Source organism: Anolis sagrei, chromosome 1, assembly GCF_037176765.1.
Source record: "Anolis sagrei isolate rAnoSag1 chromosome 1, rAnoSag1.mat, whole genome shotgun sequence".
In the NCBI taxonomy this organism is placed as follows: domain Eukaryota; kingdom Metazoa; phylum Chordata; class Lepidosauria; order Squamata; family Dactyloidae; genus Anolis; species Anolis sagrei.
Genome location: NC_090021.1, coordinates 280565580 through 280704383, shown reverse-complemented (window position 1 = coordinate 280704383; position 138804 = coordinate 280565580). Strand labels below are relative to the sequence as shown.

General features: G+C 39.9%; 1 protein-coding gene across 2 annotated transcripts; it reads right to left on the bottom strand.

The window, feature by feature from the left end:
* Nucleotides 1-17651: 17651 nt before the first annotated feature.
* FUT8 (fucosyltransferase 8) lies at nt 17652-127375 on the bottom strand. 2 transcript variants are annotated; one of them, XM_067462786.1, is made up of 11 exons: nt 126885-127375; nt 103157-103347; nt 83272-83672; nt 75615-75730; nt 75337-75502; nt 61803-61917; nt 43582-43819; nt 27093-27339; nt 25445-25621; nt 20784-20934; nt 17652-18689 (listed from the first exon to the last, which is right to left on the bottom strand). In XM_067462786.1, the coding sequence occupies exons 3-11, from the start codon at nt 83472-83474 to the stop codon at nt 18372-18374; spliced, it is 1731 nt and encodes a 576-aa protein (XP_067318887.1). In that variant the 5' UTR covers nt 83475-83672; nt 103157-103347; nt 126885-127375; the 3' UTR covers nt 17652-18371. The 2 variants fall into 2 exon arrangements, with proteins under 2 accessions (XP_067318887.1, XP_060618837.1); XM_060762854.2 differs by lacking the exon at nt 103157-103347.
* Nucleotides 127376-138804: the final 11429 nt, after the last annotated feature.

Genomic DNA, 138804 nt, shown 5'->3' with positions numbered 1-138804 from the left:
AGGATGAGATACGAGCAATAAAGTAACCTTTTGCTTACAAAAACAAAAATAAATTAGCACAGGATTCAACTGAAATGTCGTAAGTGCAGCTATTAAAATCAGAAACCTTGAACATCCCTAGCCTTCTGCTGTAGTCTAGCTAAACACATATAAACTTCATAGTTTTCTGTGGGAAAATGATATACTGTATATAAATGATATACTGCCTCATGTATGCCAAGGGCAGATTTTGGGACAAAAATGATTGGTTTTGATATTTATTTATTTATTTATTTATTTATTAATGGTGTCAAAAGCAAATTGAGAATATAGTTATAATTTATAGAAAACCACAAAGTTAAACACTAGGCATTATACTAAATTTTCTTTGACCAAAAGCTGCCACTTTGAGTGCCTCTGGTATCAGTGTGAGAAGGTCCTTCATTGTGCATGGGGTCGGGCTCAGACTTCTTTGTAGTAAGTGGTCTGTGGTTTGCTCTTCTCCACACACACATGTCGTGGACTCCACTTTGAAACCCCATTTCTTAAGGTTAGTTCTGCAAATCGTGGTGCCAGAGCCCAGTCTGTTCAGCGCCTTTCATGTCACCCAGTCTTCTGTGTGCCCAGGGGGGAGTCTCTCATCTGGTATCAGCCACTGACTGAGGTTCCAGCTTTTAACCTGACACTTTTGGACTCTCGTTTGCTGAGGGGTTCCTGCAAGTATCTCTGTAATGTAGATCTTAGGAAGCTATTTCTTGATTTAAGGTGTTGGCTTGCTGGCTAATATCCAGAGGAGGGGTCAGAGATATCAATGCCTTGGTCCTTCCATTACAGGTTGCTAATTCCCGACAGATTTTGATATGATCTGTGGGTAAATGAAGGATCATTCTGACGACAGAGAAAAGTACCAATGCCACCTCAGGCGACCAGCTGCCCCAGCAACACTGCCACTGCCGCCACCCCATTTAAAAATGCCAGAAGCAGAAGCAGTGCTACAATAGAGAGTGTAGAGGTCATTTTTTCTTTAGCATTCTCTTGGGACAGACTAGGCTCTTGCCTTTCGCTACTCTACTCAGGAAAGGAGATAGTTTCCTTCTGAATAAAGGTTAATATATGACTCAAGTTTTTTGAGTTGATTTTGTGACTAATTTTTCTAGACTTATACAGGAGTAGATGGAGGTAAGTACTTCATCTTCTCCCATTTAAATGACCAAGACTTTTTTTTAAAGCTTACATCTGGGTGTTTTTAATTTTTAAAGTACTATGGGATTCTCAGTTTATCTCTATTTTCCCCTTCCCACCATGTCTTCAGCTTACTTCAACTGCTGCAACCAGAGTTCAAAATGCAAAGTCATTTGTTCTTCCCTTCAAACACAGGCAAAAACACCTGCAACTTTTTCTACCTTATTAGTATCAATTGCAAACTTAAATGCACACTGATGTTGCTTGGCCACATGTGTCCCTACCTTTACTTGTCATGATCGTGTTTATGCCCAAATATCTATATATATAAATCTGTTAGGTTGGTTATACCGGACAGGTAAACTCTAAACCCCCCCAACGAAACTGCACCAAAATTGCCATGGCCCTAGGACAACCCACTCGGTACAAACTAATCCACTCACAATTACAAACAACACAACAACACACTCACAAAGTGGCAAAACAACTGAGCATGCGCACTGCCGCAAAGACCCCAGCGCGCGCGCACACATGGCCGAACGGCCGAACGGCACTTCCCTCCCTCCCTCGCCCAGCACGAACACGTCGCCGCCACAAACACACACACACGCATCGCAACTTCCTCCCACCCCTTCCGGCCCTGAAACACTCCTTCCCTCCTCCAACGCAGCTCTGGTAAAACACGCCCCCTCCCTTCCCCGCAACACAACCAAACGCCGGTAACAACCCCTCCCCCCGCTAACTCACCACACCTCCCTTCCCCGCAACACAAAAACACACACGCCGCTAACGCACACCTCCTCCCTTCCCCGCAACACAACCAAACGCCGGTAACAAACCCCCCTGCCTTCTACACAAACACACACGCCGCTAACTCACCACCCCTCCCTTCCCTGCAACACACAAACACACACGCCCCTAACACACACCCCCTCCCTTCCCCGCAACACAACCAAACGGCGGTAACAAGCCCCCCTGCCTTCCCTGCAACACACAAACACACACGCCGCTAACACACACACCATCCCTTCCCCGCAACACAACCAAACGCCGGTAACAAACCCCCCTGCCTTCCACACAATCACACATGCAGCTAACTCACCACCCCTGCCTTCCCTGCAACACACAAACACACACGCCGCTAACGCACACCCCCTCCCTTCTCCGCAACACAACCAAACGCCGGTAACAAACCCCCCTGCCTTCCACACAATCACACATGCTGCTAACTCACCACCCCTGCCTTCCCTGCAACACACAAACACACACGCCGCTAACGCACACCCCCTCCCTTCTCCGCAACACAACCAAACGCCGGTAACAAACCCCCCTGCCTTCCACACAAACACACACGCCGCTAACTCACCACCCCTCCCTTCTCCTTCTTACCTCCTCCTTCTTCTTCCCCAATCTCACCTCCTCCCCCTCCTTCTTCCTCCCCTCCCCTCTAGGCGAGGGAGGTTCTGTGCAGGGCCTAGCCTTGCATGAAGCCTCTCTTGCCTAGATCGCGATCCGGCCAGAGGGAGGGACGACGGAAGAACAGCAAAAGAGGCGAGTGCTGGGAAGGGAAGGGAAGGGAAGGGAAGGGAAAGGCGGGGGGGGGGGGAGAGGAAGGGGAGGCTCCACAACACAACACAACATCTCACAACAGAAGGAGTGACCATCACTCAAACAATTATGATTTTGTCATTTGCGAGATGTAGTTCCTGGGATTAACAGTTCACCTACAATCAAAGAGCATTCTGGACTCCACCAATGATGGAAATGAACCAAACTTGGCACACAGAACTCCCATGACCAACAGAAAGCACTGGAAAAGATTGGAGGGCATTGACCTTGAGTTTGGGAGTTGTAGTTCACCTACATCCAGACAGCACTGTGGACTCAAACAATGATGGATCCGGACCAAACTTAGCATAAGCATTCAATACGCCCAAATATGAACACAGATGAAGTTTGGGGAAAATAGACCTTGACATTTGGGAGTTGTAGTCACTGGAATTCACAGTTCACCAACACTCAAAGAGCATCGTGAACCCCACCAATGACAGAATTAGGGCAAACATGCCACACTGAACCCCTATGGCCAAGCATAAAGAAGGGGGAGGAAGGAGGGATGCCAGAGACAGAAAGAGAGAGGGAAAGAGGGGAAAGGAAGGAGTGTGAGAGAGAGAGAAAGAGGGAAAGAGAGAGAGAAAGAGGGGAAAGGAAGGAGTGTGAGAGAGAGAGAAAGAGGGAAAGAGAGAGAGAAAGAGGGGAAAGGAAGGAGTGTGAGAGAGAGAAAGAGGGAAAGAGAGAGAGAAAGAGGGGAAAGGAAGGAGTGTGAGAGAGAGAAAGAGGGAAAGAGAGAGAAAGAGGGGAAAGGAAGGAGTGTGAGAGAGAAAGAGGGAAAGAGAGAGAGAAAGAGGGGAAAGGAAGGAGTGAGAGAGAGAGAAAGAGGGAAAGAGAGAGAAAGAGGGGAAAGGAAGGAGTGAGAGAGAGAGAAAGAGGGAGAGAGAGAGAGAAAGAGGAGAAAGGAAGGAGTGTGAGAGAGAGAAAGGGGGAAAGAGAGAAAGAGGGGAAAGGAAGGAGTGTGTGAGAGAGAGAGAGGGAAAGAGAGCGAGGGAAGGAAGGAAGAGAGGCCAGGCAGAGAATTCAAAACTCTTACTAAAGGCCACAGCAACGCGTGGCAGGGCACAGCTAGTATGTTTATACAATATCTTTGCAATTACAAAACAAGAAGTTATTGGAGTGAAAAACATAAAAGATAAAATATTAGCTCAAAATTTAAATGATTTTGAAACCAGTTTTGCTTCTGGTGACCTTTTCAGTTAGTAACGGTTCTATCCATTTAACTATTTATTATGAGCTCATTATCATTAACATACACATGCCCTATTTTGTGTTTACTATCAATGAAAATATATTTTATTGTATTTTTGTTTGGAACTCACAATGTTTGGCACATTCTCTTGCAGATCCTAATAAACAATCTAGAAGCTGGGATCCAGGTCAGGTAATGATTAGGCATTATTACTAAAACTGGTACCAGTGGTAAGAACATCTGGAAAGCTGAGTGGATTTACCATCTACTCAACTCATTTTCTTTTTGCTATAGCTTTTTATCACCTGGGAAGAGAGGGATAAGGGAGGAAGCTGAGAAACATTCAGCTTTTTGAGAAGACCTTTTCTCCCAACACCATGCTTGTTATTTTTTTACAACAGTTTAAGAACTTTATTACTCAAACCCGTTATTCCACTACAGTAGTTGATAGCAGATAAATACCAGATTGAGCACCTTTGATCTCTTCGATTGAATCAGTTCACCAATTAATGGTCCCTTGATAATGCTTCTTCATACCCTTGTAACACTGCCTTTCTGCGCTATCACTATTCCTTAATTTTTTTAATATTTTAGTGCAATTTTGCAATCGAACTTGGAAAAACAAAAAAGGCAAATATAAAATAAACTGGTCTGTTTGGGACTAGAAGAGTGGAAAGGATGAAGGGGTGAGAATTCCAACCCCTGAAATTATTTTATTGCTGGCATCCAAGCAGAGAGGTGGAAGGGACCCTTTGCACTAAGGTAGCTAATACAATGTGATAGGATTGGGAGCTACTAAAGGTTTTACCAGTCAATAGCTAGAGATGGGAGAATCATGGGGTTTAAGCAGACTATCAACAGGAGGCACACTGATCCAGCTGCAATGCTTGTTTGCCTGTCTTGTGTGATAATGTCCTAACAGCTTGTCCTTTGAAAATCTCCTCTGAACTGTGGCTTCTGATAATATGTATTTAAACTAGGTTCCATGTTTTTGGAGTGTATATTTATAATCTTACAGTCAGAGCTTATTTTCTTTCTTTCTGTTTGCAAATATTGATTTTGCTTTGTACTCCAATGTAATGTATAATTTATTTTGTTTGTTGAATTTTTCGTGTTGTATTTGGACACACTGAAATAAAAAGAAGTCATGCTCCATCTTTTAAATGTCATACATTTGACAAGTTTATGTTTATGGCAAGTTGTTTAGTATAAAGCCAGCTGTAGAAAAGTTGGCATATCAACTTTAACTGCCATGGTTTCATCCTATGGAATATTAGGAACTGCAGTTTAGAAAGGGACATTTAGAATTCTCAAGCAAAGAACTTGAGGATTTCACCAAGCTACAAATTCCAGGATTCCATAGGATAGAATTGAAGGTTGCTTACCTGTAACCGTGGTTTCCTGAGTAGTTACCTGTGAATTCGCACAACATGGTATTCCTGCGCCAGCGCAGGCCAACTTCGGAACCTTCTAGAAGCTTAAAACTACTGTATCCCCCCTGGCCCCTCCCCTCTCTCTCTCGAGTATATAAGACCCCTAGGAGGGGCCAGCCGCCATTCCTCTTCCGCCGCACAGCAGCCAGAAGGGGTGGCATGACACTCGAGGGGAGGAGGGAGGGTTTGTGCGAATTCACAGGTAACTACTCAGGAAACCACGGTTACAGGTAAGCAACCTTCAATTTCCTGTCGTAGTTAACTGTGAATCGCACAACATGGTAGACTAGCGAGCTGTAAATCTGGTTGGTGGGGTCATGCCACCGCAGAAAACAACACCGCTCTACCAAAATCAGCTTCTCTCCGAGATACTTTGTCCACTTTATAGTGAGAAACAAAAGTAGTGGGAGAAGCCCAAATAGCCGCCTTACAAATGGCTTCCAAAGGAACACCCTTCATAAAGGCGGTCGAAGTAGCCACAGCCCTCGTAGAGTGACCTCTAACCTGCTGTGGCAATTCTTTTCCTGCCGATCTATAGCAGGTACGAATTGTCGCCACAATCCATGCCGAAAACCGCTGAGAGGAAACTGGGAGCCCCCTAGTGTCCTTCCGATATTTCACAAAGAGTCTCGGAGACTTCCTAAACTCAGCTGTTCTATGTACATAGAAGGATAATGCCCTTCTGACATCCAGAGAGTGCAATCCTCTCTCCAACGGAGTCTCAGGGTTTTGAAAAAATGCTGGCAAAACAATATCCTGTGAAACATGGAACTTTGTAGCCACCTTCGGTAAAAACGCCAAATCCATCCGCAAAACTACCTTATCGCTATGAAACTTTAGATACGGAGGATCCACTCGCAAGGCACATAGCTCACTAGCCCGCCTAGCCGAAGTTATGGCTACTAGGAACGCCACTTTCCAAGTTAGAAACCCTAATTCCGATGAGGCCATAGGCTCAAAGGGCAGCTTCATCAAAGTAGAAAGTACCAACTCCAGGCTCCACGATGGAGCTATGGGAGCCACCGGAGGCCTTACATTTTGAAGTCCTCTTAAGAACAGCTTGACCAACGGGTCAGCAAAACAAGAAGGGAGTCCTTTCTTCCTTCTAAACCAGGAAATGGCCGCCAGATAACACTTTAGTGATGAATTGGAAAGTCCAGAATCATAAAGTGCCGCTAAGAAGTCCAATACTATTGAAATCGGGGCTACGTCTGGTTCCTGCCCCTTTTCCCTAGCAAATTTAGCAAATTTGTTCCATTTAAAAATGTATGATCTCTTCGTAGAGGGTCTGTGTGCTGCCTCCAGGATAGTTATAACTGTTTGGGGAAGAGGTAACTCTAACCCCAATGAGGCGGTACTACCAACCACACCGTCAGCTTGAGAAGGTGTACATCCGGGTACAATACTTGTCCCCTCTGCGATGTCAAAAGATCTATTCTGCTGTTGAGTCTGTGAAACTGTCCCCTCGACAGCTGCAGAAGCGGTGCGAACCACTGCTGACGGGGCCACCAAGGCGTCACTACAATGCAATGAGAGTGATCCCTCTGTAATTTCGCTACCACCTTCAATAGTAACGGAAACGGAGGGAAGGCGTACAGTAGAACGCCCCCCCAATGATGGAGAAACGCATCTCCTAGACCCTCTTGCGTCCTCTGAGGATCCCTGCGGGAGCAGAACCTGGCACACTTCGTGTTCTCCTTGGTTGCAAAGAGATCTATCTCCGGGAATCCCCATAAATGGAAGATTTCTAGCGCCTCTTCCTGATTGAGGGACCAATCGTGGTTCCCCAGTGGATTCCTGCTCAGTGTGTCTGCCAGGGAATTCTCCTCTCCCGGGAGGTGGGAGACTAGAAGATACACCTCCCTCTGGATGCACCACTCCCAGATTTGAAGTGTGAGGCTCAGTAGCTGAGGGGAATGAGTCCCTCCCTGCTTGTTCAGATAGTACATGACGGTCGTGTTGTCCGTCAAAATCTGAACCACTTGGCCGTGAATTAACCCTTCGAACGACTTTAGCGCTCTTTCTACTGCCTTTAATTCTAGAACGTTTATGTGAATGCCGGTCTCGCTTGGAGACCATTTGCCATGGGCCACTAGGCCCTGGGAATGGGCACCCCATCCCGTAAGCGATGAATCTGTTGTGATCATCCTGGTGGGATACGGGAGCTGGAAGGGGAGACCGACACATACAAATTGAGGGACAGTCCACCATTCTAAAGAACGACGGACCTCCTGCGGCAGGGTAAATGTGGCTTGGGGCGAATCCCTGAGGGGGTCGAACACTGTACCAAACCAAGCCTGGAGGGGGCGCATACGGAGGCGTGCAAAAGGTGTCACCGCCGTAGTGGACGCCATATAACCCAATAGGGTTTGGATTTGATGGGCTGATACCACCTGGGCCCGTACAGTATTCAGGACCTGTGCCTGCAAATTGGAGAATCTGTCCGACGGGAGGTAAGCTCTCTGGGATACCGCATCCAGGAAAGCTCCAATGAAGAGAATCCCACGTGCCGGCTGTAACGAGGACTTCTCCGTGTTGACCACCAGGCCCAGCGACTGCAAAAGAGACAACACGAAATGCACATGAGCCTGGAGCTGGTCCGCTGACCTTGAAACTATCAGCCAATCGTCTATGTATGGGTATACCACGATGCCGCGGGTACGGAGGTGCGCTACCACCACCGCCATGCACTTGGTGAAGACCCTAGGGGCCGTACTGAGGCCAAAAGGGAGGACATTGTACCAGAATGCCCTGTCACCTACTTTGAAGGTAAGGAATCTACGGTGATGCTGCACTATCGACAAATGGAAGTATGCATCTCGTAGATCTATAGTGGCAAACCACGCGTTCTCCGGTAACAAGTGCATTATAGATGAAAGAGTCACCATGCGAAATTTCTTTGGTGAAATGAATTTATTTAGCTCTCTCAAGTCCATAATAGCTCTAAAACCTCCACCCTTCTTAGACACAACAAAGTACTTTGAGAAAAAACAGCGTGTAAACAACGAGGGATGAACAGGTGAGATGGCTCCCTTTTCAAGAAGCACCTCAATTTCATTAGTTAACACATTGGAAGGGGAGTAACCTTGACCAACCCCACAGGTGGGGTGTCCACAAATTCGATGGCATATCCCTGATGTACTATCGATAGCACCCATTTGTCGGTGGTAATTCGTGCCCAATTAGAATGGAATGCTTGTAGCCTATTTCCGAATACCACAGGGGTGGGTGGATGTGAGGGCAGGGAAGTAACATTGTAACCGGGGTTAACAGAGAGCTCTTGAACTTCCTCTAACGGAGGGCTGGGTTGAGCTATAACCGAATGGGGTTGCGACATGTCGGCATCAAAGCCGCTTCCTTGAGGCCCCTTGATTTCTGGGTTTACCCTGATAGGGTTGATACCTCGACTTAGGCTGGTAATTACTTTTCTTGCCTCCCTGGTACCTAGGGGATGAGGGCCCCCTCCCCCTGAACGACCCAGAGTAAGAATTAGTATAGCTCTTACGATAGGAATTGGGAGCTGACTGCCATCTGGGTTTATTTTGGTAGGGTTGCCAAGTGAAACCAAACTTGTTGGCCGCTTGGCGGACCTCTTGTTTTTCCTTGATTGTCACGTCTGTCTCCGGGTTGAAGAGGCCCTCCTCATGGAGAGGAAGCTCTTCTGCGAGGGACTTCCCCTCCTCGGAGAGATTTGCGGCTCTCAACCATGCGTGCCTCCTGATGGAGGTCGCTGTCGCAAATAAGTGTCCCGCTGATTCTGCCAGGTGCTTTGCGAAATCCTTCTGGATTTTCGAAAGCAAGAGTGCTTCAGTCTGCAGCGCCTTGGGGAAGCGCTGCTCCTCCGGGGGGAGCTTCTCCAAATGCGGGAGCATCCTATTCCAAAGGAACGTCTGATAGCCACTCATGTATGTCGCATAATGTGCCATACGTGTGACTAAACCTGCCGCCAGGTGTGCCTTTTTTCCCAACATGTCGATCTTTTTCCCCTCCTTATCCGGCGGGGCAGAGAGGGTACTTTTCGGCTTCTTTGATTTCACCACCTCCGCGACCACGGTGTTCGGTTTAGGAGGGTTGGAAACCCACTTGGCCGTAGCCAGGTCGATCCTATATAAGGAGTCTACCCTCCTGGGTGTGGCGGGCACCGCGGTTGGAGGTGTGTCTAATATTTTAGCAAGCTTTATAAGGTAAGGCAGGACTGGAAGTGACGTGGATGTGGGGACATTTTGCTCGTCCGATGGAAACATAAAATCTTCCACATGTTCAGGCGCTCTTGGGGCCGGAATATCCAGTGCCTTAACCATTCTATCGACCATGGATGAAAACTTATTGAAATCGGCCGGCAGAGGAGCAGCGTCCGTTGAGGCCTGAGTAAGTTGTGGGTCCCGAGATTCTGCTGAGGAATCTGAGTCCTCCACTTCGGGGGGATTAATGTCACCCGTAGTTACAGTTGTCTCCTGGGGCATTTGAGGAGTGCGGGGCTCCTCCACATGGGCAGGTAACAGTGCCTCTGTATTAGCATCGCTTACATTTTGAACCAAAGACACAGACCGTTCAGCACAATTACGTTCTACACATATAACATTTCGATCAACAGAACTAGCATCAACACAATTGTTCAGTTCAGCACAGCTTGTCTGTCCAAGTCCAGTCACGGAGGGACGGGTTGCTGTGGACACCACAGAGGTGGAAGAGGGAAAAACCGTGGTTGAGGTCCCAAAGCCCCTCTGTGGAATTCCTTGTATGGCCTCCAGCCTTGGCAGAGGGGCAAAGGAAGATGCAGGATGTTGAGGGTAGAGAAAATGTCCCTGTGGGCCCATCTGCCAAAATCCCGGGTGGGGAAATGGGTTGGGTCCATAAGGTCCCCATTGGTTGGGGGTGGAGTGGGGCCGTCGAGAGCGATGGGACCTCCTTGATGCCCTCGAAGCCCTCGATGCCGCCGAAGAGGAGGAAGAGGAGGAGGAGGAGGATGATCCCGATGAGGAGGAAGGGGATCCTGGCCTGGATCTTCCCCTAGATGCTCGCCGACGCCTCTCCCTCCTTGCGCGGCGGCTGCGGCGCGAAGGGGAGCGTGATCGCCTCCTGCTCCCCTGGCTCCCTCTCGATGGCGTCGGCCTCGGGGCAGCTGATCTGGGAGCGCCCTCAGCTGAATGGGGAGAGAGGCTCCTTCTTTCGGCCGATGCCGGGGCGCGCTCCCCCTCCCCTCCTGTGGGCGGAGCCGCAGGCAGCAGGGGAGTGGCCCCGCCCACTGCCGAGGCTGGCCTTTCGGTTTCGGGAGGCTCCTCGATGCGCGGCGCGGAGGCTGCTTGTCCCGGCGTCGGCTGCCTAGGCCGCGCTGCGCCCTCCGTCTCCCTCGGTTGCTCTGCCGCCGGCGGGGAGGCGGTCGGCGTCGCGGCAGGCCCCGATCCTGGCCCAGCTGAGGTCCCCGGAGTCGATGAGGTAAGCATCGGGGGAGGTTGGGCCTGCATCAGCTCCCCCGTGCTAGCCAGCAGGGGGAGCGACCTTTCCCTTTGCAGGGAAGGAGGCGCAATGGCGGTAGGCCTTCCCGCCTTTTTGCTGGAGGACCTAGGTTGTGTGCTCTCGGCGCCGCCATCTTGCGGGGCCCTCTTCTTAAGTTTCTTCTTCAGGACCGCCTGTTCAGGCCTGGCTTTAGCGGTCACTGGAGTCTCCGCAACGGGTTGAGGCCTGCTGACAGGCGGCGGGAGCAGGGCCCTCTCGTATAAAGCCGCCTTCAGCCGCGATTCTCTGTTTTTCCGCGTTTGCGGAGTAAAAGCGGCACAGATGCCACAGGGTTGTGACAGGTGCCCTTCCCCCAGACATGTAAGGCACAGAACGTGTCCGTCTGTGTCTGGGAGGATGTTGGGGCAAGCCGAGCACTTCTTGAAAGAAGTTGTCGCCATGGCAGAATGAGAAGCAGTCAAGTCCAGTCCGATTTGGGGGGAAAACAGAGTACCTTGTCCAGTCAAAGTTCAGTCCGAGTCAAAATCCGATAGCTAGAGTAATGAAGGTTCACCAGTTGACAGCCTACTAATGGCGGAAAAAAGAGGAATGGCGGCTGGCCCCTCCTAGGGGTCTTATATACTCGAGAGAGAGAGGGGAGGGGCCAGGGGGGATACAGTAGTTTTAAGCTTCTAGAAGGTTCCGAAGTTGGCCTGCGCTGGCGCAGGAATACCATGTTGTGCGATTCACAGTTAACTACGACAGGAAACCATGTAGTTCATGTGACATCATAGCGCTATCATTGTGTGCAAGTGTTGGCGCTTTTTCTGATTTTGTGCAGCATCAGCAAGGAAAGGTGAAGAAGTGCTTTAGTTCTTTCCCAGTTGCTGTGCCTGAGACCTTACCCTCCTGACACTATTATCTACACAGTCATAGGGCACTAATGATATTCTGAATGTCCTTATGTCTGATGCTATGAATCCAACGTGCATGATTTTTGCATTAGCTACTCCATTAGAATTAATTTGTAGTATCTGAAATAATCAACTAAAATCTAATAACTAAAAGCTAAACCAAATAATCCTAAATGCCTTACATGCTCCAGATCCTGTCTGATGTTATAAAGCTAAGCAGAGACATCCAATTTTAGTACTTGGATGGGAGACCACCAACAAATACCAGGTGCTGTAGGCTATACTTCAGAGGAAGGAACTGACAAAACCACATCTGGTGTTTCTTGTCTAAGAAAACCCTAAGAAATACTTGGGGTGACCATTAGTTGACAGGCAGCTTGAAGGCATATACACAATCTTCCCTGAAGAAAGAGTGATTTACACAAATACCCTTCATGGTAATTTCGAGTACAATCCATGTATTGCTTAATTAAATCATTTTATTTTGAAAAGTTCACTTTCCTGAGGGGATGCTGAGATAGCAATCTACTCCAATTTTTGAAACAGACACAGATTTAAATTTGTGAAATGCTAGTCACATTATATTATATGACCTTATTAAAATGTATTACAACAGTAGGTTGAAATGCATCCTGGTTATTTCCATTTTTTTTATCAAACTGTGTGGACATGACCATCCTTTGGAATAAATGTCTATATTCCATAATGCCTACGCATTGTATTTTTACATTTTTTTTTACAAAAGTATGCATTAGTAAGAGCGATAATAATGAAGAAAATTGAGCACAGTCTCTCCTGTTTCAACTTCCAGATGTGATATTATTACTAGACTGAAGTTATTCAGCCATAACAATCTGAAAGAAAAATGAGGGTCTTTCTGTTTTGAAGATGAGGAGACAGCATTTCCATCAGCCATGCTAATATTTGGGAAACATTGAAATGTAAGGTCTTTTTGCAAGTGCCCAGTTCATAATAAATTATGAAGCAAATCCATAGGATTTTTTAAGTCACTCGTATCTATTATCCTTACAATGCCTGCATATGAAAACTCACCACTCTGTATTCTAATACTATAACAACACCTTTCACACCTTCAGAGAACTGTTGAAAACACCCTCTTAGACACAGCCAATATGCCTAACCCACAGACTCACAGGTGCCCAAGTCTCAACACTTTTTTCTAAAAATTCTACTGATACAGGGAACCAATTCTAGTTGACACTAAAATATACCTAAGTCTTAGTATCTTATTATGCATATTGGCAACTTTTTTATTATAATCTTAAGGTAGGAGGTTCAACAGTATAACTTCTCCTCTGGATAGAATTTTTCATCTGGTCAGTTTTCTTTAACTGACTCTGTTTTAGCGGATCACATACCTAAGAGCAACTTCCAAGTCATGTCTAATCCATGCAAGGGCTAAGTTACAGTGTACAGTGAAGGATAGTTGGATTAATTTGATATGAATATGCCAGAAAAAGTCAATTTCATAGTAGACTACTTTTGTAAGCTGCTTTGAGTTTGTTTTGGGGAGAAGTAGGATAACATCCACACCTTCGTCATGCACTCATGGATAGTTCTAGCATGCAAGACGACCAAGTGGTGAAAACTTTTCAGTCTATTATGCAGTGTTTTTGAAGTCTCTGACAAAGTCTGAAAAGTTATTTTTAAGATGACTGAATACAGTGGCATGCTTAGGCCATCTCTAACTGTACAGTATGGAATTATGCTTTGAGACCAAGAGAATCATTCTACCACTGCACAGTTATGGATGGCCTCACCGTGTCATTACAATCACTCATCTTAAAAATGACTTGCCAAGCTCTCCCTGGCATTGCAATATAAAAAATTCGTTCAGGTATGTCAAGCACATAATCATCAAAGGAGGGATTTCTCACAGCCCCAACACCTTCCCAGAATTGTCGAGTGAGGGCATGGAGGAAAGCCTTCTCACTTGCTGCTCCTAGACTGCAGAAGTAGGGCAAAACACTTTTTACTTGAACAGGCTTTAAGCCTATAATTGGTAAAAAGGTGAGTGATGGGTGTGATATTTTTTAAAAAAATATTTAACAAGTGCTTTTGCATTTTCAGGAATCTTAAATTAATATTTTAATTAGATTGATTGTTTAGTACAGGGGTCCTCAAACTTTTTAAACAGAGGGCCAGGTCACAGTGCCTCAAACTGTTGGAGGGCCGGATTATAATTTGAAAAAAACATGAATGAATTCCTATGCACACTGCATATATCTTATTTGTAGTGCAAAAAACACTTTATAACAATACAATAATTAAAATGAAGAACAATTTTAACAAACATAAACTTATTAGTATTTCAATGAGAAGTGTGGGCCTACTTTTGGCTGATGAGATAGGATTGTTGTTGCTGTTGTGTGCTTTCAAGTCATTTCAGACTTAGGTTGACCCTGAGCGAGGGCCGGGTAAATGACCTTGGAGGGCTGTATCTGGCCCCCGGGCCTTAGTTTGAGGACCCCTGGTTTAGTACATTAAAAAAAATTGCACCACATATTGTTTTAGCCTTATTGATTTAGAGTATATTGTAAGCTGCTTTGAATCCCGTTTGGCGAGAAATATGGGACAGAAATAAAATAAAATCAATACACAAATCCATGCAAATGTACCTTTTGACTACTTAAGCAATGACTTTTCCCTAATCAATAAAAAACTAGACTGAAAACCAAGAAGACCACAAATAAGTCCACAGAGGAACATAGAGCATAACAAGAGCATTTTATAGGATACTGTCTTTGAGAGAGAGAGCATGGAAAAATTACTGGACACATACTTCATCCCAAGTATTTAGCCCCAATGCTTGCTAGGAGAGCCAGCATCTCATACTGTCAATTTGAGTGTCGGATTATGGGTTAGGAGAACAGGGTTCAAATCCCCACTGGATCATGGAAATCTACTAGGTGACCTTGCGTAAATCGCACCCTCTTATCCTCAGAGGAAGGGAAAGTAAAACCCCCTCTGAATAAAAAAAACCTGTGAAAAGTTCCTCATGGGGGCACCATGAACTGGAAACGAAGGCAAAACTGATCAGCCCTTGCCAGCATAATAAAGTCAGAGATGAAGGGAGTTGGTGTTCAAAACATTTAGGGTACATCAAGTTGTAAAATAGTGATTAGACATACACTCTTTATGCTTGTGGGTTGCCTCCTAGTAAGGATACCTGCTTATTGTTGTTGTTGTTGTTCTTGTTCTTGTTGTTATTATCTTTATTTATAACCTGCCTTTCTTCCCAAAGTGACTACTAACAACCACACACTTCAATCAATTTAAAACAAAGTGAATACCAAAATAATAATACTTAAATAGTAGTTAAATACAGTTAAATATAATAAATACAATTTAAAATGCATTTTAAAACACACAATTCCCCCAGAAATCCCACACACAGCTTCTCCAGCAGTATAAATTCACTTTTCCATATCACTATACCACAAGAGCAGTATAGCATACATTAGAACAATGATATGACATTGGATTTTCACTTGTCTATGTGGAAAAGTTGGTTTTTCTGTCACAACAGTTGCCTTTCCTCACTTCATACTGAACTTTGCAAACAAATTTAAACAGAACAGTTTATTACAGATAGTAGATTTTAATGCGTAACTGAAAGAAAATAAATTGTATCAGGAGATTTGCATACCAGCACTTACCTGGTAACTGCTGCAGTGATAGTAACTGCAAGAGGGAAATAACAGTAAATTTCACTACCCACTCTTCTCCTAATCCTCAGGATTTAATAGTACACCAGTACAGTAATGTATCCAATTCCAAGAAACCAAGGATACTGAAGTTTCCCCAGGGCATCTTATTTTAGCATTCATGTCAAGTATCTTTTGAACTCTCCCTATGTGCTTTAGAAGTATTCCACGTGGTGGAAGAAACAATGGCAACACAGAAGAGAGAGGGGAGTGAAACTGATTTTTTCTGAAACCAGAGGAGAATGGAGGGTGGGGAGGAAAGAATTTCCTCCCTAGCCACCATAAACAAAAAGCATTGTGAGGGCTGGTAGATCACAGTAGCAGCATAAGTATTACAAAATAAGAACGTCTTAATATGCTTCACATTTATTCATAACTGCCAGCCAAACTCAGTTGAGATGAGGGAAATTCACTCATTATTATTCTAATATTTCAGATGCTGGTCTAACGGGAAAAAGTGGCTCACTGAAGGCCTGTCAGTTCCTAATTGTGGTGAGATCTGTAATAGTGATTTTTCCACAGACACTACTACACCACACCTGATGTCTGTGGAAGAACTGTGTACCTGAAATATATTTTGTTTTGTTCTCTTGCGATTGTTATAAGGGAGGTATAGCTTAGTAGCATTCAATATCAATCAAATTATGATTGCAACAGGGCAGCAAGTCCAAACCTTGATCACCTTCTTTTATTTCTTTGAAACTGATAGCACTTTCTACTGCTAAATGTTTTTTAATGCCATTCTTACATGAAACCTGTTATGAAGGTTTGGATGAAAAGAGACCAGTGTTTTCAGTGAGTGGAAATGGTTTCTTACAATAGTTAAAAGCCTATGGAAAAAATATAAAATATTTTAATATATTTTTATCCCAGTCCAGTGAATTGACTATATTGCTTCTTTTCATACATGAAAACAGCTTATCTTTTGGCCTGCCAGACTGAAAATGTGCTAATGTAGGGCACACTATGCTAAGAATTAAAATAGATTCATGAAACAAAGTGCAATGATTTTGATATGGCTGGAGAACATCTGATTTGGATAATTTTTGATTAAGATTAAAGACTGGGCAAAGTGTTCATGTCTTCATGAGAAAATGCAATATGAAAATTGGCTTGGAAAATTTCCTTTCCCGGTAGCAATGGCATTTCCTTTCCTTTAGCTATACATGATAGCTGCTATGGAAACGAACAAGTTCTTTGACTTAATACATGGTCTGCATTTCCCCATTATGATGGTGATTACTATATGAAGAGTAACAATAACCATCTGCACTGATCAGAACCTGGAGCGGACAAATTACAGTTTGACTAGCTCAGTCTTGGAGTCAAAGTATACAAGGGAAATGGAAGAAGTTGTACATGGCAGTGTAGAGGGAAGCAGCACTGTCAAATGTTGGGACTGATCTATGGAAGCGATATCACTTTTCCAACTATGCACACACCAGTTATTTGTTAACAAAATATATTAACCATGGGAATATATATTTGGCAAACATAAATGCTCATTTTAATGATTGAAAGTGTCCCATAATTCTAATCATTCCTTATTAATGGCTTGCATGGTTATGTTACACACTTCATTAATTCCAGTAAACTCCATCAGCTGATTGTAAAGAAGAGTGTAAGTGAGTTTAGGGAGGGGGAGATTTTGTAATACAGTTTTATAAAATAAACTAACAGTACCAGTGCACTTATTAAGAGATGAAATATGTCCGATCAAGGAGATAAATTATGCTATATTGGTCCTATGGTATCATGTTATGCTCAGGGACATTTTAAACAATGTCTTAGTAAAAAAAAGTACAAAATTAAATCCAGAAAAAACACTTGTACCAACCGCAGCTTCTTCTATAGCAAACTTATACTGTTCTGTAAAAAAAAAAAAGAAAAAAGGAGAGGGGATAAATCCCATATGAGAAATATAACAGTCTTTTCTGCAACCACCAGTTTTTTGATATGTTACTTACACCAAACCTGCTATGCCCTAGCCCGTTTGTTGCTCTAACAAGGAATTGTAGACTGATTGACAGTCGGCTTCTTGCTTCGAAACATCAGTATTCCTATACATATAATCACAGATTATTCTCCAAGAGAAGAAATAGACGGCCTGGAAAGACATGCCCCTTTTATATTTCTTCCTAATTTTAAAATCAAATTACTTGTAGAACTCCAGCTCTTCATTTTTTTAAATTTATTTTTGTTATCAAAGACAATGTCCAGAAACAGTACTAAAGAATCATGGCATTGTTTTACAAAAGTTCCTACCAGACAATTATTTTATTGTTGGATGTACTCTTTATTAATGATGAGATGAACTAAATTGAATTTGCTAACAAAACCTCTGTAAAGAAAGGTCTAGCCTGATTTTTTAATCTGTTGGTTGAAGCATGTTCAGTGGTCAGAAAAACATTAGTTCAAGGCAAGTAAGACTCTTGCCTATCAGCAGGATTGGCATGGCTCTTCCAAAAGGTCACTGATCTTTCAAAGAGAGGCACCATGTTTTAGATTCTGCACATACAAAATATGCTTATGTCACTCAAATTACACAATGCAGCAGTGTTAAAGTCTTATTATAGTCTATTAATGGCAGAGGATTGAGCCCAATGCTCATATATGACTCATGGAAAGGACATATCCTTAAGGAGACGACTGTATAAAACAACAGATTCTCTGTTGAATGTATATCAATGTGCATGTGTGCGAGTGCATATAACAAAGGAAGTCCAGACAATGGCCCATCCAACTCTTCCAAGCTTTATATCCAGTCTGAACGATAAAGGCATTCATTTTAACAAGATGTTAAAATGCAAATTCACATCCCACCAAAGCCAACAGTTAGTATGGTTGGTTGAAAGAGCTTTAAAGTGAGTGTTGGTGTGAGTTATCCAGGTTGTCTCTATTTGTCAGCCTCCGGATATGTGGGGTACTTGACTGTCTCAATTTTCTCTTTTACTTTGTAGGAGGGATATAGGCCTGTTTTCCCCAATTTTCTATTGATGCCTTTTGAGTAACCATCCCAGTGGTTTCCAGCAACACCAATTATATCTCCAGGTTCCATAGGAATTTCGTCAGCAGTTCGGGGATGGTGAGCATAAATGGCAATCTGATTATGGGCATTCTGTCCCCCAAAATAATAGATATCATCTAAAGAGTGGAAAAAAGCAGATGCATCTGGATGTAACGTCTGCATGATTTCATAGGCAACTCGACAAACCTAAAAAAAACACAGCATAAGAAACAATAAGTAAAACATAGCCTACTGTTTGTAGATTAGCACTCACTATATAATGGTAAATATAAGAATTCCTGAAATAAGTTAATCCTTTTCAACACAAAAGAGAGAAAAGCCTGATTCTCCTATATAATGTTATTAAATATTAAATGCTCCCTACCTTTATAAAATCACTGTCCATTTCTATAGGAATATCAGATCCTATCGGTAGCTCAAAGATTCTTACTTCATTGGTACTTTGCCAGATCAAATTCAGATTTTAGTAGTCTTCTTTAGGACCTCTTCCTCAGAATTAGCCTAAGGTTTCTAGAAAACCTCTGCTCCCTGTGACTATGATTTCCCTCTGCAGCTATATTCTACAGCAGCACCAAAGCTGTCAGACTTAAGTACAAGTCATCTTGGAGCTGAAGATAAAGAAAGTCTTGGCATCAGGCCCAAGGCTTTGGATAACCGAAGAAGATTAGAATGACTAATCATCTCTTGACCTTCAGAGCAATGTGTAAAACCGTCTTGGTTTTCAGAGTTGCCACTAAATCGATTAAATGGAATATGAATAAGAAGATATCAAGACCCAAACAGAGTTGCCGTACCAAAGAGGGGAATAAAAAATGAATAGCATGCAACTGCCAAGAGACACTAAAAGAAAAATTAGCCCAATCACCACTTTTATTTCATCCCTATCCTTGGAAATGAGGTAAAGAATAGTGATAAATGTTTTAATAAAAAGGTAGGCAAATGGTAAGTAAATAAAATAAATCCTAATCTAGAGTGAACCAACATGCATCTATTTTAATAAACACAAAGCAGAGTCATTTGTCAAAAACTCAGATTTACATATTCCCTATCCATCTTCTCCCAACAAAAACACAAACTATTACTAATGCTTGTGAGAGATATTGTTATTTCAATGCAAATATAGAAAATAAATATTATTTTGGCTGCTTCAGTTTAAAGTTACAGTGCTCTGTCAACAATGATTGCAAAAAGTTTCCTATGAAGAATGAAAGGCTGTAACTTTTTAATAAGATTAATATGCATTATAGTCAATAGGGCTGTATATTTTATTATTTTAAAATTTTCTGCATAAATGTAACAGAGAAATATTTAAGCTGGCTACTTTCAGAATGTGATTCATATGTTACAAACAACACTGCATTGTTTGCTAAAACTGCTAAAAGCATTTGTTCTAGTTATTTGAAAAGTTGATATAGCCTGCAGGGGGTATATGAATCAAATATTTTTTGTATGGATACACATGTACATATATTCTTTTACTGGATTTTATAAGATATTATAAAATTTATAATGGCTTTTAGACAAATACAATAAATGATCAATAAATATTTATGATTGACATAAACATTTGCAAATAAATATTTATCCATCTATTTATTTCTGAATGTATTTACTTACTAACTTCTGTCTAAAATAATAGACAGAAGTTACTTACTTCCCCTATTTCTACTTTCCTTTTGCCAGGTATATAATGTTATTATTTTAGACAGAATAAGCAGCATTATACACTGTTGTAGTCTGTTCTTTTTAAACAATTTCAGACTTTAAAAAAGAAAACATGAATTTTCAGAATAATATAAAATACTGGCAATGGCCCCCCTGGTGGCACAGCAGGTTAAACTGCTGAACTTGCAGACCGAAAGGTTGGCAGCTTGAATCTAGGGAACAAGGTGAGCTCTCATTGTTAGCCCAAGCTTCTGCCAACTTAGAAGAAAACATGCAAATGTAAGTAGATCAGTAGGAACTGCTTCTGCAGGAAGGTAATGGCGCTCCATGCAGTCATGCTAGCCACATGACCTTGGAGGTGTCTACAGACAACACAAGCTCTTCAGCTTAGAAATGGAGATGAGCACCAACCCCCAGAGTCAGACTCAACTAGACTTAATGTCAGGGGAAAACGTATCTTTGCCTTTTTACTGGCAATTAAATGTTATATATTATTACTCCTACTGCTTATAAAAAGATAATGGGAAAAATACATCATCTATCTGTGAAACCTCCAACTTGGTGCCATTGGATAAATAATGTACAGAACTTCATTACAGTGCATTAGTAGCTTACCTGTGAAGAGAATGTGCAGACAAGGAAGTCTGCCTGAGACAAGAAATGAATATCCAGAATCACACCCCTCAGAGAGTTTTCAGTGTATCGATTATGGAGACCCGCTGACCATGATATAGAATTGTCACTTATAAATTCATAATTTGGATACCTAAAAAATGCATCATAATATCAAACATTAATTTTTAAAATTAAAATGATTCCATACCGCCCCACCCTCATTGTTGGGCACATGGCCTTTATGACATTTTTGGCAGTTTTTACTTCACTTATTTAAAATAGAAACTCAAGAATGACAATGACTGTATCATATGCTTCACTTTCAGACATTTTAATAATCAATTTAAAGTTTTTATCTACCAAGTCATTTCCTCTATCTTTCTTAAAACATTACCTATGTTTCACTGAACTTATTAAAGTCCCCAACTGATTTTAAAGGATTGCTACAAGATATGGAATTTCTCTGAACCTGGATCTTTTTCTGTTTCCTCAAATATGGATACAATGTTTCTGGCTGAATGATTAAAGTTCATTTTAACACTTTAAAACTAGTCAAATTCTTTAAATCGATCAGCAAATCTAATGAGAACATATTAAGAATGAGGAAATATACATAACATTTTGCTAAATTTCTAGTTTGAAAACTACTGGGATAAGCTGCTTATCCTTTTAAAAAAATATACTCATTACCACATTAAGCCTTAGTACTCACAGCAACTTCATTTTTTACATCATTGCAAATACAAAACTGTTTATGAACGTAATGGTGACCTATATCAATCATTATGCTTCTTCAAGCTGATCATCACATCAAATGAGGGGGACATGAGAGAAGCCTCCTTGCAGGATTGCAAGACATCCAGGCATCCCCTGGGCAACGTCTTCGTAGACGGCTGATTCTCTCACCACAGAAGCGACCAGCATGCAAGCAAGCAAGCAAAACAACCAACGGTCCTTTTCAGGACCAACCATGACAATAATCTCAATCAACATCGAAGGCATGTCAGCTGCCAAAGAGCAACTGCTCTATGAATTGTGCCGAGATAAGAAATGCGATGTGCTGTGTGTCCAAGAAACACACAGGGATGAACAACAGAAATGACCCAAAGTTCCAGGAATGGTCTTAGTAGCAGAAAGACCACATGCGCAGTATGGAAGTGCTGTCTTTGTCAAACAAGGCCTCCAAGTCAGCAGTGCCCACACCACTGAAGAAAACAACATAGAGGTTATAACAGTAGAGCTTAATAACATCACCATCACCTCTGTGTACAAGCCCCCAAATGAAGAGTTCTGCTTCTCCTCCCCCGAGAATTTTGATAGGCACCAAAGGACGGTAGTAATTGGTGACTTTAACAGCCATAGCCATGTATGGGGCTATGCCCAAGAGGATAAAAATGGAGAGGCTGTCCTCTCCTGGTCTGAACTGCACAAACTATCACTCATCCATGATAGCAAGCTCCCACCATCCTACAACAGCGGGAGATGGCGCCGAGGATATAACCCAGACCTCTTATTTGTGAGCGACAGCATCGTACAGCAATGCACCAAATCAGTGGGACCACCAATCCCAAACACACAGCACCGACCAATAGTATGCTAACTGTTCGCAACTATAAGGCCTCAGGAAGTGCGATTTAAACGAAGATTCAACTTCAGAAAGGCAGATTGGACTAAATTCTCAGACACGTTAGATGACATGATTACATCGGCCGCACCAATCCCTGAGGAATACGAGCATTTTATTGAAATCATGAAAACCTGCTCATGGGCCTCAATACCGAGAGGCTGCAGAACCAACTACCTTCAGGGCATTACTCCTGAAACAGCTGCCTTGTTGGAAAACTATTACAGGCTCCACAACGAAGACCCATTTAGTGAGCAAACCCTTCAGGCAGCGCAGAGCATTGTGTCCTCCATCTCTGAAGCCAAGAAAGAACAGTGGATCAAGCTGATCACAGAGGTTGACATGGGCAGGAGCAGCCAGAAGGCGTGGAGGTTGCTAAGACGGTTGAGCAATGACCCCTCACAAACTAATACCCATGCCAACATAAAGGCAGATCAGATAGCACACCAACTCTTGAAGAATGGAAACCCAACTTTGCCACCAAAGTAGGAAAGAAACCAATAGCCAGACAACCAGAGATTGAGAACAACAACCTTCATGAACCCTTTACATCTACTGAATTGGACATGGCTCTCAATAAATGTAAAAATGGCAAAGCAGTTGGCCTGGATGATCTACGGATGGAACAAATCAAGAACTTTGGTCCAAAAGCAAGGCGCTGGCTGCTGCAGCTGATGAACAACTGCACTGCATCCTGTCAGATTCCCAAAATCTGGAGGAAAGCAAGAGTCATCGCCATCTTGAAGCCAGTCAAGACCACAATGACCAAAAAAACTACAGACCAATCTCCCTGTTGTGCCACCTCTACAAACTTCTGGAGAGACTTATTTTGCATAGAAATACGGAAAAAATAGACCCATGTCTGATCCCACAGCAAGCTGGCTTCAGGAAAGGCAAAAGCTGCACATCGCAAGTGTTCAACCTGACTCAGCACATAGAAGATGGCTTTGAAAGACAGCAGATCACAGGAGCTGTCTTCATAGACCTGTCAGCAACCTATGATACTGTGAATCACCGCCTCCTCCTGAGAAAAATGTATAATATCACAAAGGACTACCATCTCACCCGCCTCATAGGAAACCTGCTACAAAGCAGGAGCTTTTTTGTTGAGTTCCAGGGCCAGAGAAGCAGGTGGCGGAAACAGAAGAACAGCCTGCCTCAGGGGAGCATGCTTGCTCCATCCATGTTCAACATCTACACAAATGACCAGCCACTGCCAGAAGGGACAGAGAGTATCAGCTATGCTGATGACCGTGCCATTACTGCTCAAGCAGGGAGCTTTGGGATGGTAGAACAGAAGCTTTCCGAAGCTCTAGGTGCTCTTACTGCCTATTACAGGGAAAACCAGCTGATCCCCAACCCATCTAAAACACAGACATGTGCCTTTCATCTCAAGAACAGAGAAGCATCCCGAGCTCTGAAGATCACCTGGGAAGGAACCCCACTGGAGCACTGCAGCGCACCCAAATACCTGGGAGTCACTCTGGACCGTGCTCTTACCTACTAGAAGCACTGCCTGAACATCAAGCAAAAAGTGGGTGCTAGAAACAATATCATACGAAAGCTGACTGGCACAACCTGGGGATCACAACCAGATACAGTGAAGACATCTACCCTTGCGCTGTGCTACTCTGCTGCTGAGTATGCATGCCCAGTGTGGAACACATCTCACCACACTAAAACAGTGGCTCTTAATGAGACATGCCACATTATCACGAGGTGTCTGCGCCCTACAGCACTGGAGAAATTACACTGCTTAGCCGGCATTGCACCACCTGACATCCGCCGGGAAGTAGCAGCCAATAGTGAAAGGACCAAGGCAGAGACATCTCCAGCTCACCCCCTGTTTGGGTATCAGCCAGCACGTCAACAACTTAAATCTAGAAATAGTTTTCTAAGATCTACAGAGACACTCGCTGGAACACCTCAGCAAGCAAGAGTCCAAAAGTGGCAGGCTCAAACCCAGAACCTCAACCAATGGCTGATACCAAATGAGAGACTCCCCCTGGGCACACAGTGGACTGGGCGACTTGGAAGGCGCTGAACAGACTGCACTCTGGCACCACAAGATGCAGAGCCAACCTTCAGAAAGGGGGCTACAAAATGGAATCCTCGACATGTGAGTGTGAAGAGGAGTAAACCACTGACCACCTGCTGCAATGCAACCTGAGCCCTGCCACATGCACAATGGAGGACCTTCTTGCAGCAACACCAGAGGCACTCCAAGTGGCCAGATACTGGTCAAAGGACATCTAATCAACTACCAAACTCACAAATTTTGTATTCTGTATTTTGTATTTTTGTATTTTATCTGTTTGTTTGCTTTGTTCTGTTAGAAATGTAATATAATTTACTGGTTGCTGATGACTCGATAAATAAATAAATAAATCAAATTATTATATATATATATGTGTGTGTGTGTGTGTGTGTGTAAAATAAATCAATACATTTATAATACAGCAGACATATAATATCTGAATTATTCTGACCATAAACTGTCACTGGGACACAAGCTGGAATTTTTAAGAGTTGGAACAGATTTTTTTTTTTTCCGGAGAGAGTTAACAGAGAATGATCATACTTAAGTTAAAGCAAGAAACTACTTTCATGATACTAGGAAACTACTTTGGACAACAGGTATTTCTTGAATAAGTATCTCTTTTAATAACCAGTAATAAATAGGACAAAACAGAAGAAATGTAAAAACCATCATTATAAGTGTAAACCCAGCAGATCTTCCATTTTTCTTTTTAAGCCAAATGTGGGAACTTTTCATCTCTATCAATCACGATGTGCCATCTCTCTCTATTTTCCAAAGGGGAAACAAACTGTGCATCTCTTTCTCTTGTAATATAATGTACAGAAATATGAACACAATCATCAGGACACACCTTCATTGAAAGGGAAAAGTCTTATCAAATCTATAAAACAGGAATATTCATAGTAGAATTTTTGTATACAGACAATTAATTAGATTTAAATAAAACAAACAAATGCATAAATTTATTATAGTCATTATAATGCAATATTGTCTTACTTGGATTTTGCCTCTTGCAATAATGAAGGATCATCTGTAGCCAAGTAAACTCGTTTTTTATCAATATGCATTCTACGGGAGAGAAGTTGGAAGCGCTCTTCCACATGTACCATGTATTCTTCAATAGGATGAAATGCGGCTTCTGTTCCCACTTTGTCTGTTCTACGAACATGTATACTGAAATTTTTTTTAAAAAAAGTTTTGCATTTCTCTTGTATTCTTTTGCTTTTGACAGAATAAACTTTTAAACAATTTTGAATTACTAGACATTTATTTGGAAAATTATATCTCTAGAATTATAAGCATGCCAGAAAACCACTACTGTTCTTTCCTTCAAAGCTTAACATAATGCTTAAACATTTTAGGAACTAAGTGCTAATATATTCTAGGCATACCACTGTAGAAACATGACATCATGATATTGCATATTTCTTTAAACTGCTATTGTTGAACACGGTCAACCTGACTTTCCTTTATACACACACTCATCACTTTCAAATGTAGATGCTAAATTGTACAAGGGCAGAGGGAAAGAAACAACACAACCCCTGCATAACCAATTACAAAGAAGACATTTTTTAATTCAGTTAAGGTAGGGCTATTCCTTTCATATGATATTAAAATATTAAAAATATGTTTGCTCACTGAAACATTACAAATGTAACTGGATTTTTAATTCATACGTTTCCTCAATTTAAAATATTGGTTATGACCTTCAAAATTGTAAGTGTTTTGGGTTTAGAGTATTTTAATGACTGAGTTCTCCAAAAGGGGCTGATGTCAGACATGGTGTTTTTTAGGACCACTAGGCAAATAGTGCAATTGCCCACCCAATTCCACAAGAATTATAGCGCTCTGACATTAAAGGTTTTCTAATGGTCTGTAACAAATATTTTATTTCATTGGCCCTTGCAACTGGAGTGATCAGTAGCATCATTTATTTATGTATTTATTTACTACATTTATATGCCACCCTTCTCACCACAAAGGGGACTCAGAGAGGCTTACAGAATATAATTGTTTCATGTGCTTTTAATGTTGTTTGGCACACAGCTCTGATGGTTGTTTGAGTCTTTATATATATCTTATTCTTACACAGACAAGCAGAGATAGATAGATGTGGAAATGTCCTTCCATATACTGAAAAGTCATTTATATACTTTTTACCAATTCATTCTGGTTTTAAAAATAAGTAATTGTATGGCCTAGAAGCATCCTTTTTATAGTATAATACAGTAACACAATGAGTTACTTCACAATCTGTAAACATATCATATAAAGTGTTCATATTCTCATAAACCATGAAAGATTCATTTCTTACTTTTGGAACAGATTAGATAAATTTATGAGGACAGCACCATCAATTATAAAAGTTAAATGTGCTCTCAATGCATCTATGAATTATCAGTACTAAGGGGAAACTAGGGGAAGCCTTCATATACTCCCAGCTACAAACAAAAATAACGGTATTGGAGCATTCTTTACTACTGGCTTTGAGCTATGGTCTCCCACCAGTATCTGGTGGTGTATTCTTTGAAATAATAGATCACCTCTCAGGATGTTATTTTGCTGACTCAAAAGTAAATTATATTCAATGAGTAGAACAGAGCAAGGATAGTATCCTCAGTAGCATAACAAAAGTTCTTACCCAATAACTGGATGTTTAAAACCAAGTTTCCTTGTGGCTTCCTCAATTTCCTTTTCTAACCAAGGTTGTGGACGAATCAAGTATTTGACGAACTGTGAGACCCACCACACTGCAGGATCTCCATGGACACGAATTAGACGATCAGCCAGATCCTCTGGGATAGCCAATGGCAAATATGGGGGTCGTGGGTGCAGGCTGTCAACAATTGGTAGTTCTATTACTTGAACATCTTTATCATTTGTCTCCCCTATAAAAGAATAAATCATATTACAATTAAATATTCTCAAAGAGGAATGCACCTGTCCATCTAAACAGGAGGCCATTTATACGTTTTAAAAACATGTTTGACAAATAGGATCGCAGAAATAGAACTCTTACAAAATTGCCGTAAGGACAGTCCTTTTACTTTCAGCCATACATTAAAGGCAATTCCAAGAAAATCAAATGGCAGGAAAACACATTTTTTGTAATATATATATATATATATATTATCAGAGTTAATCCAGCAAGATAAGAATATTTGTTCAAACATTCTAAAACTTGGGAGGAACTGCCAAAGAAAAGAAATGTTACAAATCCCTCAGCTATCCAAACAAGGCACATAATTTGTGACCATATACAATAACAATCCATATACATTATATAAGAATGTGACAGAACACTCAATTTATAAATAACTTCTCAAAACATTATTGAAGAAACTTACAATCCCAAAATGGTTGGGTATATTTATTATTGCCTTTAATACTGGCTTCTGATTTTCTGGCTGAGAATAACAAGAGATCAGAGGGTACTTTGAAACCCCAGCATTTCAAAGTAAGAGTATTGTCTCATAACCTTGGACCCCCACTGGAGACAAATGGACATATACAATATGAAACAAGGAAATCAACTCAGACTGGAAGCAATGTACATTAACACCAGGGTAGTAGTGTGTGCTGGATAATGGAAAAAGGCAGGGAGTTTCAGAAAAAACATCTATTTCTGTTTTATTGACTATTCTAAAGCCTTTAACTGTGTGGATCTTAATAAATTGTGGCAAGTTCTTGGTGGTATGGGCATAACAAATCACCTTATCTCTCTCCTGAGGAATCTGTGTAAGGACCAAGTAGCAACATTAAGAACTGACCATGGAACAACAGACTGGTTAAAGATTGGGAAAGGCGTACGGAAGGGTTGTATACTCTCACCCAACCTATTCAACTTGTATGCAGAACACATCATACGATATACGGGGCTTGACAAATGCAAGGATGGGGTGAAAATTGCTGAAAGAAACATTAACAACCTTTGATATACAGATGACACTACTTTGATGGCCAAAAGCGAGGAGGAGCTGAGAAGCCTTCTAATCAAGGTGAAAGAAGAAAGCGCAACAGCTGGGTTGCAGTTAAACATAAAAAACCAAGATTATGGCAACAGGAATGATTTACAACTGGGAAATAGAGGGAGAAAACATGGAGGCAGTGACAGACTTTGTATTTCTAGGTGCAAAGATTAGTGCAGCTGCAGACTGCAGCCAGGAAATCAGGAGACGCTTACTTCTTGGGAGGAGAGCAATGTCCAATCTCGATAAAATAGTGAAGAGTAGAGACATGCCACTGGCGACGAAGATCCGCATAGTTAAAGCAATGATATTCCCCATAGTAACCTATGGATGTGGGAGCTGGATCACAAGGAAGGCTGAGCGAAGGAAGATTGATGCTTTTGAACTGTGGTGCTGGAGGAAAGTTCTGAGAGTGCCTTGGGCCACAAGAAGATCCAACCAGTCCTTACTTCAGGAAATAAAGCCCGACTGCTAATTGAAGGGAAGGATAGTAGAGGCAAAGATGAAGTACTTTGGCCACATCATGAGAAGAAAGGAAAGCTTAGAGAAGACAATTATGCTGGGGAAAATGGAAGGAAAAAGGAAGAGGGGCCGACAAAGGGCAAGATGGATGGATGGGATCCTTGAAGTGACTGGATTGACCTTGAAGGAGCTGAGGGTGGTGATGGCCGACAGGGAGCTCTGGCATGGCTGGTCCATGAGGTCACGAAGAGTCGGAAATGAATGAACAAATGAACAACAAGTAGTGTGTGCATATTTGTACTTCTGTATTTATTTCAGTTTTTAAAACCACTTTCATCTCATTCCAAATGTGAGGAATTGCACTTAACAGAAAGGCTTCACAAAACGTGTGAATGAGAAAATGGACGCTCTGTAACAAGAGGACTTCCATGCTTTATTAATTATTCCAAACATAGTCTATTCCTTCCAAGCAGGAATTTAAAATACTACAGTTAAGTACATAAGCTAAGAAAACACACATACGTGTGAATTTGTACTTATTAATTTCAGCAGCACATCTTTGAATAAGTGAAAATAGATGGAAGAAACTTTGCTTATTTTAGTACACAACTAAATGTGAATGTTTGTGAGAGATCAATGCATTTCAATGGAAAATATTAACTGGCTTATTTATCTTCTTTCAGGTGTTGCTTCTATTCCAGACATCAAGAAAGAGATTGAGGTGCACCACCACACAGTCTTGGGTTAGACAACATTGTCTAATCAAGTAACTCTGACACACACTTGAAAAAATAACAATCCTTGGAAGCAGGAGAAGGAAGGTCCTGTTGGGACAGAGGGGTTTGTGCTGTGGGAAAGAGTTGATGCAGGTAGAGTGGGTATATTTATAGATAAAGGTATATGTTTCTTGAAGCACTCCTGTGTGCGTATCTTTTTCTGAAAGCCAAGGTGGAAAAAAGTAAAAGTCAATCTGAAGACCAATTTACATCATTCCTAGGCCCAGAAGCAGATGAAAGAGTCTCATTCCATTCCAAATATCCCTGCTACAGCCTTGGAGGGGGAGAAGAAACTGGATTTAATCCTCTCCCACTGTCACCCCCTCTTTTCCTTCTGAGTCATGTCTCAATTAATTGTAAGCCCGGGGGCAGGGAATGTTCTGTTGTGCTTTTACTTGTAAAGAACTATAAATAGTGCTTTACAAGTAAAAAATAACAACAAGCCCTTTTGTAGAGATGGCTCTATATCAGGTACCTTCAAACTGTGGCCCTCCAGCTGTTTGGGCCTCCGACTCCCAGAAGCCCTAGCCTACTTGTTTAGTAGTCAGGAATTCTGGTAGATGGAGGCCCAAACAGATGGAGGGCCAGAGCTTGAGGATGCCTGCTTATATAAAGATGGTGGTGGTGATGGAAGGGAAGACCAGTGAGAAAATAATAGTTGTATTTATGTGTTGTGGTGGTAGGGGCCTAAGAAAAAATTAAAGGAGTATTGCAATGGGGTGGGATAATGAAGTTTCAACCCATGTAAAACTGAGAATGTTGCCAATTTGTAGTAGTAGTAGTAGTAGTAGTAATGTAAATTGTCTAATATATGAAAAGAACAAACTCAGAGTTCATCATTGGGTTTAATAAAATTTAATGATTATGTAGTTCAATAATGTTGATTGGGGAGCTTGCAGAGGAAGTAATTTCATGACAAATTTGTGTGTGCACAGGTATCTTGTGAGTAAACAGAATGTGGATTAACACAGATATTACTGAGAACATGATTATTACCTTTCCAGCAAAAAATATACAGAGCCTAAACAGTTCAATTTCTCTCAATTCTGGGTAAAGAGTCATTTAGAAATATTAGAAAAAAACATTACAATGGAATGGAGAATTTTTATCCTAGACAAAATTATCACATCTTCCCAAAATGCCAGTATAAAAGTTCTCTGTTGAAAGGGTGATTTACTACCACACAACCATCGTTACATTTCTATGCTTAACAGACACTCTAAATAATTATATGAAAAATAGCATACTTCTGCAATCATTTATTCTTTCTTAGGATGATAATGAAAAATACTGGCCTTTCAGAAATAAAACATATTCATTATATCACATTATCATGAAAAGAAAAAGTAATTCTGAAACACTAGATGCTAGAAATGATTCATCATTTGTTGGAAATGCAGAAATGGATTTTAAATGTATTCTTTTTGTTATTAAACACTATCAATATAATTGATTTAATATAAACAGACTGACTGGTCTAATGAGTTTAGTTCTGATCTGTATTCTCCCACTGAAATAATGTCGGCTGCATCATATTTCTCACCATCACAATATCCACTGGAAATAATTGATTTGGAAGCCAAAATCTCAAAATCTATTCACTCAGTTTGAATTGACTTATAGGACAGAAATAACAAATAGCATCAAGAAAAGAAGTATGTTTAAAATGGTTGCAACCTTCTTTTTTTTACATCTTACACAAGTTTTTGAACTGGCACAGAATCATTATTTAGCTGTCCACACAAGAAGAAAATGGAAGGCAAGCTCCAGTGCCCCAAGGTACAGACCAACACTGTGAGGCATCACAACTTGCTTGGTTGTGTGGCTGAAATACAAATCCTTGAGTTGGGTTAACCTAAGTGAGAGTCTGCTGTGAACTGAGACCCCAAATCCACGCCCATATATTTCTACATATGCATCCAGTAGTTCCAAAACTATAAGGCAGGAGTGGACAAAGTATGTCAGGAATGCAACAAGTCTACTTCACTACAACAATCACCAATTGCCTCCAAACTACAGAAGCACTGGTCCACTGCAAGGCAATGTAAGGCAAAGAACCTCCATTTCAAAATGTCAGCCAAAATCCTATTGCTACACTGTGGTAACTTAAGGTTCGACAATGTGAAAATTTCAAACCCCAAACCCCTTGTATGGGCTTTTTTTTTTTTAATGACTCATTTTTGGTAATGGGGTATGATCAAGCACAAGACCACAACTCCTTCCCACTTGTATCTAAAAACCATCCAAACTGCTACAAAAATGCCCAAAATGTAATTTAGCGCTATCATTACCAGAAAATGGCCCAAAATTTAGCCTTGCTTTTTTTCTTCCTTGGGTCACAGGAAGTCTACATCTGATGAAGCAAAGCAGTACAAATGGCTGGCTCCAGTGGAAGTGTCTAGGATACAGTAGGATTTTACAGACTACTTCTTGTCCGTACGAAGTACGTTCTTTCCACCCAATCATCACCTTCATCTGTTATAGGGACTATTGAGGTCAGAGTTGGAAAATACAGGCCACTGGCTAACAACTTTGGAATCACAGAAATAATTTCTCCCCTCAATGGAGAATTTAAATATTAAAGATAAAAGGACTTTTAACTGAAAGGTTTTGATTTATGATTTTTCCATTTTTTCATTTTTAGCTTCCTTAAACGTTTTTGAGAAGGACAGGATGGAAATTTAATGAATTCATTAGTTAATTAATATATTGATTCAAAACACCCTCATGTCCCCTAGATTTAATTATGCCTGCCTCTCAGCTACTCTTTTTAAGCCATTTAAACAAAAAGGTAAATCAAAACCTCTTGAGGGATGGGGGCAAGGAGAAATGTTCATGGAACATTTGTATTAAAAATAATGTTTTTTTAAGGGCAGGGATTGGGTCTACTAGGGCCTCATGTACAGTTTACACGTTATTCACCCGTTCTCTACATCTGCTAAAGGAGCTATCAATATTTGTGGATTAATTTTCACATTCCTGCAGCAAAGTGAAATGTCCTTTGCTTAGGTAAAGCTTATGAAAAACGTGTAAAATAATTTAACTGGTGACTGCAGAAGGACAGAAAAATAGAGTTAGCACTTTTTTCCTGCAGAAATAAAGTAATAGGATCACAGAGGTTTTAAGAGTAGGACAGCACTCTTTTCCACAGAAAGAAAATAGGATCACAGGGATTAAACTGGAAGCTTAATGTTCGAAGCAGAGGTTAGGATAGCACTTACAGCATAGTTTCAGTGTGCAACTCACCAATTCTCTATTCAACCACTCAGTTATTCTCTAATCAACCAATAGGAGTGCTACAAGACAATCTCCAGTTTAAGAATAGAAACCAAGTCTTAATATACAGATTTAAAACTTGCTTGAGTTGCGGCCAAAATTGCATCCATCACAGAACTGAGTTCCCGTCTGAAGAAATTTATTCACATTAGCTTTCACATGACAGCATTAACACCAGGAAGCATTTTTCTCCTGAAGTAATTTGCCTTCCACACAACAAACTTATTTGGTTTCCTCAAAAGGTTACCTTGAAATAATTTTAGTATTCAGGGTGATGCAGCTATTTAACATCTTTTATTTACACAAAATTACTGCAATCTGCACAAATATGACAGATGCCAAGCCACATCAAGTGCTGATTTACTATGTGAAGCTACATAAACTGTAATTGTTTGTCTGTTTTGTGCAACATCACCTTTTCAGGAAACCATTCCTTTCATATTAGATAATACAGCTTCAGCTACAAGACAAAGCAACCTGAAAACCTGATATTATTTGATATTACAAATAACAAATGTTCAATTTATGAGCATTTTTCATAAATGTATGGTAATTTTAAGCAACCTTTGAAAATTCACTTACAATAATGGTAGATTACATACCTGTGACCATCTTTCTTCGAGTGGTGCTCTGTGAATTCACACATGTTTGCGCCTGCGCAGGCACCAACGGAAACTTCTCTAGTTTAAACTTTTCAAGTTTTGGCGGTAACCCCGCCCAGTCCCCGGCAGGGTATAAAAGGCACCCCGCGCACACACTCCGCAGTTCCTGTTTTTCCGCCGCAAGGCTCAATTCAGAACTTCTAGCGATGTCCACAAACCGATTTAAACACTGTACGCAGTGTTCGAGGAAGATACCGGATTCCGACAAGCACTCTCTGTGCCTCCTCTGCCTCGGAGAGGCCCACATTACTGCTTCTTGCTGGCATTGCCAGCCTTTGACGGCCCAAACTCGGAAGAACCGAGCACACCGACTACAATACTTGCTGTATCAACAGTCTTTGGCACTGTCGTTGACATCGACTTCTCGACCATTGACCTCGACAGCAGCATCGATGTCGGCCTCGACACCAGTGGTACCTTCCACTTCGGTGGCACAGACCTCAACCCACCCGAAAAAGGCAGCCAGGGCACCAGATTGGATTATTCTAATGTGATCTACATAGTAGGGCTGTCCAACCACGGAAAAATTTGTTTCTAAACTCGATTCGTTTTTTGGGGTTTTTTGCGTTTCATTATTTAAAAGAATTCCGAAATTTTCCTTTTAAAAAAGTTCGATATTTACGAAATTTCGTAAATTACAAAACAATTATGAAACAATTGCAAAACAATTACGAATCGATTTGTTAATGGCGGACGCGACCGCGCAATACGCTAAAAAACCTCCAAATGGGACAGGGGGAACTTCTGAAGCTTCCCTCTCCCTCTGTTGTTGACTGTTGGTGTGATATTTATAATTTTTTTTCACTGATTAAACAAACAACAACTATAAAACTTGCCCCAGACATGCGGAAATAACGAAACAATTTCAAAACAATAACGAAACAAATACAAAACAAATCCGAAGCAATTACGAAACGAATTTAAAAATTCGTTTCGTTTTTTAGATGCTCCTGAATGGTTCGTTATCGCTTCGTTATAAAAAAAAATAACGAATTTTTAACGAATTACGAAATTACGAAACAAAACCACCCAGCCCTACTACATAGGTATGCCCTTGAAAAGTTCTCAGAAACTGCAGTTCATACAAAGATCTGTGGTAAGGCTTCTAATGGGGGCTGACCTCAGGGAGCATACTATTCAGTTACTGAGATAGCTCCACTGGCTGCCTATATGTTTCCGAGCCCAATTCAAGGTGCTGGTTCTTACTTATAAAGCCTTATATATGCACTGGGACTGTGGCGCAGCTGGCTGGGAGTCAGCTGCATTAAGATCACTACTGACCAAAAGGTCATGAGTTCGAAGCCAGCCCGGGTCGGAGTGAGCTTCCGACCAATTTGTGTAGCTTGCTGTCAACCTTTGCAACCCCAAAGACAGTTGCATCTGTCAAGTAGAAAATTGAGGTACCACGTATGTGGGAGGCTAATTTAACTAATTTACGACGCCTTAAAATCTCCAACAAGCATGCAAAGAACGAGGAAGTACTTCATCACGGTCACAAATGGATGGTGAAGTGACAGCTCCCTTGGTGGCCAGAATACCCTCATCAAAAAGCTGGAATGTTAAGTTGCCTCTCTGTATCTGTCTATATATGTTGTGTATCTATGGCATTGAATGTTTGCCATGTATATGTACATTGTAATCCACCCTGAGTCTCCTGCGGGGTGAGAAAGGCAGAATACAAACACTGTAAATAAATAAATTTGATCCAGCTGTCTTCCTATACATACTGGGTTAAGCGTTGAGATCCTGCGGGGAGACCATTATCTTGACATGCCCCCCCCCCCCCGAAGTGTCTAAAGAAGACCAGGGAAAGCTCCTTTTCAGGGATGGCACTAACACTTTGGAACACCCCTCTGGAAGAATTAAGATCTGCCCCATCCCTGTTGAGTTTCCGGAAGGGGGTAAAGGCCTTCTTATTTAAGAAGGCTTTCAACTAAAGATAGAACCATATATCTTAGGGCTGGGATAAGAGTTAATGTTTATTGCTTTTATGTCGAAGGATTTTATCGGGGAGGTGATAATTGGTTATATCAAATATTTGATTTTAACTATGTTTTTAACTTCTGTATTGTACATTTTATATGTTGTAAGTCACCTAGGGTCCGCTTGCGAAGAAAGACGGGGTAAAAATATCTTAAATAAATAAATAAATATGCAAAGATTATATGCACATGATGGAGAATATGTTCCACCAGGAATTGTCAAAGTATGATCTGTCCAAACCTTTTCTTCATTCAAAGCTCCTGACTTGCCCCCCACCCCCAACAAAAAATCTGAAAAAAGCTCAACTGCTACTCACCCCATGTTGGACATTGTAACTAGAATAATATTTTGGTTCTCATACTGGATCATAAATCACATGGTGCTGTCTCCTACAGGGCAAAAAAATGGTCTCTATCATCAGTCACAGTTGCCCATCCCTGGGTTACAGGGATTATTTTTTATATTATGGTCAGGTTTGTAGCAAAAATAGCAGCATGCAAAATCTAGGAAATACTTGCGCGACCAGAAGGCTTTTCTCTTCTAACATAGAATTTATATTGGAGTAGAATATAATTGTTTTTAGAATGCACTCAGTTGTTTGCTCCATTACCCATGCCTAGTAGAGTGCTTTATTGTCATCGTCCCCTCTAGCAAAAACGCATTTGTTCCAAGTATTCCTCCATAAGATCCATTTTTACTACTAGAGCTTTCCTTTCACAGGAATGCCTCCAACTTTATGTTGTAGATGAAAAATAGATCGCAAGGATGTCTCCAAACACCACCAGTTCAGGGAACCACTGATACAGAACAGAAATATACAAACTTAATTCTTCTGTCACAGGGCTAGAAATACTATGCTTTTCCATAGTCAAAGACAGTATAATACAGCAAAATTGTTGTGGTACACACATTCAAACCACAACTTTTTCAGGTAAAACAAATTTTACAAATTGTTTATGTGCTTCAAAATTCCACAAAACCTCTTCGAAGAGGCAACATTAGAAAAAAGAAGTGAGTGAGCACACTACAAGTGAAAGGGGGCTCTATTAATAATGTAAGCTTTATCCATCTTAAAAACTACCATTCACTTCCAGTTTTGGAACTCAGGTTATATCACTGTAAAACAAATGGTTTAGAAACATTTATAAATACATTATTTATGCTTTACAAAATTTCTCTACAAGAAGTGCCCCAAAAGGTCTAACAACAATAGTAACAATTTGAATCTAGATGACAGTCACTAAAATGAAACCACTATTTTTTATGAAAATCTAAAGATAGTCAGCATTCTAGAATTTGGGAGACAGAGAGCTAGAAATGGATTCTGCAGACAGTCTAGATCAAAGGTAGACAATATCACGACCAAAGAAGTATTGGCCAACAATTCCTATATCCTCATCTTGGCCAATATTCAGAGATTATAGAATTATGCTTCAAAACACCTTGAGGACACCAAACAGACCTAAATCACATAAACAAAAACAAAAACACCAAATACAGTATGAAACCTGTATTCACAAGGGATATATTTCTGGACTCCAGATTAATATGCAAAACTGCAGAGAATAGCAAATCCTATTGAAATGAAGAACTTCTGGTGCACGAATAACACAAAGTCACACTAGAGGACCTAGAAAATATGTAGAAGCCGCATATTGTGTCAGACATAGACAAACGAAACTGTGGATATCGATTCCACAGATATTGGGTCATACTATATATCTTTATTTGCCGTTACGTGTGCCTTCTTTGTGTGGAACAAGCTTTACATATTTTACTTAAATGAAGAGTTAGCAACCCTGAGTTTCATGTTCACTTTTCAAATAGGAGTGCTGTCGTAATATTAAAGTTTCAGTCTTATCCCTAAAATCAATTCACTTGTTTTTTGCAACTGTCCTTAGAATATATGATACTCAGTTTAATGGAACTAAAGAGAAGAGGCAACAGAGTGTCAAATATATTGTACTTTGTTTCATGAAGAATATGTGTAGTGTGAGCCCACTGGCTGAAATTTAGATTAGAAAACAACAAGCCAGCAGTTCTATGTTGTACATATATCAAAAACTAAATAGGCAATAATATGTTGCTATTTATTAATCTATTTAATTAATTTATAGGCTGCCTTTCTGCAGGGTTATACAAATCAGTACTGGAAGACAAATACTTTAATATTTCTAGTCAATATTCACATACTGGTTCACTTATTCAAACACTGGTAGATGCTCATTAATACAAAACTGTCTTATTTTTTTAGACATGATCATCAGATTCCTCTCACAGTGATCCATGGTACTTGCAGCTTCCTTCCCCATCTCTCAGTCTTCATATTCAGCTTGGGCATATCATGTGAAATTCACATGAACTTTACATGAATTCTTTGCCAGAGGTGTACAATGGGAAAATAGCTAATTTATTAAGGACTGAAGGATTACTGTCAAATACCTTATTAGAATTCATGCAATTTCGCCCTTAATATTAGAAGTGATTTAATTAGCCTCTGAAATACACACAAATGGCTAATGGATAAATAGAAAAGACAGCAACAATGGTGCTTAAAAATAAAAATCCTCTTAGTTCACAGATAAATCTCTTAATTATTTTCACACTAGGTAACTATATAAATTGTTTTAGCCATCACAGGCTTTGAACATATTACAATAATTACTAATCAAAATTAATTAAAGTTTTCCAACAGGGACAGTTCAGTTCATTAATATAAAGATAAATGCACAACATTACACTCTGCTTGATAGGAATGATTTAGTAACTGTTCTTTAATGTCATTGACTGCTAGTTATTACAATGAAAGAGCATGCATGAGGAAAAGAAATGCTCTACATGTATTGAAAGTCCAGAAATTGAAACTTCAGAAATATTTTGCTTTACATAATTCCTAGAATGAGCATTTTGTTAACACAGTAAATGCAAGTGGAAAACTAGTACAATAAACATTCCCTTGTGTTACATTACTACTGTAGGAAAGATTTATTACTTTAAGAAAAAAGGAAGAAGTTAATATATTTGAACGCAAATATAGCATTTTCAGAAAGCAGATATATTCTATCGTTTTTCAAAGAAAAACACAAATTTTTCTTTCCCAAACAGATAATGATGATGACGAGAACGACGTTGATAATAATAATAATTTTAGAGGTAGATGCAACATAATACATAAAATAATTGTTCTTCATTGAAACTGCGAGCCAGAAAGGGGGTGGAATTGGATAAAGGGATGTTGCCAGTCATAATTTTCTTAAAAGCTGAGCCTGCACCTTATAATATATTTACAATGAAATAAAAAAGTGAAAAGTACTGTGTAGAATTAAGAGCACAGTCCTGTAAATGAAAAGACATGCAGCTACAGAAACTGAATGCTACGGAAGAAGCTGCACTATATTGGTGAAATGAGTGGATAGCTGTCATTAAAACAGTCAACTGGTATAAAAATGCTGGTGAGACCAATTTGATACTTTTATAATCCTAACCTCATCTCAGTGATGGGAAAACCTGATGAAACGTGATGGTGAAGCTTACAGAAGGAAAATTCTTCTCTTTTAACTCCAGAGAAAGGAGAAACTTTCAAAAATCATTTTCAGTTTCCCAAGCACTTCACCAAAACAGTTTACAATATTGTAATTTGAATACTTTTTTTTGTTTTGAGTTTTTTACACGACAGCCTTTCACATAGAAGGCTATAGTATTTCCTTTCAATCTTCTCGTTTCCAGGGTAAGCTACACTATATAACAAAATCTGAAAATAAATCTGTTCCTGGTTTGAAAGTGTTATTTCTTGCTTAATTGTGAAGTACTTGTTTTGGAAGTAGTTGTTATATTCCAGAAACTTTGTTTTTGTGGCTGCCACAAACTTTGTTGAATTGGTTGAGAGTCAATGAGATATTCATTGTAAAACTATAGCAAAATGTCTTGTGAGATGTTCCGCAAAAACAAAGATTTTGCAGTTTAATAGATTTTTCCATGTTTTAATAATATAACTAATTAGGAAATGACATTTCTAACCCAGGAACATTGCATTACACTCAACCCATATAGCTATGAACAAAACTCAGCTGCCTCAAGGTTTGGGTTCCAGCATCTCAATTCCACTCCATCAATTTAGAAATATAAGGACAGGAAGCAGTGGAAAGAGGCTTAAATTTTATAAATTTTAGAAATACAACTGCCTGACATGATGGAATGACTTGATTTCTTCCATATTATTTTTTTTTACAAACCCAAATGCAACAAGTTCAGCTATTTCCAAGGTGGACAGGGTCATATTGTATATTCCCACTGTGTAAATATGCATGGGGTTTGTTTGTTTGTTTTTTTAAAAAACAAAAACAAAAACAAAGAGTTTCTGAAAAAAAATAGGAAATTTCAATTCAGAACTGGCATGACTGAAATCATGAAGCTCAGATCTACATTTTGCAGATCACCGGGGGCTCATTCTTGAAATATAATGCTGCATCTCCTCCTTTCCTGTTTAACCAATTTCTCTGAAATAATACCCCTATGTCATTGCATACCTATCATGAGACTCATCCTATCAGGTTTCAGTGATGCCTATTATATCATAATAGCTTTGCCATGTTAAGAGTATAGGTTCATCTTATTTACTTCCTATGTTCTATGTATTCATTTAGAGACATAAGATCATGGGTTATTCCCCATAGTTTCTTGTTTGAGAGATTTTTCCCTTTCCACCTTTTTCCTTTTTCCCCTTTCCCTTTCCCCCTTTGAGTTCTTGTGCTGTTTATCTGGTTCTCTATATAAGATTCAGCCTATTATTTCCAGTACATGGTGAACTACTCTCCTCAAGAATGTTGTCTCCCTCGCCCACATGACTCAGTTTAAAGCCCTCCTGATCAGATCTGTGAGACTCTTAGCAAAAACATTCCTGCCAACTGCTGTGAGGTGCAAATCATCACATATAGCAAACAAGTGATCTTCTTTCCACCTGCACAGTTTACAGCTTCCAATTAAAGATTAGAAAAAAAATGATAGACTGTGATATTTTGTTTGAACACATCTCTTACAAGGTTACTGTATCAGCTGAAAATGTTCTGGTTAACCACAGGGTGCCCTAGAAACCCAATTAATCTCCTGACTGATTAATTATAACTACATTACACTATGAACTGATGAAACCAATCTAACAAAAAAAAGGTAAAATACATAAAAGTCACCTTAATGTCACTTCTACTGAATAATAAACCAAGTGAGAGATGCTATATAAGAATCAAACTGATCCTTTTAAAGAGAGAAATAATTCCAGTGTACAAGCACAGCATATTTTTGGTTACAATATCAATTTTATATTGTGTTCAGTTCAACATACTCCCAAGTTTTAGCTGACAAGAGAGTAGTCAGGTGACATTTTGCTTGCATGACAACCAACATCTGCTGAAATCTATATACAGCACTTTTTCTGGAAATGTACAGTAAAATGAATTTAACCAATTTGGAACAGCATAAACAATTAAATTACTCTAAAAAGCTAAACAATATTGCAAACAATTAACAAATTAAAAGACATATTACAACATTTAAGACAGTTTAAAATGAATAAAAACATGTGTATAAGAAGGTGCTCCTATAATCAATCAGGCTCCAAAAGCTTTCACGAACAACCATGCTTTTATTTGAAGTCGAAACAGGAGCAATGCTGGCAGCAATGTTGGACACGTAATGGAAGGTGCTTCACAACTGAGGTGCCAACGCAGAGAATGCCTGTTCTATGTCCTCTGACTCATGGGAAACAGAGAAGAGCCCTTCCAGCAAACCACAAACCACAGGCAGATGAATATAAAGAGATATATAGTTTCAGGTATCAAGGTCCTACCCAGTTTAGGGCTTTAAAAGTCATTAACAGTTCCTTGAATTCAGACCAGAGAGAAATGGCAACTAGCTCAATTCCTTTAGCCACTTAATTCTGCACTGACCGCAGTTTCCAAATTGTTTTGAAAGGTAGCCCCATGGGCAATGCATTGCAATAATCTAATTGGGAAGTTGCCTGTGCATGGATTATTGTGTCCGTATTATCCCTACCCAGGAAAGACTATATCTGGCAAACCAGTCTTTGGTCCCTTTATGGACAAAAGTGCAGGATATAAATACGGTTAAACAAATGAAAGAAATATACAGTGCTCAGTCACTATCATGAGGGACATGCTCTTGGACTATGTATCCAGGAAATATGCCGTTTATGTGATGTCCACCAACTTTAAGATACTTTTAAAACTAACCTCATACAGACAGAACATGTATCAATTACTTTCACATGGGATGATGCCCTTCATTGGGAAGATCCTATTCTAACAATGGGAGCCAAACCAAACCTGAAACCGAACCTGAAAATTGGTTCAGAGGATTAATTCAGAGAATCTGAGCTGCACTCATTTCTAAAATGCCTCAGATGGCTTGAACCTAAACGGAAACTCTATGAACTAGTAACTCATTTAAGTAAATTTGCAAAAAATCAAAGTTTTTTCCACAATCATGATGGATAAGAACAAAAATATGTGTTTTCTGAAAATGTTCTCTGCTTTTTCTACCAAGGACAGAAATTCTAGAAGTTTTCTATTAATGATGAGATATGCAATGCAACTGATCTTCATTCAAACTTTTGCCTATTCAGCTTATAACCATGAGTTACTCCTCAAACAAAAATTCCTAGAAGTGGAGAAAAATGGCTACTAATTAGATCTATTATTCTTTGAATGTTCTTCAGCAAGATTCATTTCTATAATAATAAAATGTTCTTCATTGTAAGAAGAGTAAGGCTTTCACGAAGTCTTACAAAACTTTTACTGCATGTTTTCCACCAGAGGAATGCTGGTTTTTAAAAACTGCTTATACAAAAGCAAATCTCTACAATTGTTTTTCAGTGCTATAAGCTGCATTTAGAAAGATTAACTTTTGGATCTTAGCCAACATGTCCAAACATATTTAGTTTGATAAAGAATGACAATTGAGGACGATGCTAAATATTGTGGAGAATAAGACACACCGTAAAGTCCTAAAAATTAAGCCAAAGTATTCAGGAACATGTCTCTGATATGAACAAATATACTATTAGCAGCTTTGAATCTTATTACTGAGAGAGAAGATGTTTAAAAGGTTAAAAGAACCAAATCAATAAAGGAAGAGGGAAATTTTCGTTCTGTTAATTTGTAAGCTTCCCATGTTTTTCTGATGAATCAGAAGTCAACTACTGCACTACACAGATCTTCAATCAAATATCATAAAACTCAACATAAAGATAGTTTTTATTATCCCAATTATTTAGATAACCCATTCCCTCCTCATCCAATGCCCTTTGAAAGATATTGGAGACAGCCTTTAAAAAGTGGCATAAAGCAAAGAGGTAACAATCAGGAATGCCTCTTAACAATCCTGGTTAGAAAAGAGCAAAAATATTTTTTTCCAGAGAAGCACTGTAATGTCAACAAAAAAGCAGGGTAAAGGTTTAGTAAATGCCAGTTTTTCTAAGAACATTCACATTAAGGAGTTGACTGGTAGCCATGAGACCAAATGTGCCTTATTTGCACATATCATTTATGCAGTTACCTTGTCTGAGCACATTTTTACATAAACTAATTTGGCTTCAGAGGGTTTGTTAAAATGTTGCAGATTTGTGGAATGACAGCAAATTAAGAACGACTACTATAACCTGATTTTCTCAGTTTTCTTTAATATTTGTAAAATAGATTTCGCATCAGCTCGAAGAACTCATTGTTACACTGCTTGTTACAAGTGGAGCAATCTGGGGAAGAAATATGCATTTCATATTCCTATGAGAGAGAGAGATAGATAGATAGATAGATAGATAGATAGATAGACAGATATTTCTATTTCTTTAATAGTAAAAAAAATCCTATCCTTCTGTCCACAATGGATAGGCATATTATTTGGAATTTTAACTCAAGTCAACATACTTCTTTTTCACATTTCTACTATGCAAAAGGGGGGTGGGGATAGCTGAGTAATTCACCAAGACTTACCTGACCAGTGCCCAGTAGTACTTCCTGATCTGTCTGTACAGGTCTCACTCACTGGCCTAAAAACTGTTTCCCATCCTCCAGTAGCGTAGCGCCAGTTCTGAGACTCCAAAATTAGCGTCCTTTGTGTGCCATATGCAATCATGAAACAGTAGACTACATGATGAAGTTGGCAACCATAACCACAGCCTTTGTTGATGTTACAAACTAGTTTCTTAGCTTTGCTACAATCCTTGGGGTTCTATGGAGAATAAAGAGAGAAACAAAAGAAATGTTTTTCCCCTCTCAGAACAAATGAGAATGGTCATGAAGCAATTAATTAAGTGAAGGAGAGCATCACTTTAGAGCAACAAATACATTTGAAAGAGTTCTTAGAAATGAAAAAAGTACTTTAAGGAACACCTGATTAATAGACTATACTGTTTCAGCTTTTGATACAATTTAATCAGAGTTGGAAAGGGGCTTTTTGGACACTTCCAGGATCTCTCATTCACTATTATGAGGAACAACTGATTGAGGATTCTGCAAACTTTAGTCCAAAGAAAAAAAATTCCCAAGGAAATAAAATAGAATTCTGATGTTGACTAAGGATCTCATCACATTAAGGCTGGGATGTGCCATGCATTGTGGCAAATCTGGCAGGAGGAAGGGAAAATCTGTTGCCCTGTACGCCTTCTCTCTCATTGGGGGGGGGGGGGAGGGGAGAGAGCATTGCCGCCCAGATTCACCCCATTGTTTCCTATGCAACACAGGAAGCCTCCCATGTTGCTACTGCAGCCTCCTGCAATTCTTCCACTTCACTTGAGGCAGTCTCGCCGGAAGTAGATCAACGTTGTGCAATGGAAGCCGGCAGGCTCTGTGCCTCAAATAAAGTGGAAGAGTTGTAGGATGAGGAATTTTACCCATCTGATGTGGTCAATGTTGTCTGCAATAGTGCTGGGTTTAAATCTTTCTAGTGAAAGTGTGTGGGCAGGATGTGGCACTACTTCTGCTGCAATTTACACTTCTTTGAACTTTTCTAAAGATACTCCACCAATTTTCAAAATACCCTCTAATTCACAACTTGTGAATAACTTAGCATTGCATCTCACAAAGAAACCCACTACTTATTACCTTGCATTTTACAGGCACCAAGCAAACTCATTCAGAGATGGCAAGTTCCACCCCTCTCTCACACTTCCTCCCACTTCCTCCCTTTAAAATCAAATTCAGGATGTCATGATCAAAAATGGATTAGAGGGAAGTTGATAAACTGAAATTCTACTGGTGTGGGAGGTGCCTTACTAAGCCTAGGATATTGTGTACAATCACCCTTTTATAGGAATGAAGAGCTCTAGAAAGAAGTACTTTTATAGTTTGGATGCAGCCTTATCCCGTGGAAGCTTGAGGGCCACTTTATATTGACACTGACTTAATCTAGATCAAAATTTCAGTAGATAAGCTGCAATTGCTTATATTCAAAAACAATTTAGAAATAATTATCATACACTTTGAGCATTTCATTCATAGCACAGCAATGCACTCTATGTAGGCTGCCTTTAAAGACTACCCAAAACGTACAGTTGATGCAAAATTATTTACTGAAGCACAAAGTATGGAAAATACCTGGTTTTGAATGAAAGATATTAGATACCAAACCATTTTAAGTACCAAGAGAGCTGTAAAGGATTCAGATACTTACAGAACTGCCTATCTCAATCATGAATCCACTTAGACATTAAGATCAGCATTAAATACCCAACTATGGTGAAATAAAGTAAGTTATGACTGGTGATGGAGTGTTTTCAGTTGCAGCATCCGATTTATATGACTCTTTTCAGTATCATTATTCATTACCTTTTAGCAGTGTATTTGTTTCACAGTTGATTTAAATAACCATAGATCTTGAGTATAATGCTCCTTTTAAGAAGTGATTAATTGAACACCGTTTTTCATATATTTTAGTAGTTTTACACAGGCCTTCTAGGTGATCAGGTGAAATATGCTAAACTAGCAGAAGAAGCCTGAATCACAGTAGCTAGAAATGCTTTCATCCCATTGCTGTTTCCCTCTCACCTATCTAGGTGTTCTATAGTGCTTTTTCTGTCTCCTAGAGTGAGTGCTCTCTTTCTCTCCTTACCAAACAATTTATTCTTTATTTTTCCTTACCAAGTCAGTTGCTTTCTCTTTTTCCTCATTCACTCATGTGATGTATCTCCCATCCCCAACCCAGCGCTTTCCCCCCTGTACTTTCCCCCTTTCTTATTAATCACTCTTTCTCATTCAGTGTTTCACTCTACCTCTAACCTCTCTTACCAGGTAAGCAGGGCCTTCTTAGCTCTCCTGAATGTCTCAAGAAGTGCAGGAATCCTGCAAGGAGAAGCAGCACTCACAGTCAGCATGTTGTTTGTTCTGCCATACCTCTGGAGCTGTACTGAGAGTCTCTGCTGAAACAATATGCTAAATCTGACTGAAGCTTACTCTCTGCAGGTTAGCAAAGCCTCTCATTACATGAATGACGATGGTATTGTAAACTACAGACAGATTTAAATAAACTAAGCCAATGATTAGAACAAATAATCTTGTGGTATACAATTCAAAGGATAAATTTCATTTATCCAGCTTTCACGGTCTTGGAGCTTTGGCAGAAACATACACAAAAGGAGACTTTGACACAGACACCTTTATTAATACAGATAAATCAAAAGTACAACCAGCCAGGAAGATGCTATTTAATCAGAGTACAATGTGAAGTCTGTAAAGTCAATTTGTAAAATTACTTCATAACTTCAAAATATTCACTAATGGTGATACTATTGGCACAGTTACACTTAAAAATGCCTGTAAATTAAAATGTATGTGTAGATGTCACAATTCTTGAAATAAGCACTACAGGATAATGACTGGGAAGAGGTTTTAGAAAACAGTATCTGCAGACATATGCCAAGAAGCTCACGAAGCCTACAATTGTTTTTTTCTTTTTTCAAAATATGTTACCTATGAGAGAGTGAAAGATTTTATAGGATCTTGTGCCTCAGCTGCCAGAAGGAAATTGGTGCAAGTTATGAAATTTTTACGAAGTCTGTTATAAGAAGATGATTATTCAATATGATGTGAGCTTGAATTGGCTCTCAAAGCATTATGTTTGGCTCAGAAGAACTCTACCAACATCCTTATGTTTCTGAATCAGTATCATCAAGGTTTTGTGACCTGGATCTGGACAGCTCAGTTCCATGAATACACGTTGTTATCAGGTGAGACATCTATTGAAGACTATTTCCTATGAACCATCTATGCTGTCTGGAATACAGTATGACTATTTAGATGTTGATGAACTGTTACTCTCAGCATTATTAATCATTATCTATGCTGACTAGGATTGCTTGAAATTTCAGTTCAGGAACATCTGAAAGACTGTGCAATTCCCCCCTCTCCCCGGCTGTAAAAAATCTCACATCCTATCCTACAGCATTTTTTATTTTTGTTGTTACTGAGTGCCTTCAAGTACTTTTTGGCAACCTTATGGCCGACCTTAAGGTGAGCTTATCACAGGGTTCTCTTGGCAAGATTTGTTATTAGGGACATCAGAGTGACACTATTTTAATAGTCAGATTATTACCTTCTCAAAGCACAGAGCCCCAATTAACTGGATCGCCAATTACGTTTGTCTATTTTCAGAAATTCAAGAAGCCATATCCTACAAGTCTCGTGGGGGGGGGGGGGGTCTTTGTGGACCTGAGGAACATCAGGCTGGTTTTAGCCATTAACACTGTGGTTCTAAGATATCTTTCCCACTTATTTACAGTGATATCTTCTGCTACAATTCCACTTGGAAAATTTCCACTCCTCAAAATGTACTACTGTACTTCATAAAATTATTAGCTAACTTAAATTCATATAATACAAATCAATTCATGCCATTTGAAGGGATTCATGAACTTCAATCACATGACTATATTTAAGAGGGGGGGGGGAGAGAAATGTACCACTCATTCGGCATGCTAGAATTATTTTACTTTTTTTTTTTTAGTATTTTCTTGTATTTAATAAATCAAGAGAAGTGACCCTACCAATCTGTCATGTATTCAAATATTTTAAAAATACTCCAAAAAATAGGAACACAAACAGAAAAACAAACACCACAAGAGTGTTAACCCTTTCCTGTGCTATCCAAAGATATATAGATATAGATAGATATGGCTGTACTAGTTACTGACCTAGTTATGTTTGTTATGTTTTTATTCAAAAACTGAGCCATCCCCTGCTCCAAGTACAAAGTTTTAAAAGTATGTTTCAAGACAAAAATTAGTGTATACTAAGTGCATCGTTGCAATTTTAAACAGAAATAGCTCAATATATCAGTTCAGTTCCTATACTGATATTTTTAATTGGTTCGACCTGCTAATATGGAGGACTTAAAGTGCACCATGGTTCAATTATCCAATGTGATGTAGGTGGATAATTTTCTCATTCACTTTTTTTACAAACATTTTCTTTCTTTTGAAAAGAATTATTTTCACAAAAAAAGTAATCAATTAATATTAATCAAATTGTTGTTGTTGTTCATTCGTTCAGTCGTTTCAGACTCTTCGTGACCTCATGGACCAGCCCACATCAAAGCTCCCTGTCGGCTGTCACCAGCTCCTTCAAGATCATTCCAGTCACTTCAAGGATAACAACCATCATCTTGCCCTTGGTCGGCCCCTCTTCCTTTTTCCTTCCATTTTGCCCAGCATAACTGTCTTCTCTAAGCTTTCCTTTCTTCTCATGATGTGGCCAAAGTACTTCATCTTTGCCTCTACTATCCTTCCGTTCAATGAGCAGCTGGGCTTTATTTCCTGAAGTATGGACTGGTTGGATCTTTTTGCAGTCCAAGGCACTCTCATCTTCCTTTGCTCAGCCTTCCCTAAGGTCCAGCTCTCACATCTGTAGGTGACTGTGGGGAATACCATTTCTTTAACTATGCGGATCTTCGTTGCCAATGTGATGTCTCTACTCTTCACTATTTTATCGAGATTGGACATTGCTCTCCTCCCAAGAAGTAAGCATCTCATGATTTCCTGACTGCAGTCTGCATCTGCATTAATCTTTGCACCTAGAAATACAAAGTCTGTCACTGCTTCCATGTTTTCTCCATCTATTTTTCAGTTGTCAATCATTCTTGTTGCCATAATCTTGGGTTTTTTATGTTTAGCTGCAACCCAGCTTTTGCACTTTCTTCTTTCACCTTGATTAGAAGACTCCTCAGCTCCTCCTCGTTTTCAGCTATCAAAGTGATGTCACCTGCTTATCAAAGGTTGCTAATGTTTCTTCCAGGAATTTTTACCCTAGCTTTGCATTTGTTGTGTTCTGCATACAAGTTGAATAGGTTGGGTGAGAGGATACAACCCTGCCGTACGCCTTTCCCAATCTTGAACCAGTCTGTTGTTCCATGGTTAGTTCTTACTGTTGCTACTTGTTCCTTATACAGATTCCTCAAGAGAGAGATAAGGTCATTTGGTATGCCCATACCACCAAGAACTTGCCACAGTTTATGATCCACGCAGTCTAAGGCTTTAGAATAGACAATAAAACAGAAATAGATGTTTTTCTGAAATTCCCTGCCTTTCTCCATTATCCAGCGAATATTGGCAATTTGGTCTCTCGTTCCTCTGCCTTTTCTAAACCCAGCTTGGACATCTGGCAACTCTCGCTCCATGTATTGCTGGAGTCTTCCTTGCAGGATCTTGAGCATTACCTTACTGGCATGAGAAATAAGGGCCACTGTACGAAAGTTTGAGCAGTCTTTACATCTCTCTTTTTTGGTATGGGGATATACGTTGATTTTTTCCAGCCTGATGGCCATTCTTGTGTTTCCCATATTTGCTGGCATATGGCATGCATCACCTTGACAGCATCATCTTTCAAAATTTTAAACAGTTCAGCAGGGATCCCGTTGTCTCCTGCTGCCTTGTTGTTAGAAATGCTTCTTAAGGCCCGTTCAACCTCACTCCTCAGGATGTCTGGTTCTAATTCACTCACCACACTGTCAAAACTATCCTCAATATTATTATCCATCCTAATTCATTAAATTAATTAAATTAATTAAATTAGGTAATTAAATTAATTAATTTAATTTAATTAGGTAAGTGAAATTATATACTCCTGCTATGTTTTTTACCCACAGTTCGTATTTTTATATGCTCAGGGAAGATTTCCAACAGAAAAAGGTTATGCAAAACAGAAAAAAGAAATAGTAGCTTATTCACAATTTCAACATGTTTTTTGTCTACAATATGTATCCCAGTTTCCTACAAAGTATCCCCACTTTTTGGCTACGCTGATTATGAATTGAGCATCATTCTGTCTAAGTAGTTCACTCTCTCATCTTGGCTAATTCAATGCAATTCAAAATATTCAGTGTTTAAACAGGGATCATCCCCACCTCACCCCCGGCCACCCATCAGATTCAGCCCATTTCTGCGGAGATCATAAATTTAATATTAACAATTTTCATGATTCTTTAATTTTTTTAAATTTAATTTTACTTAACACTGAGTTTAAATCTGGGAAGTCCAGCTGTGGATGATATGATAATTACAAATGGCATCCAATTATAAGCAACATGAAATGACCACCACATACTAATAAAATATGCACGAGAAGCATTATACTTCTAGCATTTGAATCATAGAACTGCAAACATTTGTAAGTTCCAAGTCCAGAGTTTCAGATACCACTGGAGTGGTGATTTTTCTTGTACTTCAACAATGGCAAACCTACTGGTGGTCTTTTCAGCACTCAGTAGATTATAATCCATGTTTTGTTTTGGCCATGGTAGGAATTGGCTTCTATGTCAGTAGCATGCTGAATCCACTATAAAATTTTCAAAATTAGCCCAGACCTAGGTCAGATTTTTTAAATTTCCAAATAAAATTTGGGAGTAAATTATCAACTTACTGTCATGGAAGCAACCATTTGCCACTGGCTTCTGGTTTATCATACTGGGTTCTTATTGTGTCTTCAGTTTGTATTTCTTCCTACTTAAAAATCTGCTCAGGTCACTAGCCTAATTAAGACCCATGCATTTTGAAAGATATTGTATTTGAAAACACTGACATCAAGATGGGGTCCAGCCACTTACACTTGATTATTCACAATGAATTACCTAAATGTAGACACACAGTGTGATTCCCAGTTTTTCAAATGCTTTAGTTCACAAAATATGGCAAGTGAATTCCTTATTACTGGTACAAAAAGAGGGAGTAAAAGGCTTAATTTTTCCTTGTATTTGTTCTGTGTTTTGAGCAGTTGTGAAATGTTTTTCTTTATTTGAACTCTTTTTTCCTATTCTGATATTTACCCAAGTACTTCAAGGGTGATTTAAATATTCTGTTTACAACCCTATTAGAAACGTGTATTTTCAATCACCCACAAATGTATTCTGTTTCTCTGCAAAGCTCCATAATTTACTAACAGATTAATAACTAGCAATGCTCCCTTTTATGGTAAAACCTGCATGGTGTATGCTTCAGTCTTCAGTTGGTTGTTCCGCCATATAAATTAACAAAATTATCTGCCAACTTTTCACTTCCAAAATGCTCAAGAATTTAAAAATTGAAGAGGAGTATCATGCTGTTCCAATATATTTTATTCTTTTTCCAACTGGCTATATCCAATGTTTCTGACTGAACAGGAAGTTCATAATTGGCTTTTTTAAAACTACAGATTACTAAGCTGATTCCCAAAACAATTGTGTTTTAATTATTGGTAATCTAGAATGAAATGCTATACATAATTGGTCCCACACAGTCATCTAATTTGGCTTAAAGTTATACCTAGAAACAGGACTGTAGTGTTCTCTATCCTACATAAAGTCTATACTTATACTTTAAGTTGTTACACAGGCAACACTGACACACAGTTGCTCAACTACTACAATACTAAAGAATTAAGATTTACAAAGCTAAAGGTTAACATTCCTATTAAGAATAACAGAAGTGAAAGTGTATGATGGGGTCATACACTTTTTCCCCCTGATTTACAATAAAACTTGGTAAGTGTATACATTCAAGAGAGCACCAAATGACTGTTACTTCATAGAGATAATACTATTCCACACTACCAATGCATTACAGCTCTTTTATTTATCACACTGCACAATGGAGGACCTTTTCACAGTGACATCAGAGGCACTCCAGGCACTCAAAGGACATTTATCATAATATCAAGTTAAAAAAACCTTAGTGTTATTAAATGTATTTTAACTGTATCCTCAACTTGGTTCAGACATGATAGATAAGATTGATCACTTTTGTACCCTGACTTTCCTTAAAGAAAGGCAAGACAGCATACATGATCCTCCTCCCCATTTTTACCCTGACAGCAAGCCTATGAGGTAGTTTTGGTGAGAGATAGTGACCAACCTGGGATAACTTAAGCGAGCATACTGTTACGTTGCAGAAAATATTAATAATGCAAATACAAATATAAGCAAAACATAATTTATTTATTGCAAGTTTTTCATTCAAGAAAAAAACAAATAAAACAGACAAATGACATAAAACCGTCAAAAACTGCATTTCTGCATAGTGTCCATTGCTACTAACTATAACTAGGTGATTATTAAAATAACTAAAAAACAAAAGTAAACCAAAACACATACACACACAGAAACAATGACAAAGAGGACAAACTACCCACTCTGTATCTTTGACAGATATTCCTTGTTAGTTAGCTAAATTGGACAAAAATTGTGGGTAATGAAATAAATTCTAGTGTATGGGAGGGAATGTGGAACAAAGGCCTTACATTCACAAAGGCAAATGAACTGAAATAAAACTTTTATAAAATGTTTCACAGATGGTGCATCACTTTAGCTAAACTGGTCAAGATGATAAACATTAAAATATGGACATTATTTGTTGGAAATGTGAGGCAAAAGAAGGGACATTTTTTTCACATGTGATAGACTTGCCATACGGACTGAGTTGGACACGATTTTATCTCGGTGAATGGTTTTTATGTAATTTATCCTATATGTATTTGGTAATTTAATGTTGATGTATTATGTTTTAGATTTTTAGTGTAAGCATTGAATCTTTGCTGTCAGCCGGTCTGAGTCCTTCTGTGGAGGTAGAGAAGATCGGGATATAAAAGTTTTAAATAAATAAATAAATAAAATAAATAAGGCACATGCATATTGGATAGCACTTAAAGAAACAATCCAGAGGATTTTGAAACAGAATATTCAATTTTTACCAGATATATTTTTGTTGGGACTGGCAAATGATGTCATCAGTAATAAAAATGTGGTTTTCTTTCAAAATCTGATAGTAGCAGCCCAAATAGTATATGCCAGACATTGGAAAGAAAGTGTTATCCCACTGTGATCAAATGTTTGGTCACTGTGGCTGATCAAACATTTCAGCCTAGCTGAATTGGACAAACTGACTTGTCTTCTTAAAGATAAATCGATACAATGTTTTTCAAATAAGTGAAATCTTTTTGCAGAATATATAAGTAGATTATTTAAAGATTGTTTAGTGATTAAAAACCATTTATTGAAAGAGGAATAATGCCAAGTCAATGTTATACAACTAGATTACTATTTGCATTAAATGTTTTGATAGTAAAACGTGTTATATTGTATTAAGCTGAGGTAGGATTGGGAGGTTTCTCTAAAATGTTACATATACTGAATTCTTACTAGAAGATTTAGAATTACTAATATTAGAAAACTACATTCCATAGAGGAGGCAGTATCCAATGGTCTGAAGAATAAAATTTAAATGAATGGTTAAAAGGGAAAAACATAATTTAGAAAAATATGCTTTCTCATTACACAGCATGTATGTACTTTCTGATTATTGTAATATTCATTCTCTTTGTTCAGATTTTTGACATTATCTTACAGTTTAAGTTCAGGAAGAAACTTCATAACGTATGAAGGGAGGGGAAGTGGATCTGTCTCCAATATAGCCCCGAGACTGTGGAAACTACATATTTGTAATTAGGTGTTGGAATTAATATGACATCTGGGATATGCCTCTCAGACTATTATGCTTTTGAAATACACTATTTACTTAATTAAATTCTATTTGTAACTCAAAGTACTGCTTTATCTTATAAGATGTCATACCTTATCTAAGCAGAGATTCATTTTTATATTGGGCCTCTAGCAAGGACATGCATTTCTTTCTTCCGCAGGGCCTCAAAATTCTTCCAACATTTCAAAGAAAGAAAATTCTGCGGTTTAGCAAGTGGTGTGAAGGATTGTTATGAGAAGAAACAGGGGAATGTGAACCACGAAGAAATGAATGACCACTGAAAAAGAAAAAGGGTTGATTGGCAGATGAGAAGAACAGATAAGAAAAATAGTGGGCAGCACCAAAGACAATTCTAACTCATGTAAACAGGGTCTAAGGTGAAAATCATGAAGGTGGAAGGAGAGAAAGATCATCAATACAGAAAAAGAAGGACAAGAGAGATGGGAAACAGTTAAGACAAACAAAAAGGCTCTAAAGATAATTTCTAATCCATATTCATAAAATAGAATTTCAGCACTTTTTGCATCTTCTCATTCTGAATATTTTAGATAAAGAACTGTAAGAACTATTATAAAAGAAAGAGAGAGAGAGATTTATATAAACAGTTTCTATTGAATAAAGAGTGAACACAGCAAAGGTGGAGAAAGAAGTTCCTATTGTATCTATGGTTCTATCAAGACTGCATTCAGGTGCCACACATCTGTCTTAGGAAATATAGTTCCGTATCTTGAAGTCATTTATAACTCATGAAGACCCTAAGTTAAACCTTTCATGGGAGGGCTGGTTAAGATTTATTCAGACGAGGTTTGCTCTCCACCGAGACTGAAAGTGTTAGTTGGACAAGGTCACCCAGTAGGTTTCCATGGATGAGTAGAGATTCGAATCCTGGTCTTCAGACATGTAGGCCAATACCCAAACCACTATAACTTGCTGGCTCTCTTGTTTTAGGAATACTATCACCTAACCTGTTCCCTTTTAGCTGCATGTGAAATCTTGTCCTTTCATAATTTAAAAATAAGAAAGAAGAGGAAGTGCTTCACAGCTTGTATGTTGTAAAACAAGGTATTTTCAAAAATAGTTTGCAGATATGTCACCAAGTTGTTCTTACTTTAGTTTAAGGCTACCTCCCTTAAAAGTTTCAGTTCTCAAAGTCATTTTTATCTTAATCAATCATGACAGTATCTTAATGTCATGACTCCTTTACAAGACATGCCATAAATGTTGTGTTTATGAAATACCTTTACCTATACCAAGTTTTATGGGCAGGCCATTTGTTCAGACATCTGTCCATAAGAATTAGATGGTTACAGAAGTAATAAAATACTTTTTACAATTGAAACTGGTAAGATTTAGGAAATTATGTATTTTCCCAGGGAATGGCATAGGAAGAAGGTAATGTAATGACATGTTTAATGAACCAAAGAATGGCAAGGATGTTTATTTGAACAGCAACCTGACCTTAGCCAATGAACACTGCAATCATGACAAATTTTAAAATGCAAGAGCTTTATAAATCTTGCAATGGTGGTCAACAGCTCAGTTCTCACACTAATGTAATGTGTAGTTTTTCTTTTTGTACTAATAAAGTACCATCTGCAAACTCTAATACCCTGATGGGCTGGATAGTCCTCGCTGAGCAGAGAGAGTTGGTGAAAGAAGGAGAGTACTCCAGAAGCAAGGCTTGCCAGCCAACTCAGCAAGAACGAAAGGCAACCCAGGAGAGGAGACAGCATCAACCCGATGGGAAAAAGAGCGACGTTGGAAGATGGGCTTTGTCTGTGTTGTGGAGGAGAAAGTCATTTAGTAGCAGCTTGCCCAGGGAGCATCAGAAAAGTCTCAAACAGCAGGCAGGCGAAGTACAGGCAGAAGACAAAGAAAAAGAGAGGAAAACGAAGGCACCAGCCCTAGCTGCGAAGTTTCACCGAGAGAGAGAGCACCACACCAGGCATCCCAAACAGACGAAGCATCCGACAGCGAAGACCTGCCGGGAAATGAGAGTTGCCTGGATTAGAGTGCGCCGGCATCCAGGCAGCCATAAAACGGCAGCCCAGAACAGTGGAGAGCAGAAGTGTTCCCGCCCCCCTTTTTGGTAAAGGTACATTTATAAAAAACAGAAAAGAAGTGGAAATGGCCATAGTGCTAGCTCTAGGATATACTAGAACTAGATCCACCATAAGCCCCGTTGTAGCTATAGGACTGAAATTAACTTCAGAGAAACTTCATACTCTGATAACTTTTCGACAGATGGAAGGGAACAACATGAAAGGAGGACTCTATAACTACAAGAGCATGTTTCTATTTTGGGGAGTGGGAGAACATTGGGATGCAAAACACTTTGTGATTGAACCTACCTCCCGTTATCCACTTATGTCAGGTTTGGACAGGCTTAAATTCCACAATTCAAGGGTTAGTGGAGGAGAATTAAAAGTTTTCAGACCTCTTCTGTCAAAGTCACATTCTGGAGAACTGCCAGGTCTCCAGAAAGGCAAAAGAGAAAAAATAAAGGACATGGAGATTTTGGGAGGAGCTGAAGTGGAAAACACCATATCCATCCTAGTAGAGTACATGGATTTAAAAGAGGTTTTTGAAGACAAAGAATGTAACAAATTGCCTCCCTACTAGGAAACTGACTGTGCCATAAAAATAAAGCCAGAAGCACAATTGCCCAAACAAAAGATTGACCCCAAATGAAATGTCAACATTAAAAGAATTCCTTGATAATAATCTAGCTCATAGTTTCATTACCCCATCCACTTAGGCAATGGAGATCCAGAGGTTTTTTAGAGAAAAGAAAGATGGGTCCCTGAGACTGGTTACACATTACTGGGGGTTAAATTCAATTAGCACTACTTCCCTCCACTGATCAAGAACTTGGTGGCTCACCTAAGCACAGGGAAGATTTTCACCAAGCTGGACCTGAGAGAACTTTACTATAGAGTAAGAATGTAGGAAGGAAGCTTTAAACTGTGCTTATGGTAAATACTGTTATCAAATAATGCCATTTTGGTTAGAAGGATCGCAAGCAATTTTTCAAAACCCCATAAACAAAGTGGTAACAGAGCACATGTATCAAGGCCTACTGATATATCTGGATGACATCCTCTTTTGAATCTTATGTACAGTTGATAAGAACTATTGTAGAAAACCTCACAACCTCTGAGGATGCTTGCCACAGATGCCAGTGAAACATCGGGAGAGAATGCTTCTAGAACATGGCCATACAGCCAGGAAAACCTACAACAAGCCAGTGATTCTGGCCATGAAAGCCTTCAACAATATATTGTAGAAAAACTCTTGGCTAACAAGTTGTGTGTCAAATCATTCAAGTGTCTGAAACTCAAAAATATCTCATGAGTTCAGAGTCAGTTTTGAAACATCCAGACCTCTAGCAGCCATTTGTAGTACAAGTGGACATCAGTGATGCAGTCACTAGAGGAATTTTACTCCAAAAAGATGAAAATGGAAACTTGCAACCATGTGCTTATCTGTCCAGAAAGTTTAATAAAACCGAATGTAACTGACCAATCTGGAATAAAGAGGCAGATACTATAAAATTTTCTTCAGAAGCTTGGCAGCATTTCTTGGAAGGGGTACACATATGAAGTTTATACTGAGAGTCAAAATTTAGAAATACTCAAAATGCCCAAAACAGTTGAGGTGGCTGACATTTTTCTCTAAATTCAATTTCAAATTAAAATACTTCCCAGGCAAGAAAAACTTCTTGGCAGATAGTCTGTCAAAGCTTCCACAACACAACATACAGAAAAAGTAGCAGACACAATGTTTACTCCACAACAATTGGGGTTGGGAGTGATTACCAGGAAACTAACCCAACAAAAGGAAACACATGCTTCAATGAAAGATCCAGAGGCTAAAGACTGAGATCAAAGAAATGACTTGGACACCTGGTTCCAGGAATACAAAGATAAATTGATCTACCAAGACAGGATGTGGTTAAAAATGGACAAGAATTATGTGCCTGACCGATTTAGGGGGAAGATATTACAACAATCCTATGGTACCAAACAGGGTAGGTATTTTGGCTTTGTAAAGGAAATAATAAAAGACTTTTTACACCTGAAACTGGTAAGATCTATGAAATTAGGTATTTTTCCAGAGAAGGGTACATAAGAACAAAATAATGTAATGGAATGATTAATGAACCAATTGACGCTAAGAGTATTTATTTGAACAGCAACCTGACTTTAGCCAATGAATAATTGTTCGTTTGTATTCCACCTTTATCTCTTTGACTGAGATGCAAAGTGGTTCACAAAAAATAACTAGTGATCAAAATAGCACAGATATTTGTGTATATTTTTCAGGCAAAATCTGCAATAGTGCTCCAGAACAGATACTCGGAAATTGACAACATTGGACAGTTTGAGATGAAGGATGGCAGCCATGCAACCTGTAGAGATGATTGCACTGCCAGGCCTAGCATTACTGCATATGTTAACTGGAGCCAATAAGAATTTCAGTCTATTTAGAGCCTGCATTGTGTCTATCTCTGGGTATAACTGCGTGCATACGTGTGGGGGTGGGGGTGAAGGGTATTTTTTTCTTAAATAAGAATTTTGCAGTCTCAAATGAAAATTTCCTTCAGTCTCCAAATTCCAAGCATTACAAGACAGCAAAGGCTGTTCATACTTGAGTTCCTGTCATAGAGACATTTAAGTACAGTGTTGGATCAGTATTATGACACTCAGAATGATGGAAATTATGTCACTAGTACACTTTCAAAGGGTTGTGCGATAGGCTACAGGTTTGTTAAGCAGTTTTCTGATTTGTTAGTTGTCTCTAGTGTGACAACTATAAATTCTGTTTATTGTTGTTCATGGAGTCAGATGGAGTTTCATGGGCCTCTGAGTCCAACCCCTGTTCAATGGAGAATTTTCAGTGAAGTAGCCCCAGCTGAGAGTTGTCCAGCACCAACATGTACTGTTCTGTAACTTTAGACCATTAATTCTAGTCTCAACCTCTGGGGCAGGAGAGAACATGCCTGCTCTCTTCTCCCTGTGACAAACATGTGATTAGGTGATCCCATAATATTTTTGAGTGTATACAATATCTATCAGTATCTGAAATCTTGATGTATTCATTTTGTTTTTTGTTTTTCAAGCCGTTTCCAACTTATGGTGATCCTAAAACAAACCTATCAAAGGATTTTGTGAGGCTGAATGTGCAAGTTGCCAAAAGTCATCCCGTGGATTTTCGCAGCTGAAGGAGTATTCAAACTATGTTCTCCAGAGTCAATGTCCAACAAACAAACCACTAAGACTGCTGGCTCCTTGCCTGTCCCTTTTCTTTGGATGCTATGAACAATGTAATCATGCTAAATTTCAAAATGCAGGGCCTTTGTAAATTTTTAAATTATGGTCAACTAACGTAGTGTGTAGCTTACTTTTGTTTGTACCAATGAAGTACTATCTGCAAACCAGTGAGACTTTGATTTGGACAAACAGGTTGCACAGATCCTGACATTTAGCAAGTCTTTTAGCATTTTCACAAATGAAAGTAATCAGAAGTATAAAGGCAAATGGAGTGACATATTTAGACAATACAGTCTCTCATGTAATCTAAAGAAGTTAAAGGCTGCATCCTATATTATTTTCCTAGAATGCTCCATAATCCAAAAAGTATATATGAGTTAGTATTATGTCAGGCCCGTAGCCAGGATTCTGATTCAGGGGGAGCTGAGTTTGATTTGGGGGGGGGGGGGGAGGGCGCTGAGTCTGAGTGAAAGAGGGTCTACCCTAGCAAACCTTATGTATCGTTATCCCAATACCCCCATGCATATGGGATATATCGAGCATGGTGATCAGATAATGATTTGAACAAACATAACAATTTAAATTATGTACCAGTAAGGCCTTCTCGCGGACCATCATGATAATTTCGGGGGGGCTGAAGCCCCTCAAGCCCCCCCCCCAGCTACATTCCTGTATTATGTGAAGTATTGAGCCTTATTAAACCATGTTAATTAGATATTCACTGAATGTAACAATAATACACATATACATTTTAACTCCAATTTGCTCAACAGGAGCTCCTGTCATTCACCTTGCTCCTAAAACCTGTAAAGCACTCCCTGTGTTTAGCATTTCAAGGGACTATGGATAGGTCCACAGGTTCTAATTTGTATAAAGGTAAAGGTAAAGGTAGTCCCCTGACATTAAGTCCAGTCATGTCTGACTCTGGGGTGTGGTGCTCATCTCCATTTCTAAGCCGAAGAGCCAGCGTTGTCCATAGACACCTCCAAGGTCATGTGGCCAGCATGACTGCATGGAGCGCCGTTACCTTCCCGCCGGAGTATTGATCTACTCACATTTGCATGTTTTCGAACTGCTAGGTTGGCAGATCTAATTTGTATATGCATGTGTATTTGGACAACTGACTCCTGGCCAGATATGTAAAATGAAAACATAACAAGCATTGATTTCATAACAGAAGGTTTAAACCTCAAGCTTGTAAGGTGGCTCTACACTAATTTCAATGTAACAAAACTTGTTTTAATATTAGTTTCCCCAACAGGCATTTTACCACCAGCCCCTCTTCCACAGCTCCTAACTAATCTGCCACTTTTCCTATTATTCTCCATTGGTATTTTATATCTATTCCTCCTTCCTGATTTTATAATTATCTATACTTGCCACCTCTCCTATCTATCCTGATCACATTTTTCCCTGCCTCCTTAATCTCTTATCCTGTTCCCTTATTTTATTGTTAAAAACAGTCAAACTTCTCTTCTCATATTCTTTCTCCCTCAGCCCCCAATCACGGCATCCTGAGAACTCCAACTGTTTGACTCTCCTAAGGTTAATTACTAATATCTTACTCTTCTTCAAACCAGAGACTTTACTGAATAATGTGGATAGTATTTTGTTAACATTTGAAGTTAAACAGAAATCCAAACTCAAAGGATTTGCATTCTTCAGAGACTTGTTGTCTTGCACATATGATTCAATCCTATGGAACATACCATGCACATTTCCTTAAAAGTGAAAGAAATCACACAACATTGTTCAGACTAAAGAACAAGTATCAACAAGTATCAAATTTCCTCCCAGTACAGTTAACATTTAAAAACTATTATGGTGATGAAGAAAACTATTGACTCAAACTAGTAATGAAGTTATTGTTAGAGAATATGCAAACTTTGAGATGACAATTATCCAAAGAGAGACTAACGTAGAAAACAATATTTATAAACTCTTATTAGAAGACGAGCAGACTCAACACCATTTCAGGGAACAATGGGAACTAGACTTGGGAAGAACTTTAAATATTCAGGAATGGAAAAGAATATGGAGTATGAACACTTTAAAAATATGTCTATAAGAATGAAAGAAAATTACTATAAATAATGTGGAGATGGTATTTAACACTAAAAATCAGATAGATGAGAAATATTCAAATCAATGCTGGAGAGGATGCCAAGAACCAGGCTCATGTATCCATATGTTGTGGTCTTGTAAATGTATTAAAAATTCTGGGAATTAGTATTTAAGGAAATAAGAACAATAATAAAAATAGAGATAAAGAGTACACCAGAAACAACATTATTATCACTATATGAGAAGATTATATCCTCACAAGAAGTGAAGGAATTAACCTCCAATTTATTAAAAGCAGCAAAACTGATAGTTGCAAAAAAATTTAGAAAGATAAAAGCAAAATCCAGTTAGAAGAATGTTGTTAATAGCTATGTCCCAAATTTCTCTGTACCAAACTGACTTGTGACATTAAGGTTAAAAAGGGAATATGAAAGCAAACAAACTTCTGGAAAATATAGGGGAAATTTATAGAATTTGTATTTACTGAAGGACAGTGGTGTACTTTCTCAGTGTAGATACAGTTTCAATATGTTTTCTTGCATATATTTTTTGTTTGTTACTATGTTTGGACTTCTTTTTTTAATAAAAATGTGTGTGTGTATAATTATTGTTATAGCTAAATGACTGGAAATTCACTTCAAGTCTGCTTAATAAATGCTTTTATATAATGTTTAATTAGATATCATCTGATAACATGTAAGCATACTGTCAAACCCATAACCACACTAGATATAACTTGTTATGTGAAACATTTTCATTATCTTATTCACTACAATAGCGATAATCATAAATATTTGTTTTTCCCATTTGTCCCATATTAGCTTAGATACTACTTTAATATTTTCCTTCTATATAACTGGCTTTTCTACAGAATTCTTACCTGAAGATAAATTATTCTCCTCTGTACCAGATCTGTCAAATCTTTGGCTTCCTTTTCTCGCCAATCACCAGCTCCATCTGTTTGACTGAGGTAGTACAGATCTGTCATTATTGACCTGTTTGTATAAACAATAGTAACATAAAAACTTTTGTGGCTAACTTAAATAATCAAAAGAAACAATGACAAAATGAAAACTAAATCTTCCAAAACATACATTAAAACAAAAATAATATTTTTCTTCTTTCGTACCAGAGCTAGCCACCTCTGTGTGGGAACTCCACCCAAACACAACACGTTCACCAATCCTTAACCCATATACAAGTTGTAATCTTCCAATAATTAAGGCATGGGAAGAGGAGACTCTAGTCTACTGTTTCCCCATCCCCGCTTTATACAAACACTCACATTTGTGCAGGATTGTTTTTTTCTCCCCTAACAAAAGCAGTATCTATAAGGAAGTAAATCCCTTAGAATAGACAGGCTACCATATTAACCTTTACTAAAGTGAGTCACTGCCAACAAACACTGAGAAAATGTAAAAAATCTTAAAATAGGTTTCCTAGCCTACTTTCTGTTCAAGGTATCTGAATCACTTTCAGTTCACTGACACCAGACAGAACTGTGGGCTCGATTCTGATCTGATGATAAATAGTAAGAAGAGGAATCGGCAAAAGGTTTTCAATAATGCCATATTTGATTTGCATTCTCAGCATAATTTGATCAGGAATTTTAATAAATAAATAAATATTCAATTTAAGAAGATATATGTTCTTAGCAAACCTTGTGGTCACTTCAATGATCGACTGATTTAAGTTAATTCCTTCTTGTTGAATGAGAAATCAACCAGCTTCTGCACACTAAGGCGATCAAGTCTAACCAGTTCTAGACTTGACAAATGAAATGAGATGGTCCTCTGTCATTAGGCAAATCGGTTTTGGAGTTCTTGTTAGCATCATGCCCAAACATTAACAGGTGTCCACTGAAAAAACTAGTTTGTTTGAGTGAATTTGTTTAATCACGTTATACAACTATGTGTGGTACTGTCATGGACACTCCTTTTTTGGCTGCTGGCAAAGAATGTCTCTCCAGCGGCTGAGCAAGGATTTTTATATGCTCTATTCCTTAAGATGTATGGTCCATCAAGGAATATCAGTTGGGGGGGGGGGGGGATCAGAAGGATTTATACACCAATGACAACAACATAGGCTCAATAGGGATGGCTTGGACTGCTTGCTCAAGCAGAAGTAGTTTAATCCTGGCAGCTCTATTCCTACATGCTTGTGTGGTTAAACAACATTTGAAGATTATGATCCTCGACAAGGCAAAGGAGACACTTATTCTAGTCATCAGAGAGGGCTACAATGACATAGTTCTTGAAGAGTGTCCATGAGCCAAAGGCCTCTGAGAGAGGAAAAACAAGCAGGAAAGAAAGAAAAAGAAAGCTGCATCTAGACATTCTTCATATATTTGCTATTAAGGAGATGATAAAGAACTGTGAAAATGGCACCAGCAATTGGCACCTATAAGAGGGAGCAGGTTCCACAAGCTGTCCTTTGCAGTGACAGATCCAGTGTGTGATAAACCAATATCACAATAAAGAACACAGAGAAATCAGACCTCACAACCTCTGAGGATGCCTGCCATAGATGCAGATGAAACGTCAGGAGAGAATGCTTCTAAACATGGTCAAGTAGCCCAAAAAACCTACAACAACCCAGAAATTATATTGCTTAACTGGCTTAAAAGAAATAGGTTCCCATTTTTTTTTGTGCTTCTCTTCAATTCTTCCATTCCATATTTTATTAGATTTTTTTGCATTGAGAGAATCAATAATGAAAGGAAATTATAAATAAAACAGTCATAACAACAGTGTACATGCATATTCCTTCATTGAAATAGTATTTTACAGGCAGAAAAAGCTATTTCCTACATAGAAAACACTGCTTTCTGTGCAAAACAACCATGTGGAAATTTTGTGTACAAGACGTCCTAAACTGCAAGAATCCTCGCCAGTCCTGTATTCAGCTTGTCATATTTTCTCAAAACTTGAAAAACAGATTTTTAAAAGCAATTTCACATATTGTTTCCATGCCTACATGGGAACATTTTTGGTGAAAACATAGAAATCATTTTTCAGATATATCTGTTCTGTCATCTACAAGAGCAATGTTAAATGTCTGAAATACACTTTCTCCAATCTTAAAAAAAAATAGCTTAACAATGAATGGCATATCACCTCACATAAACTATGGCTAGTTTTACACAGACAAATAATGTTGTTCAACAAGGACACCCTGAGCTGCCTTGGTGGCGAGAGAGTTTTTTTACTACCCAGTTGTGTCAAAGCTAATTCTGCACTGCTAGATAGGGACCAGTTGCTGTAAGCTATAATGGAGACAGGATAACATACCTGCTTTTCGGCAACCTCCCTTCCTGATTTTGTACCATTATGACCGGCATTCCTTTGGTGGTTACATGCCATGGAACCAAAAAAGAGGGCCTACCGAGGAGCAGGTATGTGGCCCTGTTGCTGTTGTAGCTGGTAACAACAGAGAGTTAGAGGGCAGGAGGTCTCTTGGGACTAATACTAAACACCATACTATACCATATTATAAAATCTTTAGTGATTTAATATTAATATTGAAATGCAATAATTAAAGGCAATAACTACAAACTTAATACAACACAGTTTTACAGTATTATAACATTTTTATGTAAAGTAGACATTTCTTCAATTTTCTGGCTGGTTGCTTGAGAGTTCCAGTTGCTTGAGCTCTGTTTGACTGGGAGTCTAATGTAGTATTAATAATTAATGGTTTTATAAGTTATAGTTTACCAAAAAAAATCTAAATGAAAATCATGGTAAAAATGTGATGATCCCTTCTTTATTAACAATCGTAAAAATATGTATTTACCAGTTGTTCATCCAGCAAGAACACACAGGTTATGAAGGACATGTGAAGTGACTTTAAATGTGCTTATTATGAAAGAAAAACTTAATTATCAAAATATTCATTTTTTTGGATTATGAGTCTTAATCGTAAGTTTTTGGAATGGAAGAGTTAGCACATCTTTCTTTTTAGTTTATTTAGTTTAATTTGATATGTTTGTTCTTCTTATTTGCCTATCATTTAATTAAATCGGTTTAGACATGTACACTACTTTGGGAAAATAACAGAGCTTATATAAAGCTATGATGAAACTTGACCCTCTTTCATTATTGAATAAAGAACTGTTTTCTTAGCAAGTAAAAGAAAGTACATTTGTCTTCTGTGATCTTCAGATATGCTTCAGGCCCATGGGGTGTAGCCATCAGCTATATCTCCTGATGCCATTCTGGCACTGCAAGTGGGACATATTTATTATTTATTTTATACACTTGTACCCTGCCCTTCTCTCCCCCAAGGGGGGACTCAGAGCAGCCTTATAGCAAGCACCATTCGGTGTCATCACAATAATAAAAGCCAACAAATTCATTAAAACAACATTAAATAAACAGTTGCTAAAAACACGTCAGTTAAAACCAAAGTCCGGATTAGTTCATATTTTTCTTCTGTTTCCCTACATGACGCCATAGGTCTTGGTGAAGTTTGGAAATATCTGTGGGGATTTTCCAGCCTGCTGCAGAGAATTTTGAGTACACGGGGAAGATGATGTAGATAGGGGAGCTCTCTCACTATTCTACTGATAGAAGCAATTCCATAAGTAGGTGCACCTCAATGGATCTTGGTAAGAGAGACAGGAAGTTGGCTCACTTCCTGTTTGATGTCCTTCCTTCATCATCATGATGCAGAAAAAGAATTATAGTTTGGCTAAAGCATGAAGCTGCCATGTTCAGTCCCTAGTACTTTCAGTTTAAATCAGTGGTTCTTAACCTGTGGGGTATGGATCACCAGTGGACCGTGATGATGAAAATCTGATCTGCAAGCTTCCTTCCTTTGTCTTGATTTTCTTTTCTTTTATTTCTGCTCTTTTCACACCGCCTGCCATTCCTTCTCTGTCGCTGACCATGGTATATGTTCTGTATCAGAAACTAGAGCTGATATGGGTATCCAATGCAATTTTCTGAATCAGCACCCCAAACCAAATCTAAAGTTGACCAAAAACTGATTCGTAACACTTTTGGTACTAATGTTGGAGAGTGGTCCCTGGTTAAAGTGGTTCCTGATCAAGTAGTCTCTGATCAAAATAGACCCTGGTCAAGTGGTCCCTGCTCAAAAAAAAGGTTGTGAACCACTGGTTTAAATAGTCAAGCAGCAAGTGATAATAATGATTTCTGCATGACACTCTGGACAACTGCTGTCAAAACAATACCTGGCTAAATAGACAAATATTCTGAGTGAACAGGCAGCTGACTTCACTGTGTCCTAGGTCTAGTTGAATCCATGGGGTGATGGACTGCGCCTTTCATTTGCAAAATATAAGACAAGTTTTAACATCTAAATATTTGTATCACAGTTAAAGTTCCAATTGTATATATTTTTAATTTACACTGAAATGAAATACATAATTTTATCCTTTCCATAAAATCACTTGTATTCTGTGTTTAATATCTAATATTATGGTTATCAATATTAGTAGCAAGAATTTCCATCAGCCCAGAAATTTAACCTGCCTCTGAAGCCAATAACATCCACAAAACAGCTTGTAAAATATTATTTTGCCAATGGTACCTGAGATATCAGTTTTACAGAAATGAACAGGGATATAAATAATTCACATGTTATTAACTTTGATGTCAGGTCTAGATATGAGGCAAATTTAATATGTTCCAGTTGTCAAAGTAAGGAAATATACAGTTATTGAACATTCTGGCAAACAAATTAATCTAGTTAGAGCCAAGATTGGCAAAGAATAAATCAACTTCAGTGCCATAAGACTCTTTTGGCTATTATAGCTTCAGAAATCTTCATACTGTGATGAAATATACTCCTAGAGAAGCTACCCTCCTTAGCTTGGTACATATAAAGTAATTTATTTAGTTTAGGATAGCGACCGGACTATATAGTTTCATTTTCCTGAAGTTTTAAAGACAATGTATCCACAATTTAAAGGCATCTATATTCCATATCTATAAGTACAGCTACAGATGTTATAAACATAACAAGCTAGAGAGAGAGTGCATTAGTACAGTAGACTGTGTTAACCGGAACTCAAGCAACTAGAACTCAAGCAACCGGTCAAAAATGGAAAAAAAAATACTGTATTCACAAAGCTGTACTTACAATACAGTAAAACTGTGTTACATTAAGTTTGTCTTTGTCTTTATTTGCTTTTCATTGTGCTATTTCAATATTAATATCAAGTCAGTACAGAATATATGGTATGGTACAGTTTTAGGTAGGTTAGAAACTGCAATTATCCAGCATCTACCAATCCCCATGGGTGCCAGTTAACTGAGAGTCCTTAGGCATTCCCATGAAGTTTCATAGATCCCTGTAGTCCTTCTAGATATTGTGAGGCTGCAATTCCTTTCATCTGGCCCCTTACCAAGGGGGCTGAAACAGGCAGAAGTTGGACTCCATCAATATCTGCAGAGAAACACATTCCCTTCTCCTATACTGTAGAATTTCCATTATTTCATGGAAAAGTGTAGTTCCAAATATATTTTCTATCACTGTATCATCCGTGAGCATCTTCCAAGGAAAACCAGTAAAATACAGCCATTCAAGTAATGACATAAGGAAAAGCCAAGCAAGTTCAGGAATGTGTGGCTCGAAGGATATGTATGACTTCTATTTCTGACATGTTACAAGATGAAAGAATCTAATCAGAATTATCTGTACAAAAAAACCCTTTTTGCCATCCCCTTTAGAGTGAAGAGAAAATGAACACTATCAAAGAGACAGAAAGAAACACAAAAATAAATCTGACCACTCTCTAAGGAATTAAGTCCTTAGAATTAAGGGAGAACTTTCATTACTGGAAAAAAATTATTTTAATAGTTATATGTATATAAGCTAATTCACAATTTTAAAATTCCAAGCTCCAATCTTTGCACAGATCTTAGAAATATATTATTAGTCACTTGCTAGCAATAATAAACTTAGCCTAAGAATTTCCTAAGCTAAATTCTTGGCAGTGAAGAACACTTGGTAAGGCCTGTGATATTGATGAAGATACTGCTTAGGATTTGAAAGGGAGAAAAAAGAGTGGTAGCCCCTATAATCTTTAACATTTGTTTCACTCTACATTTTATAATTAACCAACCAAAAAGCAGCATTTTTAAAGCCAAAGATTACTGATTGGTCCCAAATTTGAAAAAAGGTTTAGTGCCAACATAAATATCTAGCTTATCCATGAAACAGGAGCTGCACCTGGAGATTCTATTTGATGACCATTGCTCAATGCGATGCAATATTGGGATTTTTTGGGCAAATTACAAAGAGCACACTTTTTGCTGCTGTGCATTACATTTGCCAGAAAATACTTTTTTTGGTTTCAGAGTTTTGAAAATTCTGATGCACATTAGATTCGATGGTGCATTAGATTCGAGTAAATACAGGTATGTGAATTTTTGCAGTATAAGAGACAAACATTATACATAATAGTTTAGATTAAATGAGAAAGGTCTCTGATTAGTCAGCATGTCATATGAAACTGTGCCTTCAAACGCTGATAAATCAATTACTTAACACATGAACAATACGTTTCATGATATTCACTGTTTCTTAAATGTAGGGGGCTGCAGCCTTAATCTATTTTACAATTCATCTCTATTTTGTTCTATACCTTGATTTGTAAAACCAAACATTGTATTTATGTGAATTTTCCAAACAGAAGAAATTTACGAGAAATAAAAGAAGACTATCAAAAGGTTTTGTATTGTTTCTTCCAGGGGAATTGTGTTTTTATCAAATCATTGCACAGATTGGAATTGTTCTGATGGATGGAAGTCATTACATTAATGAAACCAGGAGGAACAGTTTATCTTTTCCCCCACCCAGCAACCCTTGCTGTGCACCTTTAAAATCTACTCTAGATGACTGGAGGACTTTCTGGAGTACATTTTCAAAGTCAAAGGTGAGGGGAGTGGTTTCCCTTTTACAAGCAATTTCAATTTGAGTAAGCTGTTTCTGTTGAAAGGAATACCAAACAGACATTAGAAAATTTCTTGTTAGAAAATCCTAACAAGTCAGAAACCGCATTCACAGGGTTTTTCCCAACTGAAAATGCTATTTTAAAAATATTTTGACAATGTACCTCAAATACGTTTGGTGATCATTTAAAAATTATTAGCATGAAAATAATTAACAATAATAATAGAATAATAATACTTTATTTATATTCTGCTCTATTTTCCTGAAGGACTCAGGGCGGATTCCAAACATAAAAGGCAAATATTTAATGCCCAGATACAACAAGAATACATCCATATTAACAAAGTGTAAACAACTCAACATATAAACATGAGTTATGACTTAACAACCAAAATTAAATAAAAATCACAGCCTGTTATTACAGACATAAGACAAAACATCAAACATCGAAAAGAAACAACAATTTCCCAGTTCCTTGGGGCAAACAGCAAATCATTGCTAAAGGTATCTCTTGAGCTGGTGGGACGAGCAGGGCACGGATATGGATGGTAACTATTAATCAGAGGTATAGCGGTTGAATTACCAACTACTACTACTACTACTACTCGTAAGCCAGTGAGCAAAGGTACATCTTCAGCTGTTACTTGAAAGGGGGAGGGGGCCATCTTTAACTTCTTAGGAAGGGAGTTACAGAGGTGGGGGCAGCCATGGAGAAGGCCCTTTCTCCCAGATGCTTGGGACGGGGGCGGAACTGAGAGGAGGGCCTTCTCCAATGACCGCAGTGTCCGAGTTGGTCTATAGTGGGAGATGCGGTTTGTCAAATAGTCCGGACACGAGCTGTTTAGGGCTTTAAAGGTAAGAGCCACCACTTTGTATTTAGCTCGGAAGCAGACCAGAAGTCAATGGAGCTGCTGCAACATGGGAGTGGTTCTCTCCCTGAACTGTGATCCAGTTAGTAATCTGGCTGCCGATCTTTGGACTATTTGAAGCTTCCAAACTATCTTCAAAGGCAACCCCACATAGAGAGTGTCGCAGTAGTCCAAACGGGATGTGATTAAGGCATGGACCACCATGGCCAAGTCAGGCGTCTCAAGGTATGGGAGCAACACACAAGTTTTAACTGTGCAAAAGTGCTCCTGGCAACCGCTGACACCTGGGGTTTCAGGGTTGGTGATGAGTCCAGGATCTCCTCAAACTGTGGACCTGAGTCTTCAGGGGGAGCGTGACCCCATCCAACACAGGCTGTAATCCCACACCCTAATCCGCCTTCCAACTGACCAGGAGTACCTCTGTCTTGTCTGGGTTTAGTTTCATCTTGTTGGCCCTCATCCAGTCCATTACTGATGACAGGCACCGGTTCAGGACCAGAACAACATCCTTGTCATTAGGTAGAAAGGAGTAATAGAGTTGGGTATCATCTACATAAACGTGACACCGCACTCCAAAGCTCCAGATGATCTCTCCCAGCGGTTTCATGTAAATGTTAAATAGCATGGGGGACAGAACTGAACCCTGAGGGACCCTACAGGCCACAGGCCAGAGAGTCAAACAGGAGTCCCCCAACTCCACCATCTAGGTCTGCCCCTCCAGGAAGGACCGGGACTGCTGCAAAACAGTGCCTCCAAGCCCTATCCCAGAGAGACAGCCCAGAAGGATACCATGGTCGATGGTATCAACCTCCTCTTCTTAGATCATCCACCAAGGCAACCAATGCCGTTTCAGTTCCATAACCAGGCCTGAAATCAGTTTGAAATGGATCCAGAAAATTTAAAAATAACGAATAATTCTGTAAATCATTCTGGACATGATTTTATCTTGGCGATTTGGCTTATTTGTAATTTTAATCGATATGTATTTTAACGCGTTATTATATGATTTTTTAGATTGTACTATTAGCATTGAATCCTTACTGTAAGCCGGTCTGAATCCCTGAGGTTGAGAAGATCGGGATATAAAAGTTTTAAATAAATAAATAATAAATAAATAATATTTAGGAGATACTACCTTTTCAGAAATGCAAAATGGAGTGTGATAACAGAAGTCTGAGTTTTATTGTGTTGTTGAAGGCTTTCATGGCCAGAATCACTGGGTTGCTACTAGTTTTTCGGGCTGTATGATCATGTTCCAGAAGCATTCTTTCCTGATGTTTCACCTGCATCTATGGCAGGTATCCTCAGAAGTTGTGAGTTTTGTTGGAAAGCTAGGAAAATGAAGTTTATATATCTGTGGAATGTCCAGGATAGGAGAAAGAATTGTTGTCTGTTGGAGGTAGGTGTGAATGTTTCAATTGGCCATCTTGATTAGCATTTAATAGCCTAGCAGTTTTCATGGTGTGGCTTCTTACTGCCTGGGGCATCCTTTATTGAGAGGTGATTAGCTGTCCCTGATTTGTTTCTTGTCTGGAGCTCCCTTGTCTTGAGTTTCTTGTCTAGAGCTTCCCTGACAGACAGACAACTCTCCAAAGACCAAGTATCCATACTAGCCAAAGGAGACACTTTTGCTGTTACCACCACCAGGATTCCAGTAGAAAACATCATTGCCGATGTCGAATCAGTAATTTACTGCCTCCCCAAGGAAGAAGCGGAAGTAAGAGGGTAAACAGCAGGGATCCTGAGAAAGGCAAAACTTTCCCCCAGCAACATAACAAGGAAAGAAAGGCAAATCATAAAAAACCTCAACTCGGATTCCGATATCATCATTCAACCAGCAGACAAGGGGAATGCCACAGTAATAATGGAAACAGAACAATACAAAGATCAGACAACTCCTGGAACCCACAATATACAAAAAACTAAAACAAGACCCAACCACCAAAATAACCAGAAAAATTAACACTCTGATAAAGAACTCCTTAATCAACTTTAAATACGCCAACAACTATGCAAATCAGAAGCCCTCCCACCTAGGCTTTATGGACTCCCAAAAATCAATAAGGACTCCACCTCTCTCAAACCCATCATGAGTGCCATTGGATTCCCCACATACTATTTGGCAAAACTTTTGGCCACACAGTTACAAACCCATATTGGGCTCACTATGTACTACATCAAGAACTCACCCCGCTCACCACAAGCTACTTCCAGTGGGACAATGAATTCTATGAACAGAAAGATGGAGTAGCTATGGGGAGCCCTGTCAGCCCAGTCATAGCAAATTTCTACATGGAACACTCTGAAAAACAAGCCCTGGAAACAGCAACAAAAAAGCCCACTATATGGTTCAGATATGTGGATGACACCTTCACCATTTGGAGCCATGAAGATGAAGAACTAAACAAGTTCCTGGACCACCTTAACAGCATACACCCAAACAGTCAATTCACCATGGAAAAAGAAAACGAAGGAAAACTGCAATTTCTAGATGTCCTAGTGTAATGAACTCATACCTTTTCCTTGTAGGCCGCAGCCTGGAAGTCAGTGAGCTGGCCTCCATGTTGGGAAGGCAGCTCAGGATGGCAGACATGATGGTATAGGCAGAGAGGCAAGGGGAGGAGTCAGCTAACTCCTGATTGGTTCAGACTCCAAGAGGAGGAGTTGAAGGAGAGTGTAAATAGGCTGTCATTTCTGACAGAAGGGGGAGAGAAGGATTTGATCTAGCAGAGAAAAGATTAGGATTTCAGACAGGGAGAAGAGAGTTTCTTAGTGAGCTAGGAATTAGACAGTTAGGAAATAATTAAGAGCAAGTGCTTCTGTGTAGTTTGACTATGGCAGTCAAAGTGAAGACTTGTTTACTTGTATTAGGACAGAATACAAGTGGGTTTATTTCCCTAAGCGTCAGAGTAGTCCAGTGGAAACCTAGATACTCTGGAAGGCAGCCAGGGGCGGCTAGCCAAAGAAACGCACTGTTACATATTACAGGATAGTGTGAGGAAAGTAGCTCGTGTTAAGGAAAAGTTACTCCTTCTAAAGAAATCATTTGCTTAATAAGTCTGTGCTTCAGAAACAAATTACGCGTATGTACCTCTCAGTAGTCAGTTGTTTGCTTCAAATACTTCAATAAACCTGTTCTCTAGTTTACTGTTAATCTGCCTCAGCCTTGTTTCATCATAGAAGGTTAGATCCAGTAAGCCTCCACATCTCTACAGTTCAGTCACCAGAAAGGGAGCCAAAAGGAAGACATTTTACCTCAAGTACAACAAGACAATTCCTCAAACTGTAATTTGGGGTGGTGGCAGCAAACCTACCATTACACACAGACCGTTCTCCCTCATCACCTGTAATTTCCTCGTTCATCCTGTTACACCTAGTCATCCACAAACCAGATAAACAATTGGGTTTACCGAAAGTTTACCGAAAACCTACACACAGATTGGAGCTCCCCAATTGGGTTTACCGAAAGTTTGGATTGGAGCTCCCCAATTGGGTTTACCGAAAGTTTACCAAAAACCTACACACGGATAGATACCTATATAAAAACTTGAACCATCACCCAAATAAAAAAAGAAGTACAATTAAAGCCCTGGCAGACCGTGCAAAAAGAATCTGCAAACCTCACCTCCTCCAAGACGAACTGAACCACCTAAACTAGGCTTTATAGGCCTATGGATGCTCCACCACAGACATCAGAAGAGCTTCAAGACCAAGAAGAAGCCACAAGAGTAAAGACAAAGATCCACCCAGAGGAAAAGTGTTCTTGCCATACATCAAGGGAACCACTGACCACATAGGGAAGCTGATGAGGAAACACAACATACAAACAATCTACAGACCCACTAAGAAAATCCAACAAATACTACATTCAGCAAAGGTTAAGAGGGATCCCCTCACCTCTACAGGAGTCTACCGTATACCATGTAGCTGTGGACAAGTCTACATAGGGACCACGAAATGCATCACCCAAACAAGAATCAAGGAACATGAAATCCACTGTAGACTACTTCAACCAGATAAGTCAGCCATAGCAGAGCACCTGATGAACCAACCTGGACACAGCATATTATTTGAGAACATAGAAATGCTGGACCACTCTAACAACAACCATGTCAAACTACACAGAGAAGCCATTGAAATCCAAAAGCATGTGGACAATTTCAACAGAAAGGAAGACACCATGAAAATGAACAAAATCTGACTACCAGTATTAAAAAAACCTCTGAAATCATTACAGAAATAAAGACAGGGGAGCTCAGGAGAAGAAATAATCAGGAACAGCTAATCACCTCACAACAAAGGATGCCCCCAGGCAGTAAGAGGCCACACCATGAACACTACTAGGCCATTAAGTGCTAATCAAGATTGCCAATTGAAACATTAACACCTACCTCCAACAGACAAGAGCTATTTCTCCCACCCTAGACATTCCACATATATAATCCCCATTTTCCTAGTTTTCCAACAGACCTCACCACCTATGAAGATGCCTGCCATAGATGCAGGCAAAACATCAGGAAAGAATGCTTCTGGAACATGGCCATGCAGCCCAAAAACTTACAGCAACTCAGTTTTATTGTCTTAGAGAAAGCTGTAAAATTACTTTGAAAAACAACTTTTAAAAAATGATGGATCTAGTGAAAATTTGAATCTGGGAGAAATATTCAACCCTAGCTTTTTGGCTTTAACTCCAAAAATAGCAACAATAACCTTCTGAATAATAAGAACATTTACCTCCCTCAGGGTGAATGATCTTATTGGAGCACATCATACCTTGTAAAATTAAGAAACAGACAATAATAATAGCTTGCAATTGCTTGGTAAATCTTTGAGTGTAACACAGACCTCCTCAGCAGTGCCGAAGCTGGAGTAGAAAAGGTGTGACCCTTGCTTCCCCAGTGGTACTTACCAAGCATTTGCACAGAAAATAAATTGCCAAAAAAAACCCACTCAATAATGCCAAATTAGGTGCTTTCAAGCAGTTTCAGAAGCACTTCCCCTCAACTGGTTGAAAGTTATGAAATGTCGCATTAAGGTCAATTGTTATCTGCTGTGCTCTTATGAATATGTCTCTAAAAAGCCATTTGCACAATAGAATTCAGGAAATGAAGAGACTGCTGAAAGGAAGATACAGCATCTTAAATTATTTAGGTTCACTTACTCATATTCAGTGGGGAACACTATCATGAAACAAAGATAAACTTTTGTCTGTATGAAGCCATTATGTCTCTTACGTGCAGCACTTCAGTGACCAAACTTTTTTGAATATGAGCAAAATAAGAGACAGTGTTACCGTACTGTACACATGTGAGCTATGAGACCCTTGGTGTGATTTAACCACTGAACACACTGAATGAGATTTACAGAAGAAAACTAATTCTTTCATGCAAGCATTTATAAGAAAATATATACAAGCAAAAGTGCCATACATTGTACAGCAGAACAGAGGAAGGCATATCTCAAAACTATGCATTTATATTTTGATTGTAAAATAAGCTAATTCAATATTTCATTTATTATCCAAAGACTATCTCAAAATCAAAATGAAGCATATTGTTATCATCTCTTTCATATAGTTTACAAGCTTTAGTACTCCAAACATTCAGCAATAACAATGGTTAGTACCTTTCATGATCACCCAAGTCAGATAGAAGTTCATCAGTGTGCCTTTGGAGTTCACTTCTTTCCATACTTTTTAGTTTCTTCAGTTCACTCTGGAGAAAAAACCAAAGTTCCTTGGCTCCATTTTCAATCCTCCTTCTCAATATTTCATGGTCTTTTCCTAAGCCCACTAACAAAATGGAGGGGAAAGGACAGTAAAGGACTGTTGACATTTGTCTCATTACAAAAGACACACATTTGTGTTCCATTCTAAGATACAGAAAGAAAAGGCATATACAAACCATCTCCTGTTTGTTGCTTATAATTTTCCATCTGTTCTTTGGCCTTTATTAGCTGTTCTTCTAAAGCATGTACTCTTCCTGCAGCAGGACCCTGATCAACAGGACCTTCTGGTATCCTATTACAAAACCAAAAGAGTGCAACAAGTAAGTTTGCATATACAGTACTGGTAGTTCTGATTTCTAAGAGTTGGAAAAGCCAATATCCAGACTGTGTCAAGATCAAAAAAATAATAATAAATACTATAGCAATACATTACAATACAATAAAATACCATCATAGACACAAGAACTTTGACACTGAAAGCTGTATAGTATTTTATGCCGAATTTCCTCTGAAAGCATAAATAAAGATTTAAGAATGAAATCTAATGTTGCAAGAACGAGACAGAAACAGCTATGAACTGAAGTCTAAGTTCTGATATGTAATCATAAGAAACCAGAATGAAACCAAGCAGTTGTAATCCCTGATTATATATGCATGAGGAACACCATGCACTGGGCAAATGCTGTTCCCTTTCAAAAAGTTTCACCAAAGACTATTGTGCAAGGAACACAAAATCTCCTGAAAGGGATAGGTGAATGCTGCAAGCACCAGGAAGTATATTATTCCCAATTTTTCCAAAAACAAAAAGCTACTATTTCTACAACTGCTATTAATAGCCTTATAATTTCTCACTAACTTACATGTAACTATATTTAAAAAAATAATCGACAGGAAACAGCAATGTTTCTTTACTGAGTTATAATTCTCTACAATATATTGTTGCAGAACTCTATGTCTCTGTGTAATAGGTTTTGGATATCTATTTGACATCTTATAACATCACTATATTTTATTTAGTTCCTTTTATATATGCGGTCATTAAATAAACTGCTTTGAATCAGAAAAGATCTTCAAAACTACACACACAAAGAGAAGTCTTAACTGAGCCCAACATGGCTGACCTATTTGTTTTTGAATAGCTAGTACAGTTTGAGTATCCCTTATCCGAAATGCTTGGTAACAGAAGTGTTTAGGATTTTAGATTTTTTTTCTTTATTTTTGATTTTAGGGTGTTTATTTTTAGCACTAAAACAAAGTTTGTGTACATTATTTGTCATTAATAAAGCATAAAGATAAAATAAAAGTGCTATTTAAAACACTACTATATGTTGAATTCGGATTTGCAAAATAAAGGTGGTTGAGTACAAATCTTCTGATGGCAAAATCATAACACAAAGATTATGAGAATATGATCTTTTATCATTTTGGATAGACATTGGTGGTTTGCCAGATGAGTAATGCTGTCAAAGTTTAACATCAAAGTTTTCTTCACAAGATTCGATCTGGGACATAGTAATGAAAAAAGAAAAGAAATTAATAAAGATATTATACTGAAAACTACTGGAAAGAGACGCAGAGACCGAATTAAAAAAAGATAATATGCTGAAATGGGCAGTGGTCACAATATATTGTTTAAGGGATGGGAAAAAGTATGGAGGAAAAAACCAAAATATTCCAAATCGACTAATGTAACTGAAAATTGGCAAAAAAATGTTCTATCGTTGGTATCTTACCCTCCCAAAATTGGCAAAATTTTATAAAGGCACAAGTAGCAGCTGCTGGAGATACGGAGACCAATTAGGCACCTATTACTACATATGATGGCAATGCAAAAAAGTAAAAAGCTTTTGGAAAGAGATACATTCACATACACAAAGAATTTTGCAGACTAAATTCGAGTTGAACCCGGAGTATTACTTACTACATCTATTAGATTTTGATCCAGGGCTAAATAATGATAAGTTACTGTATTACTTGTCAGCCGCAGCAAGGAATGTTCCAGCTAGAAAATGGAAATCTAAAGAACTTCCTACATTCGAATATTGGATTCTGAAAATTAGGGAATATATGGAAATGGACGACTTGGCGAATATGGTTTATGAATAAAGTAACAAGAGGAGGATCGACTGGCAACCACTGAAGAAATATTTAGAGGAAAGGAAAAACATTCAGATATAACAACAGTGAAGGTGTTTTATATACATATAAAAAATTGTTACAAAGAAACTAGAAAGCAAGTCTTTTGTTTGGTTTTTTTACCCTGCGGACTCTACTGGAAGCCAACCATATGTTTAACATGTCATCCCACCTCACTCCCCTCCCTTATTCCCTTCCCTTACCTCCCTTACCTTCCATCCCCCCACCCCTACCCCCTATCCCCCCAATTGTACTTCCCTTTATCCCTCCCTTCGTACTGTATGTCATAATTACTGAAAATCTGCATAATAAAGATGATTCATTAAAAAATGTTTAACATCAAAGTTTTGTATTTTAATTTGCAACTCTGCAATCAATCAAAGATTGCTATGCTAGATTGGTTAGACATAAATTGTCTTCAAGAAAAAGACCGATCATCTAGAAACGAATCTTGTGGGACTTTTTTTCTGTGTCAGAAGCAACTTGAAAAACTGCAAGTCGCTTCTGGTGTGGGAGGATTGGCTGTCTGCAGGGAAGTTGACCAGGGGACATGGTCACACCCATTCACTTATTAATATGCTGGAATGTGTTACCACCCTGTGGGAGGCTTCTCTCATGCCCCACATGGGAAGCTGGAGCTGACAGATGGGAGCTCAGCCCATCTTGTAGATTCAAACCACCGACCTTCAGGTCAGCCGTTCAGCCAGCACAAGGGTTTAACCCATTGTGCCACCGTGGCTCCCTATCTTGCTGAAGTGAATGGTTAGGATATGAAAACATATTTGCTTTAATGTAATTAGAATAATAATAATGATAATAACAATAACAACAATAATTAATTATCACAGTGGCTGGGGTGTAATGTGAAAAACTGTTCATGCTAGAATAGGGGTTGCTGCTGTGGGTTAACTTTTCTTCCCAATCATCATAACAGAGGATCAGATACCTAATTTTTGATTGAAACACTCATTTATTTATTTATATATGCCCCATATTTATCTCCTCCGAAAGGGGCTCAAACCGGCACTTTGAGTACAACACAAATTGCCCATCTACATGCCAACTATTAAGTACATAATTCCTGAGGTTTGCAAATTGCCTCAGGGAACCTGTGGTGTTTAGAAGCACTTATGTTTTATAATGAGCAAAAGCTCACCGTCTGAACTAGGCAGACACCCTAATCCAGGCATGGGCAAACTTTCTAACTTGGGGGTCACATGGTGGGCGTGAGTGGGGTGGGTGGGCCAGGAAGAAGGGGGTTCTCCCCAAGCCCCCTCCCTGCCCTTTCCTCTCCTTCCTCTTCTCTTTCGGAGATAGGAAGTGAAGGAAAGATTGGAAATGTCTGGATCCCAAAAAGGTTGGCCTTGGTCAGGATAAGATGTTGGACAGGAGAGAAAAAGCGTATCCATTAGACCCCCGTATTGCCTATTCCTGATATATAATCCTAGAATCCTAGAACTGGAAGAGACCCCTCAAGGGCCATCCAGTTCGACCCCCTGCCATGTAAGAAGGCACAATCAAAGCACTCCCAATAGACAGCCTCTATGAAAAAGCCTCGAGAAAAGGAGACTCCACCACACTTCAAGCCTTCTATGCCACTCTCCAGGAATTTTTCCTAATCTTTTCAGTTGAATCTCTTTCTCTGCCATTTGAACACATTGATCCCTTGTGCCCTGGTCTCTAGAGCAGCAGAAAGTCAGATTTCCCCCTCCTCATCCTCAATGGGACACCCTTTTAAATCTTGAAACATGGTTCTCATGTTCCTTCTACCTTCTCTTCTCTCAGCTAAACATCCCCCAGGAGGAAAGAGGGAGGAAAAAGAGAAGGGAGGGAGGAAAAAGAGAAGGAAGGAATAAAAGTGGGATGTAAGGGAGGGAGGGAGCAAGGGAAGGAGGAAGGAAAGAGAAAAGGAAGGAAGAACAGGATGGTGAGAGAGAAGAGGGTCTGAGAACAAAACCAAAGAGGCCTCATCTGCCCCCAAGCCTGTGTTTCTCCATACCTGCCTTAATCATATTCCATAATACTCTCACATGTAGTGCTTTTGTGTTTTCAGCAGGTGCAAAGGGATTCCCTGATAACCAATTCAAGTATTCATTGAAGCAATTAACCCTTCTATAATGGGGAATATATAACTGTTGTAAATAAATAAGATGAAAAGTTTGGAATGCTATATTCAGCCAGTGTGAATTACTTATCAATATGACTGTTATGTCAATTTATCAGTTATGAGCTCTTTGATCTAATATCAGAATCAAATCTGGTATCAAAACACATATATATTAGAAAATGTTTATCTGGTTTTCAGATCCGTAGTCCCAAGATCATGAAACACAGATGTGTAAAAAGTGGCATTCATACCAGTAAACGTGTACTTGGTAGTAGTTACCTGGTTTTTAAAATGCAGTAATTTGTCTGTACGTATTTGAAGCATATTTGCATTACCATTTTCAGTCACTGGCAAATTACCTTATCTACTCAAGTCTAATTCTCACCTTTTTTGGCTAAATTACATTGCCAACATTGAGATGCCCCGCCCATTAGATTTGATGACATGTTAGAATCTTGCTTTTCTCAGGTGCCCTGAGAAAGGGTATTGCCGTAGTTGCTTTCAATTAACCTTGTCCCCCAGATTCCCTGTTTTCATGAAATAGTCTCTAGTTAATAAGCTTTATTTTGTGCTGTAAACATTAAAAATTACCTTGCTAATGATGAAAATATCATCCATAATATTTGAATGTTGTAAGATAATTCTTCTGTTTATCTTGTGATTTCCAATTTCCTGGTGTGTGCTTAGAAGAAAATGCAGTGAGGTAAAATTATGAAGATGACTGTATAATGCAGCCCTGCTATAGAGCTGGAAGGGATTCAAAATAACGTTTTGTTGAACTTTTTGCCAGTGCAGAAGCAGCAGTGTGGCTTATTAAAAGGAAATTACTTTTAAAATCATTTATTTGATTTGTATACCATCCTTTCCAAAGGAAGATGTGAACCAACTTTAGTTTTTTAAATATAATATAAGTCGTATCCTGCCCTGAGATTTTGTGAGTTTTGAAGAACAAGCCATGTGGTTTTGTAAAGTGTTTTAATTATTTTTACTGTTTCTATGGTTTTATGTGATTTTAACTGATTTGTTTCAACAATTTTAGATTTTATTCTGTTTTAATATTTATATATTGTAAGTTTTAAACTGCATTGTTTTTAATCTTGTGAATTTTGGGTCTCTATGAAGAGAGGAAAGTGGAGGAATAACAGTAGTAGTAATAATAATAACAGCAGCAACAACAATACCTTGACATAAGTTTAATTTGTTCAGTGACCAAGATCTTAATACATTCTTATCTCAAAGTAAATGTTCCCATCTAAATGCATTGAAATGCTATTAATCCATTCCCAAATTTTTTTGTTACGCGTTTTAAATAAGAAAATGTATTTTGTGAATAACAAATAAATGTAAATGCACAGTCACGTGGAGCAACACAGAGGCTGCTCCCTTGAAGCCTTAAAGCCCTGGACTCTCATGCTAGCACTCCCTCTGGCGCCAGCTCTTAACTCAAAATGCTGCTGCTATGTCAAATCGAAACCCAAGTAGAGGTTTCACTGTACAGGATAGAGTACAAATATTTTGTTAATATTAAATAACAATATGTTGGATATGATTAAAAGTCTCCTCTCCATTAGAAAAAACTGCATTATCACAGTTCTTCATTATAGATAAGCTTCAAGGACCATTCAGCTAAATATTAGTTATATATACCACCCCCTACATTCTGCACCTCACAATGTGACAAAAGACTCATTTTGGACAGGGTGTGTGTGTATGTATATATATATATACTATATCAAAATTCCAACATCCCAAATATACAATAACTTCCATCTTTGTAAGTAATGCCTGAATAAGAGTAAAAAAACTTTACATGTGTTTCTGTGATTCTTGCCCCTACACTCTTTTATACACCTCCTTGTCATGATGATGCACTGAAGTAGGATTTTGGGGACACAGCTACATTTTATGTCAGTTTTTAATACCACAATTTAAATTTGTTTACTTTGGCTTTTGCTCACCATATCTGATACACTGCATCACTAACAAAGCCACATTTTCATCTATGCATGTTTGAAGTAACTAATAACTTTCCTGATAATCAAAGGTAGCATTTGTTATATTTCACATTCAACTGATCCTGCTGACTTGATTCTATAACACATGGAAAAAGCTCAGCTGAATGAGCATTTCCCCCAACATCAGAGATATCACCAGACTGTCGAGTCTCTTACCACCAATTGTGCAATCTCCAGGCCACAATAAAAAGGAGTATGAACATCCCACTTCATGACTAGGATTCTGCTGTTGAAACTAAATCCTGTCCTCCAAAACTATATCGAGGTTCCAGTGTTTGACCAGAGGGTTGTAAGGCTGTTAGTGAACAAAATTTAACAAAGTGAAGGGATAGCAGTTGTATTAAGCTTTCCCTTTTGAAAAAATTCAGTGCATCAGCCCCATCTGCAAACATAGGAGGCTCGTATAATCAGTGTTCCTTTGCACTCCACTACTGTCATGCATATTTATAGAATCCTTAATATTTGTACATTTACAAATAGCTTCATTTAGAATTTCCTCTTTCTGGGAATCCAATCTGAATTGGTCACTTCAAGCTCTCTAAAACCTGATTAGGATTTTACCAACTGGTACTATGTAAATCTAATCACTCCCATTCCATTTATTAATACGTTGGGATAGTTAGGAATGCAAAGTGAAAAGTTATCCATAGTTACTCCCCTAGTTTCACATATCAGCATGAGAGGTCCGTATAAAGCTTTTGGGATCTTATATAAAGGTGGTAGAGTATACATTTCCATGATTGTGCGTAATTAGAGTCTGGACTGGTCCAGGCTAGAGCTATCCCAAGGTTAGATATGAAAAATGAAGTGCAGAGCAAACCTTATGTTTAAAGACATACTGAAGAGTTCGATTCTCAATTACACTACCATAAAACCCCAATAGCATTCTGGCCCATGACTAAATTCACCTTGTTCTTTTCTCTCTCATTTGCATTTCTACTTTATCCCTTGGTATTAGGATTGGCTATGCTTCTGTCTTCACTTAAAATCCAATTTAACTTTTTAGAGAGGAATAAATGATTGAAGACATGCAGCAAGAAGATTATGTAATCCAGCTACTTAAGTATCCAAAAATAAAATTAGATGATTTTCATTCTTCATGCTCTCCTTCCATTCAGGAAGCAGACACTGCATTTTCAAATTCTGCTGATAATAAAATAAAGCTCATATACTGATTTACCTAACAATTACAGATCTATGAATATAGATTGAGTTTGATATTAAAATGTTTATCAGCAGTTTCAAAGTCTTCAAAATGGAAGTTTCATAAAGAAGGCAACTACCAACATATCAGACAATGATAATATCATTATATCTCAACATGAAATACATGCCTGTGAAAAAAGGAGGTCTGTTCCATAATGGATACAAGCCACATGTATGCAGCTCATACTATTCACCAATGGATCATTTCATTATTAATTCAGTTTTGTCCTGTATGTTCGAACAGAGGAAATGAAACTTTACAAGAGTAATAACCTCACCGAGAAAACCCCTTGGAATTATATAAAAAAATGTAAATCACTTGAAGGCACACAATGATGATGACAACAATAACAGTTTTTAAAAGCCTACCTGAGTGACTCTGCCATTCGTCTTAAATCTTCATTTTGCTGTTTTAACCGTTCAAGTTTTGCTAATATTTTTGACAGTTCACGACTAGAATGATCTGGATGTTCATTGTCTCGTACTAAGTGTCCACCTATGTAAAACAGCAAGGTCCCCCAAGCGAACAGAATGAGCATAATCCAACGCCAGGAGCCAGTCCATGGCCGCATTTTCAGATGTTCTGCCCACTACTACACAGTTTTAGTTCACAAAGTAAACATTGTAACTCCTCGCTCTGGTTTCACAAGGTCCAGGGTTTCTGTGCTGTTGATTCACCACATTGTGTTCTCACAGCATTTGTCCTACAGAAGAACTTAAATTATCTGAGAAGATGAATAATCCAAGTTCTAGTGTCACAGGTCTTTCATCTGTGGGAAAGAACAAAATGAAGTCAAATTCTGTAACTGAAAAACAGAATATATTGAGTTACAACTTACATAGTTTAGTATTTAACTGAAAGATAATTTAAAAACACTGCAATGTTTCAGCAACACACAACATCACAACGGTTTAGCAAATCACAATTAACTTAAGAGTCTACATTAACAGTGCGCACAGAAGTGACAATAAAACCCAAATTATGAAAAGGTAAAACATTCACACCAATTTATACTTCAATCAACCTAAAACATTATGCAATCTATTTTTTTATTCAAGGGCATCACATTTCTAAATGTAATAAATAACAGTAGAACATAATTATTTTCTTCTCCTTTTCAAACGTAATCTGTAACTTTTAAAGTGTTACTATGTGTCTTGAAAATACAAATATGAAGACATGGGCCTAAACACAATCATAATTGTAGATATTGTTTTTTCACTTGAAGAAAGGCTCTTACAACTTATTACAAGGCAAAAGCAGTTTGGGAACATTCCTCATTTCTGGAAAGCAATGGGTGTTTATGACCAAAAGGCCACAGCAGCTCATACTCTGGTAACTTCCTAACAATTGCAATGCACTCAGATTCCCCAAATGACTGCTCAGAGGCTGTACCTGTCATAGAAGCTGTTGTTTCAGTAATAATAGAGAAAGCAAGGACTGAGCACATGACACATTTTTGCAAATTCCCTGCAATTCATGGCACTGAGCCACCAGTATCTTTTTACCATACATACTCAAGTATAAGCTGACCCGAATATAAGCCAAGGAACCTAATTTTACCACAAAAAACTGGGAAAACTTACTGATTCGAGTATAAGGCGAAGGTGGGAAATTCAGTAGCTACTGGTAAATTTTAAAATAGAAACAGATACCAATAAAATTATATTAATTCAGGCATCAGTAGGTCAAATATTTTTGAATAAAATATTAATTTAATATAAGACTGTTCAACTATGATTAAATCATTATTCTAACCTTCTTCAACATAAATGTGCATACGTATCCTTCCAGTAATCATCATAGTTTATTTTAACTATACAGTTTGAGAGAAACACTGTGTGTATATGAATAAGGAAAAGTGGGAAAGACTGGCTTGGGAAAGTGGTGGGAAAGAAGGACTGGGCACAGGAAAAGGTTGGAATGGGAAGGGGTGATTGAAAAGTGGGGAAATGAGGTGGAAAGGGGGTAGCTGGAAAAGTATGACAGATTGAGTGGGAAGGGAGCAATTGGGGAAGGAGGAATGACTGAAGTGTGAAAGAGGGGCTGGAAACTGGAAAAGGTTGAGATGGAAAGGAGGGCTGGAAAAGTGGGAAATACCCCAGTCTAGATTGTGAAGGGGGGATTGGGAAAAGCTGGGGAAATTGAAGTGGGAAAGAGTGGCAGCTGGAAAAGACGGGATGGGGAAAGGAAGATTGCGAAATGACCAAGACAGGGGTGCAAAAGGGAGGCTGGAAAGGTGGAAAGATTGGAGTGGGGAGGTGGCAAGTGGAGAAGTGGGAAATATTGAGGTGGGAAAGGGGGCCGGGAAAGTGAGAAAGACTGAGAAAGGTGAGAAGGAGGGGCTGGGAAAGAAAGTGCGGTGGGAAAAGGACCAAAACTGAAATGGGAAAGAGAGGCTGGAAGCTGGGAAAGGCTGGGATGGAAAGGGAGCAGGAAAAGTGGGAAATAGGGGCTGGGGATAGTAAAGACTTGGGTAGGAAGGGGAAAACTAGAAAAAGGGAAGACTGGGGTGGAAAGGGGGGGGCTGGAAAAGTAGGGAATAAATTGAGGTGGGAAGGGCGAAAGTGGGAAGGACTGAAGAGTAAAAGGTGCAGGTCTCTCCTGTCCCTCTCGGCAGAGCAACCCAGCTGGGAGAAGGAAAGGAAGGTGTGTGCCAAGAGAGAGAGGAGAGGAAGAAGAAAGAGCTCCAAGAGAGGAGGAGAGAAAGGTGCACACCCTCTCCACACAGTAACCGTGCACAACTTCCTCTCCTCCTCTCTCAGAGCTCTTGCTCCTCTCCTCTCCTTTCCTTCATCTCTCAACACATATCTTCCTCTGCTCTCTTTTCTCTCCCAGCTTAGTTGCTGTGCGGAGATGACGCGCACCTTCTGCTCCCTCTCTTGGAGCTCTCTCTCCTCTCCTTCCTCTCCCCTTTTTCTCGGCGCACGCCTTCCTCTGCTCACTCTTTCCCAGATGGGTTGCTGTGCAGAGAGAGTGCACATGGACTATGTGCATACATATATTATATGAACATGGACTATGTGCATACATTGATATTAGCTAACTATTTCCCAAAAATACTTTTGCTTCTATAAAATACATATTAAGCTACAACTACACTGAACAACAGTTTTATCCTTCCAGTCTTGGGACATGAGTCCTTTAGCAGCAGCACACAGAATTCATTTCATACATTGCAGAGATAAGCATGTTTTGTAGATAAGCACATGTTTATCTACAAATGCTTTTCCTCCCTAATACTGAATGGGTACTCTTGTTCTACAGTGGCTACTCTTATTGACAGTAGTAGTAGTAGTAGTAGTAGTAGTAACAACAACTTTATTCTTATATCCTGCCTCCATCCCCCCAAAGGGACTTGGGTGGCTTACATGGGGGCCAAGACAAATATAAGCATAGGTTACAGAGTAACACAGTTAAAAACATATAAGAGTCAATTTTATTAAAACAGTAAAACCAATAAAATAAAAAAACATCATAAAACATGGACCACACAACAAACAACCAATAACTGAAAAAGTGGGCATGTGTAGATTTGAGACTTGAGCAGGGCAAGGGCTTGTCCAAACGTAAAACTGTAGAGCCAGGCTGGGAATAAAGTGGTGGAGATCCAAACTAAACATTAGAGCTAGGCGGACTTGATCAACAGCTAACTATTATTCAAAGGCACATTGGAATATCCAAGTCTTTCCGGAAGATGCACAGAGTGGGAGGCTAATCTAATCTCCCTGGGGAAAGAGTTCCAGAGCTGGGGGGGGGGGGGCACCACTGAGAAGGCCCTCTCTCTCATCCCCACCAACCATGATTGTGACAGAGGTGGGAGTGAGAGAAGGGCCTCCCTGGCAGATCTTAGGTAACAACCTGCACTTTGAATTGGGCCCAGAAACTTATTGGCAGCCAGTGGAGCTGCTTCAGCAGCAGTGTTGTCCGTTCGCTATAACTAGCTCCAGTTAACAATCTGGCTGCAAATTCCAGGCCGCCTTCAAAGGCAGCCCCACGTGGAATGCATTGCAGTAATCCAGACTAGATGTAACCAAGCCATGGACCGCCATGGCCAAGTCAGGCTTCTTGAGGTACAGTCACAGTTGGTGCACATGTTTTAACTGTACAAAGTTCTCCCAGCCACCGCTGATACCTGAGCATCAAGCATCAGTGCTGAGTCCAGGAGGACCCCCAAACTGCTATGAACCTGTTCTGATTCACCTATCTACATTATTGACATCCAGCCTATTTTAAAATCGGAAGTTTACAATCCCAATTTTAGGCCTAGTTGTTCATTTTGATGTTCAAAAAATTGCTTATAACCTGACTTATTTCTCGTGCCCTGGCAGAACAAACTGAAGTGGCTGGCAACCAGGGAGAGAGCCTTTTCAGTAACGGCATCCTAATTATGGAAGTCTTTCCCAGAAAGGCAAACTTGTTACAATTTCTGAATCATTTTTTATGGCTAGTCACGAGCTTGTTGTAAATCTTTACCTAAGAAATTTGTGGTGTCTAGACTTCTCAATTTTAAAATCTGTATGTTTAATTGTTGGAGGAAAGTTCTGAAAGTGCCTTGGACCGCCAGAAGATCCAACCAGTCCATACTTCAGGAAATAAAGCCCAACCAACTGCTCATTGGAGGGAAGGATAGTAGAGGCAAAGATGAAGTACTTTGGCCACATCATGAGAAGAAAGGAAAGCTTAGAGAAGACAGTTATGCTGGGGAAAATGGAAGGAAAAAGGAACAGAGGCCGACCAAGGGCAAGATGGATGGATGGCATCCTTGAAGTGACTGGATTGACCTTGAAGGAGCTGGGAGTGATGACCGCCGACAAGGAGCTCTGGCGTGGGTTGGTCCATGAGGTCACGAAGAGTCGAAAACAACTGAACAAATGAACAACAGCAACAACATGTTTAGTTTTGGTATGCTATCAGTTTTATCATATTTTGTTTTCCTTGTGGTATTATGTTTGCTCACCGGAAACCTTCAAAATTGGTTTGTGTTATAAAATACTTCTGAAATATATAGGTCTATGTTATAAACCTGTGAAGTAGCATGCAAATGCTGTAAATAAAGATGAATGAAATAAACTGCCTGATACACAGAAGTCTCTCTAACACTTTCAATGTTGGGATCCTAATAATTCTGTCATCTCTCACCTTATTTTGTGAAGGATAAGTTCACTCATTATTGTAGAGATTAAATGGTTTCTTCACAATTAAGATCCTTCATTTCTAACCAGTATATGGAAGACTAAATCAGAGGAGGTATGAAGCACCTATCAAATTATAACCAACTGAACATTTGAAAACGCTGCAGTACACTTGCCTAGAAAAGGAAGTATTGAGCAGTGCTATGTATTTCATATTCACTTTCCTGTATCACTCTCTTGAATAGTTCTTTCAGGTACTGCATTTATCCCTATGATTCACATTCTCTCCAAATAAAACAAGCATATTGTGAAGAAATAAATGTCAAAAAGCAAGACGGAATGTCCAGATAAACTTTATCTCTGAACTAATTCCCATAGCATTTTAAATATCATTGTTACTCTTTATTAAGATAATTCTAATATGGAAGTAAGGTGTTAACGCTACTAATAACTGAGCCATGCTTATGCAATTGAAATGTGGGCTAAAGGATCACCCGCTCCTTTCTACAGTAATACCTTTGACTAGATTTCTTAACATAGTTAAACTCGATGTAAGGCGTCATATCAACTGCTGTAAGGCTAACCAGGTTTTTCCCCTTTTAAAACCTTCATGAGGCATTCCTCTGCCAAATAAAAAGTGTCTTTCACAGGTCCAATTAAAAAGAGAGTACCAGCTTCCAACTACATTATTACAGAACAAAATAAGAGGTCACTGTAATTTTCTCTTTGGTCTTGACACTATTCACAAAATATGCCCTCTAAAACTCAAGTGTTTAATCCAGAGATCCAGTTGCATAATTTCACCTGCATAACAATGCTTTCTTGATTCTACGCTCATTAAACTTCATTAGAAGTCACGCCTGGAGAACAAAGGGTCCTCTGGATCATAATGGCATGTGATGGTACACAAGAGGAAGAATGCAGAAATCTGAATTTGGCATGTCTGCTTCACATAATCAGAAGAATGTTTCCAAGTGTAAAACACATTTCCACATCCAAATAGCAAAGCCAGATTGTGAAATCCTTTGCTTTCTTGAAGTTCAATATAATGTTGAACTGAAAAAAAAAACTATGTTTACTTTTTGTTCTTAGGAACAACTGTGAGCTGCCATACCAATGACTTTTTTAACATATCAGACTAGCTCAATTGTCAAGCAGCTACAAATAAGATTTCCTGCAATTAAAATGGCCATCAAGGTGAAGCCTTTTCATACAATTCAATGATCCAAACATATATTAATAAGCTCTATGCTTCTGTCAGAAGCTTTTCATTCAAACTCTTACCTCTTTCTAAATTTGCTAACTCATTAATTTGTACAATTATGTAATTATCATGTGAAAGATTCAATATACTTTCTTTAAAAAAGTCTATTACTCTTTCAAACCCATGTAACACATTATAACCTGTAGCAAAATTATTTGTGGCTTTAAAACTTGAAACAATTCATAAATTCAAATGACTTTTATTCTGGAACTGTAAAATAATTTTTAAAAACCCGTCCTGTATAAGCAGTATTAGTTCTGGATGATTGGACAGCAAGATTAAGCAACATGACAAAGCCATTTAAAAATATGACTAAAAGGATACAATTTTTTAAATATTCAGTAGAGCTGGCACAGAATGCCCTTACTTTGGATACAGCAGAAGGATCAAAAAAGGCTACAACACACATCAATATATTATACCATTTTCTTCTAATCATATTCAATTTGCAGTATTTCTGGTTGGCCACTTGAGGCCACTGTGATACCACATATTTAGTTAGGTGCCTCCCATGTGCCATTCTATCCTAGAGTAAGATGTAATCATTTAAATGATAGCACACACTAATTTATTTGAATATGTGAAGCAGCCTCCATTGGTTGGTTTGCCACACTAGTTTTTGATCCCCCTTCACCATCCATAATTACTAAGTTTGACACTTAAAATGCAGATGATTCATCCACATGGAGGAACTTTGGGGGTGGGAGGTGCTTATCTTGTCAGCGGTACAGCTGCCCCATAGATCTTGCTGAAATATTTTTGGAAGTGCACTGATCAGATTTAAGGTTGTATTTTGAATTCCTAAAATCTTTCCCCCAAGTTATTTAAAATGCAAATGAAACTACTAGGAAAGCTTATTCAAAGTTATAACTTTGGTTGTCAGTATTCTGACAAATACTCAACACATATGCTCTTTTTAAAGCCAGTATCTCATGTAGATAATCAAATGGATGAGGATACACAAACTGAAGCTTAATCCCAATAAAGCAAAGTGCTATTGGTTAGTCAAAAGGCAGATCAGGAACAATTATCTTAAAGGCTCAGGTTCACATTTTAGGTGTGCTCTTGAGTCCAACTCTGAAATAGGATGCCTTGGTTTCAATGCCAGCCAGAAAAATGTTTTTCCAGTGAAAACTGGTGCTCCAACTGTACTCATCCTAGAGATACCAGTTCTAGTTGCAGTAAAATACGCCTTTCTACCTCCTATTTCAATTATTGTAGCACATTCTATGCAGGAGTAAATGTGAGAAGTGTTAAGCTGATCTACATACTGAGACCAGACTATTGAGTGCACACAGTGATATATTCCCTTGTTACCACAAGTTCACTGACCAAGACTTTTGGGGAGTTACAACTCAAAGTTCGATGAGTGCTGATTCAACGAGTAATCCTTGCCCTATACACTTTAGTATCAGCCTTGAGTGATTGTAGTATCTCGCATGAGGAAGAAACATTAAGATGTTTGGAAGGTGCCCCTTTTCCTATCCCATTGCTTTCAGAAGCACCTTTGAAAGGAATTCAAGACAGGGCCATCTCAATGGTTGCTCCAAAAATCTAAAACTTCCTAAGAAAGGAGGTCAAACAGACTCCACCTCTGTTTCCCTCCTGCAAACAAAGTATTTATTATTTAGATGAGTTTAGAGAAGAATTCTCTCACACACCCAGATATACAAACATGAAGGATGGAGAGACTTTTGTCATATGCCAGAAAGTTGTAATGTTTGACAGGCCTTTTTTTAAAAACTAGTATGGATGGAATAATTTGCCAACATTCATAGGAACCAGGCCCATTCCCTCCTGTGACAACTAATCTTCTAATCTGCTTCAACAAAGCAACATTCTCCAAGCTGCTTGCCCTTCCAATAGTTTGGATTCACAGGAGTAATCCTATGAATCTTCACCACTAGACCATGTTAGCTAAGTTGGTGGGAATTACTTAGATAATGCTTCAACACAGGCACAGACTTAATTTGGACTGAGAAATAATATTACCCAGCAAACTGGAAAACCGCAATGCCTCCTCCTCTGGGCATCTACTTCTGAGAATACAGCAGAGCAATCTCTTAAGTGTTTCATTTGCATGTTCAGATGCTATGTATACTGGCTATGTATTCCTTGCTGGATGTTGAACTCCAAAAGGTGTTCCTTTCAAACCAGAAACAGGCAAGTTAAGGGAATCCAGTTTTAATTCTCTCCCACTGGGATTCTCCGGGTGATGCACAGAGTGTAAAAAAATACTACCACCATCACTACCTAACAACAACAACAACCTACAAATGACTGGAAATCCAGTTCTGACTTTGAAAAATTTCTGGGGGGCACGGATTAAGTTCAACAGCAAAGAGCATTAGAGTTATAGCCTATTTAAAAGGATAATGACCACAGCCCAAATCTTCCAGAATGTGTGATTCACCTTTTCTTTTTAAAGAATCAATTTCTCTTGATACTTTTGCCTTGACCCATCAAGGCAGTGACTGTTTCTGCTCTTTTTATTTCTATTATATGACTATAAAAAAGGGTGTGCCTGGGATTTGACATGTTCTTTAACGTCATCTTTCCTACTGCTATGGTTCTATTTATTTATTTATAACCTGCTGTTTTTTCTGCAATAGAAAAAAGACAGGTTCCAAAAACTGGCAAAAAGCTCACATTATTTAAAGCATAAAACATAAAAAATATCCAAAGTACAGTATCAACAGACTTTAAACTAGTTTAAACCTATATCCATTAAAAGTAATAAATACTGACAATACAGCACATCATTAAGCCCCTTTGCTACAAATGCTCTTTCTGAAGGATATAGAAACAAAAACAAAAAAGAACCTGTTCACCTGCCAAAAGAAGGGCACAATGAAGGGTAGCAGTCTAGCTTCTCCAGGAAAGGCATTTCAGAGCATTGGAGCAACCACCAAGAACATCTTTTCCTATTTTACCACAAAATGAACCTGTGAGGTACCTTTTGATAGCTAGCTGCTTGCACATCTAGCCTGGTACTTTCTGCTTAAATTTTGAGAGTAGCTGGCATGAGAGAGGAGAAAGTAGTGGCTGTTTACCCTTTTGAATAATGTGACCACTCCTCTGAATGGAATGACCCCTGCTGCCTATATCCAGCAGTGAAACTCTATTCTCTGCCCTGATCAGTGGGGTGTAGAATAAATTAGTCATCACATTTATGAGTTTTATTCTTGCAGATTTGATTGTTCATAGATTTGATTAAAATGTTATTTCTAGGAATCCCTATATCTTTGTGTGATTCTATGGTCAGCTTCCCCTGGCATGCTGGAGAACCTAGAGATTTCTAGAGTGAAAACCTCTCTAGTGATTTCTAGTTTCTCCAGTGGAATTCTATGGGCAGCTTCCAGTGGAATTCAACCATGGAGTCATGCTGGAAGACCTGGATACTCCTAGAGGGGTGCTTTCTCAGAAAAAAATAGCAATTTCCTTTTTTTCATGTTTTTTTAACTCCCACAGGGACCCTGTGCCCCTAACCCCAGTAAATATGGAGGGCTGATTGTACTCTGATGGAAGCTATCTGTCCATGAGAAGAGGTGTTAGGAAAGATCACAAGCGGCTGGTCACTGTCCTACAGTGTCAAACAAGTGACAGGAAAGAGGGAAAAGACACAAAAAGGCCCCAAAGGGGGTCAAAGAAATGACAGTAGTGAGCATCTTCTTATTCTTCTTACCTGTCTACCCTTAACAGGCTACACCATGACTATTCCATGTTGGACTGAGGGCAAGTAAAAGAAAGGAAAGGGAAAGAGAAAAAGGAAGTGCAAATAAAAAGTCCTTTTCTAGACAGCCAGAGGTAATGATCATAGAGTTAACCATCACTCTCTCAGTAGGCACTATTAGTCTGGAAATCTGGGAACACCTGTTCCTTGAAGGAGACATAGCAAGCCTTACTATCATTCTAATCATTACAATTTTGATTCAAAGAGAAATAGCATTCCCAAGGAATAAACACAATTGGCTCAGAGAGTCCTGCAAAAATTATGTCTAAAATTTGGGTTTAATCTTTCATCTTTACTTTACATCCAAAATTCTGTGAGGCTCACAAGTTGTTTTCAGCATCTTTGAGAAAGGACAAAAGGTACATGTTTTTATTACTGAATAACGGGAAGAACTAAGAACTAATGAATACATATAGCAGAGCAAGCAATGTGGCTTCTCCTAGTATATGCCAGCTGGACTAAGGTAGGAGAAAAACAGCACCATTTAGTTGTGCTGCAATGCAGTTCAGTTGCAGAGGAAACACTATCCATTATTAAATTAAAACACTACATGCTTCTATATTTGTACATTTGAAACATATCAATTCTTTTTTATATTCTACTCTATCTCAGAATAGCAACTTTTCTAAATATTAATACTCCCTTCCTCAAATGGTTCACAACTTAAAAGAGTGATTTTCTACATTCATCTGTACAAACAACATCCATTTAAGAAACCACTGAAGGCAGTATCTGTGCATATGGTATGATATAAAACATCCAAAACTGACTCATTCAACAAGCTTGGACATTTCCCCCCGCAGAAAGCTTAAAATGGGTACATGTATAATACAAGATGCCACTATGAAAATGAGAGGGAAAATGAAAATAAGGTATTTTTTAGTTTCAGTGATAGTTCCTAACAGCCAGCTAGTTAGTAATTGCCAACAAAGCATTAATTCAAGTCACACACATACCAAAATTGTGAAAAGGGGTTTCAGAAAAAAAAGTCCAAGATGAAAATACTTTTTAAAAAAAGTTTGGAAAAGAGGACAATTTTCTTTCCACTGAAGTTGCAAGTGCTCTACAAGCCCAGGCATATATGGAATGTTATGATAGGCCTTCTTCCTCATACTAGGTTCAGGGAAAAGAAAGTTGTAACATATAGCTGTCAGAAAAGGGGGGAAAGCAGCATAAAACAGACCATGTGTGTTACATGTGCGCCTTCAAGTCATCTGTTGATTTATGACAACTTCATAAATGTCATAGGATTTTCTTAGGCAAAGAATATGGAGTGGTGGTTTTGTTTCCCATTGAAATATAGCCTACAATATTTGGTATTAACTATTTACCGGGGGAGTGGGGGCAGAAAGGGTTTACCAAGCAGAACACAGTAAGATATGTACTGTACAAGATCTTCAGATTCTGCACTTCCTATATTAGTCATTAATATTTTTAGAATGTCAAAATGACTGTTAATGTCCTGAAAGATCTCTCCAGCTACCGCAAAGATAACCACCTGAAGCCTAACCCTGCCAAGACGCAAGTGTGAGCTTTCCACCTACACAACTGTGAAGCCAACAGGAAATTGAAAGTCACTTGGGAAGGTCAAGAGCTTGAACATTGTTTCCATCCTAAATATCTCGGTGTCACCTTAGCATATAGGAAACACTGCTTGAACACCAAGCACAAAGTAGCTGCACGCAATAATATAGTGCGAAAACTTACTGGCAGCCCATGGGATGCAGACCCAAAATTAATAAGAACATCAGCCCTGACCTTCTCTTACTCAACTGTCAAATATGCCTATCCTGTTTGGCATAAGTCTGCCCACGCAAAACAGGTGAATGTAACATTGAACGAAACATGAAGAATAATCACAGGATGTCTTAAACCTACAACTGTTGATAAACTCTACAAGCTAGATGGCATTGCCCCCCCCCCCCCCATTGTGTGACGGGAAGTTGCTGCTAAATGCGAGAGAAAGAAGGTTGAACACTGTGAAAGCCATCCACTACATGGCTACCAACCTCCTCCTAGCAGAACCAAATCAAGGAAATGTTTTATGAGAACTACCACTCCTCTTGGCGTCCCCCCAACAACAGCAAGGGTATTCCTCTGGGCAGCTAAACCAGGAAATCGCAACTGGATTCCTCCCCCCCCCCCCCCCCCCGGCGAGGGTCTTCCTCCAGGGGCAAACCAAGAATGGCCAACTAGAAAGTCTCAGAATAGACTCAGAAGTGGAGTGGGCAGATCGAAAGACAGCCTGGTAAAATGGCACTAACTAAAAGAATCCCAAACCTTGTGTGACTGTGGAGCAGAACAGACAACTCCGCATCTGTATGCTTGTTCACTGTGCCCTGCCTCATGTACAGAGGAGGAATTGTTAGAGGCTACAGACAGTGCTGTTGCCCATTTTTGGTCAAAAGATATTTAGCCGCCTGTGCACCTTCTATTTTTTATCAGTTTTATACTAATTTATGCAATGCTTTTGATACAAAATAAAAAAATAAACTGTTAATTTGAAATTAAAAGTGAATACAATTGAAATGTATCTTATTTGCTCTTTGAAAACAGAAGATTTTTTTGTGGAAAGTTGGCTTTGCTTTGAACCAGCTGTGAATTTAACTGTTTTAAAATGTGATGAGGCTTAATTAGAATCTCTGCATGTAGCAAAACCCATATTCTTTCCTAAGTAAAAATAAATGGGAAGAGACTTTGTAGAAATCTGATATTTCACAAGTTTTGTATTACCAATTTAATAATCAATTAAGCATTTATTTTTCATGCTTCCGAGTACATTCGATTACAAACTAGGGAGAGAAGTAGTGACTCAATCAATTTTAGCATGAAACACCAATTCAGGTATAAGTTGCTAGTCCTGCAATGATCAATACAGTCTTTCTAGATTGGCTACTCTGTGGTACTAGGACAATCAGAATGTCTGCACATCCACTGCTATGTGAACAATCCATGTAATGCATGCTTAAAGATAACAGAACATCTGTTCCATAGCTTTGCATCCCTTTTCTGCATTCTTTTTTAAAAGCTTCCATTGGCACAAGTGAAAGCTTCATTGGAAAATCTGGAATATCATGCATGGACCACAGAGTTTGGTGAAAACTATTAACCCTCATTCCTCACCCCATGATATCTTGTTGTTACATGTTATCAAGTCCAGTTATTCTAAGGAAATCTTATAAGAGATCTCCAAGACATCATGTTATTAACAATCCATGCTCAGGTTTGGAAACTCGGAGATGGCTTCCTTTATTTATTGAATACATTGCATGTCTTCCTCTTTTCCTTCCACTTTTCTCATCATGTCTTTTCCAACAAATCTGATATTACGATTAAGTGACCAAAGTATGATAGCTTCAACTTAGTCATTATGATTTCTAGGAAGAGTTCAGGTTTGATTTGCTATAGCAATATTTAATTATGTTTTAGTCATCCATTGTATTCATAAAAATCTGCCCTAGCACCACATTTCTAATTAGAGTTGGATTTTTTTTCAGTCAGCCTTCCTTGTATAACATTCAGATCCATTAGGGGTGTGCAGAATTCCGTTTGGTGAGATATATATATATATATATATATATATGAGGCGCACGCGTACACACACACATACACAAATGAAGGTTGTATTTCATTCCTTTTTACATACCTTTTAAAGTCTTAATCTTGTACTAATTTCTTGATCACAGTTTCCATTTTGTTTAATGACCGAGCCAAAGCCTAGAAAATCTTAAACTATGGTCACTCCTTTATATCCAAAAATTACGCGCAAAAAGCAAATCTTGATTTTGACACCATTTTACTACATCATTGTATATAATGGGATTTCAGCATCCATAGATTTTGGTATCCATGTGAGGTACTAAAATGAAATCCCAGCAGATAGTAAAGGCCCACTGTATTTTGAGGTCTTTATTATCTACTGTAAACTAAGCCATTTTATTTCTTAATCTTCAGCTGTAACTTTCCTTTTTAATCTACTTCCTTCCTGAATTTTCAGCAGTAACCATTCCAATTCTTTGTCGTTTTCCGCCAGCAATATCCTATCATCTGCATATCTTAAATTACTAGTGTTTCTTCCTCCAATCTTCACCTGCTTTCTGAGCCTAATATCACTTTCTATATATTTTCTTTGTACAAATTAAATAGACAGAGTGATCATTCTGGTTGTCCATATTGTAATCTAACTGTGGCCTCTTGTCCAAAATATAGGTGTATTTATATGTTATGGAACACCCATTTTTTCTTAAGAAACCCATAGCTTTTCCTGATATGTAAAGTCAGACACTTTGTGGTAATCTATAAAGTAGATAATGGTTTTCTTCTAAATTTCTCTGGTATGCTACATTAGCCGAAGTGTGTTACCAATTTCTTCCCTAGTGTTTCTTAAACATTCTGCATTTCATCCTCCCCATATCACACATATATAAATGTTAGATAGATTTTTCTTTCTTTCTTTTACGAGCACTCCTGCATAGAAAATAAATAAAAACAAAGGGGAGAAAGAAGAGGGAGGAGAATTTATATACAGAGGTGCATGAATCTCAAGGCTTGAGTCTGGTAGCAGCCTTTAAAAAATGAAGAGGTGAAGGGGCTTGGCTTCCCCTCATGGTCAGTTATTTCTCTTCAAGACAGGCAGTGAAAAGGCCAAGAAACATGGGAAGCCTTTGCTAGTCCCGTGCTGTTCCCAACTGCCCTCACTCATGAGGCCTTCAAAATCTCCCCCTAGTGAATGAGGCTTTGTGAATGAGGTTATTGAATCTAATAAGTACCTCATTTTTGGCTATATGATTTAGCTAAATAAGGTTCACATTACACTCGAGTAAATACAGTAGTCAACTTTTCTTTTTTTCAAGATGCTGTGCTGATTGATAAGCTTTTCAAATGAGCCAAAATATGAACATTTTCCTAGGTGAATAAGATGCACTGCAAATCTAGTATGCAGCAAGTACCTCTATGTTCAGTATCTCACTCTGCGTAAGTCATTGAAGACCAGACACTGATGAAAAATTAGAGCAAAAATGTGTATTTTTCTTCTTAATCCAAAATATAAAATATATCTTAACTGCTATTTTGCAATAATCATAGTACCGTATTTTCTGGCGTATAAGACGACTTTTTAACCCAATAAAATCTCTTCCAAAGGCGGGGGTCGTCTTATACGCAGGAGTAATCTTATACGCAGTAGTCTTATATGCCAGGAATCATCTTATAGAGCGGGTGCTGAAACTTCCAATCCAGATAAGAGAATCTGTGGTTGCCACATATGGCCGGGGGAGCTCAAAAATGGCAGTGGCCGCGTCCCTGCAATATGCAGCAAATGTATGAAAGAATTAAGGGTGACGCTGTACAAGTATGGTTTAAGAAAATCAATTCATCAGGATTCATGGATTTAATTTGGTCCCGATGATGAGGTGAAGGGGCACCTCACCGGGAAGGTGTAAGTGAAGGACGGAGCAAGCTGCAGGGGTCCAGGGAGGCTGGGGTACGGAAAAAAGAGATAGAGTGGCCCTGGGCCCAGAAAAACACACCTCTTTTACCTGTCTGGCCCGCCCTTGTATCCTATTACCGTACCTCCTCCTCTGCCTCCCAGATCTCATCTCCTGAAGACTGCAGTGAAGCAGTGCATGTGCGAGATCCCGAGAGGCAGAGAAGGAGAGACAGTAATAGGAAAATTACCATATTGAAATCAAATCTGATGCTTTTTAAATTTTTATTTGGTGTGCATTGGAAGAGGGGTAGTCTTATACGGTGAGTATATCTCAAACTCTATATTTTAACTGGAAAAGTTGGGGGTCATCTTATACGCCCAGTCGTCTTATATGCTGGAAAATACGGTACTATAAAACTAGAAGGTACCTCCAGGGCAATCAAGTCTAACCACTTGCTCAGAGCAGGATCCCTATATTGCTAGGAGGTAGTAGTCCAGCCTTCAAAAGTCAAGGAAAAATAAATATCACAGTACAATTAGATTTTATTGTATTCATTATTCCAATTTTCTGCTCACATTATTAAATGTATTCAGATACAGTTTATAAAATTGTAATAGATAATTTTTATTCCATTAAGACAGCGTTTCTCAACCTGGGGGTCGGGACCCCTGTGGGGGTCACAAGGGGGTGTCAGAGGGGTTACCAAAGACCAGCAGAAAACACATGGTCATGGGAAGTGTGGGAAGTTTGGCCCAATTCTGTTGTTGGTGGGATTCAGAATGCTCTTTGATTGTAGGTGAACTATAAATCCCAACAACTACAACTCCCAAATGTCAAGGTCTGTATCCCCAAACTACACTGGTGTTCACAGTTGGGCATGTTGAGTATTCATGCCAAGTATGGTCCAGATCCATCATTGCTTGAGTCTACAGTGCTCTCTGGATGTAGGTGAACTACAACTCAAAAACTCATGGTCAATGCTCACCAATATGGAAGTTCTGTGTGCCAAGTTTGGCTCAAGTCCATTGTTGGTGGAGTTCAAAATGCTCTTTGATTGTAGGTTAACTACTGTATAAATCCCAGCAACTACAACTCCAAAATGACAAAATCAACCCCCCCCCCCCCACAACCCCACCAGTATTCAAATTTGGGCATATTTGTGCTAAATTTGGTCCAGTGAATGAAAATACATCCTGCATATCAGATATTGACATTACAATTCATAACAATAGCAAAATTACAGTTATGAAAAATAATTTTATGGTTGGGGGTGACCACAACATGAGGAACTGTATTAAGGGCCGCGGCATTAGGAAGGTTGAGAACCACTGCATTCAGATCTCATGCTAAGGTATACTCAGATCAACATGTATCACATATGAATGTAACAACTGGATAAGAGTCAAATTTATACCATTTTAAAGATTTACGCAGGTTGGAAAGGGAAATACAGTTGAAACTTGACTTTCGGGGGTTTAACATTTAGGGATTTGATTATTCATGAGTATCCTGTCAATTATTAAATTAGATTTTTGAAGGGTTTTTTTAGGCCTACTGCGGATGAGATGCATAGTCTAGAAGCATCATTTTCTTCATACTGTACTAATTCCAGCCTCCCTCCCTCTCTTACTCTCTCTCTTTCTCTTCGTGAAGCCAAACAAACCAGGAATTTAAAAAACCACATAAAATCAACTAACTCAAAACTCTACAAAGAGGACAAAAGCAGACCGCAATCTCCCATAGTGGACAAGAGCACAAGGGCATGGAGTCTGCTGCCTTGGAGCACTAAAGCCCAGTACTAACGCAATAGAGCTGCCTCTGACATTAGCTCTTAACTCAAAATGCTGCTCATATGTCAGAGCAAAACCCGGGCCGAGCAACAGCTCTTAACTCAGAACACTCTTAAGTTGGGATGCTCTTAAATTGAGGTTCCATTGTTTATGCATTTCATTTATGTAAAATTCCATCCCAAGTATCTGTTTAAAAGTCATAAAACCTTGTCTGAAAAAGATCTCTTTGCCTCAAACACTGGACTGAAGTTGCCATTCATGACAAAATCCAATGTTGATATGAAACTATAATTAGAGGAAAAGATCAGTGATAGAACACATGAGCTGCAAGCTAAAAAAAATCATGTTCAATCCCTGCCATGCAAATATGGTTTGGAAGTCACCCATTGAAAGGCCTAGAGCTGCTGTTAGTCAGTGTAGACTACCATGTTAAATTGAGCTTTCGTCTTCATTTACATGCTCTTCTTTTACATGCTCTGATTTCATTTTTTTTCAAGCCAAAATAAGTGAGGCCTAACATGGACTCAGTAGAACATAGAAAAAAACAAGTGTTTTGTGTGATTTAGGAGAGAGGCATACTTGAAAATAAAAGGAAGAAAGTGAAAAACTGCTTGTTTTGACCATAGGCCATTGAACTAGAAATGGCTAATTTCCATAAAATAATCTGAAAGCTTAAAAAAGGAGAGAGGTTTGTGGTTTCTTTTTGTGAAGTGGTTGGTTCCTCATCATTTTTCTTTGTGGTGAAATTCCTAACATTGCTTTTCTTTGGTCAGCCTACATACACTTCAGGTAGCCACACTTTAAAATGCTACATAAAATTTGAAAAGTATGCAACTGAAAAGCAAGTATGATTAAGGAACAGAACAACTCTATTGAAAGGTGCAATATAGGAATAAGAAGCACAGGTGTGGAAATGAAAAACTGTATAAAAGTATGAATACTCTGGAAAAAGTGGGCTGGGAAAAGTTTTTACACTGTATCAGAATATAAGATATTAGGATAATCCAATTAAATTGGAGATCCCAGAAGAAAAAAAATACAAAAATCTTGATTATTGTATTTCACTTCTTCAAGATGTCATGTTGGCCAACTATTTAGCTATTTTGAGAAGCTCACAAGCAGGACATGAGGGTAACTATATTGCCCTCGTGTCCTGCTTGTGAGCTTCTCAAAAGTAATTGGTTGTCCATGGAAGGAACCAAATTCTGGAGAAGATACACATTTGATCTGATCCAGAAGGGTTCTGCTTATATTTTCATACAGTATTGGATTTTATTAACTTAGTTTAAAGCATGACACACTAAATCAATAAGATACCTTTCCCCCATTTTCTGTAGATTTATCCCAAAGTTTAAACATTACTTGAAAAATCCTTAACTGAAAAGGAAGTCCTATTAAAATAATCTTGACAGCTTCTGTGTACACACATGTACATGCATGGTTCTTCAACATGCTAATTACTACCTCTCCTTCACTGATCCTTTCGGAATTCAGGCAGAGACCCCTAATTTAATGTAATCTGGTTTTGTATTTGCAATTACCTATGAGTACATCAAACCTAATGGGCACTAGATTATAATGCAACCACTCTGAATGTAAGCAGCGCCCCATGTATTAGGGGTCTCAAAACAAAGAGGCAACATAAATTAAAGCAGTTTTCACCTATAAGAAACCTCTGCGGTAGTTCATAAGATGCTACAATGCACAACTGAAATGCCCTCACTTCTTTTTAAACATGGTGATACTGTAGCATATGTGAAAAGTGAAGATTCAAGTGTCTTCATCAGCAATAGAGCACATGGATTCTCCCATTTCTTAATACAGCCTTAATTGCCAGGCCAGCTATAGTGACAAGCGCAAGAGTCATCTCATAAGTCTCTGCACTGCTTTATGACTGTCCTACAGAACATTTAGTGCACTGATGTTCAGTACAGTCTGAAGAACTTTTCAGATGAAACCTCTCCCTACTACCACCTTCTTCTACATGTATGATCAATGCAGCAAGATTCTAGAGGAAATTTCTTTGAGATTTTACCCTTTATAATGATATGTTTATAACCACATAGGTTCATATTAGTACAATTGTTTCAGGTATCTAGCACAAGTCCCAGGAACAATTATTTTGTGCTCACATTTAGTGATTCAGTTAAGACATTTTAAGTAGGCTTCACTCTGTCGCTAAAGCTGTTAAAAGAGATGGCACATGGAACCAGAAAGACTTGTTGGTTTTCTCAGTGGGTCTAATAGCAGTATAAAAGAGCAAACAATTTATATGGAAGAAACAGACAAAAGGAGATAACTTCCCAATGAAACAGTGCTGCTCAATCCAATTCAGAATAGAGGTAGCTGCAACAGTCATTTTTATACTAACATGGAAACATTAAAAGATCTAGTCATGATCCACCTTAACCCAATTTCATCTGATGTCCAAGACAAAGGCACATCAATATTTTATCCTATTTGGAGGGGACAAACAAATTAGCTCCAAGGCTCAAAACAGATGAGTACTCTTAGTCATACACTGATCGTAGATGGGAATTGTGTGGCCTGTGTGGGATGACAAGGGTCCCAGGACCTCCATCACCAGAAAAATAAATCAGTGTCAAAAGGGATAATTAAGTTCATCCAAGCTTGGGGGAGGGAGGGGTTCTACTTTTTAAGGCTATTTCAGGGCTCCATCTTACATCAAGAGCAAAACGTTTTGGATTCTGACTTTTTCAGTTTCCAAACATATTCAAAGTACATTCCTAATTCACAGAGGAGCCAAATAAGATGCCAAAAGTGCAAGTCTGAGTTGATTCAATATACATGATTTAGTTATGCAGTACAGTAATAGTAAAAAGTAAGGAAACATCAACTTGATTTTTAAAAAGAAAATCGTCCTTAACTTGTGGACACGCACCTAGAAGACAGGAGCTTTTCCAAAACCACTTTGTACTACATAGGGCCTTATTTCCCTTGAGAAGTAATTGCAGGGACATGTAGAGACTTGCCAAGTTATGTTTTTCACAAGCAACAATATCTCCCCCAGAGAGGTCTACAGAAGAAAAACAAGTTGTTTTCTTTTCGTTGTTCTTTTTTGGGAATTCCTTTCTGCAATGACATATATAAAGTCTTTGTATAAGCAATAGCACACAGCCAAATAGATAATTATTTTGTGAAAGTGAGTTTGGAATGACAGGCTACAGTCACACTTTCAGCATAGGCAACAGTACTCTGTGACTTTGAGTGCCACAACAACTACATCATAACTACCTTATGAACACATGACTGCACAGGGAACTACTCAACTAAGGTGTTTTAGTCTTTGCCATGATCTCGTGTGTCTGATCTACACACGAGATATGTACCAATAGGATTCTCAAGTGAGCACTTCATGAAAACAATGAACAACAAGATTCTATATAAATTTCAATAATCTTTTGTAGCAGTGGAAAAGAAGCTAATCTGGGGTGTCTTGTTTTAAGATCCAAAAAATCTTATCTGAGCTTTAATTTGTTGTCAATAATTTTTCAGTAGCTACACATATTCATTTGTTTAGAAATGCTTTTCTCTACCAACATTTCACCAGTAAAAGCCCAAGGTTCCAATATCATATTCTAAATTACGCAATTCAGAATCATCAGTGTTCTTCTGAATTGTTAAGATATCCTTTGCAATGTTCTATACCAAGAGACCTATGAAGCTCTGCTTGTTTATCTTCAAAAACAACTTCAGTTAAGAATAGTATACCTCCTCTGAATGAATGCCTGGAGGAAGAAAAACAAATTGCAACTGAATCCAGGCAAGACAGAGGCTCTTGCCATCAAGGGCACTAACCTAGGGATGGAGGTGTTTCAATCATCATCTAGAGGACCCTTTCATTGGTTGCCCCAAAACTGTGGAATGACCTGCTGGAAGACCTTTGACAACTAAAGGAACTGTCGGAATTTAAGACACAGCTTAAGACCTATCACTTCTGGCAGACAAAACCAGTCAGTTTTAACTATGACTTTTAAATCACATTTGTGTTTATTGTGTTTTAACTCAAGTATTTTAATATCTGTATGACTTAACATATATTTTTATGGTTGCATTGTAACTATGTTTTAATATGTGATGTTATAGGTGTATTTAAATAAGTTGTGCCCCACCTCAAGCCAAAAGAAGCAAGTAAGTGTTGTTGTTGTTGTTGTTGTTGTTGTTGTTATGTGTCTCTGAGAAGGCTAGTATTCAGTTCTTGGCATCTACATTTATAGAAAATTGTCAATAGCATATATGGATTTGCCTGATGAATACTAAGGTATACTTCGCCAGGCCATTTAGATCTAATGGCTTTATGATCTGTCTATCAATAGTTCTTATTCTTTCCCATGTTGAAGGGCTTGCAACAGAATAGTAGGTCTGGTTTCTCAAAAGAAGATTTTGCCCTCTTCAGAAGAGGTGCAATCCAAGCTTCTGTTACTGAAGAATGTGTGAAGTGCATATATTCTCTCCCCATGTTGACAGAACATTTGTCTCTGAACATTTCTGGCATTCATTGCAGAATACTTCTCACGTTCAGGTGAGAAGGGCTTATATACAGGAAATAAAAAGATAAAGAGCTATGAATCTCAGATGCAGGAAACATGAGTATTTTCTTCTGTCATTTTTTTTAAAAAAAATTGATAATGTCAAATTCCAGGATGATCCGAGTAAGCGTAACTATTGCAGTTTCCATGCTGGGAAAAAAGGAAGATATTTTCAAACAACATAAATGACTATATCTCCCCATATGGACTTGAAAGTTCTAAGATCTACATAGGAGGGCTTCCTTTTGATCCTCTCATCATCACAGGTTTGCTTGGTGAGGACCCAAGAGCAGGCCTTTTCCTAATATCTGGAATCTACTCCCTGATTTGCTTTCACTGTCAGGAAAAGACCTTTGTTAAAGAGTTATCAGTGTATGAGCTGGGCAGGTTTTTATTAAAATATTTTACAGAATATACTCAAATATAAGCCGATCCCAATATAAACCGAGGTACCTAATTTTACCACACAGAAAAAACTTGGGAAAACTTATTGACTTGAGTATAAACCAAGGGTGGAAAATGCAGCAGCTACTGGTAAAAATAAACGAATGAAAGAAAGGCAGCCATCCCTCCTCTCTCATCTGTCTCTTCCTCTCGAATTGGGTGCCTTTCAAAACAATTACCAACTCTGATGTTCCTTTGTATTTCTCGTCTCGCCACGCAGTATAAAAGCCACATCCATTTGAAAAAGTTACCACGTGCACGGAGAAATGGAAGTGCGCACGGCCTGGATTGCTGTCTGGAGAGCAGAGAGGGGGAATGCGCAACGAGAGGAGGCGGGAGGGAGAGGTGTGCCACGCACCCTCTCTGCACAGCAATCCAGCTGGAGGGCACATGCACACCAATAGGAGGGGGATGGAGGCATGCACCTCTGTCGCTGCTTGTGCTGTGTGCATCTGAGCCTCCCTTTTTCTTTTCGCCACATGCACGGTAACCTTTCCAAACAGAGGCGGCGGTTAAGATGGCGGCACGCTAACAGCAACCTTGCCACTCGGGTAAGACGAGAACTCTCAATCTGAGTTGTATCGGAGCCATCCACCCCCATCCTGATCCCCCATTATTGGTTCCTTGATCAGCAACTCCTCAGGACCCCGAAGGGGGCCTTGGGGAGCTGACTGGAGAGGAGACCAGGGAGAAAAGTGGAAAGAGTGAGAGGGAAGGAAGGAGGTAGAGCGAAGGCCGCTACCATTCCTCGGCCTGAGTACGCTCCCTTCTAACTTGCTCCGTGGACTTTTTCGGATTGTTGGACTTACCCAATTCACCTAATTCACCAACTCCCAGCTCGATGCTGCGGCCTTCAGAGGGTAACCGGAACGTACTGTGTACTGTGTACTGTGACACGCAGTGAGCAGTGGACTTTCCACGGTGTCCATGTCCCGGGTGGAGTCTGGGCCATCCGGAGTTCATCGGAGCGGCCACGCGGCCGCGGCTCTGGGCTCGCAGGCAGCTTGATTGTTGGAGCCTGCAAGTTGCTGGATCGCCGCCTTCCATCCTAATGTGTTCTTCGGCAACTTGCGGTAGCCGCGAGTAGGATCCTCTGGCGTGGCCGTGCCGTGGCCCTTCCGCGATCCTTTCGCGCCTCCGTTGGACGTTGCCTCCGCGCCTCGGCGCATCCATCTTCAGCGGAGGCTCCGTGGAGCAGCCTGGCTGGGTTCCTCGTGTGTTTTGGCGCCGCAGCTCCTCCGCGCCTCTGGGTGGCGCCACCTCTGCGCTCCGGTTTTTGGCGGAGGCCCCGGGAGCCTGCTGGGTCCCGCTGTGCACCCTGGATGACATCACCTCCGCGTCTGGAGTGACATCACATCCGCGCTGCTATTCTCGACGGAGGCCCCAGGAGCGGCCCGGCAGGATTCCTCCCTGTGCCCACTGCTGCTAAATGAGTCTGGCTGACAGAGTTGACCATCTAAAAGCTCAGCGGTTTTTTCGGAACTCCTACTTAGGCTGAAATCCATCACTAGCAATACTAGTATATCAGGGCTGCTATTTTGTCTCCTGGCTGGCTGGAACTACTGACACAGCTGCTGTTACGAGATTGCTACCGGCCGACCGACTCTATTGAATCACCATCTACCAACTTATTGCCTCTATTTCCGGAAAGAAACATTAACTATCTCAACATCAGATCCTGAAGCCATTGAGGCAATCCTTGATTAGTACTTCAGTATAAAATCCAACAACACCATAACCTGTGATTTCCCATAAGTGTTATATCCTTTGACCTTCTGCCCTATGACTGTTGTTGTGGGGGGAGGGGGCTAATTTGGGAACTAAGATATACTAACAAGACTGAAAGAACAACCTGTATTGTTGTTGCACTGTATTGCACTATTAGTACGACCGTTCTTGGCCAACGCTGCTACTTCTCCAACTGCCAGCACTTTAACCAACATAATCTGCACTTTAAATCCTGTGCACTTTAACGCTATTAATCTGCCACCACAGCACTTTAGTTCATAAACAACGTGTTAGTTGTGTGCACTTTAATAATTCTTAACTTGAACATCTAGCACTTTAATACCTGCCGATACTTGAATTCTAGTGACCTATTCTATCGTTGTATCAACTCTGATCACCCATGTCGGCTTTCTTCCCTTGGTACCTACTAATAGCATTGCTGGTGGATTGGGAAGGCAACAGAGGGTGGAACGGGTGGGAGGGTCCTAGAAATAGGAAAGCGGGGGTAGGAAAGAATTGGAATGAGGTAGTGTGGCTAAAGCAAATAATCTGGAATGAATCATGGGTTGAAGCGATGGAAGTGAAGTGCAATATGGAAGAAGAGGGGTATTCCATCAGCCGAGGGGTCCCCATAGAAACTATAACGGGGAGGGGGAGATGTGGGAAAGGGAGACCACCGATTCGGCTTAGAAATAGTGAAAATTTAACAACTCAAATTCGGCCTAGGGATAGAAGAAAAAAATTAATCTCTTGTAATCGGTCTCCTGACGTGGTAAGTCGGTGTACCCAGGATGGCGGTCCCTCTGGGTTGAAAATGGTGCTGCTGAATGCCAGATCTGTCAACGGCAAAACATCTTTCATCCAAGATCTAATTCTGGAGGAACGGGCAGATCTGGCGTGCATTACGGAGACCTGGTTGGATGAAGCTGGAGGAGTAAACTTGACCCAGCTTTGTCCACCAGGATTCTCCGTACAGCACCAATCGAGACCTGGAGGGCGGGGAGGCGGAGTTGCGGTAGTCTACAAAAATTCAATCCCCCTGACCAGAGGCTCCATCCCACAGTCAACCAATTTTGAATGTGTCCACCTGAGGGTGGGTGACCGGGACAGAATAGGGATTCTGTTAGTGTACCGCCCACCTCGCTGCACTACGGTCTCCCGACCTGAGCTAGCAGGGGTGGTCCCGAGCCTGGCACTGGAGTCCCAGCGGCTCCTTGTGCTGGGGGACTTCAATGTACACGCCGAGACTACCCTAGGAGGAGCGGCTCAGGACTTCATGTCTTCCATGGCAACCATGGGGCTGTCCCAACGAGTATCTGGCCCCACACACAGTGCTGGACACACATTGGATTTGGTTTTCTGCAAGGGATGGGAGCAAGGTGGCGGTGTTGAGGAGTTGTCCATCTCTCCGTTGCCATGGACCGACCACTATCTGGTCAGCTTTAGACTCACTGCACCTCCCAACCTCTGCAGAGGTGGGGGACCCATTAAGTTGGTCCGCCCCAGGAGGCTAATGGATCCGGATGGATTCCTGATGGCTCTTGGGGATTTCCCCGCCACCTGGGTTGGTGATTCTGTTGATGCCCTGGTATCCCTCTGGAACGGGGGAATGACCAGGGCAATAAACACGATTGCTCCAGAACGTCCCCTCTCAAGTAGCCGACCTAAACCAGCGCCTTGGTTCAACGAGGAACTGGCAGCGATGAAGCAAAGTAAGAGGAGACTAGAGCGCGTGTGGCGTTCGGACCCGAGTGAGTTAAATCGAACACGGTATATCGCCTTTCTCAGGGCATATGCCGCGGCAATAAAGGCAGCAAAGAAATCTTTCTTTGCTGCCAATATTGTGTCCGCAAAGAACCGTCCGGCTGAGCTGTTTCGAGTTGTCAGAGGTCTATTAAATCCCACTACTCCGGATGGGAACCCTGACAACTCGACGGCCCGCTGTGAAGCATTTGATCGGTTCTTTGCGGACAAAGTCGCTTTGATCCGTTCTGACCTGGACACCATGTTAACGGCAGTCTCAGAGGATGTAACACAAGCATCTGCTTATCCGATTTTGTTGGATTCATTTCAATTGGTGAAACCTGAGGATGTGGACAAGATACTTGGAGGAATGAGGGCAACCACATGCATCCTAGACCCCTGCCCATCCTGGCTTCTAAAGGAGGCCAGAGGGGGATTGGCCGAGTGGGTGAAGGTGGTGGTTAATGCCTCCCTTCGGGAAGGCAAAATTCCAGCCAGCTTAAAACAAGCTGTGATAAAACCACTGTTGAAAAAACCATCACTGGATCCCACTCAATTCGTCAATTATCGGCCTGTTTCCAATCTTCCCTTTTTGGGCAAAGTCCTGGAACGTGTGGTGGCCTCACAACTCCAGGTATTCTTGGTAGACACTGATTATCTAGATCCGGCACAGTCTGGCTTCAGGCCGGGACATGGTACCGAGACAGCCTTGGTCGCCTTAGTGGATGATCTGCGCAGGGAGCTAGACAGGGGGAGTGTGTCCCTGTTAGTTCTGCTGGACCTCTCAGCGGCCTCCGATACCGTCGACCACGGTATCCTTCTGAGACGCCTCGCGGGAATGGGCCTTGGTGGCACTGTTCTGCAGTGGCTCAGGTCCTTCCTAGAGGATCGTACTCAGAAGGTGTTGCTGGGGGACAACTGCTCTACCTCACAACCATTGTCTTGTGGGGTCCCGCAGGGCTCAATATTGTCCCCATGTTATTTAACATCTACATGAAGCCGTTGGGAGAGATCATCCGGAGTTTCGGGGTGCGGTGTTATCTGTACGCAGATGACGTCCAACTCTGTCACTCCTTCCCACCTACTACTAAGGAGGCTGTTCAGTTCCTGAACCGTTGCTTGGCCGCTGTATCGGACTGGATGAGGGCGAACAAATTGAAACTGAATCCAGATAAGACAGAGTCACTCCTGGTCAGTCGAAAGGCCAAACAGGGTATAGGGTTACAGCCTGTGTTAGACGGGGTTACACTCCCCCTGAAGATGCAGGTTCGCAGCTTGGGTGTGATCCTGGACTCTTCGCTAAGCTTGGAACCCCAAGTTTCGGCGGTGTCCAGGGGAGCATTTGCACAACTAAAACTTGTGCGCCAATTGCGCCTGTACCTTGGGAAGTCTGACTTGGCCACGGTAGTTCTCGCTCTGGTTACATCCCGGATTGATTACTGCAACGCGCTCTACGTGGGGTTGCCCTTGAAGACTGCCCGGAAGCTTCAGATGGTCCAGCGCTCGGCAGCCAGGTTGCTAATGGGAGCGGCACTCAGGGAGCATACCACTCCTCTGTTGAGCCAGCTCCACTGGCTGCCAATCCGCTACCGGGCACAATTCAAGGTGCTGGCTTTAGCCTATAAAGCCCTAAATGGCTCTGGCCCCACTTACCTCTCCGAACGCATCTCCACCTATGAACCGACTAGAACATTAAGATCGTCTGGGGAGGCCCTGCTCTCGGTCCCGCCTGCATCACAGGCGCGCTTGGCGGGGACGAGAGACAGGGCCTTCTCAGTGGTGGCCCCTCGGCTATGGAATGCCTTACCGGCAGACATCAGACAGGCACCTTCGTTGCTGGCATTTCGGAGAAAGGTTAAGACCTGGCTTTATGAACAAGCGTTTGGTTAAGCAGTGCAACCAATCAAAGGAAGACGGTAAATGGAACATAGGAATGGCACAAGGATTATGAGAATGGATCTGATTTCAACTGAGGCGTTATGTTATGTTTTGTTGACTTGTCTTGTTTTGATTGTTAATTGTTGTGGATTGATGCTGTTGATCCTGTTTGTTGCATTGTTATGTTTTAATTGCACTGACATTGTTTGATAATTTGTACCATGTAAACCGCATTGAGTCGCCTGTTTGGGCTGAAAAATGCGGTATAGAAATAAAGCAAATAAATAAATAAATAAATTATAATACGTGGGGGCAAGAGGAGAAATATATATCAAGGAAACAGGAGAGTTAGTTGCTAACTGCTTGGAAAAGCACCTGGCGAGGATCCCGGCAGGAAGGCATGGGTCTTAAACTTAAACAAGGGCTTTTTTCAGCCCCATGCCTTCCCGCCAGGGCCCTCACTTGAGTAAAAGCCGAGAGGGGCTTTTTCACCCTAAAAAAGAACTGAAACACTCGGCTTATACTCAAGTATATATGTTATTTATCTTTTTCAAGTTTTATATATGCTTTAAATAATTTAACAGTTTTATGTGGTAGTATTAATTGTTCAGGCTTTTAAAATTTACTCTTGAGTCCCAGTTAAGAGAAAGGCATCATACAAATTAAATTAATATGGCAGTAGTAATAGCAATAATAATAATCCTAATAATAAGATTCTTTCATTCCAGCGAGTCTTCTATTAACGTGTAATTTTTTGATAATATTTGCTGAGAGTTTTATATTAATTTCTGATTATTCATATTTATTATGTTTTGTCAAGGTTTTTAATGCATAGAATTTTAAATTCATTTTAAATTCTAATAGTTATAGTAAAACAACAACAGAAAAAAATAATGATGCAATGTGAAGCTTGTTCCAGCCCACAATAATTGCTATTATTACTATTTCAGGCCTTTAAGTCACAAAGAAATTTAATTTAATTTACATTTTTTTTAAAAGATCACAATTGGCAGCTAATTTCCAACTCGAAATTATGGGGAAACCTCAAATTCAATTATTCTCAAAAATATATTGCTACAAGCAACGACTATGAAAAATTAATTTATTTATATCTAGAAATTCACTGCATCATATTACAACCATTTTCATCTTAGAATAAATTTAGGCAGTTGCTATTTCACAAAAAGTACCTAAATTAGAAATGGGTGAGATAAGTCATGGTGAGGATGTATATTCAACTGGAACAGATAACCTTGCCCTTTAAAATATGAACTTTAATTATTTTTACTGACAATAAAGGTATTCCCCTCCCATGATCTCTTTAAAATCTAAAGAGCAGTTGAAGACAGTTAAAAAAATAGTCATTGGTTTTAGAACAAATTTAGCCATTTAAACTGGATCCTGATTCACTTCGATCCTGATCGAAGCCAGCCTTTTCAGCCCAAATCCAAATGGAGTTCTGTAAAGCCAATCTTTGAAGCTTCAATTCACTTTCAAAGTGGATGTTAGCTTTTGTCACATAAGTGTATGAAACTTACAAATTTATGTTAGCCTAGTCAGACGAAGTGAACAATACACTGCACATGTATACAAAAATCAAAATAAAATCCAATCTGAAAAATTAGGGCCCAAATGGAAGGGTAGGGAAAAGTCAATGAACAAAAAAAGTATCACTGCCTAATAAAATTACACTATTACACTTAGGGGCAGCTCATTAATTTTCACTAAGTAAGGAATTTAAGGAAAATGGCAGCTAAACTGAGAAAAGATTGGAAATGGAAATAAAGATAAAACCTTCTTAACATCCTCATTTTGCAAAACAAATAATACAGCATATTTAAGCTTTCAAAGTCTTATGTGGGCAATCGCCTGACAAACATTTTAGATTCCTAGAAGTCATCATGAAATACTTGTACACACTACAGTGGTTTCATTCCTATTTCCCACTCACTTCTAACTTTACATTACTTTGTGATCAAGCTATAATAGTCAGTTACTAAGCATCAATTCAAAATAGAGCTCACCCTTAAACTTGGAAAAAAGTATCTATATTGAGATATGCTAATTTCCCCATGAAAAAACAAAAAGCAAAACATAACTGATCAAAACTCTAAACTTCAAAAGGATAGAGGAAGTGCCCTCATCTGAGGTTCTTCTACCATGACCTGAAATAATACTCCTTCATGAAATCAGAAAGTAATGTTGAAAAAACTATCTTTCTGACCATACATGTATTTCTATGCAGACAGTTCTCTGTGTGTAAAAACAATAGTAGAGTTTACAGATTGCACAACCTGATTCTATGCATGTCTGTTCAGCATCAGGTCCCAAGATCACAGAATCCAGTAAAGTTGTGCAATCTGTAAATTCTATTAGTTCTGTTTACACACAGTTAGAACTAGAACAAAACAAGTCTTAGAATCCACTCTTCAAATTTAGGTTATCAATTCAGGTTATCAGCATTAGAAGCCCCCGGTGGGACTGAAGACCGACAGGTTGGAGGTTCAAATCTGGGGAGATTGCGGATGAGCTCCCTCTGTCAACTCCAGCTCCTCATGCAGGGACATGAGAGAAGCCTCCCACAAGGATGGTAAAACACCAAAACATCCAGACATCACCTGGGCAACATCCTTGCAGACAGCCAATTCTCTCACACAGAAGTGACTTGCAGTTTCTCAAGTCGCTCCTGACACACACAAAAAACATAGAATTGGAAAATAATTCAAAACTATAATCATAATAATGTGATATCAGAAAGGGATAATAAGCATGCAAGATGTATAAATTGCAGAAATGGCAAAAAATATTTATCTCCTGACATTAAAAAATAGACTGTTAAAAAGAGGTAATTTATCCAAGTATTTTTGATAAGGCATACCCAACCTGTACTTTTACATGAGGGATGAAGGAGACCAAAATCATAGTAGCACAGATTTGACAGAGAAGTCAAATCAGCTTACTTCTCATCACAAAGAAATATCCTCAAGAAAGCAAAGACCACAGGAAGTCTTGTTTTTATTGTTGTGTGCCTGCAAGTCATTTCTGACTTATGACATCCCTCTGATGTACCTATCACAAGGCTTTTTGGTAGAATTTGTTGATGAGGGTGGGGCTGCCAATTTATTTCGCTGAGAGTGAGTGACTTGCCCAAGGTCACCTCAAAGGTTTCTACATAAGCAGGGATTCCAATCCTGATCTCCCAGTATCCTGGTCTAATGCTTAAACCAGTACAGCACACTGGCTCTCAATCGATTAAGAAGGCTCGGGAAATCTATTTTCTATTAGTTACTAACCATGGAACAACAGACTGGTTCAAGATTGGGAAAGGCATGCCCCACGTATTCAACTTGTATGCAAAACACATCATGCAATGTGCGGGGCTTGACAAATGCAAGGCTGGGGCTAAAATTGCTGGAAGAAACATTAAAAACCATAGATATGCAGATGATACCACATTAATGGCTGAAAGCAAGGAGGAGCTGAGGAGCCTTCTAATCAAGGTGAAAGAAGAAAGTGCAAAAGCTGGGTTGCAGTTAAACATAAAAAAACAAGATTATGGCAACAGGACTGATTGATAACTGGCAAATAGAGGGAGAAAGTGTGGAGGTACTGACAGACTTTGTATTTCTAGGTGCAAAGATTAGTGCAGATGCAGACTGCAGCCAGGAAATCAGAAGACATTTACTTCTTGGGAGGAGAGCAATGACCAATCTCGATTAAACAGTGATGAATAGAGACATCACACTGGCAACGAAGATATGCATAGTCAAAGCAATGATATTCCCCGTAGTAACCTACGGATGTGAGAGCTAGACCATAAGGAAGACTAAGCGAAGGAAGACAGATGCTTTTGAACTGTGGTGTTGGAGGAAAATTCTGAGAGTGCCTTGGACAGAAGAAGATCCAACCAGTCCATACTTCAGGAAATAAAGCCCGACTGCTCATTGGAGGGAAGGATATTAGAGGCAAAGAAGTACATTGACCACATCACGAGAAGACAGGAAAGCTTAGTGAAGAAAATGATGCTTGGGAAAAGCGAAGGAAAAAGGAAGAGCGACCAAGGGAAAGATGGATGGATGGATGGTATCCTTGAAGTGACTGGCTTGACTCTGAAGGGGTTGGGGGTGGTGACCGTCAATAGGGAGCTCTGACGTGGGCTGGTCCATGAGGTCACAAAGAGTCGGAAGCAACTGAATGAATAAACAACAAATCAGCTGATCTTGTGCAAGGGTGTGAATTACACATTCCAAAATTTGCTTTTATAGGACCATGCGAACAAAATATTTGACCAAACACTAAAATTATTTCTCCTAGACGCCTTTAGAAAAAGCAATTCTCCTCTAGAGGAAAGCACAGGGCTGGGTTTGTTGTTTTGTTTGTTTGTTTGTTTGTTGGGGAGGGGGTAATCAGTGAGTCCTTGGGACATCAAACCTTGGGACATCTGGACTGATCAATGTTGTCCAGTTTGAAGAATATGTGCACAAAGAATAGAGGCGGAATGTTATTGTTTATTTTTAACCAACCACCTTCCAAGAAATCAAAATGGATAACACTAAAACATCAAAAGTAGTAATAGCAATAGTCCAGAAAAGGTCAGATTCCTCTTCATTGTAGTATAGTAATTAAATCTAGTGACAAAATTAAACAAGATTTCCACCAAAATTTAAAAGCAACCTGATTTTCTCTACCACAACTAACTTCCTTAATGAATGGAAATTACCTTATCTACCTTATCAATATAGGGTGAAAATTCAGTTGATAAAATTATTTTAATGTATTATTGAAGGCTTTCATAGCCGGAATCACTGGGTTGTTATGAGTTTTCCGGGGTGTATGCCCATGATAGAGAAGCATACTCTCCTGATGTTTCATCTACATCTATGGCAGGCATCATCAAAGGTTGTGAGGTCTGTTGGAAACTAGGAACTCTTGCCTGTTTCAATTGGGCACCTTGATTAGCATTTAATGGCCTAGCGGTTTCAAGGTCTGGCATCTTACTGTCTGGGAGCATCCTTCGTTGGAAGATGTTTAGCTGGTCCTGATTGTTTCTTGTCTGGAATTCCTCTATTTTTGAGTGTTGTTCTTTATTTACTGTCCTGATTTTACAATTATTTTTAATACTGGCAGCCAGATTTTGTTCATTTTCGTGGTTTCCTCCTTTCTGTTGTGGATTTCAATGGCTTCTTTGTGTAGTGTGACATGGTAGTTGTTAGAGTGATCCAGCATTTCTGTGTTCTCAAATAATATGCTATGTCCAGGTTGGCTCATCAAGTGCTCTGCTATGGTTGACTTCTCTGGTTGAAGTAGTCTGTAGTGCATTTCATGTTCCTTCATTCGTGTTTGGGTGCTGCGTTTGGTAGTCTCTACAAAGCTGACGAAAACACACAACCTACAAACTATCTACAGACTCACTAAGAAAATCAAACAAATGCTACATTCAGCAAAGAACAAAAGAGATCCTCTCACTTCTGCAGAAGTCTATTATATACCATGCAGCTGTGGACAAGTCTACATAGTAGGCTTGGTTGATCTGGTTCTGAAGTTTCTAAAATCAGAATGAATTCGTATTTAAATGATTTTAAGAAACAATTTCGAGCCATGCTGGAATAGTGTGAAAAGTAATTACGAATTGAAACAATTTACCAATTTTTTCGCAATTATTTTCGTATGTCTGGTGCAAACTTTACAATCTCGCAGTTTCCCTGGCCTCCCTGGCAATGCAGAAGGCCGAGGTGGGCATGGCTACGGCCAGTTCTTCCTGAAGGCCATGCCCCCAGTGGCTGTCAAGAAGTGCTGGGCGTAGCCACGCCCACCTCGCCCTTCCACATCGCTACTTGTTGCCAGGGAGGCCAGGGAAACTGCGAGATTGTAAATCTGGTGCAAAGTTTACAATCTCTCAGTTTCCCTGGCCTCCCTGGCAACAAGCAGCGATGCGGAAGGGCGAGGTGTGTGTAGCTACGCCCAGCTCTTCCTGAAGGCCATGCCCCCAGTGGCCGTCAAGAAGAGCTGGGCGTAGCCACGCCCACCTCATTCCCCTGCCTGCCATCCATTGCCATTCAGTTACCAGGGGAGGCAAACTGCGAGATTAGTTTTAAAATCTCGCAGTTTGCCTTTCCTGGGTGACTGAATGACGATGGATGACAGGGGAATGAGGTGGGCATGGCTATGCCCAGCTACTCCTGAAGGCCACGCCCCCAGTGGCCTTCAGGAACAGCTGTTCTTACCCACGTCCCACCTCATCCCTATTTGCATCACCGGGCATGCAAATCCGCCAATGAAAAGAGGAAGGAGGTGGCCGTGGGAAAAAACAGCTGCTCCTGAAGGCCACTGGGGGCGTGGCCTTCAGGAAAAGCTGAGCGTAGCCACACACACCTCGCCCTTCCGCGTCGCCGCTTGTCGCCAGGGAGGCCAGGAAACTGAGAGATTTTAAACTAACTTAACGAAGTAAACGAAGCTATTCAGATTTTTGCTATTTCTGATCTTTTTTTCAAGAAAATTTGAGAAATAATTTTAAAATCAAAATGCCAGCGCCCCCTATATACGAAACGAGTTTAGAACCATTTTTTTTTCTTGATCAACCAAACCTATTACATAGGGACCACCAACCTGGACATTCCACAGATATATAAACCCAGTTTTCCTAGTTTTCATCCTCACAACCTCTGAGGATTCCTGCTATAGATGCAGGTGAAATGTGAGGGGAGAATGTTTCTGGAACATGGCCATACATCCCAGAAAACTCCCAACAACTCAAAATTATTTTATCTCAATATTTTTTTCTGGAGGGATGTAACTCTAAAAACACTCTCTTCTTATTGTACACAGTCACAGCATTCCAACTCTACAAAATATTATATACGTTTTGATATGAAAACCTTCTCAGAAATAGGTATCCATCTGATATGTATGATAATTTAAACTAAAGGTCAATTTTATGTGAATCAAGATGACTAGCATAAAACACTGTAAGGTTTTCTACTATGCAAATATAGATTTTTCTGTGTGTCTACATTCATGGTGTCATTTGTTTCTTTCACTCACATGCATAAGTACATTGAAGAGCCTACAATAAATGGTAAGCTTCCTCACATTCATTTATATTGCTGGATGGCCATATGCATTAATTGGTTGTGACTACAAATACTGACATAGAAAGGTATTTACCCCATATGACGTGGAGTTTCATCACTAGAGATGCCTTTTTAGGAATGGTTCATTTTCTCTTCTTTTTCCCATGCATGGCTTCAGATTTCAAAATGTTCTTTATTATCTGTGATAGGGAAGTCTTGTACTATTTTGTTCCTAGCATTTCTTATTCAATAGCCTTTTTTGATATTTTTCACATTTGCAGTTTAATGCATATTTCTGCACATGTCACTCTCCCTGCCCCCATGCAAACAGAAAAGTCACACAGATAATTCCAATTATGCACAGCAGAGTCTGCTTTGATCTCTCCCCAGTGTTCTACCCCTACTTCACAGGTTTGTAGGCAATACCAAACATTATAAAAGAATTGCCTCTATATACCTCTGCCCTTGCAAATCAGAGGAATATTATTTAAAATGTTATCTATTCCTTGAAAACTAGAAACTTGCATGCTTTCAAACCAAAAATTGGTCTTAAATTGTCAGGTTTCAAGAAAAATGATTTAATATATCTATAGTCTTTTACATAGTGTTGTTACTGAGATCCTCGGATTAAAAAAAAACAATATCTAAGAAGTAAATTCTCCAATACAATGTATTGACCCATCTATGATTTATATTTAAGAATGCCTACAAAACAGGAGCTGACAAAAACAGAAAGTTATGGTAGTTTGTATCAAAGGCCAATTTAAGCTAGCATTTTCTTTGCCCCAGCAGCCAAGAAGATACCTATGGGCTTTAATGCAGTATGCTCCTACTTATCATCCACAGTACCTCACATATTGGATACAGAATATAAACATCATGATCAGTAACCACTGACAGCCTTATCCTCCATTATGATGTCTCATTTCCATTTAAAACCCTCTTTGGTGGTATTCATCATTATATCATCTCCTTAGTTACCTTCTCCACATTAGAAATAACATGGTCAGTGATAGAGCACATGTTCTGGATGAAGTATATCCTTTTTTTTTCAATCCTTTCTATTTCTAAGTAGGACTGTGAAAGATTTCTGTCACTCTCTAGTCAGTTACTACAAGTCAGTGTATACAATACTGATCTTAATGACCAGTTGTTCGATACAGCATCTAGGCCAAAGGTGTCAAACTTGAGGCCCTCCAGGTATTTGGGACTCCAACACCCAGAAATCCTAGCCAGCCGATCCAGTGGCTAGGAATTCTTCTCTTGTCCGAGCTAAAAATATCCAGCTACCTAAACTACGCATCATTGGGCTTTCCAGATATTCACCTGTTGCCATTCTCTACCTTTTCCAGCGACTCAGTATTCCAGATGAGGTCTGATTATGACAAAAGAGAATGGTATTAATCCTTCCCTTGACCTGCTACGGTGTTAATGCAGCCTAGAAATGCATTATTATTTTTTTCCTTGCCAAATCACGCAGTTGACTCATGTTGTGCTTGTGGTTTAAGATTCCTAGAATCTTTTCAAATGTACTATTGCAAAGCCAGGTACCACCCACAAGATGTGTGCATCTGACTTTTCTTGCTGTCTAAATATAGTATCTCTGCAGAAATTCACTTTGTTATCTTTGGCCCAACTCTCTAATCTGTTAACGTCATTCTGAATTCTGATTCTGGGATATTAGCTATGGTGTCTTCTTCAATATGACAAACATGCCTGCATAAAGACATCTGAAACCCCTTGCTCACTATAAATGGAAACTTTCAACAGTTATTTCTAAATTGCTGCTTCTAATTGTATTAATCACATGAAAGGTCTCTACATGTACAGAAAACTCTGCAACAGGTCATGCCCTTCAATCCTGAATCTACCACCAACAGCTACACATTCAGCATGGACATCTACTTATAAGGCCCCTTCTACAATGCCATATAAAATCCAGATTATCTGCTTTGAACTAGATTATATTGCAGTGTAGACTCATATAATCCAGTTCAAAGCAGATAACATGGGTTATCTGCTTTTATAATCTGGATTATATGGCAGTGTAAAAGGGGCCTGAGATTCTGGACTCTTGACTGCACAGGATTCCAATTCACATGGAAGAATATACACAGGATTCACACAGGCATGGATGTTGGAACCAAAAAGCCATGGAGCCATGGTGTGTTAAGGGAGCTACTGTTCTGTATATGTATTTAAGAAGAAGTTGTCCTCTTCACTTGAACAGGGATCCTAAAGCACTAAATAGCCAAAACTGCTTAAGACTACCCTGGGAATGTATTACAGATAGCTATATTATAGAAACATAGCAGAATATATCATAAAACCACTGAGTTTCAGAATGTTTAGATGAGACAGGAAACACAAAAGGGAAGCAAAACAAGCTGAGAAAAGTAGACAAAACATCACCACACGTAAAAGTTAACTATTGCCTGAACAGAGCTTCAGCACCTACTGATACATTCCCTAACACGTCCCTTCAGCCTGAACAGAGCTTCACAATGAACTCACTTCGTTAATGAAATACAGTGAAATCCTAGATCAAAAGAAGGACAACTGAAATGAAGAATTGTTATTCTAAGACAAGGATATGGAATAACAACATATACTCTACTAATGGACACAAAACAAAATTAGAACGTCTTCAGGACATGGTTGCAATCCACAAACCCACTACTCATCCTTGTTCTAAAGTTTTTTTCAGAGAATAGAGTTCAGAGTAATTATCTTAATACATGAAATGTAACTGGGACACTGCTATAGTGCAGAATAATCCGATGTGTAGGTCTGTTCTGAAGTAAACAGTAATAAATTCAATTGGGTTTATTCCCAGGTAAGAGTACACAGAACTTCAATCTTTGTATTATAGGAACTCGGTTTGCCAAACTTGGTGACTGTTTTCAGATTGAAAAACAGCCCTTTGAAAAGGCAACATTGTTTGTTGAAACATTTACTTTGTTAATGAAAAAACAAATTTCATCCCAAAATATTCATTTTGAAATATAAGACCTCTTTCAGTATTAATGGGGGTCTATGGAACCTAAAAATTTCCCTCTCAAGTATAGCCATGCTTGAAGATTATCATATTGATAATAACACTTTTACTTGTAATGAGGGGGGGGGGGGGAGAGAGAGATTGCAGTTTGCTACAATGTATGGAACTGTAATTTTGTTCATAGGCATTTCGACTAAAAGGTCCCAAATTCTTTAAATGTACTAGATCCTGGTTAATAATTGGATGGGACAGTCAATCAATACTCAATGCTGTAGTGGCCGATATTTCAGATGAAGGGATTAAGAAACCCACCTCTGAGTATTCCTTTCCTAAGGAAACCCCTATGGAATCAATGTGATCGCCATAAATCAACAGGCAACTTTAAGGCACATGCACACACACAATATATGTAGCAACATTAAGAAGCAAAAAACTATTACATGGAAGTATTCAAGATGATTGTACAGCAAGATTGCAAATAATACAGATTACAGACAGAGACAAGACACTACAAAAAATGACAAGAAAAACTGAAAGGAAATCCCACCAAAAACCAAAATATGGAACAAAAAAGCAGTGGTTTGAATTCAGTTCTTAAAATGTATCATTCATTCCACTATTTTAAGCAGATTCATTAGACTCTTGTGTTATTTACACAAAAATCAGTGAAAATAACTGTACAATACCATACATGTCTACTCATAAGTAAGTCCAACAGTGTTCAACAGGAATTGTTCCCCAATAAGTGTGTTTATAACTGGCATAAGCCCATGTACTATTTTATGCATCAAGATGCAAAATCTGATCAAGAAAACTGGATACAGCACTGTAAGGTTTGGAAGGTTCTATTTAAGCTTTGTTTTGCTTTGGCACTAGCTCCCCCTCTAGACCAACTTAACACTGTAATTACTTTTCCCATTATAAACACACAACTAAATAAGTTACAGATTTAAATAATCTTTTGAACCTTCAGATGGTATGAAACTAGTCACCAGAAATGACAGCATAGAGTTTAAAGATATTATTTGTGCTACCCATATCTAAAACAGTCAAATCTATTCCACTTAACAAAGTACTGATAGCCATTTTATGTTTGTTGTCGGAGTAAACACTGCTTTCAGACTGAAAAAATATCTACTCGGTTCTATTGTACATAGACAAAACTGCTAATCTGTAGCATGAAAACCATCATAGCCAACTGAAATTGGATATGGTTGCTAATAAATACTCCGCATTTTTTTTATTTCAATCAAACTGTTGTTACAAATACAAAACTTATATAGCTAATTGTAGCCACTCACACATCCATGCTCTATTTCCTGTCCCCTCTCTGAAGCTATAGTCTATGCACATAAAAATATGAGACTAATAAGATTCCTCCACTAAGTTTATGTCTTGTTATCCACTGTCAGTATCGTCCAGACACTTCAATTCTGAAAGAGATTCTGTTTTGAATCGTCATGTGCCTATCTTGGCCACTTAGCCATTTCAAAAATAAATGTATTAAAGTAAAACGTATATAGCAAACAAATCTGTGCAATTAAGTCTGACAATGAAGTACTCAGAAAACACAATCTAGGACTGCAATTTACTAGATTTACTATTAGACTAATTTCTAAGCAGATATATATAATATATACACACACATATACATACACATACATACACATACAAACATTATAGTGCAAGCAAGTTTTCCTTTCGTTTTACGCTGTGCTTTTGTTTTTATGCAAGTTCACATCTACATAATTCAAGAAAGTTCAAAGTTAATGCACTTAAATATGAACAATAAATGAAAAGACATACATAACTCAAAGCTAAGCTTTATCATCTACCAGACTGTACCAAGTTTTTTTCTATAAAACCACTGTAGGAAATCTCTTGCCAGCAAACTATAGGAAATGACATGCAGATTCCTACTTAACAGATTTCAAAGGGAAATTTTCTTAATCTTTACCTACAAGGTGATTTGAGGAAATTATGACAAAGTCTAAAGTACATCTTTTATTACTTTTCTGTAATTTTACACAGTATTTTTAAAGTGCTTATTAAGATTCCTAAAAGCTTGAAATATGAAAAATTTCTCTAGAAACTTGTATGCAATATTGGCTTTAACACTGATAGGCCTTGGTAAGCAATGGCATAAATTAGCTATCACATTCCAAGGTCAAGCCTTATATCACCTAAGAAATTTTGAGTCACAGAAGTATTTTTAAAGCCTAGAATCTGATAAGCAAACATACCTTCTGTTTCATTACTGTCAATAACGCTGCTAAAGTGCCACTCCCAGAAGTCAAACTGTGAATAGTCAAGTTCAGGATACATGCAAATATTTGCAGACTTAAACAAATTGTGAAAACTGTACAAAATTATAGCCACTTCTGAAGTGATGTTTCCTCTACAACCTACCAGAACAGAAAATGCAGACGATTGACTATCCATGCACTCTGCTTACATATTCATAGGCATCCAAAATAGAAAATGCAGAAGTTTGGCTATCTATATCCTCTGCCTGTCTATATCTTCCAAATAATTTATCAGCGTGACCCTTAAACATTTCGAAGATTAACAGAATTCAGGAGTTGTAATTGGTGAGACATCAGAACTCTCTGGCAGAGAAGACTCGAGGCCTTCTAAAACGACAGCTCTCATGATTTCATAGCATTGAATCATGACAATTTAAAGTGGTGTCAATCTGCATGAATTCTACAGTGTATATGAGACCTTAGTTAAAAAGCACACAAACCCAATATATTAAGAAGGGTAAGGTAATGTAAGGGTTTCCCCTGACATTAAGTCTAGTCGTGTCTGACTCTGGGGGTTGATGCTCATCTCCATTTCTAAGCCAAAGAGCCAGCATTGTCCATAGATACCTCTAAGGTCACGCGGCTGGAATGGAGTGCCGTTACCTTCCCATCAAGACGGTACCTACTGATCTACTCACATTTGCATGTTTTCAAACTTCTAGGTTGGCAAAAGCTGGGGCTAACAGCGGGAGCTCACCCCGCTCCCCGGATTCAAACCGCCAACCATCCGGTCGGCAAATTCAGCAGCTCAGTGGTTTAACCTGCTGTGCCACCAGGGGGGCATTAACAAGGGTACATCTACACTAGTCTGATGACTTTAACTGCCATGGCTCAAGACTGTGGAATCATGAGAGTTGTAAAAAAAAGCCTTTAAACTAGGCATGGACAAACTTCGGCCCTTTAGGGGTTTTGGACTCCAACTCCCACAATTTCTAAAAGCCTACCAAAACCCCAGGAGGGTCGAAGTTTGCCCATACCTACTTTAAAGGTTCTCTACCAAAGAATGCATGTCCCTCACCAAACTACAAATCCCAGGATTCCACAGTATTGAGTCCTGTCAGTTAAAGTGGTGTCAAACTGAATAATTTGACACTGTAGATGCACCCCAAGAGTCCAAAAAAACCTTGGTGGGTTGCTGTGAGTTTTCCGGGCTATATGGCCATGTTCCAGAAGCATTCTCTCCTGGCATTTAACCCAAATCTATGTTAGGAATACTCTCCTGGCAACCTCAGAGGTTGTGAGGTCTGTTGAAAACTAGGCAAGTATATATCTGTGGAATGTCCAGGATGGGAGAAAGAACTCTTTTCTGCTTGAGGCAAATGTGAATGTTGCAATTGCCCCCTTATTAGCACTGAATGGCCTTGCAGCTTCAAAGCTTGGCTGCTTCCTGCCTGGGGAAATTCTTTATTGGGAGGGTATTAGCTGGACCTGATTGTTTCTTGTCTGGAAGTAGCCAGTTTTTGAGTGATGTTTTTTATTTAGTCACAAGACCTAGGTGAGTGACCAAATGCACCTCACTCTCCAACTGGATCTGCAAAACTCCCCTATATATCAAAAGCATTGCATAAATTAGTATAAAAACTGACAAAAATAGAAGGAGCACAAGTGGCTAAATATCTTTTGACCAAAAATTGTCAACAGCAATCACATTGTCTGTAGCTTCAAACAATTCTTCCCTCTGTACATGAGACAGGACATTGCAGACAAGCATACAGATGCGGAGTTGTCTGTTCTGCTCCACAGTCACACAAGGTGAAGGATTCCTTTAGGTAGTGCCATTTTGCCAGGCTGTCTTTTGATCTGCCCACTCCACTTCTGAGTCTGTTCTTGGTTTGCCCCTGGAGGCAGACCCTCGTAGGGGATCATCCAACTGGGGTTTCCTGGTTTAGCTGCCCATAGGGATACTCTTGCTGTGGTTGAGAAGTTAAGAGGAGTAGTGATTCTCACGAAGCTTTTCTTGGATTTGAGTCTACCAGGGAAACTCCCAATTCCACAGCATAGAGCCTAAGGCAGTGAAAGTGGTGTCAAGCCACAATAATTCTACAGTGTAGATGCACCCCCAAGAAGCAAGTCGGGCATGTTTAGCCTGCAGAAGACAAAGCTGATAGGAGACATAATGAGGGCCATGTATAAATATGTGAGGGGAAGTCATAGAGAGGAGGGAGCAGGCTTGTTTTATGCTGCCCTGGAGACTAGGACACAGAACAATGGCTTCAAACTACAGAAAAGAAGATTCCACCTGAACATTAGGAAGAACTTCCTAACTGTGAGAGCTGTTCAGCAGTGGAACTCTCTGCCCGGGAGTGTGGCGGAGGCTTTTAAACAGAGGCTGGATGGGGTGTTGTAGGTTTTTTCGGGCCATATGGCCACATTCTAGAGGCATTCTCTCCTGACGTTTCGCCTGCATCTATGGCAAGCATCCTCAGAGGTAGTGAGAGGCTGGATGGCCATCTGTTGGGGGTGCTTTGAATGCAATTCTCCTGCTTCTTGGCAGGGGGTTGGACTGGATGGCCCACGAGGTCTCTTCCAACTCTAGGATTCTATTCAACACATCACAATAGAGTATGAGTCCACTTTAAATCCGATTGCTGCCTCCTGCAGAATTCTGGGGTTTGTAGTTTAGTGAGGCTGTTAAAGGCGCCTCCCTAAACTACAAACCCCAGAATCCTGCAGGAGGCAGCAACTGGATTTAAAGTGGATTCATTCTCTCTAATGTGATTGAAGTAGCATGATGCTAGGACAGTTGTGGTGTGATGAATTAGATGCTACTTCTATTATTGTATGACAGTGCATGTATTGACAAGTGTCAAGCCACTGTCAAGTCACTGCTCTCCATGGAAAAGCATGCCATTGTGTCATAAACACCCAGGGTTTTGTTTTTGTCCTGTCAGGAGCAACTTGAGAAACTGCAAGTCTCTTCTGGTGTGAGAGAACTGGCCGTCTGCAAAGACGTTGCCCAGGGGACGCCCAGATGTTTTGATGTTTTATCATCCTTGTGCATGTGGCCACATGCACGATGGAGGACCTTCTTGCGGCAACACCAGAGGCACTCCAAGTGGCCAGATCCTGGTCAAAGGACATTTAATCAGCTACCAAGTTTGCAAAATTTGTGTTGTTTTTTTATCTGTTTGTTTGTTCTGTTCTGTTGGAAATGTAATACAATGTTCTGGTTGCGGATGACACGATAAATAATAAATATCATCCTTGTGGGAGGCTTCTCTGGTGTCCCTGCATGAGGAGCTGGAGCTGATAGAGGGAGCTCATCCGCGCCCAGGGTGGCATCCTAGCAAAACAAGGCACCCCAGGTTCACTTCCTGACTGAAGAGGCAAAAGTTTAAATCTGGGGCGGAGGGGGGAGGAAGGAGGGGGGAAGGGGAAGTGCGAAAGTCACTCCCACAGCTCTTTCTTGACGCACGCTTCCTGCAGAGTCGACCCCCCCCCCTTCTTTCCCTCCCTCCCTCCCTTCTTTCCTTCCTTCCTTCCTCCCCCAGATTGCAACGGCAGTCCCAACAGTCTCTCCGGGTGGGCATCTGTGCAGGGCCCACGATGCCCCGCTGTCCTCCTTCCCCGCATCAGCCTCCCTGCCTGCCTGCCTGCCTTTCCCCCCTCCTCCCATTTCCCGGCTCCACAGCATAGCAACGGGGCTTCCCTTAACGTTCCGACCTGAGGCGCCCAGGCCCGAGCCAGGATGACACAGCCGGCGGTGCTCCTCTGAGGGAGACGAAGAGGCAGGAAGGAAGGAAGGAAGGACGGTCCTCCGGCTTCCCCTTCTTCTTCCTCCGCTGCCTCCTCACAGGCCGCTGGCGAAGGATGAAGGGAGGAGGAAGAGGGGAAAGCGCATCCTCCTCTCAAGTTCCCTCTTCGCAGGACCCTCTCTCTCTCTCACTCACTCCACATTCACGCCTCGTCTTACCCGAATCTTCGTCGCCCGCCAGCGGGCTCTCGTCGGTTCGTCGCCTCTGCCTTTCTTCGTCTCTCTCTCTCTCTCTCTCTCTCTCTCTCTCTCTCTCTGAGATGGAGGAAAAGGAAGGAAAGGAGGGAGGGAGGGAAGGGGAAAAAGAGATGGAAAGACACGGAAACAGGAACCCGCTCGCCGTTTTAGCGGGAGCCTCTGACGAGACTGGAGGAGAAAGAAAGAGAGAGGAAAGAGACCCTCCCTGACAGACAGAACAGAGAGAGAGAGGGAGGGAGGGAGGAAGGGAAGAGCGAGGGAAAGAGGGAGGGAGGGAGGGGGAGTTAAAAACGGAACGCGCGCGCGCACACACAAACACTCGCTCGCTCGCGCCCCCTTCCTGCGCGCGCGCACCAAAGGAACCTTCAAGGAACGGTGGTGGGCGGGCGCGCGCGCGCGCTCGCGAGAGAGAGAGGGAGAGAAGGTATTATTGGCCCTCGGCGCGTCAAGACTGGAGTCCAAAGGAACCCATAGAGAGGAGGGCGTGGCCTAAAGCGCGCTCTGGCTGTTTTTTAGGAGGGCAACCAATGAGAGAGGCGCCGCGTGAAATCTCCAGGCGGGCGGAACGTTAGCTTCACAAACCCGAGCGAGCAAAGGCGATGAAGAGCGGGCAAGGCGCATGCGCGCTAAGCAGCCGACTCCCCTTCGCCCTTCCCTTTTCGGTCCTGTCTGTTTAGGCGTTGGGTTCGGAGTCGGATGTGCTGGAGGGAGGGAGGGAGGGAGGGACGGGAGGAGGACGCGGGACAGGGCCATTGGTGGGCCTGTTTCTCCCCTCTCAGCCTCAGCGTTGGTCTTCTGCTGCTCCCGACCCCTTCGCTCTTGAAATACTTCATCACACTAGAGCAGGCACCCTCGAACCGCGGCCCTCCAGCTGCTTGGGCCTCCAACTCCTAGAAGCCCCAATGAGCTCGTCCAATTGTCAGGAATTCTGGGAGTTGAAGGCCCAAAAAGCTGGAGGGCCGCAGTTGGAGGGTGCCTGCATTAGAGAACGAATCCACTTTAAATCCGGTTTCTGCCTCCTGCAGAATTCTGGGGTTTGTAGTTTGTGAGGCTGTTAAAAGCTCCTCCCTAATCAGAGCTCTGCTCCATGGAAGAACCGTTCTGAGCAATGTCTGGGGTCTGCACAAGTTACAGCGCGATGATTCCACTTTAACTGCCATGGTTCCAACCAGGCCCGTAGCCAGGATTTTGATGGGGGGGGGGGGGGACTGAGTTTGCTGGGGTGGGGGGGCGCTCAGGGTCTACCCTAGCAAACCTTTTGCATCGTTATCCCAATGCCCCATGCATATGGGATATATTGAGCATGGTGATCAGATCATGATATGAATAAACATAACAGTTTAAATAATGTACCAGTAAGGCCTTCTCGCAGACCACCCTGAGAATTGGGGGGGGGCTGAAGCCCCTCAAGCCACCCCTCCCCAGCTATGGGCCTGGTTCCAACCCATGGAATGTGGGAATTGCCAGTTTAGGGAGGAGGATTTCAGATTCCCAGCCAGACAGATGTGCCTCTGACCAAACTACAAACCCAGGATTCCATAGGATGGAACCATAGTACTTCAAGTGGAATTGTAGCACTATAATTGTGTAGTGTGAATAGGCCCAGATTTTATTAGGCAGCCTAGAATCTAGAGCTGTGGTTCTCAACCTGTGGGTCCCCAGATGTTTTGGCCTACAACTCTCCAAAATCCCAGCCACTTTACCAGCTGTTAAGATTTCTGGGAGTTGAAGGCCAAAACATCTGGGGACCACACAGGTTGAGAACCACTGATCTAGATGAACCATTGTAAGTCATTTTGGGAATGGGTAAAGAAGGGATCACAGTTAAAATAAAGAGTGCTGCATGGAGTCCTAGACACCCTAAATGCACCAGATCTAATAATAATAATACTGGGATCTGCACGCATTAATCGCCGATACATCACACAGTCCTAGACACTTGGGAAGTGCGACGTGTGATCCAATACAACAGCCAGCAGAGTACCTGCTGTGGACTCATCTTGTTGTGTTTCTAATAATAATAATAATAATAATATAATGATTCATTGCAACTTGTGCCACAAATACCATCTGCCAGCAACAAAGAACTGGTGTGATCACAAGCCTAAAAAAGTTACAGAAAAACAACACGTCAAACTAGTCTGGGACTTCCGAATTCAGACAGACAGTTTTGGAGCCCAATACTCCTGACCTCACGATCGTGTAAAAAAACAAAATATGGATTGTTAATGTTGCCATCCCAGGTGACAGCAGGATTGAAGAGAAACAACTGGAAAAGCTGACATGATATGAGGATTTAAAGATCGAACTGCAAAGACTCTGGCACAAGCCAGTCAAGGTGGTCCCAGTAGTAATCGGCACACTGGGTGCAGTGCTTAAAGACCTTGGCCTGCACTTAAACACAATTGGCGCTGACAAAATTACCATCTTCCAGCTGCAGAAGGCTACCTTACTGAGATCTGCAAGCATTATTCACTGATACATCACAGTCCTAGACACTTGGGAAGTGTCTTACATGTGATCCAATACAACAACCAGCAGAGTGTCTGCTGTGGACTCGTGTTTCTAATAATAATAATAATAATAATAATAATAATAATAATAATCTTTATTTATAGACCGCTTTCTCTCCCCGAGGGGACTCAGGGCAGTTTACACACAAAAGAGGCAAACATTAAATGCCTAAACATCTCAAATAATGCAAAATAATAACTGTAAACTTACAACAGCAGAGAAATTAACATCAGAATGGGAAACAGAGTGCGAGTAATAAACATAATTATACGAATATCATAGTTAACGACATAAACCATAAGAGGGGGGCATCCAGTTGTGATTACCTGATAGACGAGTGGTGGTTCTTTTTCTTGATTTAAAGCCTACTGGGAGAACGCTGATAGCCACACAGTTGGTGGTTTTCACAGTGTTCAACCTTGTTTCTCTCCCAATTGACAGCAACTTCCTGTTGCACATTGGGGAGGGGGGGCAATGCCAGCTAGCTTATAAAGTCTATCAACAGCTGTAGGTTTAAGACATCCTGTGATTATTCTACGTGTCTCAGTGTCATTCACCTCCTTCTCGTGGGCAGACTTGTGCCAGATGGGACCATTAGTGAAAATACCTACAATTTTAAAAAGTTAATAATAAATAGATTTATATCTCGGTTCTATCATTAACCAAAATGGAAGCTGTAGTCAAGAGATAAAAGGATTTAAGCTTTGGGCCCCATCTATACTGCCAGTTTGAAACTGCATTATATGGCAGTATAGATGGGCCTTTGGAAGTGCAGCTAGGAAGAAACTAAAGATGTTTCATTGAAACCAAAGTTAGGCTCACCCACCCTTTACTATTTCTAATCTTAGTGTATAACCTGGAAGGCTGGAGAGTATAAAAAATTGGCCAGGGAAAAATTAACTCATTTGAAATGTGCTGGAGGAAAATTTTATCGATACCCTGAACTGCCAAAAAGATAAACGAACCAATCTGGGAGAAAATCAAGTCTGAATTTTCACTAATGGCTAAACTAACTATCATAAACGACTAAACCTCGGGCTATTGTATTTTGGACACATAATGAGATGACATGAATCTTTAGAAAAGATGATACTTCTTGATTAAGTGCGTGACAGCGGGCAAAGGAGACCACATTAACTTTGACAGCAAGGCTATTGATGATGAGGGTGGAGGCGTGTTCATTAAAAGTAGCTTGATGGCAAATAACACCAACAAAGAACCATACAAGACCTTAAAGGGTAATGTTAAAATCTGTTAAGTTAGGAAGTATAGACAGTCCTCCACATTCGCTGGAGTTAGGGACATAGGATCCCCAGAAACCGAACAAAGGGGAGAGGAGGCGGAGTAGCCTTATATGTCAAAAACTCATGCTGCAGAAGAGATTCAAGACAGCAATCTGGGAAACCAGCTTGAAATCATCTGGATAAGAATCAAGGGAACTGGGACTCAAAAAGATGTCGTTGTAGGCGTCTACAACAGACCCCCAAGCCAGGAGGAAGAACTTGATGAAGTCTTCTGCCAACAGTTGACCAAACAGGCACAGAGAAGAGATGTAGTAGTCATGGGCGATTTCAACTATCCCGATATTTGCTGGAAAACAAACTCGGCCAAGAGTACAAGGTCCAACAAATTCCTCACTTGCCTTGAAGACAATTTCATGGTCCAGAAGGTAGAAGAGGCAACAAGGGGATTGGCTACTCTTGATCTCATCCTAACAAATGCGGAGGACCTGATCGATGCGGTCGAAGTGGTAGGATCCTTAGGGGCAAGTGACCATATGCTCCTGCAATTTGAGGTACAAAGGAAGGCCGAAACGAAGACAAGTCAAACCCGCATTTTGGACTTTAGGAGAGCTGATTTCCAAAAAATGAAGGAAACACTGAGCAGCATTCCGTGGACACAGATACTAAAAGACAAGGGAGTTACGGATGGATGGGAATTTCTCAAGAATGAAATACTCAAGGCGCAATTGCAAACCGTGCCAACAAAGAGAAAAAATAGGACAAGTGCAAAGAAGCCAGAATGGATGTCCAAAGAACTTCTAACTGTGCTAAGACACAAAAGAGACATGCACAAGAAGTGGAAAAAGGGAGAAATCAGGGAGAAAAGGGAGAAGAATTCAAACAAATAGCCAACACCTGTAGGGAAAAGGACCGCAAGGCTAAAGCAAAAAATGAGCTCAGACTTGCCAGGGACATTAAAAACAATAAAAAGGGCTTCTATTCTTATGTCAGTAGAAAAAGGAAAAACAAGGAGGCGATAGGACCTCTTCGAGGAGAAGATGGGGCAATGCTGACAGGGGATAGGGAAAAGGCAGAACTACTTAATGCCTTCTTTGCCTCGGTCTTCTCACAAAAAGAGAGTCTTCAACCTCAGCAAGATGGAGTGGATGAGGGATTGGAGGACATCCAACCCCAAATTGGGAAAGAAGTCGTCCAGGAATACCTGGCCGCTCTTAATGAGTTCAAGTCCCCAGGGCCAGATCAACTACACCCCAGAGTATTGAAGGAACTAGCGGAAGTCATTTCGGAACCTTTGGCAACCATCTTTGAGAGTTCTTGGAGAACGGGAGAAATTCCAGCAGATTGGAGGAGGGCCAATGTGGTCCCAATCTTCAAGAAGGGAAAAAAGGATGACCCAAACAACTACCGTCCGGTCAGCCTCACGTCGATACCAGGCAAGATTCTGGAAAAGATTGTTAAGGAAGCGGTCTGCAAACACTTAGAAACAAATGCAGTCATCGCTAATAGTCAACATGGATTTATCAAAAACAAGTCATGCCAGACTAATCTGATCTCTTTCTTCGATAGAGCTACAAGCTGGGTAGATGCGGGGAATGCCGTGGATGTAGCGTACCTGGATTTCAGTAAGGCCTTCAACAAGGTCCCCCATGACCTTCTGGCAAGGAAACTAGTCCAATGTGGGCTAGGCAAAACTACGGTGAGGTGGATCTGTAATTGGTTAAGTGGACGAACACAGAGAGTGCTCACTAATGCTTCCTCTTCATCTTGGAAAGAAGTGACGAGCGGAGTGCCGCAGGGTTCCGTCCTGGGCCCGGTCCTGTTCAACATCTTTATTAATGACTTAAATGAAGGGCTAGAAGGCATGATCATCAAGTTTGCAGATGACACCAAATTGGGAGGGATAGCCAATAGTCCAGAGGACAGGAGCAGAATTCAAAACGATCTTGACAGATTAGAGAGATGGGCCAAAACTAACAAAATGAAGTTCAACAGTGACATATGCAAGATACTCCACCTTGGCAGAAAAAATGAAATGCAAAGATACAGAATGGGTGACGCCTGGCTCGAGAGCAGTACGTGTGAAAAAGATCTTGGAGTCCTCGTGGACAACAAATTAAACATGAGCCAACAATGTGATGTGGCGGCAAAAAAAGCCAATGGGATTTTGGCCTGCATCAATAGGAGCATAGTGTCTAGATCTAATGAAGTAATGCTACCCCTCTATTCTGCTTTGATTAGACCACATCTGGAATATTGTGTCCAATTCTGGGCACCACAATTCAAGAGAGATATTGACAAGCTGGAATGTGTCCAGAGGAGGGCGACTAAAATGATCAAGGGTCTGGAAAACAAGCCCTATGAGGAGCGGCTTAGGGAACTGGGCATGTTTAGCCTGAAGAAGAGAAGGCTGAGAGGAGATATGATAGCCATGTATAAATATGTGAGAGGAAGCCACAGGGAGGAGGGAGCAAGCTTGTTTTCTGCTTCCTTGGAGACTAGGACGCGGAACAATGGCTTCAAACTACAAGAGAGGAGATTCCATCTGAACATTAGGAAGAACTTCCTGACTGTGAGAGCCGTTCAGCAGTGGAACTCTCTGCCCCGGAGTGTGGTGGAGGCTCCTTCTTTGGAAGCTTTTAAGCAGAGGCTGGATGGCCATTTGTCAGGGGTGATTTGAATGCAATATTCCTGCTTCTTGGCAGGGGGTTGGACTGGATGGCCCATGAGGTCTCTTCCAACTCTTTGATTCTATGATTCTATGATTCTATGAAATGAAATAAATGAGTTAAAATTTCCTGGTTTTTTACCTGAGAGATCACCTCTCTAGGAATATCTCCATTCTCCTGTCAAAAGTTGATCATAGAGTTGCACTGAAAACCCTAGATATTCACAGAGATAACAAATATGTTAATCGAATCCACAAACGATCCAATTTTCCCTAAGTTATTACATCAAGGCAATATTTTTGTAACAAATATGTAGACTTCAGGAAGATAGTCTAGATCATATTGAAAAACTGAGAAACAGTTGCAGAATCATTGCAGTCTTTTATACTCATTTATAATAATTGGTTTTTAAAATGTAAAACACCTTTTCCAAAGCGGGACGGATGGGAAAATTGCATGCCTACAATTCAAAAAACATGTAGAGAAGAAATGTCTCTCTGTCTGATTCTCCCTAGTGGCCTTCTTGTGAAATGGGAGTCCCATTGCTTTTGTGATAGATAATATACTTTTTTTTAATAACAAAAGCTGTCAACTCTAGAAAAAGAAAACATCTAAAGAATGTGCATTAGTTCTGTATTTTCAAACACAGATGAATATTTGGTCACTGAAATGAATGTTATGAATTTCTACAAAGTTCTGTGAACAAGAGATAAGAATATCAGGGTAACCTGAAGAAATACCTCAAATCTAACAGGATTTTTGGTAGCCCATAGCATTCAGGTGATAGGCCTCTCTGGGAATTAAGATAACCTAAGAAAGCATAAGTGATGGAAACAGATGACATTTTCATTTTCCTCCATTCACATTAGATAAGGGAAATACCACATTAGGCCTGTGTCTAGGCAGAACACAAAAAGGACAAACCTGTGGTTTTGGAAGTAGGGCTGAAAGAGTCAGACAAAGATCTGAGTTGGCCTCTGTAGTCATATGATAGGAATGGTGGTTTCCTTAGAGTTTTAGGAGGGGCAGCATGTGTTGAAATGCTAATAGGGCTGGCATTAGACTTGTTAGGGGACTTGGCAGCCCTCCCAGTTTGAGCTGTCAGCTGTGTTGCAAGTCCAATAGGACAAAATGGAGATATTGTGCCCCCCCCCTTTATAAAAATTGCCCCCCAAAGAAATTTTCCTTCTTTTTGAAATGTCTAGCATTTCAGTAACTTTGAATGTTTAGACTACAGTTAAATCACTCAAAAAGGGAGGCAGACTTCTCAAATAATGACACATAAGATTTCTAGGTATGAATGGTTTCCAGTGCCCCGCTCTTTGCAATGTTAGAAATTTGGAGATAGAAGGAAAGTTTCATTTGATTGGAACAGGCAAAATCTTACTTGAAGGCCAAGCCTTTAACCTGAAGAGAAGTTATGCTCTTCACTTGCCATCTTCTACTCAGCATCTGCTCTATATCTGTGAAGGCTGGATCATAGCTAGAAAACAGATCATCCAAAAAAGTAATCACTTTCAGCCTCATCATACTAAAACATGGATCCACTTTAAATCTGGTTTCTGCCTCCTGAAGAATTATGGGGTTTGTAGTTTATGGAGGCCCATGACCTGCCTGACTGAGCAATGTAAAGACCCCTCCCTAAACTACAAGTCCTAGAATTCTTCATGAGGCAGAAACTGGATTTAAAGTGGATAGATATTCTAGTGTGAGGAGGTTCTTTGAGAGGGTCAGTGGTGAAAGGCTGTCTCACCTACCTCTTCTGTAAATCCTACTCCTGCCAGGGTGTATATTGAGAGAGAGAGACTTAACCTATAAGTTGCCCTTTCGGTCATAATAGAGTAACAGAGGAATAGTGAAGGGGGAAATGCCCGCAAAGAGGTTTGGCACCCATCATCTCCTTTAGAACCTCACTTCTCAATCCTACATGAGATCAGGATTAATGTTGCTCACAGGAAGGGAGATACCTACTGCACAATTTTATCCATTAGCTTTCCAGAGATGACCACAAAGTCATATCACCGAGGGGGGTGGTATGTTGCTTTAGTGGATGCAGACAGATGGGAGAAGGGATTACAGGCAAAGTAGAATTGGGATTAACAGTATCCATGTGGGGAGGAACCATTGGCTTTGATGGAAGGCCACACTGGAAAGTAAGTGATAGGGGAAGGAGGTGGCAGCATAGAATAATGCTGGTGGTTCAGGTTAGGTTTGGGATACAGCGAATGGAAGAATTGGTCAGAAAAATAGAAAGAATGAGTGGGGTGGGTTGCTCACCAGATGGTGTTCTCCCTTCCCACCTTCAGCTAAGTCCCAGTCATTGACATATGATATCACCTATGGGATGCTATATGTTGCCAAATTAGTAGAATTATTGCTGACAATCTATCCCTCAAAAGATCCCTACATGGACCATCGCTGCTCTTTGTTCTCAAAACTGTGGTGTGGCCTATACACTTTGCTTATATAGTTTGAGCAGGTTTTCTCCATGCGGGGTAAAACAGGCACCTTGACCTGATCCCACAACCCTCACATCACGCTCAGCAGGCTGGTGTCAAGGCTGGTATCGGGGACTTCAACCCCACTTGCCCTGGAGATTGAGGGATAAGGTTAAATCCACTTTGATGTGCACAAGACTGCATTGTCGTGAGGCAAAAAAAAAAAAACCAAGCAGAAGGCAATGGGTGAAACACAGATTTATTTGTTGGGGGGGAAACTGAAAAATCGGTTTGCCACACCTTTCAAGAGATAGGAAGCTGAGAAAATCTGTCAGAAAGAAGGAAAAAACACATCTTCTGCCATATAGCAAAGAAGTAGAGCAGAACCATTTTATTGTCAGAGAGCACTTTTTATAGTTTAAGCACAAGGTACACAGAAATTATCCTAACTGCACATTCCCTAAACTACGCAATACAAGCCTTCCTAACTCACTTATAACCTTAGTTTGTTTGGATAGGTTTCAACCTGGTAGGCAGCATGTCAGATGATTTTCCTTGACAGTAAAGACTTCTGGTTACAGCTCCCAAGGCCATCTCTCTAACAAAGAAAACAATGACAGTTGTTAGTATTTTCTATAGGCTTGGTTTTCTAAATGCATAGAGCAGCTTAGGCTAAGGTACAACTTAAGGATCTAGAACTAAAGTTTACAGCCTGACTGCCAGCAAAAAGACACATATTGCAAACCATGTCAAGAATAGCACTCCTGAATTATTCCAACTGCAAACCATCTCTGAGGTGTAGCATTTCCGGTTGATAGTCAAGACCCCAGGTGAATCATGGGGTGTTTAAAAGTCATAGCCTCCAGCAGAGTTTACATACAAATCTGCATTTGTCCTGCTAATTTATTTATTTATTATTTATTTGAGATATTTATATCTCGCCTTTCTCTGAGCACAGACTCAAGGCTGTGCAACAGAATAAAAACATACAATACCAAAGTTAAAACAACTCATAACAACATAAACATTTGAAACAGCAAACACAATTAAAACTGTGTGAACATTAAAATCAAGATTAAAGCCCAGAGCTTCTGCTACCACTTGCTTGGTTTAACTAAATACTTTCTTGAAAAGGAACGTCTTTACATCCTTCTGGAATGCCATTGAAGGGGCCGAGTGATCCACAGCATAAGTGCTGCCCCCGAAAATGAGCCTTCCCATGTCCTCTTAAGTGCATGCCAGAAGGTACCTGGGTCGATACCAAGGTCTGCCTGCTGGACCTAAGCTGTCTGCCAGGTTTGTATAAGGGGACACAGTGTCTCAAGTAACCTTGACTGAAGCTGTGTAGGGCTTTATAGATTAAAACCAGCACCTTGAATTGGGCCCAGAAACAAACTGGCAACCAGTGAAACTTTTGTCAGTGGAGGGTTGATGTGTTCTCTGAGATCAGCTCCTAGTAGAAGCCTGGCTGCCATTCTCTGTACGAATTGGAGTTCCCAAAGACTTTTCAAACAGCAGACCCATCTAGAACACATTACAGTAGTCCAAACAGGATGTAACCAGTGCATGTACCACAGTGGCCAGGTCTGATTTTCTCCAGGTATGATTGCATTGGGTACACAAGCTTTAACTGTGTGAAGGCAATACCGATCACCACTGCCACCTGGGCCCCCAGATTTAAGGCGGATTGCAGGATCACCCCCAGACTGTGGACCTGAGATTTCAGGGGGAATGTAACCCTGTCCAGCTCAAGTTGCCAACCCATTCATGGATCCTTCTTATGCGAGACCAGTAGCACTTCCATCTTATCTGGATGGAATTTCAACTTGTTTACCCTCATCCAGTCCATTATCACCTTCAGTCAACAGGTGCAGGGCTACTTCCTTAGTGTAAGGTGAAAAGGAGTAGTAGAGTTAAGCATCTTCCACATACAGGTAACACGAAACTCCAAAACTCCAGATAAACTCTCTCAGTGATTTCATGTACATGTTGAACATCATTGGGGATAAAGATGAACCCTACGGGACCTCTCAGTCCATGGGCCATGGGGTCAAGCAGGACTTCCCCAGAACCACCTTCTGGGTATGGCCTGTGAGCAGGGCCGTAGCCAGAAAAAAAATTCGGGAGGGGTTGAAATTTTCGGGGGGGGGGGGTGTGTGAAAATTTCATGGGGGAGGGGTTGAAACCTGTCTCCTAGCTCACGCTGAAGCCAAGAGCACAGCAGGGGGCAGAGCAGCCTTCAATAGCCTGCAGCTCTGCCCCTGTCAACCACCTCCACCAAGTCTGGTCTCCTTAATGAGAGCATTCAGCACCACCCCCCACCCAACTTGGTTGCTTCGCTACATCGGCTATTGTTGCAAGTAATGACAGTGTGAATAAATTGTCAATATTTGCTTGAGATAGTGTTTGCAGTTCTGAAGGGACTCTTGATTGTTTGCATCTCATAGACTTAGCATGGGGATTTGGTTAACCAGTTAAAATTCATGAGTAAACCAGGTTTTTAAAAAAATCTGAAACATTTCAGGGGGGGGTTAAACCCCTAACCCCCCCCCCCCTCGCTACAGGCCTGCCTGTGAGAAAAGACCAGAACTACTGTAGAACAGTGTCTCCCAGTCCCATCCCTGCAACTAGTGCCAGAAAGATACCATGGTCAATGGTACTGAACACCGCTGAGAGATCCAGGAGAACTAGCAAGGTCACACTCCCCCTGTCCAGCACTCTACATAGATACTCCACCAAGGTGACCAAAGCTGTTTCTGTACCATATCCCAGTCTGAAATACTCCCAATGTTTTTTGGGGTGGAAATGGGGCATTTTTGTTATGCATTTGATCCTTTTCAATCCAGAAGAAGCCTTTTTTAAGCAGTAAGTAGTGACAATCAATTCCTGTTCAATTCCTATTTTAGAAAAAGGCTATAGAATCAATGTGCAATAAACATAATCTGAATTGGAAAAATGTGTGTCCCTCAGCATTTTTTCTAACTGGGCATAAAATAAAACAGAGTCCAGCATAAGAGCC

Coding starts and splice junctions, on each gene's coding strand:
- FUT8 (XM_067462786.1), bottom strand. CDS start 83,474: ATGCGGCCATGGACTGGCTCCTGGCGTTGGATTATGCTCATTCTGTTC. Junction 43,820..61,802: donor GGAGAATAATTTATCTTCAG/GTAAGAATTCTG, acceptor TATTCTCCATAG/AACCCCAAGGATTGTAGCAA. Junction 27,340..43,581: donor TACTACTGGGCACTGGTCAG/GTAAGTCTTGGT, acceptor ATTCTTTTATAG/GGGAGACAAATGATAAAGAT.